The 144,179-nt window shown below is 42.5% G+C and overlaps 1 protein-coding gene across 3 annotated transcripts; it reads right to left on the reverse strand.

Moving 5' to 3' along the window:
* Positions 1-22,809: 22,809 nt before the first annotated feature.
* NOVA1 (NOVA alternative splicing regulator 1) lies at positions 22,810-100,747 on the reverse strand. 3 transcript variants are annotated; one of them, XM_075282997.1, is made up of 5 exons: positions 99,820-100,747; positions 97,976-98,119; positions 34,050-34,216; positions 31,011-31,082; positions 22,810-26,962 (listed from the first exon to the last, which is right to left on the reverse strand). In XM_075282997.1, the coding sequence occupies exons 1-5, from the start codon at positions 99,953-99,955 to the stop codon at positions 25,955-25,957; spliced, it is 1,527 nt and encodes a 508-aa protein (XP_075139098.1). In that variant the 5' UTR covers positions 99,956-100,747; the 3' UTR covers positions 22,810-25,954. The 3 variants fall into 3 exon arrangements, with proteins under 3 accessions (XP_075139098.1, XP_075139100.1, XP_075139099.1); XM_075282999.1 differs by lacking the exon at positions 99,820-100,747 and adding an exon at positions 99,034-99,131; XM_075282998.1 differs by lacking the exon at positions 99,820-100,747 and adding an exon at positions 98,879-98,991.
* Positions 100,748-144,179: the final 43,432 nt, after the last annotated feature.

Genomic DNA, 144,179 nt, shown 5'->3' on the forward strand with positions numbered 1-144,179 from the left:
AAAAAACCTGGAAAAATAAAAAAACCTAAAAATAAAACTCCAAAGAAAAAAAAATTATATCCCCTAGAATCCACGTGTCCAAAAAAAAAAAAAAAATAATAATCCAAAAATGTGCCTGGTTCTAAACCAAGGAATATGGTTTGGTCCTGAAATCATTAAAAGCAGGCCATCAATGCTCTGGTGGTCCTTCAAGCCACAATTGTGGACCACGGAGCTGCAGAAACTTAGGACTTCTCATTCGCTGTCCTGACGTCTTTCAGTCTGCCATTACCCACAAACTCTGACCTTGGTTAGGGTCCATTCACACAGAGGAAAATGGTGAGGAATTTGGTGTGGAATTTCAGCGCTGAAAAAACCCCTCCCATTGACTTCAGTATGTTCCTTTTTCTTCTAGCAGAATATGGAACTCAATGAAGTCAATGGGAGGCTTTTTCAAGCACTGAATTTCCACACCAAATTCCTCACCATTTTCCTCTGTGTGAGGCCCCTTATTCTTCTGGCCATGGCTCTGCTTGTCCATTCAGTGCCATGCACCAGAGTCTCCTGATCCACCTGGGTCAGCCACTACTGAACTGAGACTGCTCCTCCAAGAAGCGTCGTGGTGGCCCTCTGCAGCAAAGTACAATTCCCTGAGAATAAGTTATACGGGTGCAAACCAAGAGCCGTTTAGGTAAGAGGCTGAGTCAGATTAGTTCAGCGGCACAGTGGGCCCACACTATGGCGGTACATGCAGTGTTTCAATTCTGGAGAATGGCAGGAGTCAGGACCTCTGTGCAGAGGGTTCAAAGAGTAAAAGCAGGATTCTGATTTTTTTTTTTTTTTATCTTTGGACTTGTATATTGATTTACTTTGAAGTTATGTTCTGGGTTCTGAATTAACTTAGGAGGTTTGGTCTGAGATCTGGATTAATAGTTAGGTCTGGGTGGGCTTGGGTTAATTTAAGATGTCATCTATGGGATAAGAATAATTTAGGTGAGGGGCAACATGGTGGCTCAGTGGCTAGCATTGCAGCCTTGCAGCACTGGAGTCCTGGGTTTAAATCCTGCCAGGAACAACATCTGCTAGGAGTTTGTATGTTCTCCCCGTGTTTGCGTGGATTTCCTCCCATTCTACAAAGACATACTGATAGGGAAAAAAATGTACATTGTGATCCCTATATGGGGGCTCACAATCTACATAAAAAAAAGATATCTAAATAACAATTTCTACATGTATAATGAGAAGTCATCATGGCAGTCTAGGTCAGATGGAGATAACAAGAGTAAGAAATGATCAGAGGAGATGTCACCTGTGAGTTCCTGAATTTGATGGCTATGTATTATGTTGTCATCCCATCTGATCAGAACTATATTCTCGTGTCTATTGTACGGTGATACTTTATACCGCAGTTATATAGAATTGATCTCTGACCCCTATATCGTCTCAACTCCCAGGAAAAAAAACAAGCAGTCACCATTTTTATCTGTATATATATATATATATATATATATATGTACTGTATATACTACTTTTTGGCATATGGTATATACTACTGTCTCATCTGGATTCAGCGCACTGTCAGCTTTCCCGGTATGCGCCAGTATTTTACATATATGATTTAGGGTACATGGGTTGGTACTACTACTATGACTAAATGGAAGTGCCTAAAATGAACATATAATGTATCCATGAACACCAGCATCCGTTCCACTGGTGGGTTCTATACATCTGAGTATGGCACCGTATATACATGTGTAATGCCACCCACCATAGTATGGGACTAACTAAAAGAATATTAGCAGTCACCAAAACTTGTATCAAAGTCTAAGACTAATATCCATTCTGATATTCTTTATAATTTACACACCTCAGCTGCTGCAGAACCTCATTGAATAGGGGACGTATATTACCAGACTAATATAAAAGCGCCTTACCTTTTATTAGGTCTGAGGTGCATATTTGCATGTTCTACAACAGCTGAGTCACGGCACTGAATTGTGCTGCAGCTGCTGAAGAACCTCTTCTTGAAGACAGAGGGAACACTAGATTAATCAGAGGATTCTTAATGTGATGTTTAATGGCAAATGTATGTTGAGTTGTATTATAAGAACAGTATATTAGGAGAGTTGATATTGGAGTGGCTAGTCCACATAAGTCTGGTCGCAGACCATCGTCCGGAGGGTTTCTTGTGTACACAGGACTCTGGTCTTTCCTTAGAGATGTTCCCTGTTATCCACTTACCTTTCTTACCTGTAGCTCTCACACGTTACTACTCATTTCCTACCTGTATAGTCATGGCGGCACGCCTGTTAATGTCGTTTTCCAGATCTTGCAGCCATCCTGTGAGAGCTATTTATTTAGAGAGATATTAGAGCGTGGGCTTCTGTACGGGAGGGGGTTATCCAGCTGCATCTAATGGAATTATGATAAATTACAGCTCAGTCAGATCTCTTATGATGTGAAATCAATTCCATTTCATTAACCAGTCGTAGCGATGGCTGGAATATTGTTGGTAGCCTGAAGCGGAACATAGAGCCAACACACGCACAGCCAAAGGATGCTGCAGAGATTAGTCAAAGAGCCTGCGCGGAGCAGCAATATGCAGGATGACATCACCTGCGTCATGTGGTGGAAGGACCACATTGTAAATGACTTGTGACTATGTCGCTAGCTCCGAGTTGTCAGGAGACAGTGTGAGTTATTGCTAGTATATAGTGTACGTTACCCTAGTATTACAGGAATGTGAGGACTGAGCAGGATTCATTGGGCTAAGTGGTAGTAACAAAGATTAGCCCGAGATCTTAAAGGGCTAGGCCCCAAATCAAAACAGACTTATAATGCATTATATATGTGTAGGGTTTCCAAGGCTGATCATTATTAACTTAGTAGAGGTCATTGCTTTGATATTAGTGAGAGTCTTACACCTGGGATAGGCACAGATCAGCTGTATGGAGCCCAAAGCAGATGGCTCTGTACACTGTGTAGAGGCCTGGCAGCATCCTGTTCATCTCAGGAAAGTGTAGTTGTAGGACTTGGCCTGATAAGTGTCTATGTCCTGCCTAAGATCGAAAGGACTGTGTTCATGTCTGCAACTTTTTTAGTTAATTTTTGACCCTACATAAAAAAAAGAGTCAGCCAGTGCTACTGAAATTGGCAGGTTCATCTGACTTTGCACTAATGGGGGCCTTTATTCTTCACCCATAGGCCGCTAAGGGGTCATACTAAAAAAAAAACACCATCACATGGAATACCTATGGCTCCGTAATACTGAGTCCCAGGGCATGTTGGGCTGTGGGTTTGAACATCATAGACTCTAAGGCCTTGTTCACATCTGCGTTTGGTATTCTATTCGAGGAGTCCGCATGAGGACCCCCCCCCCCGAACACAACTGCAAGCGTTGTGCTAGTGAAAGCACACAAACCCCAGAGACTATAATTGGGTCCGTGTGCATGCCGCCAGATCTCTGCAGGGATCATGTGGACAGGTAGGTAGTTCACCATCTACTTTCCTGCCCGTATGATTCCTGCAGGCAGCGCGCGGCAAGCACACGGACCCCATTATAGTCTATGGGGTCTGTTTGCTGTCACTGCACAGCGCTTGCAGTTGCGTTCGATATTCTGTTCCAGGGGGTCCCCATGCAGACTCCCCCGGATGGAATACCAACACAGATGTGAACAAGGGGTAACAGTCACATTATGACACTTGAGAAAAGACTTACCGTATATATTGTGAAGTCTAGTTACCATACTGTATATCTTTTATAGTATATCATCCAGCCAGTATTGTCATAGGTTACTGACATAAATTATGACATTCAGGAATGTATCACATGGATTATTTTACTAATGAAAACTGGATACAGAAATATATATTTTCTCTAATTTTTTTTTATTTTTTATTTCTGAGTCTATTATTTTTATTCTCTCTTCTGTACATAATTATCGGATCGGCCATCTGGTCTGGGCATGTTTTAAAGCAGTTTACTAGAATAGAAATATTGTCTGCAGTAACGATCAGCATGACAAGTGATAACGGTGATACTTACCTTCACTGATCTCCTGCTGGTCCCATTCGGACAATGCTCCTGGTCCTCCTGGAGAGAGAGCAGCAGGGACCAGGGCAGTATTTATTTTCATTATTGGAGACACTTATTTTCCCATGAAAACCCCTTTAATAGTATTTAATGATATGCTGTACAGTAGCTTACAAGGACCATAGGAACCTGTAATTTGGATATGACTCATTGACTTCTATGGAAGCGTGCTGTAGACAAGCTCTGTGACCTATGCAGAGGTCCTATTGCAGGACAGGGAAGGAGATGAGAAGTGACCATCACCTACACTGTCAACCAGTAAGTATTTGGACACCCATGCAAATGGAGATATCTGCGGTCGTGATGTACGTCATGCCTTCCGCTGTTACATAGGAAACAGCATTGGCATTAGTCGCATGTAAGATGCCATGAAGTGTAGAGTTGTCCAATTTCGAGAAAGGGGTAATTGTGGGGTACCACAGAAATCCTTAAGGGACATAGCAAGCGAACTGAATGACCCAAAATCGACAGTGGCCTATGTGATTACAAAGTGGAAGGTGAACGGTGATTGTCGGGATGTGCCCTGAGTCAGCAGACCCCCAAAACTGGGAGATAGAGACCGACGAGTGCTGGCCAGAGAAATCGCACCCAACCGAAGGCTCACATACACCAGAAGTCTCACCAGGAGTATTGTGTCACTCAATACCATCCGTAAGGAAGCATCTGCTGGGTTCTACCAACTATTGGATAGGAATAAATGTGGTTTTTCTATTCTACCACAGGGGTTCACATACGTATTGGTAGGGAGTGTATTGTGAATGGTGGATTCTGTTTTATTTGCATATAGATTGTACATTTTATTCTGAGATGACTGCTGGGATGTGATCTCTACAGAACAGGAAATGTCAGTCTATCATGAAGTTCAACGTTCAGTGTGAAATTTACGGGACTAAAGAATTAGGGACTATGAAAATTAGAAAAACGTCAAATTTTTTAAGCGTAACTAATTTTCTAAATGAATAAAATATTAACGGAGACTAATGCAAATAACTACAATATTAAAGGAGACTATATATGAATTAATGCAATCTAGAATGGTTTGTAACGAGCTGTGGATTTCTTCTAAATAAAATCTCAATCTAGTCCGCCAACCTTTGTGTTTTAATACTCATTGTATAGCTGTAGCGTCACACCTAGCACTGTGGCAGAGAGGGTTAATGTGATTTTTACGACTTTCCATTGGCTTCTGTGATAAAGATAGCACACTGCCAAAAAGTCAAGTTAACTCTGCTACATCTGTACAGGGCTATCTCTCCTTGGGTTACCTTCTTTAACAGCCCTGTCTTGGAAAGCTTTCTCATTGTTGAAGGAAGTAACTACGGCGGGTGCGGGTTCGGTCATACCAGGACCATGGGAAGTGACATGCCCAAAGGTTACCGCACCATTAATATTAAAATTGGGCAATGCAGATGTGTGACAGTGGCTGAAGATAATATATGACAATGCAGTACTGGTAGACATAGGTGTTTTGTTATACAAATGAGTCGATTTGAAGCCATTACATAGAATCATATGTTACTGTTATACGGTTGGTCCTGGTATATGATCCTTCACGAGAGCCCTGGAGCTTCATATTAAACCTCTGTCACTCTCTATCTATAGGAAATATATATATTGTATTTCATATCCTTTCACAATGTCATAGACAGATATTATAGACATTTAGAAATGACTACGATGAACGTCCAGGAGGAATAACAATGATAAGGATTGAATATTTCAGACATGTTGTTAGTCTGAGAGCTTCTTTCACAGTCTTCACCTGCTGTTTGTCCTTCCCGTCCTTTGTACATCCCGCAATGATGCAGGCAGAGAGCGAAAAACCTGAATTCAACCACGTTATTGAGTTATTTATTGCGCAATGGTTATTTTATTTTCATGTTTACTTGTGTGATTACGACCCAATGTACAGAGGAACACGGAGGCAAGTGAAAGTCACAGGCCAGGGGCCAGACACTGAAACAAAAGATATTGTTCTGTCAGGATTCATTGGCTCACACCGTAGACTTATATCAGTTGCTTTGTGAGTGCACATGTAATAAAACCAACATAATATTAACCAATAAAACCAGCATAATATAATATTATATGTATATTGGTGTATTAGAAAAATCCAGACACCCTATTGTGTATATTCCACGTATACTGTCTACGTAGCAGGCTTTAACTTGATATTTAATGCATTAAATACACAATTGCAGCAAATTTCAAAGTGATAACTACATACACATATCAACTAGATTTTGCTAACTACAGTCAGATAATAAAACATGCAGTATTCTTTTTTCTAATCCCTTTTTACTTTGTTATTGTAGATTTTTTTTACTTCGATTTCTGTTCTTGGTTTTGTTGGTGCCATTTAACAACATGTAGAGAAAAGCTCTAGAGCAGCCACATATGCCATGTCAAGGTAAACTTGGTATATTTGTAGTTTGGAGGTGTCTATTGAGGTCTATAGGAAGATTTTCTAGGACTGCTATGTGACCTGGATACATGGGTTGTTTCTATTACAATTGTGAATGGTGGATTCTATAATAGAGGTGTTATCTTTCATTGTGATCCTGTTTGCTGCAATAGAATTTATAGAGCAGAAGAAGCTGAGCAGGTTGGTGTATATTTTCGTGAGCAAAATTTTATTATAAGGCTACATTCATATCTGTGTTTGGAGGCTCTGTCCCAGTGTCAGATGAAATCTGAGACACGATATTGGGCCCCAAATGTGTCCTCTATTTTAGCGGTCGGTTAGTCCATTGTTCTGGTCCTCCATTGGACCAGAACAACAGGTACCCCAACGTAGACGTGGCCATAACATAACTTGTATTTTATTCATTTAAACCCTAGCTCATTCTGTGTTGACAACCTTCCCTACACAAGTATGTATACAGATATATCATAGCCGCCAATCACTTGAGTAGGACTCTCTACTGGACTCTTAGGTCCAGAATGAATAGAAGTGTAAATGGATACATTACTAGTCATACTGAATTTTCTCCCACTCAAAATAGGAATATGTTCCATTATGTGATATTATATGGTGTTGTGTGATATTGTATCACAGTGTGATATGCTATCGGTGCGGATACCTGTTATTTGTTTGGCGAATAGCAGCCTGTCAAGCTGTATTGAATGGTGTCATGACAAATTGTGAGCAAACTTAAGGGTGAGAATATCTATACCTAACATACAGTATGTACTGCTAGTGATTGAGTAGTTTAACTTAACTCCTAGCTCATTACCAGACCTGTGACACAGAACATTAGAGTCAAGTTAAACTTTGCTACATCTGTACCACTAACATATACCACTACTGAAAGTCTAAACTCTGGGATGCTTACCATCCTGGGACAAAGCAACTGTGGTCCTTTTAGCTTTTTTCTATAGCTAGGGACGCTCCATGACTTTCAGCTTCAATGCTGCTACTGTCCTTCTGTAAATCGCTATACTTTGGCAGGTTTGCTGGAATACCACATAGAGAGCTGTGTGCGTAATGCTGATCCTGTCCATGGTGCTGAATAAACTACACTGTTTATTCTGCTATTCTTTTACAGATCCGAGACTGTCAATGTGCTATAATTCGGGTATCATTATAAAGCAGACAGGTAATATATTTGCTTACCAAAACTTACATCTGTAACAGAAACGACGATATAAACCTGCTAATGTGCCCTATATGATAGAGTATATACAGAGCTATACAGAAGGATGCTTTTCATTTAGTTCACAGTTCTTCCATGTAGTATTGGCAAAAAACTAGCTAAACTTTTGATGGATATTTTCTTTTTAGGCAACATTTGTGTTATTAATAAATATTGTAATAGACTTTCTATTTCCATTCCTTCTGTACTCTTTTGCAGGTATCTCTATGTCTAGCTGAAATCTGTATTCAAATTTTCTTCTAAAATGGGTGTACAAGCTCTTATGTAATGTAGGCAAGCGGAGGCTGGAGGAGTTATATGTTGGGCATTATGAAACCTAGAAGAGGTCGGCATTGGCATAGTTAGTGGAATATTTCTATAAAGCTGTAACTGTGTTTTCAACTGATATCTTTGGACATAACACAGGTATAGATAGATATAATTCCAGTTTCAGCTTCCCTCCATTATAAGAGTCTACCTACTCATATGCCTAGTGAAAAGAGGTTTGTAGATTTCAGGTGGTTATGGAGAGACAGGGAAAATAAATAAGGATGGATTTCACAGAAAGGAGCCAAAAATCATTAATAAAGTATATGACAAATTCTACTAATAACACAAACGCTGCCAGAAAATGAAAGGTTGTTGTAAATTATAGTTATGTTTTCATGATAAGTAGTAGCCTCTCCCCCACCCCAAAAGCTCTATAATGGAGAGGGGTAATACCTCTTTACAGACAGGTGCTTGGCTAACATTCCTAGTCATGTTGCAAGGCTTCTTAAAGGGATGCTATCATTAAAATGTTTTTTTTTTTTTCCAACTAAGACGTAGGAATAGCCTTAAGAAGAGCAGTTCTTCTCCTACCTTTAGATGTCTTCTCCACACCGCAGTTTGGTAGAAATCCCAGTTTTCTTCTGTATGCAAATGAGTTTTCTCGCAGCACTGGGGTTGGTCCTCAGTGCTCAAACAGCACTGGGGGCGTCCCCAATGCTGCGAGAGAACTCTCCAGCGACACCTCTATCTTTGCCTGGAACAGCCTCTCTCCGCATCTTCTTCCAGCGCTGGGGGTCAAACTTTTATGCATGTGCAGTCAGCTCTGCCATTGGGCCTTGGGTAGAGCCGACTGCACATGCGCGCCAATATTTTCTTGTGGCCGCTTACCCCAACTTATTGTGTAAGTGGTCACAAGAAAATGGCCACTTACACCAGGCAGGCATGCGCAGTCGGCTCTTCCATAGGCCCGACGGCAGAGTCGACTGCGCATGCCTAGAAGTTTGAAGCCAGCGCTGGAAGAAGACACGGGGATAGGCCGTTCCAGAAGAAGATGGAGGTGGCGCTGGACAGTTCTCTTGCAGCATTTGGGACACGCCCAGTGCTGTGAGAGAACTCATTTGCACACAGAAGAAAACCGAGATTTCTACCGAACGGCGGCGTGTAGAAGACATCTAAAGGTAGGAGAAGAATAGCCTTTCTTAAGGCTATTCCTATGTGTTATTGAGAAGAATATGTTGTTTTAATAATAGGGTCCCTTTAAAGGGTCGTATGTTGACTTACAGGGTATCTACCTGCAATGTGTGGTCACTCTCCACCCCATCTATGGAATGAGGAGCCTCAATATTATATCAGGATTCCCTAATTCTGTTGACTGATATATGTAGAGCTGTTTAGACACATGCAGAGATGTTTTACTTGACACTGAAAACATTGGCTAAGTTCTGTGCCAGTGTACTTAATGTGTTCATTGTTGTGTGATAAGATATCACGCTGCAACAAGTTATCAATGTCAAGTTAAATTTCTTACAGCTGTATTCTAAAAAAAGACATCTTAAGCCACAGCCAGAATAACAGTTTTACAGTTTTTACAGTAAATGTGTCAGTGAATGTAAGTTTTTGATTAATATGCCTAAGTGTTAATGTAATATTTTCCCTAATGTTTTTTTCTATTTGCAATATGAGAAACTCAGCTTTGATAGAAGCAGTCATCTGCTCACAAGGTTGGCTTCTTTTTACGCCAAAACACTAGCGTAAAATAATAATAAACCGCCCCCATAGAATCCAAAAAGACATTGATGCTGCTTGGAGTCCTCAGATTCTATTAAAGGGAAGCACAAATCTCAGTTTCCTAATCCATGCCAATATGATTCAGAACAAATATAGCTTCATGTCAATCTCTCATCTGGCCCTGCATGTTCACGTGGGGTGTGTTATATATATATATATATATATATATATATATATATATATATATATATCTAAGGTTCAGTGCCTAAATACACAATATATATATATATATATATATATATATATATATATATATAATTACTTTTGCTGCACTACGATCCATATAGAGATCCCTGGCCAACAATGTGCACATATTTACTGATCAAATCTCCAGCCACATGAGCGCTCCAGCCAGTCACTGCAATATATGTAGACATCACAGCTGAGGTCACCGCAGTCCCATGCTTAGACCATATGCCATCATTGCAGGAAAGTAAACAACAACCAGCAGGGATGGCTAGGGAGTCAACCCCGGAGCGTTGAGAGATTGAACAGGTATTTTTGGCTCCTAGTCAAAATCCTAAATCAGGGGTAGGGATACTTCGGCACTCCAGCTGTTCTCAAACTACAACTTCCAGCATGCATACTTGCTCTGTTGGCCTTAGAACTCCCATGGAAGTGAATGGAGCATGTTAGGAGTTTTAGTCCAACAGTAGCTGGAGTGCCAAAGGTTGCTGACCCCTGTCCTTGATAATCCCATTAAATTGAATAAACTAAAGCAATGATCTCAGTAATACAATATACTGATGCCCAGTAATACAATGTACTGATGCCCAGTGTAATACTATATTTGTGTGCTGTATATTTAAGTATATTAAAGAGTTTCATCCAATTACTTACTTAGTAAGTTATTCCTTAAGACAGAGTAGCCTGCAGTGACGGTCATTCCTTGCAGGTCACCCATGTTCCCAATACTCTGCATATTGCGCTGTAAATGTTTGGTTATTGCAGTACATTGTCATTACAGTTGATCGTGACGATGTTCCAATGCCAGGGTGTAAAGCTACACTCTCCCTGTTAGGAAAGTAACAGGGGGAGTAAACCTAATACACTATATAGAGGTGTTTTGGTGCCTTTTGTGAGTAGTGTGGTGCAGTAGTAAGACTGTCAAGTAGCATAGTAAATGAAGTGAGAGAGCGTAGGCTCAGCCAGGCAAACTGGCGGTAGGTAGTCAAGTGATGGAGGTGGCGGAGAATCGAGGAAAAGTAACCTGTAAAAGCCAAGCATGAGAGTTCTGCAGAGAGCCTAGTGGGGCATGGGCCACTATTTCTAAGCCAACCAAGGTGAACATAGTCAACTGAAAGATGCCATTGTAAGTGACCATTGTGAGGTGTGGGTACTACCAATAAAGACAGACTGTTACAGCATATGTTACAGCTAGAGATAATGATTGACCGAGGGATTGGAATGAAGATTCCCCAGTGCCACAGCAGACACTGTGAAGTGAGGTCACCATGTCCCCATTTGCCATTACTGTTATAAGAGTTGTGCCTTGTTGTAGTGAATCCTGTGAAGAGTAACCATCTAAGCTGCTGAGTTATGGTTTTTCCTTTCACTTCTGTGTTGTCTGCCATTTCTTATGGTGCCATTTCTGTGTGGGGCAGTAACATCCGGGGCCTCGTTCCAATATATTACTGACTTATACTCCTCTTACAGCTGCATTGTCCATTTGGGTCTGAGGTGGTCTTAAATCTACTTGCTGCCTTATATGTCTTTGCTTTTAAAGGGGATGTGTCAGCTCCCAAATCACCCCACATATAATAGAAGTGTTGCATAAGGCAACTTAATAGCTTTCCAAAAATACTTTAGTTGTGTGTCCAAATGTTGACATCTTGCAGAAAAATTAATTTTTTCTATATTAATTAATCCAAGCCTACCTTAGACATGGCCACTTTGTGGGGCACCTGCTTTTTTTAACAGCCCCAGATCCTTCATCACGACTCATGCGCAGACCAAAGTATCTACAGTAGGTACCTATACAGTATTGTAGTGGATGCCGCCCCCGATAAGAGAGACTGTCCTTGTGTATAACCCAATCAATGTGCAGTACTGTCTCTCTTCTTAGTCACCCACTACAGTATTGCACATGTGCCTGCCTTGGATGACATCTTGTGTATGACTCAATCAATGTCCAGTACTGGCTCTCTTCCTAGTCACATCACCCACTACAGTATTGCACATGTGCCTGCCTTGGATGACATCTTGTGTATGACTCAATCAATGTCCAGTACTGGCTCTCTTCTTAGTCACCCACTACAGTATTGCACATGTGCCTGCCTTGGATGACATCTTGTGTATGACTCAATCAATGTCCAGTACTGGCTCTCTTCCTAGTCACATCACCCACTACAGTATTGCACATGTGCCCGCCTTGAATTGATAGATTATTTGTAAATTTTCAGACAGGGAGGAATGACACATTTTTTTTCCGGTAGCTGAAATAATCATCTAACTTTAGCTAAAATTGATGGAAGCAGTGCCTCAAATTCAATGCCAGGTTCGGCTATGTGAACAGCGCCCTACACAACACTGTAATTATTTGTGGATGTAAAGTTGATAAACTCCTTTTAATCAGAGCTATAACTAGGCTTTCCATTATCTGGTTCATTTCACTGCCCTTACTCTGTATCTAAATACCTGAACGAGACTTGTTGATGCCCCCTGACAAATATGCCCCAGTTGCCCACCCAGTAATGTGCCTCCTATATTATTTGATGAAGTGTGTAGCAAAGGATAGAAATCTCTAATATATTTACTTAAGGCGTATCTAACATTTCAGAACACTGTCATATTAAGCTGAACTGTTGCTGTACAGTTATAGGATGGACTTGACTTCATGGATGGTCTTCTTCAACCTCATCTTTTATGTTACTATGTAAGCTCTTGCGTGTGTGCATAAAAAATAACACAAATGTTGTCCATTATCTGACTTGTATTCAGAATTTTGGCAATGTTACCTTCTCTTTAACTTTCTGTTGTACCAGAGCTATTGGGCAGAGACTAGCTGCTATGATGTCCCACATGCACATTACATGGAGAGATTCTGCTTCCTAACTCTCTCACTTCTTCAGAGACGTCATGTAGGACAATATTGAGGACTATTGGTGCTGATGTGAATAAACAGGTGGGTAAGATAGAAAACTATTAGCCCTAGCAGCCTACCTGATTCACTGCTTAGTGACTTAACCCCTCATTCTACTCTTTCCCTAGGCTTGTATTGTGACTTCAGTTACCATCCATCTTGTTCAGAAACTTCAGAGTGAGTGTCAGTTTATGGAGGGGAAGCTGGAAAGCTGTGTGGTAAATGCAGAAAAAGGCAGTTTCCTCTGATGAGATATATTACAAAGTTATTGATATTTACATGTACTATTGATTTACACAAAGTATGTTGAAATGTTAGGGTGCGTTCACATGATGTAAAGTGGAGCGTGATCTGGCACGTCTATGCGTGTCAGCATTTTGCGTGCTCAAAAAGATCCCATTGATTTCAATGGGAGTTACAAGCGTATACGCCGAGTTATTTTGCACCCCTAATTATGCGGCCACAAAATTACGGGCACAAAATAACGCGACATATACGCTCGTAACTCACATTGAAATCAATGGGATCTTTTTGAGCACGCAAAATGCTGCCACGTGTAGATGTGCCAGCTTGCGCTCCATTTTACATCGTGTGAATGCACCCTTATTGACCATTTAAAGGGGTAAGTCAACTTATATATATCTTTTTTAAATAGTGCTTCTAATGGGGCCACAGACCTAACAGACCATTACTCACCTCTACCTGTGCTTCTGTTTCCACCAGCAGCTCTGTTTGTCTGAATATTGGTCCCCAAGTTGTTAGTGTCAGGTGACCATTGTAGCCAATCACAGGAGCCACATGCTGTTTGTGAAGAGGTCACCACTAAGGCCTGTGATTAGCTGAAGGACCACTCCACAAACAGGAAGACAGCAGTGATGTCAACCAAAGGACCTGTATACAAATCAAAGGAGCTGCTCTTTGGAGCTGGGGACCTGGGAAGAGGTGAAAACTGGTTTGTTATGTTTATGGCCATACTATCATTAAATAATAATAATACTAATAATAACAACAAAAAAACAGCCCCTTTAAGTGTAGAGCAGCAAAGAAACAATATCAGGTTTATGTAAAAGCCTGCACGATTTATGCATGTATTGCCACTGGGTGGCCCCACATAGGATAGACATCGCAAAACAGATTATCATATTTTTTTTAAAAGCTGGTCATCCCACCCCACACATCTCACGATGTACAGTACCTAGCGAAGAGGAAAGGCAAGGAAGGAATGCCATTTCCATCACTTTTAACAGTAAGAATAGCACAGCACGCAGTACAACTGTTACTGTTAAAATGATGGAAACCTCAATGGAACCTTCATGGATCCCATTATGTTCTCCGTAGGGCGCTGTTTGGACCTACTGTATGATGCCATTGTGAACGCTGCCTTTGGTCGAGACTGTGCAGAGGAACTTCAAGTGTTGTCTTTGAGAAAAAAAAATTACCCTATTGCAAAAATTCTGAAAGCTGGAAATTTTGCAAAAGTAGTTTGTCCTTTGTAGCCTTCCCAATTTGGAACAGTTGAAGTAACCCGGAGATTGGAAGTCACAGCACATCCCCCCATAAGATTTTGTAAACTTTTTTGGTGTCCAATAGTTTCCGCAGTGTACAACATATAATATATGAAGTCTTTTCTGTAAAGTGAAATATGTTACATACTATGTGATGTCACTTCTTGTTACAAAGGTGAGAAGCAATGTAAGAACCTATAAGATCTATACTTATTAAGGACAACTTCATTTAGGATGCATGTTCTCCTGTGGCTTGGAGGCTTTTCCTCCAGTTTCGATAATGACCTTGATCTTTTGGCACATATGGAGTGCGACTATATCAGAATACTAGGACTTTCATAGAAGATTGAAAGTAATTTCCAAATCAGTGACCATATCTAGGGCAGGGATTCCTGAGGCATGGAGAACATGCTACTTGACAAAGTTGTTCTCTTGTGGCCAATCTTATATTATGTTCAAGGGCTGTTTAGAAACCCAATCTGTGTGAACTGTGCTCATCACTAAATTGTGGCGGTCAGATTTACAGCGTAGATGTAAACAAAATGTCAGCCTTCAACATAACCTGTTCTTTAGTGTCATGGGATTCTCTTCTTTCAGAAATAGCATTAAACATTCATGAGATCCTCTTCAATAAGACATATCTGATGTTATACTTCCTACAGAATATTCACAATCGGTTAGCAATGACTCATTCACAAATAACTGTGCAAGAAACAGTGCTGGAAAACCAAAGTATCCTTCCTTATCTTTCCGCTTGGATCAAGACACCCAAGACAAGTAGCGCGAGATGACCAGCATCGGTTGGGCATTGGTTGGAATCTCAAGATATGTGGAGGTGAAAGTAAAGGTAAGGAAGGACGCATCTGTAAATAAGAATTAAAATGTGTCCTTCCGTATCTTAGTCTATAGGGTTAAGGATTCCAATTTCTAACAAAACTAATCAAAATAATATTAAATCATGTTAGAACCCTCAACTGGCTGCAATTCACAACACAACCACATAGGATAGACATTGCAAGACGGATTATCACATTATTTTTAAAAGCTGGTCATCCCGTACCACACATCTCAGGACGTACAGTACTGAGCGAAGAGGAAAGGCAAGAAAGGACACCTCCTATGACAATGAGCGCTGTTCCACAATGTTACATGTGAACAACTTCTAAAACCATCACATTTTTTTCACATTTTATTTCTTTACCATTATTGGCATGAAATAGAATTGTGGTCACCCCTCTCATATACTGCAGTCTATCTGACGGTGGGCTCAGACTTAGCACCCAAATTACTTAATTTACCAATTTTTAATGCTTTCACACTGTTTATTTTTGTTTTCAAGTAGAAAAATATTTCTCATACATTCAAAGTGGTACACAAAAGAAAATGAGTGGGATAACGTTTTTTTTTTTTTTTCTGTTTTTCTTCATTGTTTTCGCTCGTATTTTCCGATAGCACCATATCGATACATTCTTAACGTAAACATCCTGAGCACTTTCTTAGAAAGCGAGACCAGAATATATTCATTTTCATATATTTTAAATATATATATAAATATATAAAGAGAGAGAAAGAAAAAAAGAGAATTTGGTGACTCCGTGTTAGCCACTGGGATGGGATGAAGTATTTTAGAGTACACTGAGGAGAGTTGGGCATGGCAGGATTTAATAACTGTGTTCACAGATGTAATGATAGACAGGTTTGTGGGAAGAGCAAAAAAAGGGTCTGTAACGCTTCCATTATGATGAATCCATGCAACACAAGGTGTTGTTACACCCCTGTGACACTGAATGGGTTACTGTATTATTCATGGAAAGGGCCACTGGAACTCACCTCATTTCTCCAGAGATACATCATATGATTGAGGTAGGTTCCTCTGACCCTAATAACCTTCGAGGAAACAAAATAAAGTAAAAAGACAAAATGTGTATGTGTTGACATTAAAATATGAGTTCAGCTCCCCCATGAATAGTGAATGAATGAAACATTCTAAAAACTACATTTGACGGGGGGTGGCATGGATATAATCTGTGAATTTCGTGTACAGCACTTGTAGTGTTGCCCTGATTTTTATCGGAGCTTTGAGCTCGTCTTACCAACGGTGATCAGGAGGGCTCCAGAATGCATTAATCTCTGAAAGACAAAGTAGTGAAAGGAAGAGCGAGGGTGCGGAGAGGTAGGTGCCAAGTGGAGTGAAATGGGATCTAAAGGGAAGTGTAGACTTCAAGACCATTCTACAACACCTTCACAATGGTGATTGTTAACATTTCGGTGCAATGGACCTACAACTTTACCTCTCACATGTCAAACCTTTCGTTTCTCGTTTCTTTAACCAATTTCACAATATCTGCAGTCATTTCATAACACTCTTTCGTTAAATGTACTATTTCCTGATGGCAGGAGACTGTCCTGCTCAAGATTGAGGTAGCAAAAGAACCTTGTTGTCATCCTCCTACACGGACAATTCACAGTTATTCTACAATGTGTGGGAGACTCGGTTGAAGTTGCCACACATTTTAAGACCTAAATGGGCTCAATAAATATGGCACAGCAGCATATACAAATAAGGGAGTAGCTTTCAGTTATGGTATAAACACAAGCAGAGGACTATCCTCGTAATACAGTCATAGGAAGAATGGTTGCACCATTTGGGACTGGTTTGGCCAATACCACCCTGTACTGGATAACGCTGTCTTTTTGCAACCCATCTAGGCTTGGGAGGTACCAGTTGGGGATGTGTCACTACATACTCTCACACTGACCAATCAGTGCGGACAGAGCCAGATTGGGTAGAGACACAATACTTTCTTAAGGGGAATGTCAATGTTTTCATACTTTTTTCGAGGAATGGCGCAATGTGTAATTCTACAGAGTTGGTATCTCATGTGGAGTACAAGTAGACGAGAGGTGACCGATTCTCTTTAAGGGGGAGTTCACACGGAGTAAAGTGGCGGAGTTACGATCGTATACGGCCGCAAAATTACGTATATTGTAACTCCCATTGAAATCAATGGGATCTTTTTGAGTGCGCAAAATGCTGACACGCGTATTCGTGCCACTTTACACCGTGTGAACTCCCCCTAACTCTCTGGGCTAGAAGGCTTTTATGTATTTACCTGTAAATTCTTTCGACAAATCAAATTCTCGGACAACTACAATAAAAGTTGAGCAAAAGTTTTATTCAGGGTCTGGAAGAAAACGATGCAAAGTAAGAATGCTTTCAAAAATAGAAAATTTTAATAGTTTATTTTCGTCAATGAACAAAATGAAATGAATGGAAATAAGAGAATCAATATCCCATTAATATTTGGTGTGACCATCCTGGAAGTGATAATACGGCCCCCACAGAGCCCTGATCTCAACATCATCCAGTCTGTCTGGGATTACATGAAGAGACAGAAGGATTGGAGCAAGCCTGTATCCATAGAAAATCTGTGCTTAGTTCTCCAAGATGTCTGGAACAACCTCCCTGCCGAGTGCTTACAAAAACTTGCAAATGTACCTAGAAAAATTGATGGAAGGCAAAGAGCAAAGGTCACACCAAATATTGATGTGAATTACATTTGTCTTTTGTTCGTTCACTAAATTTTGTTAATTGGAAAAAATAAACTATTAGCACTTCTATTTCTGAAAGCATGCTTACTTTGCAGCATTTTCCCCACACCTACCTAAAATGTTTGTACCGCACTGTATTTGGGATATATAGGAATACCCAGAATGGATCTATCACTATGAAATATGATTTTGTTGGCTTGTTATCTTGCAGTATGTACCCAACCGTCCGCTAGCTCAAGAGAAATGTGCATTTCAGCTCTGAAACAGTTAACTATTGGGAAAGGATTATACAACAGAGCACCCATTCAATCACAGCAAAGTAAATGAAATATTGATTGAAAGTGTCCCTGAAAAGAGAAAGCCATTAAGGAGGCACACGAGTCGTGGCGTTCTTCATCCTCTCAGCTCCATCCCCCCCCTTTCTTCAACAAAGCATGAAAATTAAGTGCATTATTCCCAGGAGTTAGGTCTTTGTCCCTGAGCAGATACTGCTGGTGAGGACAGAGATAATGCTTCTGAAAGCGGAACCCCTTGAGTCAGCTTGAGCTGACCTCCATGCTATTGTGAGAGCATTGCCTATGCCAAGAGAATTGTCGACATTATGTCTATCAAAGCAAGAAAAATCCTAGTATTCCCTTGTAACCTGAAAGCCCACATTGTATACATGGATTCCTATTTATTTAGGATTGATAATGTATTTATGACAGCACCCACCATGTGGGCGCCATCAATGTCAGCCTCATCCTCTAGTAGAATCCCTAAGGATGACCATGAGACTACGGAGCATGGTCACGGTGGTGTTCTCGGAAAAGACCTTTCACTATATATATATATATATATATATATATATATATATATATATATATAGTATGACTAAGAACTGACCTACTACAGACTGTGTCAGAGGGGTTCTGCCTGACTGGTGCGATACTAGCATGTCTCCATCATTTCATAATAAGACTGACTTTTAACTTTTCCGGTGTACGCTGGATCCCTTTTTGCAATGTACTGATCAACAACTATAGGAAGCCATCTAGCCATAAAATGACTACCTATAAATGATAGTATTCAATAAACTGTTGTTTCACAGAGTATCCATGGTGCACGATGCATACATTGTGTATACATTATCATAAGAAGCACTTTGAGAAGAAACATTAATAGACTATCCTTAGGATAGGCCATTGATGTGTGACTTGTAGGTCCTTGCGATCATTGTACACACCAACTCAACTTTCCAATTTCAGTGGGCCAACTATGTTGTGCCCTTGTCTGTACAGAGATGTCCTAACTCGTCCCATCAGATGATGTTGAAAGAAAGAAGGATTGTGCATGTTGAATGTTACATGCCCAGTCCTTTAGTCCTCAGGGGAGACAATCTGCTTCCAGAGGTGGCATCTGATTCGCTCTTCTCCAAACACATGTGCCTTAGGCCAAGACAATAGTGTATTTGAGGAATCGGAAAGAATAGCTACAGGCTGCTAGTTAGATGAACATTTGACTAACAGATATTGAAAGTTTATGGCCACCTTTAGCCATACAGCTTCAGGCATTGGCCTACTACAAGCATTACACCCCCATCAATCACAAATGGCGTAATCATAGTAGCCTTCAATACAATTCATCAAGCCCTGCACTGCTTTTCAGACATGAAAAATTAGCAAACTTCTTATTTGCAACTTTTTCAATGTCACTTGCTAAAAAATTGTCGCAAATACTTATTTTTACACAGCCCTTGCCAGGAGAGTAGTGAAGGCATACCATGGGCAGGGTCAATGGCCCGACCAGTTTCATCAGTTGGCGTACCTTGTCTGAAATCTATGCAAGCTCGTAGCGTAGGCGTATGGCCCATCCCCGCGTATGCCTATTTATAAATCAGACTAATGCACTGGCAGTGCAGGGGTTACCAACACAAACCGTACCGGTCTTGATAAATTTGACTGTATTCCACAAATATATAATGGAATACAAATGAATTATTGGAAATGTTCTTAAATTGGAAAAATACATGATTTTTCTCTGCCCAAGCGAGAATGACTTAATCCTGTATTAAAACTAGATCAAAAATATCTGCAAACCTTACCTTAATTTTTTACCTTTGTCCGCACAAGAACTAAACTAGAGTAACTTTTAATTTCTCAGTTCTCTTTCCAAAGAGCCCAGCTGTTAAGTGATCAATGCACAACAGACAAAGCGGTGGGTACATACTGTATGTATTGTGTGAAAAGGAGAGTGTCTAGTCTCATGCAACGTGTAGCGGTTAATCCTGTTAGAGCACATGCGTTAAGATGTAATTCTTTTATACAAAGGTTCGGATTCTATTCCAGCCTCAGTGTCTTATTTTCCTAAGTCTTCTCAGCCGAATGTGACTTCTTAAGCAGAGTGTATTACAGAATAATTGCAGCTCTGTGAACACTGCAAGTATTATATAATATCAATACAACATTAACCACAGGCAGAACAAACCAACACTGGGCCCTTCTAAACTGAAGGAACATGTAACTGAGGACCTCTGTTATCGAATAAGAGGTTGGTGCTTGCTGAATGCGTTCAGTCCATGTCAATCAGGGTCTGAAATAACCATTTGCATATAAATTCCCCCGTTTTGCAAAGGATCAATTGAGAATTGCGGAGAACAGCTGAGCGGGCTGGCAGGGTCTCAGTATCCATGGCAATTCCCAGCCAGTCCCAATGGTCCATGCATGGGAGCTCATGCTTGGACAGAATTAGAGTGTGTCAAGGCATAATTGAGTGACTGGTTTATACCACAACTGTGAGCTACACAAAAGCAGAATAGATCTGCACGGGGGTAAATTCTACCTTATAGGGACTTGTATTTCCTAGAACTTGTTGAAATCACCAATTATGGTCTTATAGTACGGCAACTCCACAGGAACTTCTTTAAGTCTGACCCCAAATCAAAGTGGGTTGTGAAAAGTGTGTTCGCGTTGTTGATGTAGCAACTCCCTGTTAATGAAAAGTTGCAACATCTATATACTTAAAGGAATCTTCCAGACCCCTTATATGTTTTAGCCGGTATAAAATAACAAACTAGGTAATACCTTGCTGCCATCGCAGTGCCATGCTTTTCTGCCCTCCACCGGCCTTAGGCACGTAACAGCCGACCTTTTCTGGCCTCCAACGGCCTTAGGCACGTAACAGCCGCCCTTCTCTGGCCTCCGTTGGCCTTTATGTCCTGCCTTTGACATTGACATGGCTGCTGCCATGACCTTGGTGGTGTACGTTCAGCGGTCACATGTCCATGTCGAAACATCGGCAAACCAAAGAGCGCCACTGGGATCGGCAAGATAAGTATCACCTAGTTATTTTACACCTAAAAAATGTCAAGGAGCCGGACAACCCCTATAATATAAAGTGCTTTAAGATATTAACAAGTAATAGGATTGGTTATTACTTGAGAGTATGTGAGAGAAGATAGTGCTGCTTTGAATCCCTTTCCTTGTACTATCGTGCTGAGGGATGAAGGGGTAAGACTGTACAGGAGGGGCTAGGTGCTGAGTCTATGAGTGAAGCTGAGTTAATGGTGATGCTGTAAAGAAGCACATTGTCAAGACATGAATGGGTCGGGCATTCTTTTACAAGACAAAAGCAGCTTCCTGTGTTGTTCTTCGCTTCAAGACGTGCTGCTGGATATGATTCGAAATGACAGGCATAGAGACCTTTCTCCGTGAACCCCCCCCACCCACCTCCCTTCCCTTGTGGTGAAGTTACAATTGTGGCTCTTTCTGTCAGATTTTTCTAGACTGAGGAAGGAAATGGATCCATTGAATGTACCCAAAAGCTATACATATAAATGGACAATTAACCCTGTCACTGCAGAAGAGGGACTACAATGAGATGTCTTGGAGGCCCTCCTGTGTCAGAGATTAACGGGCTGTTGACATGTTGTGCACCTTGTAAAAATGACGAGAAGGCACTTAATATATACATTTCATAAAAGGTGTGGTATTATCCCGTCACCCCGTCAATAGCTACATCTAAGTGGTAGTGAACCCGCTGAGACCTTTGAGATGTATATGGCTGGAATCACTACAGGTTACGGCTAACGTGTATTTGGAGTCAACATTTAGGAATGGAGCCACGTGCAATGAAAAGGCAACGCAATGCATTTGTGCAAATACTACTAGCCCGATAGAACACATTTTTGGGAACGTAAGGTGCCTTATTGCCAGGACGGTTTCAACATGTCAACAGTAATGGCTATAAGAGAGTCCACGTAACAGGCTGAACGGACACTCGTCTCTTGCCACACGAAGCCTGAACCGAATGGCACAGGGTTATTTACACTGTGAATGAAATGTATGACTCCCAGAGTCTGTTGGGATAGAAAGATATGACAAAGGGTCGGAAACATTTCCCCCAAGTTTCATATAAATAGGTCTCTTAGAAGCCACCTCTCTGCTTCTCACAGCCCTTGATTTTTTTTTTATTATTTTTTTTATTTTTTTTAAGTCTGAAGCAGCTTTTCCTATTATCGTGATAGACTCGCTCTGCTGCCAAAATGAATATGCTGCAATGTACATGGGCGCTGAGGACGCTGCATTAACTTCAGAGGCTATTCTCTATAGAGACTGTCCAATAACAATATACAGACATGATAGATCTCCTGCTACTGCCGTCTGGCCATACGGTTGCAGTGCTGGATACCACCTAGGACATGTCTGGAATCGGTGGCTATAGCAAAATGTCCGTAATGCAGCATGTTCATTTTAAAGGAGGATATCTGAGCATGAAAAGCTGATGACCTGGAGCTCTTGTTGGTGCACCTGCTAACACCAGGACAGTGGGGAAAATAAATCTGATAGGTATTATTCACTGTTAATGTATTATAAATGAATTGAAACTAGTGACATGCAAGGAAAATAATGAGACGGGAGACAGTGATGGTACATGATGAACAAAGCACATTTATAATGATATGAGTAAATATATTCGCATCATCGGCTAACCACTAGTTACACTGTATTGTCATAAAAACTTACAGAGCTACAGAGACTATTAACGATAAATAACCATTACCAATTAAAACACAGTTGTACGACAGCTTTGCTCTTTCCATTTTAAAAACAAGCAATATCATTCCTTTTTTTTTTTAATATATATCAGTTTTCTCTTTTTGAAAATGTTTTTTTTTTTTCTATAATCAAAGAGAACGTGAAAATGGAAGTAAAGAAAGAAGAAGAAAAAAAATAAAATAAAAAAAAATTGACTTGATCATCAGATTGGAATGGCTGGAATCGCCCCCAAGCTTGAGAAGCCTATGACGCAGCTCGTGAGGATAGAAAGCCGTGCGTCAACGGCCCCTCGGAAGTTGCGGGGCTCATAACAGTGAACAGAAACTGCACAGGAGTAAAGCAGGAAGGTTTGGGGGTAAAGGAACTGATGGGAAAGAAGGTTTTAAAATCAATAAAGTCACAATTTTCAGCGTCCGACACAGATGGGACACTATTGACTGGTTAAACTAACATGGCGGTGAAGGTTTTTTTTTTTTTTGTTTTTTTTTAGTCTAATGATAAGTAAACGAAAAAAAAAGAAAAAGATCACAGTTCAGAAAGAGAGATGCTGGACGAGAAGCCAGACGAGAGGACATCACAATCATTGTTCAGTTATCAGTTGCACAGGAGGAGCAGCGGAAAATGTCACTGAGTTGGTTATGATGGACGTTATCAATGGATTGAAGTTGAGATGGAAGGAAAACTGTAGTTTGGGAATTTCTCAGCCTGATGATCCAGAGGTAGCCAGCATTTTAGGTTTTTTTTTTTTAGTTTTTAGTATTATTATTTACTATTTTTTTTTAATTACTCTCTTGTCCATTGAATTTTTTTTTTTTAGCTTTTTTTTTTTTTTTTTGTTTACGACTGCATGCATAGCATGAGAAGATGCTGGGTTTATGAACGAGACCACAATTCAGTGGCTTGGTGGCCCAAATGCAGAGGTTAACATAATGATCTGGCTAGTTGGCACTCAGAAACATGGAGGAGGTGACGAGTTGGAAAAAAACAAACAAACAAAAAAAAAAAAAGGCTTATTCTAAAAATTAAAATTAAGAAAAATGGCCCTTGGAGGAACCTGCGCTGCGACAGGTAGACACACGCCGGAAATGAACACTACCTCAGCTAAACAAGCATGCAGGGAAGTACTGACTGAAGCCGACATAAAGATGCCCCACGGAAAAAGAACATGCAGGTAAACGACCATCGGAGCCTGCGGCGGCTGGTGTAGCCTATAGCCCCGGAGGGATCAAAAACAGCTAAAAATCACAGATACTGTTCACAGTAAAATCTACATTGACAACACTAAGAGATCGCTAGTGTTAAAATTATACACAATCAGAAGCGTTTTAAAAGGCAACGCCCTCGCTAAGTCGTTGCGGATAATGAAACCTCATCAGCTAACAGTTGGCACTTTAAGTTGTTGTGCGCGTGCGTGGTTTGGCTTAGAAAATCCCCAATACGCACACGACACAGCACTACATCTAAAAGGGGAGGATGTTAATGGATCAACTGGTGCATGGCTGGCCAGGTACTATGGGGTCTAATTAAAACCCCAGTCCTACAAACCCCAAATGAAAGCCATTAACAATAATAATCGTAAAAATAAAACTAACCGTCTCGCTTATAGCTTAGCTTGTAGTAAAAAATATATATAAGATCGAAGCTGGAGGTTGTATGACAGAGAGGAATGCCTTCATATAGTTAGCTGCCACAGCCCCGTACAACGGCAGGGAGTAGGTTAACTCGCGCTGCCGTTGCGAATTGTTGCTGAACGTGTGACATCGTTGTCTCTCCAGAGTACGATGGGAAATAAGGTCGACTAGTGAAGGAAAAAAAAAAAAAGCATGGGTGATTAATGCGATTAAAACAAGATGGGGTGAGAGACTGGGGATTTAAAGGGTTTCAGCATGAAGGGGCAAAGAGGGGAAAACCCAATGGAGGAAGAAAACAGACACAGCTCTTGTGAAAAACCAAACGTCACCCATCAGAAGAGTTAAATCTGCTGGGATCAGTGAGCCATACATGATAGAAATGTAGCCTGGCCAGCCGTAAATATTCATCGTCATACAGGTTGTTATGAAGACACTGATCTGTAAACTTACCAAAAAAGGTTATTTTTTTTTCCACAGTTTTAACCATTTTAATATATATTTTTACAGTGCTTTTTTGCAACTATATTGCTTTTAGATAATATATATATATATCTCTTTTATGTTTTAATTTAAAACTATTTTTTTTCTTTTTTTTTATTCCAAAACATGTTTTGTTTTTTTGTTTTTTTTTCCCCTCATACGCTGCCACCCCAGGGCAGGAAGCATGAGTGAAGTTGGACAGTGCTTTTGATTTGCTTTACTCCCTTTTTGTTTTATAGGTATCTCACCCACCCAAACCCCCCTGCTGTTTTCCAGCAAAACAGTAGTTCAGTTACAGCGTCACTTAGGACTAATACTGATAACTGTGCGGGATCTGACGGGACCGGCAACACGTGGCTCTGCGGTGCGCTACCGGACGCGTCAGCCCTCACAGAGTTTAAAACCTATGCGTCACTTTCATGTTTACATTCAGTTCATTTTCGACTACAACAATGCTGGTAAAATGGCAGGCTTCAAAAACTTTTACTTTTTTTTTTTTTTCTTTTTTTTTTTTTTTGACGCGTAAACAATAAAACCTCAACGAGAGAGAGAGAGAGATAGAGAGAGATAACCTGTCGAAATCCTTCAAATTAAAAAAAAAATCATAAAAAAATAAAAAACACTAAAAAAATTCCCCTCTCTAAAACATCCGCAGAACATGTATTATTTACAGATGCGCTTTGTCAACACTGTTGCGTTCATTTGCATAATTATATATTAATAACCCGACGCGCACTTCCCCTGCCAATAACAAAACGAAAAAACAAAAATAAAAATTCAAATAAAAAATAAAATATAAATCGCTCCTGCAAAATACAGTACATCCATGAAAAGAAGAAGGGATAAGGGAGGGACAATTAAGTTAACATCCTGGGTAGGGTAGAAGGAGAGGGGAGGGGGCAATTAACCCACTTTCTGTGGGTTGGCTGCCCGAACACCTTGCTCGTAAGTGACTCGTTGCGTGATTAGATACTGGGCAGCTTGCGTGGCGGCTGGTGTGCCTGTTATGGTTACCTTACGGTTTCTGGTACCGGGGACAAACTCCCCTTTTTTGGAGATCTGTATCCTGGCGCCAGTCAACTCTTGATATTCCACCAATGTCTTGCCACCTTTGCCAAGAATGGCACCTACTAAATTTTCTGGCACAGCAATTTCTACTACGTCCTTAGAGCCGTCCGTTGACTTCTCAGTGCCCAAAATGGCGCTAGCAGCTAGTGGGGATGCTGCCCCAAAATATCCATTGGTAGCTGCCGTGGCCGCAGCTAAGCTGCCTAGTGCAAACGTTCCAGCCGCTCCCCCTGCAGTGCCACCACCCGCAGTTGCTTCGCTGGCATATGTAGCCAGCAAGTTGGCTGCTGCAGCTGCGGCTGGGTTAGCGCTTGCCGCAGCAGCTGCTAGTGCTCCTGTGGCTGCTGCTTGACTCAGTCCCAACCCTAAAGTATTGAGGTTGTAGCCATAACTGGCCAAGGTGTTAAGAGCTGATGTAATAGCAACCAGATCATTGCCAGTGAATCCAGAGAGAACAGCAGGGAAGGCTGCCACCCCAGCGAGGTTGGCATGTCCTAAAAGCCCTGCTGCTGCAGCAGCAGTAGGTAGAACTTCAGCAGTGTTGGCATATGGAGATCCTGTTGGATTGGAGTTAGCTACAGGTCCAGTGACATTGGCATAGCTGATGTTCAAACAGCTGCCACTCTGTGGGTCCTCCTGGATCTTCTGCACTATCAGCTCTACAGCTTTACGGTTTTGTTCTGGCTCTCCACTTACAGTCACCACTCGTTCCTGTAGATTAATGCCATCTGGTTTTTGGGAAAGCTGTACCCAGGCACCAGATTGTTCCATTACTGCCTTCACAGTGGCTCCTCCTTTACCGATGATCAGACCTGCGGTGCTGTTGGGAACGATAATCTTCACCTGAGGTCAGAAAAATACGAAGAAGAAACCAAGGGAGAAAGAAAGATAGGTGGACATTACATCAATAATAAGTAAGGAAATGGGTTCAGTGTGGTGGTGTGTTTGATGAGAGACAATGTCTAAGCAGTATATCGTTCCTTCAAATAGCAGACTGAACCTATATAAATCAGACTGGGACATACTGTGGACTTGTCGAATATATGACAAAGAGACTAGGCGGTGTTAAGCCGGCCATACACATTAGACAGCTGTCGGTCAAACACTCGTTTAGTCAACAGCTGTTCTTCCCAACCCCTTAAGACATCCATGTTTGGCTTGGCCAAGAGTGCATGTGTTCTGAATGATGAAGCGCTGCCAGATACCTCTGGCAATGGCTTATCTCCCATGAAAACAATAGGACTGGGCCTGCTGAAATGTGACAGCCTGATCCTTCTCTTCCCCCGCATCTGCTGTCTGGGAAGAGTCGGGAGCCCCCAAATACACATTACACGGTCGACTGCTCCCCAAGGAACTAGTAGGTTCAGCTGACACCATTCTAATGTGTATAGCCAGCTTTACTCTCTCTTACATGACTTCCTTCCATTCAGGTTACAAAACATTGTTCCACTGCCATATGATTTACCCATTGTGAAATATAACAAACGTTTCATGGGCCGAAACAAAAACTCTGTTCCTTGGGTGAATTACTAGAATGCAATCTTTTTAATCTACGGGATGGCACAGTTTAATGGCAGGCATGGCTTAAGAGGTGTTAAAGATATCCAGGCCATCATGATTTTCGTTTTATACAGTATGACAATAGGAGAAAAAAAAACTCAGTCACTTCTTGGAAAAGGGTTAAAGGTTAAGCACTAGCCGGGTAGGGAGCAGAGGCAATAAGAGGAGCTCCTGACAGGCGCTTGAAGGCAAAAAAAACCACCCATAAATTACAAAATCGCTGGCAGGACCAAAGAGCGCAGAGTGTAATTGACTGTAATGTAACATTGTAATGAAATGATTGATCTAATTAGCTCTGCCTGGTTATCAGTAGTGACCTCGCCAAGAGGTGGGAGTCGTACGACTGTCCTTGCTACGTGTTACGCTTGTAACCAAAATGGAGATCTTGAGGTGACCGGTACATGATATTGTGCAACATGCAATGATCAAGTGATTTTGTAAGGCAAGACTAATGTTTGCATCTCAAAAAAGTGACGCTACTTGGTAAATCAAATGACATTGGAACAAGTTGGGGAAATCTTACTGTCGAATCATACTGTGACTTATGTTCTTTGCAACCCTACCAGTTGAAGGTATAACTAAGATCATTCTGCTAAATGAGTAAATCAGTGACGCAGCCATCACATGTAAAGGTTTGAGCTACCAGCATGGTTTTATTAAGGTTTGACAAAAAAACGTTTCACAACCAACTTAAAATGGGCTAAAACAAACAAAACAAGCAAGAATGACCTCAAGGATCCCTCATCGCTTCCATTTTGAGGCTGCCTGGGTTCCCTGCTGGTCTCTGTGGCCATTAATGGTCCATAGGGCTGGCCGGCCTCAGCGAGTGATTGGCTAAGAAGCATTTCCTGTATCTCAAGAGAAACCAGGAAGTGGAGACCACCAAGGGGACAGACATCGTTGAAGTGGGAGTAGGAAATTATTTGTGAGGCACTTGTTTTGTTATTTTATAACCCATTCTAAGCCATTTGTAGAAGTGTTTTGCCCACCAGAAAACACCCACGTGGCGTAAGTGTCGTGGCACGGAACACAGCGTTTTACAGTCACTGCAAAGTGAATGGGATTCTGGTGAATACCATCCAAACATTGCTGAAGAATATACGTTGTGGTTTTGGAAGTCGCAACATGTCAAACACAAACACTGGTGGTTTCCCTATAGCTATAATGAAAGCCTCTGCAGATTTCTGTGAATAACGCTGCAGGAAAAAACAACAATGCGTCGCCGCCATGGTTTTTCCTGCAGTTCACTATGTGGGGCCTTAGCCCTAAGGTGCATATGTCACCTACACACCACTCAGGCAAACATTTTTTTGGATACAATGTAGCCTGTCGCAAAAAAAGAACTCAAACGAAATCCGGACTCAGTACACATCCGTGTTGTGGTTTCCATTTAGAATTTTGGAAACTACAAAGCAGTTCCAGACCCATCACACAATGGACACCAACAGCACCCAATGACTTATAAAGGCATTGGTTGGGTTCTGCCAAGTATCTGTGGGATTAGATCTGCAACATAGGCTCCTAATATACGCTTCAACACCAATGTGAACTGCGTCTAGACAGTTTGATTACTATTCAGTCAATGTTCTTATTAATCTCCAGTTATTTGTAGCAGGCGCCTTCTATAAAATGTAAGCCAGCAGTAGTTGTAGGTGATAAGTCTATCACATTGTTGCCTCACAAGTTCAGCTGGCGTCACGATCCCATCATTCAGCATCTGACTTGTCTGTTCATCAATATGTGAGGAAGTCAATGTTCAATCACTATCTCTTTATCTTACCAGTCTTACCATAGAAAACACTTAAAATAAATATACAAGTTGCAATGAATCTAATAAAATAAATGAAAAGTAAATGAAACCAATGAAGAAAATTATGGATTTAATGGATCATAAGAAAAATGTCAACTTCATACAGTGCAAACTAATGATCCTATAGAGATACAAATCTGTAAGGGCCTTATAATATATCAATCTTCGGAAAAGATCACATGATCTGTAGCTTCAGTATATAAATATAGCAAATGTATTCTATGGAAGAGAGCTAATTTGCATACTGCTTTTCCCATTACTCCATACACTGAGTCTCCTTAATGAAAACTAGTACCCCTTCAGTGATACCCAATATAGGGCACAGTGTGTGCATTGTGCTGCCCTTTCCTGGATACTATAATGATCAAGGATATCAAGTATGTGATCTCACAGTCAGAATATTGGTATGTGTCAGTAAATTAATAGAACTATCCAAAATTAGAAAGCATGGCTGCTTCCTTTCAGAAAGAGCTCCACTTCCTCTACATAGGAAGTGACATCACAATGGTTGGTCACATGGCCATGCGACCAATCGATGTGATGTCACTTCCTCTTCATAGGAAGTGACATCACATCGGTTGGTCACCTAGCCATTTGAATAAGACTGAGCTGCAGAATGGCCATGCGACCAATCGATGTGATGTCACTTCCTCTTCATAGGTTGGTCACCTAGCCATTTGAATAGGACTGAGCTGCAGCATGGCCATGCGACCAATCGATGTGATGTCACTTCCTCTTCATAGGTTGGTCACCTAGCCATTTGAATAGGACTGAGCTGCAGCATGGCCATGTGACCAATAGATGTGATGTCACTTCCTCTTCATAGGTTGGTCACCTAGCCATTTGAATAGGACTGAGCTGCAGCATGGCCATGTGACCAATAGATGTGATGTCACTTCCTCTTCATAGGTTGGTCACCTAGCCATTTGAATAGGACTGAGCTGCAGCATGGCCATGTGACCAACCGATGTGATGTCACCTCCTATGAAGAGGAAGTGGAGCTCTTTCTGAAAGAAAGCAGCTATGTTTTCTATTCTTTAATAGTCATGTGGGTGAATGGTAACACAAGTTGACTCCTCTCTACATGCCTAAAGACCATCATAAACATAAGAGAACTCACCAATTTTTGGCCAATTATTTTATGAGCATGAGGGCCTCTTGACTCTTCCCAGACAGATGATGTCTGGGAAGGAAGGAAGGATTGGGCATGTTGTATTATAGAAAGTTATAGCCCATTCTTTGATCCCTTGAGAGAGGAGGTGTCTGGTAGCAGCTTACTCTCCTCTCCCCATTGGAAACTTGTGCATGCTAGGATAAGCAGAGTGTGCATGTCGCTACTGAAGATAGACATAGAGGTCACCTTCTGTGATCTAACCAATATGTGATGCTTTATTGCAAGACAATCTGATTTGTATATTAGCTATCTCACAATCACACCGCCCATGATGATGAGCCCTGGCATGTTGATGGAACTGTACTTGCTTACATGAATAACATGAAATATGGAGAATGGTACTGTACCTGGCTGGCTCTGGAGATGGTCATGGGGTCGGATGGAGAGGACTTGGTGGCTGGTGGTAATGATGACAATGTCTGCAGAACAAAGCAGGGTCAGAAGCAGAATTCAATCAGCTCTAGTAATAAATTTACCCCTTCACTGCCAGCGTCCGCCTGTTGGGAAACGATCTGGCACAGACGTGTCTGGCACCGAAGGAGTTAAACCAAAGAATAGGGGGAGGAAAATAAAACATAAAAGCATTCCCAGGAACAGCAAGGGTGAGAGGAGGATGAATGAGATTGGATTAGTGATAGAAATTAAATCAGTTTCAGCAGGAAGGTTAAAAAAAGGAAAAAAAAAAAAAAATCCCACCATAAACAATATAGAGAAGAAGTCAAAGCAAATTCTTTTCATGGTGACTGCATAAAAGGCAACAGGAAATATCTGTTAAATAAATGATCCGTTAAATATAGCAAGCTTATTTTGCAAAGGGTGTACGGAACAATATTGTGCGAATAAGGGGGAACGGGGGCGTTTAACATTGGAAACCTGGGACACATAGATGAACCATATGGAAAACAAAACCTGACGAAGACTGAGGGCACACATTGTTGAAAAGCTGCATTTTTTGTTAGATGTTTTTTTTTTACTTTTGAGTCAAAGCCAAGAAAGTGGATTTTGCAAAATGGAGTATTATTCCTTCCTCTAAGTTTCCCATTGCTTTTCAAGGCAGGGCAAAATTGGCAACAAAAATCCACAGCTTTTCCGCAACTTGTGGCCTCTGCCGCGTGTCAAATAAGGATTTAATATAGCTGTAAATTAGTAGAAAATTACGGTATTGTGACAACACTGAAAGCCAATGGAGGGATAAGAAATGGGTAAAAACTCAAATTATCATTGCAAACAGGTGACCTTACACGTTGGCCAAACCCCAGAATTTGTTGGGATTGGACAATCATCTAAAATTGCAAGAACAGGATTGGGCATAGCTATGTATTTTTATACAATAAGTATTTGTAGAGTCTATTAAAGGAACACTAAACAGATAAAATGTGCTTGAAAAAAACCCCTTAATGTTCTTTAGCTCAGTTTTTTCCTAACATTACAATTAAAAAGGAGAAATATATAAAGAAATCTCTGGGTTTAAAGAGATCATTCCTATTCCTTCTCACTATCCTGTGTAAGACAACTGGCTGGAGCAGCTCCTTTTTTGCCATCAGTAAGACCAAAGATTGTTAAAGGGAACCTGTTAAATCGATTTGGAACAATAGATCACCCACAGGGCCTTATGGATTAATGTCTTAGTGTCCCAAATAGCCCGGTACTAAGGCTGTCCATGGTCAAATAAGTCATCATTGGACCTCTAGTGCTACCGGCAACTGTACGGTTGTTTATTAAAGCTCGGGAAATACACCTTGGCTTCACTGCGCATGCGCCCATGGTCGGCGACCCATGCTGAGGCTGCAGAGTATTCCTCTGACTTCACTAATGAACTATGTATCTACCGCGTTTCTCTGAAAATAAGACAGGGTCTTATTCTTTGCTCTGAACGATAGGTTAGGGCTTATTTTCAGGGGGATGTCTTATTTTTTTCATGAACAACAATCCACTCACCAGTCCCTCTTACATCCAAAACAACTTAGAGTTGGCAAGTGCTAATGGTGGATGGGCTCTCACACACAAATATTGTCACTCCTGTCTCAGGCACCTTGACATTGCAGCAGTGTTCCACTGCAGCCAAGGGTAGCAGTTGATTTCCACTGGTGACTGGATGCAGCCACAACGTAGTCATGCCAGCAGGACTACCCGATTTGTGTGTGAGAACCAGCACTACTGGTAGTCAGCCATTATTGTTGTGGAGAATTATCTCACTAGTGCCATTTTGTGCAGATAGCTTGCTTAAAGTCAATGTGCAATTCTCTTGGGGGTGCAGTTCTGTTTGGGGTGTCTGCTTTCATTGATGAAGGGTTTACTGTATCTGTTCTGCTGTATTATATTTACTTTTTTACATGGATGGCTTTTCTGGATACTTTCTTTTAAATGAACTGAGACTAGGCTTATTTTTGGGGAAGGGCTTATTTTTGGGCTAGGGCTTATATTTCAAACATACTCCAAAACTCCTAAAAAATCATGCTAGAGCTTATTTTCAGGGTAGGTCTTATTTTGTGTGGACAGCATTGCAACAGGACTTTTTTAGACCTGCAGATGGTTTAATGTCCCACACCAATCTGACAGGTTCCTCTTAAGCCTCACCCTTTCTATAAGCCCAACGCCCTCTAGCCTGCCACCAGCCAAAGATGGAACTGATCGGTAGAAGATTAACTTCCGTGTTCTTTTCAGAATTGCATCAAGATTGTCAGTCTACACAATCTTTTGCACGACCCTGACACAAACAGTAACAATATTTCTTCATTACTTTGATCATTCATTTCTCAGTTTAGTATTCCTTTAAGAGAACAAGTAAATAGCTTAAGTCGTTCATGACTTCCAGTTGGCGGCTTATCCATAGAACAAGCCACCAATGAATAATCGGAGAGTTTGCCAATCACCATGATCGATGCCGTGCATACAAGTGTGTTTGTGCCTGGTTATAAAGATGAATCCATTAAAGTAAGCAGGGTTACAGGCCTAGCCACACTCGGATGCAGGGCACTAATACATTAAGAGAACAAAGTGACATCCATTTGCCAATATCCTCATTGAAGTATGCTAAAAATGCCTGATTATATGATATTACAATCTGGACTCAACCGAAATGAATATACCAGTCAGTGCGGAAGTTCTCAGGAACAGCTTAAGGAATAGATAGCAGTGAGATTTAAGTGTATAATATATCCTTCAAGTATCAATCTGTAAATTCAGAACTGGAAAGTCCCACTGGGTCATGTAATCATATTTACTGGTACACGACATAACAATTATTTCTATTGAATCACTTGACTGGTTCTCTTAATGTTCATCATGTCACTCAATTTTGGGCTAATAAAGTTGGCTCCGGGTAATGTTGTGAGATCAATGTGAATAGCATTGAAAATAAATGTTTTTGGGAGTTAGACACGTACTTGTTTGATACGGTCAGGATTAACCGTAGTCTGTGGTTGCAGGATGCTGACCGGTTCCGTCTTAGCCACGTTCTGTGGCATTTCTCGAATTTTCTCTGCAATGAAGCCATGGACAGCATTGAGAGCTTCTACTGTGCCCTGGATCAGACAGACCCGCTCTGTGGTACCTGTGAAGAGAGGGGGCGCCTCATATTAAAAATCTCATTTTACACTTAGATCAAGACACTTTATCAAGAAGGAAGTCAAATCTAAAACATTGATGCATTGGTTTTAGAAAACATGTATAAAATGTTACTCTTTTTCCTCTTGCAATTTTTTGAATACATTGGCAACTGGGTGTTACCACTCCTCTTGTCAAAGGGGTGTGTTCTTGAACATACTGGCTTTGTCAGCACTGATTGGACAGTGTGAGAGTGAGCAGGGACACGCCCCCAATTGGTAACACTCAACTGTCAATTTGTTCATAAATTTCTAGGAGGAATAACAGAGGTACAGAACAACAAAAAGTTCTTAGAAAAGATGCTACAGAATTGTTATTTTGTTTGGAATATATTTATTTATAATATATATATATATATATATATATATATATATATATATATATATATATAATTATGTGTATTTACTAACACGAACACGTCGTGATAGATGGGAGGTCCGCTTTAGACCCCTAGTACAGGTACTTTAATTCAAGATATGGGTCATTCAATGAGTTTCGTGCACATTTTATCTGCAAACCACAAAAATCAAGTTATGGCTCATGCAAAACAAACTGTATAAAGAACATACAGTACGAGTCAATAAATGAACTTCATCAGGATATAGACAGTCTGCTGTAAGAATGGGGAATTGTTATTACTGCTGTTTTAATCCATTACAAGACAGGCAGAGAATGCACCATATCAGCCTCAGTGGTGCACACTATGGGACAGATTTGGCGCAAGTTGATAGACATACCAGTATTAGAGACTTTTATCTTCCTTATGCCACCGGTTGGTTGACTTACATGATGATAATATTTTGGCCATCATTGGCTCATTTAAAGCCACACCTTTTTCTTTATAGCGCCGTTTTATTTTTCTGTACTATTGTTTGGTGAAAATTTTTGTAATACACTTTATTAACCTATTTTACTCACTTTTAGTTGAAAAAAGGCTCTAAAGTTCTCACTAGCGATGATCTAACTAAGCATTGGCAGGGAGAGTCTGTCCCTTGCACCTATGTTCTGTGTACAGATGTACAGGGAAAGCCAACTACAGACGGAAGATGGAGCTACAGATGGGGGAGGGTAGAATCTCTGAGGTGTGGGACAGCCTTAAGGCAATTTCAGGACACAAGGAAAAGACAAGGCACCGAACAGTAGGGGACAGGAAGTGGCTTAACGAGCTTAATCTATTCTTCAATAGATTCGACTCCAAGCAAATGCTCCCTCCACCAGCATGTCAGCTAACCGCCCTCCCCTCACACACCAAGACCCAACCCCCACCGACCTGCGGTCAACTGCAATCTGACTATCTGATCCTGCAGGAGTCTCAGGTGTGTAAGGAAATGAAGAATATTAGAGCGAACAAAGCGGGGGGACCTGATGGTATAAGCGCAAGAGTTCTTAAAATGTGCAGTGACCAGCTGTGTGGTATTATAACGCACATGTACAATATGAGCCTGAAGCTGGGGGTGGTACCTCAACTGTGGAAAACATCTTGCGTGGTACCAGTCCCAAAGAAACCCAACCCGATGGGCTACAATGACTACCGACCTGTAGCACTGACATCACACCTAATGAAGGTCCTAGAGAGACTGGTCCTGACACACCTACGCCCCCTAGTGAGCTCCGCTCTGGACCCCCTCCAGTTTGCCTACCGGCCAGGCATTGGGGTAGATGACGCCATCATCCACCTTCTTCACAGAGCTCTCTCTCACCTGGAGAAACCCGGGAACACTGTGAGAATAATGTTCTTTGATTTCTCCAGTGCGTTCAACACCATTCAGCCAGGGCTACTGAGGGAGAAGCTGAACCTTGGTGGTGTGGACCATCACCTGTCCAACTGGATCCTAGACTACCTGACAAACCGCCCTCAGTATGTGAGAGCCCAGGACTGTGTGTCTGACACTGTGATCTGTAGTACGGGGGCACCTCAAGGTACAGTTCTTGCCCCATTCCTCTTCACACTGTACACTGCTGACTTCAGGCACAACTCATCCAGCTGTTACTTACAGAAGTACTCCGATGACTCTGCTATAGTCGGCCTTATCACTGATGGCGATGATAGGGAATACAGAGACTTAAACCGGGATTTTGTTGAATGGTGCCAGCAGAACCAGCTCAGGATTAATGCTGGGAAGACCAAGGAGATGGTGGTGGACTTTAGTAAACGGAGAGGTGCTCCGACCCCGGTGGAGATCCAAGGAACATGTATTGAGATAGTCAGGACCTATAAGTACCTGGGCGTGCTCCTCAATAATAAACTAGACTGGGCTGATCACCTGGAGGCGCTGCACAGAAAGGGCCACAGCAGACTCTACCTGCTCAGGAGGCTGAGGGCCTTCGGAGTCCAGGGGACACTTCTTAGGGCCTTCTTCAACTCTGTGGTTGCCTCAGCCATCTTTTTCGGTGTGGCCTGCTGGGGAAGCAGTATATCAACCAGGGACAGAAATAGACTTGACAGGCTGATCAGGAGGGCCAGCTCTGTCCTGGGGAGCCCCTTGGACCCAGTACAGGTGGTGGGTGACAGAAGGATACTGTCTGTGGTGACCTCCATGCGGGGGAACAAATCCCACCCCATGTATGGGACCCTGATGGGACTTGGCAGCACTGTAAGCGACCGTCTGCTTCACCCCAAGTGTGAGAAGGAGCGCTATCGCAGGTCCTTCCTTCCAACCGCGACCAGGCTGTATAATCTACATCAGACCAAACGAAGAGCTCTCCGCACAGAGAACTAATGATTATGAGGATGACCATGAGGTCTTCCTCTTTCTCTTCTGTTTTTCCTTAGCTGCCATGGACTCCTAGTATATCTTCTCTTCTCAGCTTATCTGTGTCTACGTCTGTAACATATTACTCTGTACTATCCTGTATCTGTATTACTATGCTGCTGTAACACGCTGAAATTTCCCCAAGGTGGGACTATTAAAGGATTATCTTATCTTATCTTATCAGTTTCCAAAGGGGGTCCCTTAAAATAGCTGCATATCTATTTTTATACCACCTAGAACAGCAGTTCCTGTGTCATGTGAAAGCTGAGATTTTCAGCTACAAGTAGGTGGTATAAAGAGATACGACTATTTGAAGTGACCCATCTCCCTTTGTCACATCTGGTAATGCACCGTAAGTAAGGCTTTAGGGGACAGACCCTCCCTGGGAATGCTTAGTGAGAACTTTAGAGCCTATTTTCTACCAAAAGGAAATAAAATAGTTTAATAAAGTACGGTATATTACAAAAATGTTCATCAACCCTCCAACTACAAAAATAGCCAAAAAATATTAATAAAAAAGTGAAAAAATATTTACACTTTAAACCAATGAAATGGTAAATAAGCTATGTCTTGTAAGCCACACAAAGTGAGCTGAACACATCTGCCACAAGCCATGTATCCTTCCTACAACAAATTGAGCCATAATTCAGGTGCACGTACATCCCTCCATTATTTCTTGCTTGTGCACAGTGTTCACAATGGCGCAGCCTCCGTCCAGGATTACTACAACACAAATCGCTCCAACTAATACCAGCAGGATGGATATTCTGGATGTATGTACACACTCTGAGTTTTAGAAAGACAGACACCATCAATATCTTCTTGCTGGAAAACAGTCAGTGAGGAGAAGAATTATCTCCCTTTATTTTAGTGCTTTTTGCTGCCATAAAGTGGCATAGCAATTCTCAGCGGTGATCCGCGCGCCTGCCACGCTGCCAGAGCTGTGGTTACCATTGGTAATAAAAATAAAAGCTGTAAATCAACAAACTCGGGGAAAATGTTGTCATGTTTAAAAGCTTTCAGCCTTCATTAGTGTCTACAGGAACCAGCAGGGTCCTTCATCATCATCACTGGGCTGACAGGACAGAGCGCTGTATTAAAATGCTGCTGAGAACTGCTCACATAAAGCCAAAAAGAAAAAAAAAAGCCTTGATAAGTACTTCCCGGAGCAGAGTATAAATCAGTGGGACACAATAATCCCTAGTAGCGGCACTGCATCCTCTGTCTGCTGTCCTGCCAAATTCACATACTAAATTTTATGGAATGGAAAGACAAGGAGGCAAATGAACAGAATTCCATCAGCCATCGACAAGGCTTTCATATTAGGAATTAGAGATGTAAAGTATTAATATTGGAGCAGCTCTGTGGTTAGGGTTGTTGCCTTGCAGCACTGGGATCCTGGGATAGAATTTGATCAACTGCACGGAGTCTGTATGTTCCCTGGTGTTTGCCTGGGTTTCCTCCAGGTACTCGGGATTCATCCCACAATCCAAAGAGATAGGAGATTTGGATTGGGAGAATTAAAAAGGATTATTCAATTTTTAGTATTGATGTCGATATTAGATCTGCAGGGATCTGACACCTAGGACCACCGCAAACCATGCTGCTCACTGTGGCGAGTGTAGGTACTGCAGTCTCATATATCGATAGGACAGCACTGCAGTACCTACACCCACTTGCTACAGTTTGTACGGCAAGAGAGCAGCCCAGCTCATGGTATATAAACATATCCAAGAGTTGTTCTGTCTCGGTACAGCTGATCTGCAGGGTATGGGACGCCTATAGATCTAATATTGATGGCCTATCTTACTGGAAAGCGGATAACCCCTTCAATGGAGAAAGGGACCGAAATGAGTGATGGCAACCTTTGTACAATGTTGTGGAATATGTCAGAGTGATATAAATGAATAAAATTATATTGACTAAAGATGGAGACTGTGAATCTATGAATAAAAGGATATGATGCACATGAAATGCCATGTCTAACCTTATGGTATTGCTGGTTATGTAGGTGCATTCTGTGGTAGAAACGGGGCTCCTACCAGACCCCTTGAGTTGAAGGTCCCTTGCCATGTGTCATGTCATCCTATTTAATCCTCCCCTTAAACACAAGCATTTCTACAACAGCTAAATCCTTCTGTCCTGGGAAGAGAGAGTGGCTGTGTGTACAGTAACTACACCAGGAAAAACTTTTTTTTTTTTTTTTTTTTTTATTTGAAGGCCCATTTTATTAGAATCCATTCCCCAGCTCGAGATGTGTCCTTGGGTAGTACAGTGCTGAAATACATAGATTAAATGAAGAACACAAACAAAAAAAAGCAAATTTATTATACTAAATTACAATAGAAGAAAAGAAGATACTTTAACTTTAGCATATGAAAAAGTACAAACGGTAGGGCAACACGGTGGCTCAGTGGTTAGCACTGAAGCCTTGCAGCGCTGGAGTCCTGGGTTCGAATCTCACCAGGAACAACATCTGCAAGGAGTTTGTATGTTCTCCCCGTGTTTGTTTGGATTTCCTCCAATTCTACAAAGACATACTGATAGGAAAAAAATGTACATATTGATCCCTATATGGGGCTCACAATCTACAAGAGAAAGGAAAAGGTACAAATGGCTGCCAAAAAAAAAAAGCTAAATAGATTTATATTTATTCTTAGGCAGTTTTCTTCTTCTTCTTATTATTGTTTATTTATATAGCACCATTCATTCCATGGTGCTTTACATTTGGGGGTTTACATACAATACACAAAATATACAGGTAGACATAATACTAACAGTGACCGACTGGCACAGTGGGGTAGAGGGTCCTGCCCGCGAGGGCTTACAATCTATGAGGGAGGGGGGTAGAGACAGAAGGAGAGGTGGAGACTGTACAGATGGCAGTGCGGTGATAGTGTTATTGGAGGTTGTAGGCCTTCCTGAATAGATGAGTCTTCAGGGCCTTCTTGAATCCTGTGATTGTGGGGAGCAGTCTTATGTGTCGTGGTAAGGAGTTCCAGAGTATGGGGGATGAACGGGAGAAGTCTTGGAGACGGTTGTGTGAGGAGTGGATGAGAGAAGAGCGGAGTAGGAGGTCATTGGAGGATCAGAGGTTACGTGTGGGCAGGTAGAGGGAGATTAGTTCAGAGATATATGGAGGGGACAGGTTGTGGATGGCTTTGTATGTTAGTGTTAGTAGCTTGAACTCAATTCGCTGGGCTATGGGTAACCAGTGGAGGGACTGGCAGAGGGGAGCAGCCGATGAGGATCGGGGGGTGAGGTGGATTAAGCGAGCAGGACAGTTTAGGGTGGACTGGAGGGGGGCGAGGGTGTTTGCTGGGAGTCCATGGAGAAGGGTGTTGCAATAGTCTAAGCGGGCGATTATGAGGGCCTGGACGAGTATCTTGGTAGTTTCCGTGGTGAGGAAGGAGCGAATTCGGTGAATGTTCTTGAGCTGGAGGCGACAGGAGGTGTTGAGGGTTTGAATATGTGACTTGAAGGATAGGTCAGAGTCCAGGGTTACCCCACGGCATCAGGCCTGTGGGACAGGGGTAATTGTGGTTCCGTTAACTTTGATAGATGGGTCAGGTGGAGGGGCCATACGGGATGGGGTGAAAATGATGAACTCCGTTTTCTCCATGTTGAGTTTGAGAAAGCGGGAGAAGAGGAAGGAGGCTACGGCCGCTAAAAAATCAGGAACTCTGGCCAGCAGGGAGGTAATGTCTGGTCCAGAGATGTATATTTGGGTGTCATCAGCATAGCAATGGTATTGGAAACCATGAGATTCTATGAGTTGGCCCAGGCCAAGGGTGTAGATGGAGGGGTCCTAGAACGGAGCCTTGGGGGACACCTACAGAGAGTGGGCGTGGTGAGGAGGTGGTGTGCGAGTAGGAGACACTGAATGTGCGGTCGGTGAGGTATGAGGAGATCCAGGAATGGGCCAGGTCTGAGATACCAAGGGATGAGAGAATTTCTAACAGGAAGGAGTGGTGAACTGTGTCAAAGGCAGAGGAGAGGTCAAGGAGGAGGAGGACAGAGTAATGGCGCTTGGCTTTGGCGGTTAGCAGGTCATTAGTGACTTTTGTTAGGGCAGTTTCAGTGGAGTGCCGGGGTCTGAAGCCTGACTGTAGTCTGTCAAAGAGCAGGTTGGACAAGAGATAGGAGGAGAGTTCGGAGTGGACGTGTTGCTCAAGTAGTTTTGAGGCGTATGGGAGCAGTGCGATGGGACGATAGTTGGCTGGGGAGGACGGGTCGAGGGATGGTTTCTTAAGTATAGGTATGACAGTGGCATGTTTGAAGGTGGAGGGGAAGGATCCATTGGGTAGGGATAGGTTGAAGAGATGGGTTAGGGCCGGAATAATGACTTCAGTATAGCTTGGGGATGAGATGTGACTGGATCGGGTCAAGCGCGCAGGAGGTGAGGTGGGATTTGGAGATTAGGGAGGAGAGTTTTTCATCAGTGATGGAGAAGAAACAGGTCAGGGATGGGGAGCAGCGAGTAGTTGGGTAGAGGGGTTGTCGGGGGAGTAGGGTGAGACTGTCTCTGATGGTGTCAATTTTAGTTTTAAAGTAAGAGGCGAAGTCGTCAGCTGAGATAAGTGATGTCGGAGAGGGGGCAGGAGGACGGAGTTGAAGGTGGAGAATAGCTGTTTGGGGTTGCGAGAGAGTGCAGAAATGAGTGTGGTGAAGTAGATCTGCTTTGCGGAGGTGAGTGCATTCTTAATTGTGAGAACTGCCTCTTTGTAACTGAGGAAATCCTCCTGGGAGTGGCTTTTCTTCCAGAGGCGTTCTGCAACCCTCGAGGCACATCTCAGTTTTTTAGTCAGGTCGGTGTGCCAGGGTTGTCTATTGATCGGTCGGGCTATGGTGTTTGTGTAGGGAGCCACAGAGTCAAGGGCTGGGGTAATGCTGGCGTTATTGAAGGCAGCAGCGGCATCTGTGTCCTGAAGTAACCACACATTGAGGAAAAGCTGCATTTTTTGTGGCAGATTTTTTACAATTTTTGAGCCAAAGCTATGAGTGGCTTTAAAAGGAATGGGAAATATCTAGGAACCACTTAAAGGGGCTCTATCACTGGGAAGTCATTTTTAACTAATCATATCCTTGCATAGGCTTTAGAAAGGCTATCCCACACTTACCTTTAGTAAGTGGATTGCCTCAGTGGTTTCTGAATAAGACCATTTTTATTCATATGCTAATGAGCTTCCAGCCAGCACAGGAAGTTCCCAGCAGCACTCGTCTCTGCTATTATCTCCTATGTGTGTGTGCAAACAGGAAGCTGAGTCATCATCATCAGCAGCCTGTGCTGTATAACACCATAGGAAAAAACAGCAAAGTGGGTGCACTATGCATCATGCACCAGTCTAATTAGCATATGAATAAAAACAGACTTATTCAAAAACCACTGAGGCAATTTACATACTAAAGGTAGGTGTGGAATAGACTTTCTAAAGCCTATGCAAGGGTGTGATTAGTTAAAAATGACTTTTCCCAATGATAGAGACCCTTTAAACTTCTCCCTTCTGCTAAATCCATTGGCTCATAAACCAATAGTTGCAACAAAAAATTGTGGCCACAAAGACTATATTGTTTTAAAAATCTGAAAATGTATGTGGACATTTGAACACCAAAATCATTGGCTGAAGGGGTTAATGGGCTTCTTGTGAAATTGACCCTAGTGTATGTATATGCATTTGAGATTGCAAGATCCACTGGGAATGGGACCATCCATGTACCATGGGGCTGTATAATATAAATGACATAAAAGGATCAATGCTTCACATCAGAAAGCATGACTGGACCAGTCTACAGGAATCAGCGTCTTCTCTCAAAGATATATATATATATATATAAATATATATATATATATATATACACACACACATACAGATAGATGGCATTTAACCCACCCCTGGTAGACCTGCTTAGAGATTATCCTGCTTAATCACAATTGTGTTGGCATCTTGTCATGTTAATGTTAGCGTGATGTAGATTTAGTGGCAGTCACTGGCCACTGTTTGGCTGAACTGGTCACTCGAAAAATGAATGTGACATCATCACTGTAAAAAACACAGGTGACTTAGATTCGAGCACTGAGATGTTCAAAAACTACTAGAGACTATTTCTATATTTTACTGGTCTCCTACTGTTTAATGATTGAGAACATACAAACTCCTAGCAGATGTTGTTGCTGGTGGAATTCGAACCCAGGACTCCAGCGCTGCAAGGCTGCAGTGCTAACCACTGAGCCACCGTGTTGCCCCCAGGATCTGTCATTTGATACTACGGAGCAGAATGGATGAAATGATGCAGATGTGAACACACCGTCTTCAGTTCTCCATACGATCCTACAACTGCGTCTCTAGTAGCTTTGAGGAAGTATCACTTTCCGTACTGTATGTGGACTTGCCAGCATCTTATTTATTGCCCGGACTTTAATTGCACGTCTTAATTCCAGCCCAAATCAAGAACACCCCATGTGATTCCGGCATCGGCAGAACTACTCCGCTCTGCAGCTCCCTAGTAACTGGCTCCAGATGCCTGAGAGCTCATAGGTGCAAATACAGAGTCTTTATCATTTAAATACAAATATAATGAAATCTTAATGTGTTGCCCCAACCACTTAAAGACTACGAGCCCTAATTGTAACAATTAGCAGGCAAATGGAATGTGCTAATTGTTCGGAGTGGCTAATTGCTGGTGTGTGCCTGTCACTGGATGAAAACTGTATTTATCTTGCACCCCCAACCCCCAGACACCATCCTCGGCAAGAGCAGGGATTTTCAGGGTAAATGATAAAGAAGATATCTCTCCCGTGAGATCCCGGATCTAACCACAAGTTTAAACACTTTTTAACACTTTCTTGGCATTCAGGTGTTAATGGCGATAATCTGTAAAGTGGAGCTGCATAATATACCGTAGTAGAGGTACAAGCTGCCCTTGCGGTTTTCCTTTAGGATATAGCAGTAGCATTTATGGTAACGTCTAACTTTATTTGTTCGGTGGTAGATTTTATAGGAACAACATGACGCTACATAGCAGTCCCACTAGTTACTATATATATGTTTTGTATGCTGTAGAGAACTGACAAGACTGTTTTATGTCCCTTAAGGAAAACGGCTACGCTCCACTTATTTCTTAATCAAGTTCACGCTATTGCAGTGGCTTCTCAAGAACTTACAATGGACACATGCACAGGGTGTAGAACAATTTAGCTAGAAACACTTAACCTGACTATTTCAATGACCTTTCGTTTGAGCCTCAGCAAGTTATCCATCTGTACCTCCTACTGCTCCATCTGTACCACCTAACAGTCCCTGGATCACTGATCAGAATAGACAAGTCCACCTTTACCTTTCGTCTAATTTTGTTAAGAAATCCCATTTCTCACAATAAAGGTTCAATACAACCAGCTAGCCAAACTTTCAAAGCTGGTCATCCCGTGTCACTTATCTTATATGTTGAGCCAAAAGAAATGGTAAGGAAGGACACATCCAAATAAATTGGCATATCTGGCAGTTTTAGTGGGTGTTCCTGGGCAAAATAAAACAGAGCTTAAACTCTTTTTTTAAATATTCTTAAGTCATATTAAACTGTATATTCTATAATCGCCAGACCAGGATTTAAAGGGGTATTCTCATGTACCTTGCTCACCAGTCTTCGCTGCTGCAAAGACTTCTTTCTTCCTGGTTTTCGACGTCAATTGGTGGGCGGGGTTTCATATGCAAAGCTACACTGTCCGACTACCTCCAGTTCAGCTCCGCCCCCACATTAGTGTGTAGCTCCGCCCACCACATAGCATGATCCTATGGGACGACTGAAAGGCCTGTAACATCATCAAAGGTCCTATAACACTTGGATTTAGCTTGTTCTATATAGAGTCGGCTAAGTACTAGTGGGCTAAGGGACCAGATTCTTCTATCCACTAGCTTTTAGCCTGCTCTATATAAGAAAGCTATATCCTAGTCAGCAGAGGGACCAGGTCCTTTAGCCCACTAGGATTTAGACTGTTTTATATAAGAAAGCAGCACTCATTTCCCCCCTCCTTTATCTGAGAGCAGGAAGCTAGGTCATCTGTGGTGCAGACACAGGAACAGCTACAGACACAGGCTAGCACCCGTACACTTAGCCCCGCTTCCCTCCCCCTGAGAGCAGGCAGCTACATCACTTGGGAAATGAGCAGATAATCCCAAGGGCCATAGAAACACAGTGTCAACAATGAAGTGAATAACTTCATTACTAATAACTTCTGGAATAGCAGCATCGCTCCTGCCGCTGCTGGCTTCATGCAGGGCAGGAGCATAGCGATGTTGCAGGCATCTGTGCCAGCGTCTACACTCCCCGGCATCCGCTGTAATAGAGAGGCGGATGCTGGGGAGTGTAGACACCGGCACAGTCTGTATTGGTGGTCCCTTCCCCCCAAAGGGTAAACTACCCCCCTCCAGGCTCGCTCCCGTGCACTTAGCCCCTCCTCCCTCCCCCCCTGAGAGCAGGCAGATACATCACTTGACTTATGACCAGATAAGTCAAGGGATGTGTCCAAAAAAAATGAATAAAGTAAGATAGTGGACAAACAAAGCAGTTTTGCGGAAGCAGTGTATTTAGAAAGAGTCTTAAATCCACATTAACAAGCAGCATAGATAAGATCCTTGTTATGGGACAACCCCTTTAAAGCGCCCTGCATTTTGGGACTCATATCTTGGGAGGCAGTGTCATAACTTGAAGGATTACAGAGGGTACAGTGGCAGTGGGAACCTTATTGGGATCATAAAGTGTCTGTTCCCATTATGGAAAGAGGAGTATTATGAAGGATACATTATAGTTTGGGGGACTTGGTACAAATTTTGCATTGGGGCCCAGGAGTTTTATGTTCAACCTCTATTGGGACGAATATTATACCTGCACAATAAAATACATTGCTTTGTCTCAGACTAGCGTGTGACAAACTCAATAGGCAACTCCATCTGACAACTGTAAGAAGGTGACATAAAATACAATAAACATTTGGAAAAAAAAGTAATGGGTCCCATGGCAAACACTAATATATGGCCTACCCAGAATGAGGTATTCACATCATAGAATATCTTATTATATTTCAGTTAGTCAATGGCTTCCCCGTGACACTGTCATTAACTAATTCTATAAGGGTTCTCTTTGATGGTAGTGAGGAACCCTAGTAGGGGAACTATATCTCTCTATGCCCTTATATATATGTACACTATGTACTCTATATACAAAAGAGGTTATTAAAAGAAGACAACCAAAAAAACTATATATCTATCTGCTCAGCTCTTGCTCTATAACAGGGATAGGGAACCTTCGGCTCTCAGGCTGTTGTAAAACTACAACTCCCAGCATACATACTTGCTCTGCTGTTCTTGGAACTCCCATGGAAGTGAACGGAGCATGCTGGGAGTTGTAGTTTCACAGCAGCTGGAGAGCCGAAGGTTCCCTACCCCTGCTCAATAAGATGCCATCCACAGATCAGTTACCATGTACAACATGACAGGTCCCTTTTAATGAGACCTGATAGACTTCGCACATGTATCTATGGCACACCAGGAGATCATTTACACATTTACGTTACTGTATTATGAGAATACAGTAAACCAAAAAATCTCAGGTGTAAGCATCTGAAACGAATATGAAACCTATGAAGGGAACGTCTTCCTTTCTCCGTATCTCCCTGCCTGGAAGTAAATGGGTTAATGTGTCAGCTACACTGCAGGGTTTAAACTCCTTTTCAGGCTTTGAATCCTGCTGCTATAATCTGCCAAATGCCTTAATAATCCCAGACTGAGGGGGGAGTAGTTTTTTTTAGTGCGATTAAGCATGAATACGTACATGTGGGATGAATACTGGGACGTAGATTAAAGAGATGACACCATGATACATATTAATAAATGATCATAAAACATGACTGATGTACAGTGGAGGAAAGGGAATGGATGCACTTTTACTAAACGTGCGCTTAAATGTTTCAGATCTAAAGCTAAATTGTTATGATGATATAGAAATACTGTAGGAAAATCTGCAGATCAGTGATGTGTATGGTCCCGGCCTATACAAGAAACAAGCATTGGTCCTCCAGCACACAAGGACTGCAAGAAGATTTATATACAGACAATGCAAACTTTAACTTGTCTTGTTGTGTGACGCCACCTTTCAGCAAGTTATACGATTTAAAGAAGCACTCCAATCATTTCTTTCCCCCCTCCCCTGTTTGAATCTGTGAATACTATAATGGTACTTAACAACTCACTGACAGCTGTATTGTAAAGTTATGTGCTCTCCTCTGGAGCGCTGACCTCCTCTCTTCTGATGCATACAGTGTTTCCCATAAAACGTCTATGCAGACCTATGGGATTTAGATCAAGACTCTAATAGATCTAAGTAAGTGTGACCTCTTGTTCAGACAGGTAGCACTGTGTGCATAAGAGGATCTTAGAATAGGTAAGTGCTCCGGAAGAGAGAACATAACTTCTCAATAAAGGGACAGCATTTTTTTTTTTTGATGGATTGCTTGATTAGGTTAAAGACTGTTACGTCTGTGAAGTTAACGGACATCCCAACATGAGGCATATATAGCCACAATAGAAAGATACAGACCTGCTAAGATGCACAAAAGCACAGACTGCTTTTGTGTACAAGTAACGCACATGTACCCTTCACTACACTGCAACAGATCATCAGGGATGTTGCTTTTAAAGGGCTTTTTCGGGACTAATATTGATAATCTATCCTTAGCATAGGTCATCAATATATGATTGGTGTTGCACCCCTTGCCCCACAGGTAAGCAGCTCAGGCGAGTGCTGCTTCCACTTCATAGGCCAGGGATGTCACGTTTATTTGTCAGGTAGCCTTTTTGCAACTCAGTCCCATTCAATGGAATGAGGCCAGATTGCAATATGAAGCAGAGCGCCTACAAAATGTACGAGGATCTACTTGCTATTCAGTGAAGAAGTCACAGTGCTCACCCAATGCTGCAGTCTCTTAAAACAACTGATTTGTGGGGTGCTGGACCCTCACCGATCAGATACTTACAAGTACTTACTTTATTGCAGAGTATGATTTTTACTAGATTGCAAAATATACAAGTGGTTAACATATACCGTATATACTCGAGTATAAGCCGACCCGAATATAAGCCGACCCCCCTAATTTTACCACAAAAAACTGGGAAAACTTATTGACTCGAGTATAAGCCTAGGGGGGGAAATGCAGCAGCTACTGGAAAATTTCAAAAATTAAAATGGTCGGAGTTTTTGGGTGCAGTAGGTGCTGGGGAAGGGGAGGGGGTGTTTTGGTTGTGTTTGTCCCTTCCCTTCCTTTTTTTCCCCCACTTGGAATTCAGCCTGGCTGAACATAGGGTATCTGCAGTGCACCTATTAACCCCTTCCTGATGGAACAGGAGCACTGCAGATACCCTATATTCAGTAGACCGGGCACTGTCAGACACAGGAATACCTAATGTGTATGTGTGTCACAGTCATTTTTTACTTTTCTATGTATTCTAGGGAAAGGAGCAATTTAGAACATTTATCTATTTATTTTTTTGCACAATTTTATGGGAGATTATATACATTAATATTGTGGCTGTTTTTTTTTTTTGTTTTTTTTTTGCTGACTCGAGTATAAGCCGAGGGGGGCTTTTTCAGCCCAAAAACTGGGCTGAAAAATTCGGCTTATACTCGAGTATATACGGTAACCGTTTTAGTTTCCTGTACTTTCTAGAATTGTTTACTTCCAGGATAAAATAACCTCAAAAAAAATAAACTATCTTGGTATTTCATCTTGTCACCACTAGAGGGAAGTAGAATACATTGTCATATTTATATCCCGCTTTTAAAGGGAATCTTAGGATTCTTGTGTCTTGGCGGTTCAAGGACAAATTTCACCTTACAGAATCCTGCATTGTATTGGCGGGTGTGAAATGTATTAGTACTTTGCTTTGCTCTTTCTTCTTTAGGGCTGGATATAGAGGTATCATGTGAACCCTTTCAATTCGGCATGGTTTCTTAGGTACACCTGTTTCTTGTAAGTAGGGCTGGGTATACAAAAACAGGATGTTTAGGTCTTATTTGCAAGTGCGTAATTTACATACGTATATGCTCTGCATTTTTCACAGACGGCATTGTATCCATTCATTGTAATGTATATATTCCTATATTTTCAAGGAAATGTTATACATGATGATGTGTTTGTCACGGACCATGAACAGCAGCGACCCGCAAGGTCACATGTGCGTGTAAGTTGTCCATCCGGCGCAGATCAGTCATAAATCGCCAGACAAAAAAGTCCTGCAAGCCTGATTTTTATGTCCAGAGATTAAAGGGATTACAGAGAACGGATATCCGATAGACCCCATTATATTTAATGGGTTACTCAAGGCTCTGTTGGTGTCTGCTATGTCTGTGGTCCATTCTTCTAGACCTCCGATGGACTAGAAGAATGGAAACCGGGCACAGATGTGAGCTCAGCGTGAGCAGGGCTGTCCGGGAATATCAAGGGCATCACACGTACAAGCGTAAAATCTGCCCACGTAATAGCACCCTGGGCGACTAGAAGACATGGAGGATTGGCAGAACCCTTTGTCAGACTCCTTCTGCATCTTATCTGCCTGCCTTACAAAAATGTAGCCCTGTGACATCATCATGACACCGCCAGTCTCCATGGCAATCAGCCGATGGCGCGTTGTGTATTTCCAATTGAGTGACAGGGAACTAAATATTTTATTTCGCTTTCGTGCCGCTGGAACCTGGCCATCACCATGGCAACCAACGTTTCAGCTGCTTGTAGGATGATGATCCAAGGCCATCAATTCACGGCTCGCCAGAGAATATTTCACTCCGTGGCTTAGAAAGTGAATAGTCTCATCGATGAGGGAGATGTCGGAAAAAGGTCTAAAAAAAAGGAACGGTGTTTGTCACCCATATCAACCAATCACAGCACAGCTTACATTTCTTATACAGCTCCTGAACAATGAAAGCTGCGCTGTGATTGGTCTCTGTGGAGAAAAAAAAGATATTATATGCAACCAAAGACCGCCATGTCACCCTCTAATTCCATGAACTCAGTCGCATTGTGACTGTGACTCCATTCGCTAACCTTAGTGAAGGAATCGCAGGGTGACCCGATAACCTTTGGTTACGTAATGGGATTCACAGACAAAGTGGCTGTGTCGCTCTAGACTTACCGTGCCCGCTTTAGGCAATCCTGCCGGTTTCCGTCTTCTGCCCTGAGAAACTGGACAGGAGACGGAAACCCGGCAGTCAGTTTTCAAACCCATTTGGGTATGAAAAGTGTTCGCCCGTTCGCCACGACGAAACCGTTTTATTTTAACCGGACACAAAGTCTTGCATGTCCGACTTTGTGTCCGGTTAAAGAAACGGTTTCAACGCGGACAGGTACAAAACGTTCACGGGCGGTCACTTTGCAAACCCATTCACTTGAATGGGTCTGAAAACTGACTGCCGGGTTTCCGTCCCCTGTCCAGTTTCTCGGGGCAGAAGACGGAAACCGGCAAGATTGCCTAAAGCGGGCACGGGCGTAGGTGTGAACCCACTCTACTGTGTATTTTATTGATCTAATTCTCTACTTATTCATGATTTAGCAGTCCATTGGACATTAGGGAACCCATAAAACTATAAATCCTCCTGCTCTATAACATGCCGTTTGCAGATTGGGCTGCATGTTCATTGCGACAGGTTCCCTTTGAGTCCTATATAAATGAACAGGATTCATTGGCGTCTATTTTATGCCTTTTGTATTAGATAGCAATAAGTGTTGCTTGTGTATACCGCGGATTTAAAAACTGGCGTGCAACATGCCAGTCTTAATAAATCAGCCCCAAAGGAAAAAGCACAGACTGTAATAATACACTGTATTGTTGCCAAAAATAAAAATCAATCTGAATCGATCAAAAATAAATCTGTGTACCTCCATGTCCTGTATGAAAGCAAGGTTTATATGATATATACAATATATACAATATATATATATATATATATATATATATATATATATGATTTTGTAAAGCAAGATCTATATGAGCTTGTAGTGTAAAGAATGCGGTTCTGGTAGTGAGTAGAAGAGTTAATGGTTCCCGCTCGGTTGTTCTGGATGATGTGTCCTATATTTGTAGGTTCTGTAGCCTGCTGTGGAATGTAAGACCATAGGGAGTTGCAGGGCCTTAGTGTAAGCTGCAGAGCGAGAGGAGACAGCTGTTCTTTTCTGAGCAATCATCAGAGCTATTAAAATGAGGGGTCGTTCCTTATCTCCCTGACACAGGCCTCGTCCACACATTCACTTTCTTATTCTCAGTCCATCTGTGCGGGGAAGAGGAGCCTTGCTGATGACCCCTGACCCCTTTTTGCCTTTACCTTTTCGCAACAACTGTGGACAATGAGGTGAAACTGAATCACTAGCATATAAACATAAACAGAATATAAACAGAAAATAAATATAAACAGAATATAAACGTGCATAACATAAGAGTGTGGGGGAAGGGCAACATGGGAACATTCTAACGCCTAAAGAAGTAATCGGCAAGGACAATGTAAAACAGAGCAAATATTGACACCGACTAGTATACTGACAGGCCCTCCATTATACTTGAGCCCCCTCCGGGGAATACATATATAGGCCTATGGTGGTTAACCTATGCTCTATGTAGTCACATGGAATTCTGTATTCGGTTACAAGCTACTATAGTAAGTGTTGTATATAGGGGTCTACTTTGCTGATATGGTGGAATCACTAGGGTTTTCCAGGCTTATCAGCCTAACTTAATATAGATCATCAAGTGAAGATGGGCAGGGGTCTGACACCTGGGAACCCCTCATAGATCATCAAGTGAAGAGCACCACTTCCATTCAACAGGCCATGTCACATTACGTTCATTGGTCATACAGTCTGCTTGCAGCTCAGTCCCATTCAAGTGAATGGGGCTTAGCTGTGATACCATGCACATTCGATATATGGCACTCTACTTGATTTTTCACCCAAACACTGCAGCTTCTTCAAACAGCTGATCAGAAAGGACCCCGGGTGTCAGACTCCCACCCTTCCTTAATTGATCATAAGCCCAAAAAACCCCTTTAAATGTCTGATGCAGTCTGATCTGCTACAAAGCAGGAGGAGCTGAACAGATTGATCTATAGTTGTATAGAATACAATATAATTTGTAGTTCATTCATTTACATTCCTGCTCATTCTAGGCTTAGGAGTCCAGTGGGCGGTCCTATCAATCTTGCTTGTATAACTGTGCATACAGTGATACCTGTCATTTAGTAAGTAGGACCGCCCACTGGACTTTGAAGACCTGAAGAAGCAGGAATTAAAATGAATATATTTCTAGTTCTAGTTCCCCAACTATATATATATCAATCTGCTTATCTCCTCCTGCTCTATAACATGCGGCTTGGATATAAGACAACATGTTCCATGTCAGGAGAGATGTCCGTTGACTGAATGAGCAATTTGCCGACATCTATGTAATGGGCACAGCTGTTCCTACTTTGTTTAGGGCCTCATTTAGTCATGATACAGATTTTTTTTGTCAATGACAGAGGAGAAATCAATTATTCCCATACATTAGTACCAGTGATACTTTGTTTCTTAGGCATGCGGCTATTCATTCCAGTCATTGGAGAGATACTTGATGGAATTGGTTATCTGGAATTGTACAATCCATTGATCTGTAGCCTGTGTACAGCAAATTCTGAACACCTGATCACTTACATGGATATTTGACTTATACCACTATATGTCTGAGTATATATATATATATATATATGATAAAATTTTATATATATATATATATATATATATATATATATATATATATAATAATTTGAACTTATATGTCATAAAAGCAATTGTATACATCCCATAAAAACTCCCATGTGGGTTGAGACAAGACCCTGGCAGCGTTTAGTATCCTGTAATCTTCAGTTAACAGATCGGCTGGTAAGGGATGACAGTGCTGAGCGGTGCATATAGAAATCACAATAAGGTTAAACAGACCCATTGCAGTGGTTGAGAGCAGCACTTTGTGGGTAAGTGCTTGAATCTGTCCCCATGGTTTTACTGGATCAATTTTCCAATTAATAAAACAGAAAAGCTTTGAGCGCTTGAGATGCTCTGCTAATGAAACAGTGCAATTAGACAAAGTCTCGCGTTTAACCCATTCGCGACCAGAAACATCATCACGTCCCATAAGCGTTCTAGAATCAGAAGAGAAGATGAACTGGTGTATCTGCTCGCCCCCTATAGTAACATGGTGTGTATTTCTAAGCCTAAGGATATTTACTCCAATACCCTAAAGGGACCCCGTCATGTTGAGCATGGTGTCGGATCTGCAGGCGGCATGTTATAGAGCAGGAGGAGCTGAGCAGATTGATATAGCTTTGTTGGACAAGATTTACCATAACTTGTAATATATTAATCTAAATTCCAGCTGTTTCTATGGGTGTTAGATTAGGACCGCCCACTGGACTCCAAATAGAACAGGAATTTAAAGCAGGAATTCATACTGATGATCTATCCACAGAATAGGTCGTCATTACTTGATCTGTCAGGGTCCAACACCCGGACCCTGCACAAATCGGCTGTTCTGGGAGTCTCATGGATGGGAAGCGTGTGCATACAAGGGATAGGAACGGCACAACAGTCCTGTCTTCTGTCCACGGAATTGCATTACTTCCCGTCCACAGCTATAGGCTCCCAGAATAGCTGATCTGTGTGGGCTCCGGGTATCAGATCCCAACAGATCACAATCTGATGACCTATTTTTTGGTCCTGTGGATAGGTCATCAGAATGAAAAACATTTTGGGACTGGAAAACCCTTTAAGTGGATAAAATACAAGTTCTTTCTTTTCTTATTAACTGTATAATCCTGTTTTATAACAATATGCCTACAGAGCAGATTTCTTGTACGACATGATGGGTTCCCTTTAAAAAGAAGACACTGGACACAGTAGTAATAGTAGTTGCGGTTGGTCTAGTGCCAGATGCCATAGAGATTGGCTAAAACCGTAGCTGGTGACGTCATCCTGCAGCTCCGACAAGAACTGGAGCTTCTGCTCTCCAACGGAGGAGTGCGGAGGGGGGTGTATAGATGGGTTTCTTTTGTTATGGCTATTCCGGCCACCAGGGAAGTTTTACTTTCTCTGGATAATCATGTTAACATTATTTTCAGAATGTAAGTGTGACATGAGAACTTCAGTGTTTTCAATAGAGTCCCTCAGGATCTGTTGCTGTCCAAGGACCACAAGAAAGGAGACAATAACCCAAATGAGAACATGGCCTTACAGATATGTCCAGCCTTACCTTAATAAATCTCTGCTAAGAACTGCACAAATTCTATAAATTATCGTCACAATCTATAAAAACCCTTAACAGACTGTAATACACAAAACAACCACTGGGTGGATACATATAGCATAAACGTCTCGCGACACAGTATCCTGAAATCGTTTTTTTTTCCAAAGCAGGTGATCTCATAGCATTTCTCTCAGATTATATCAAGTCAAGAGCAAAGGTAAGGAAGGACACATGTATAGTAGACTATAGATTATCAGATTATTTTCACACTAAATACGGTGCCATCTTGTACAATGCTGGTCTACACACCTACTCTCCCCAGCGCTGTACTATGCTGACCCACATAAACTGCAGTTATGCATCTATACTGTAGAGAAAAGAATAGTCTGCTTCCAAAACATTTCTGTGCCATCAGATTTTCTCACTGGTTGTCCCCTGTGTGCCTTGAACTGACAAGGAGCCAGCGTGAAAATGTATGCGGTGTCCTTACTACAGAGAGGGATTTCATCACCATCAGTCCCATGCTGCCTGCTAATACTTAGAGACTGCACACAACAGCGGGAGCTTTTCTGTCCAGCTTTTGTCGGCAATCTTACTATGGATGGTCCCAGCGTGTGAAGTGCACACGGACGTTTCAACATTACTGTGCAAGTCATGGCCAAATGGAAAGTGGGAGAATTAAAACAGTGTTGTGAACCAGTGGAATAAGGACACAGGTGCAGTAATAACTAGGCAAAATGCAAGGAAAATCCCAGCCTGGGTTATTTTATCATTGTCATCATTCAGGTGCTAGCTATACATGGAGTCAGGATGCGGCAGAAGAGCGCAGGAGACTTTCTGTGTGGTGTATATAGCAGCCTCCATAATGGGCAGGATGCCATTCATTCATATTAACAGATCCATGGGCAAGAATACAACACAACACGAGATATCTCTAAAACTGGTCATATACATTAGATAAAAGGGGGTTTGTGGCTCCCCAGAAGTTTTGAGCGATCAGGATCTGAAAAGATCGGATTCCGATATTCGATCGAATAAATTTCACGATCGTGATCAGAATTCCGATCTTGATCTTTTTAGGAGGGATCGAATTCGGAGGTTATTTCCCACAATGCTTTGCTACTGGCTAAGCATTGTGGGAAAAGCTAACAAAGTTAGCTAGGTCCCATAGGAATGAATGGATGCAGCCGGCACACAGCCTGTGTCGGTTTCCAGCCGCTTAACCCCCTGCGCGCCGGCTGCATCCATTCATTCTAATGGGAGACTAGCTAACATCTCTAGTAGCTAACACTTACCTGCACAGATCGCTGGTCCAGTCCCCGCTGTTCTTGCCTCGCTGACCCCGACTCCCAGGTTAGTGTTATGGACCTAGGAAGAAGGCGGGGCTTGTGGCTTAGGAGAGTGTGGGCGGGTACTGGGAGGGGAGACGTGAGTGATGCACTGACGTCTCCCCGCCCTGTACCCACCCACATTCTCCTAAGCCACAAGCCCTACCTTCTTCCTAGGTCTGTAACACTAATCTGGGAGGTGGGGGCAGCGAGGCCAGAAGAGGCGAGAAGAGGAGCGAGAACAGCGCGGACTGGACCAGTGGCAGCGGATCTGTGCAGGTAAGTGGACACCAGGGGGGAAGCGGGGACTAAGTAGCTAGAGGATTTTTTTTTTAATCACTACACAGCGTGGAGTCTAACAATTAAAGCATTCAATTTTTAGACTCCATGCTGTGTAGTGAATAGGATCGTTTTTAAAATCCGATCTTCGATTATTAAAAAAATCCCATTGACTTCCATTGGGATCAGAATTGGGATCAGGATCGGGTTCGCATGGAAAATGATCAGATATTGGATTATAAAAACGATCCTGAAATCTCAAGATCGGCTCAACCCTAGTTGGCAGATCTGCTTCTATTCACGTAGGATCCTGACACCATCACTATACAGTGGACAGATCCTGCAGCTCTGATCCTTATACTATATCCATCCATCATTGTACCTTCCAATGCTTAGTGTCGGACTAACCAGACCACATACTTATGATCTATACTGTGGACCTATCCTCAGGTTTGACATTCCTTTTAATGTCTATTTTGGTGGGACCAGCTAACCATCTAATGTGCATAGGGACAGACTGCCTTTCGTGTTTAGTCTATGTCGAGATCACTGACTATCATTGCAATTATATATATTAGTACTCTAATATGAATGATTTACCGGTTGTAGCTCTAAACGCAATGTTATGTAATACATAGTCTGTTCCTAAAGATGTGATTTTCTGTATAATTATTTTTCATCTGCATACCAAACACCAGGAGGCGCTAATAATGATCAGAAATGGCACTGGGTGCATGAGTAAGATCTCATTTTCCCTGACTACGACCTCATCAGCAGATGATCTTTTCAGGCCTCCCCTGCCTCCATCTGCTTTCTCGCTGGCTCTCAGCTATTCTCTGCAAGTGTTTCCTCTCAGATTAGAAGATGCCCTACATTCTGCCCTACTTCCCAGCAATACACCAAATACAGCAGAGGATTTTGGAGATCTGAGTTTGCTCCCTGTGCTCAGCAAAATACATGTGGGAGGTTCATTTAAAGTTTAATGAGTGACAATGGGTAAAGCAGATGCTGTGATGATAAGCCAATGTGCCCTGCTCAAGTAGCCGCAGCGGGCATAGCCGTCTCCATGGGCTCTAATTCAGTTATAGGGCTGGATTTTCCCCACGAGATCTAACTACACTACGTCTCTAATACTGACGGAGGATTAACACCGAGAGGTCCATATAGTATATCTGGCTTCATACAATGGACAGTACAGGCGCTGGACGAGGCTCCAAATAGCTGATCCACATAGGTCCCGCACTTATCATATATTAAGGATAGGCCTTAAATGAGAAAATCTGGCCAACCCTTTAAATAAAAATAAAATCAGTCCCCTTATTGTCTCACTGGACACTTAGGATCTATATAGATGGCTATAAACAAGCCAATTCTATGGCCCTCAACTAACAATGGTCCCTATACATACAGATTGGATTTAGGTATTGAACCCCAAAACATAATATCACCTCTCTTGACATGTCTGTTTTAGGAAACATTTGTATTCCCCATGACATTATAATTCTGGAGACTCTTTGTACAATAATTTACTATACTATATAGTGTCAACATACTGCACAGCTCTTTATGGTCAACCCTCAAAATCTACATTCCCTATCAGTATGTCTTTGGAGTGTGGAAGGAAACACGGGAAGAATATACAAACTCAATGCGGATGAGGTCCTTGGCAGGACTCGAACCCAGGACTCCAGCGCTTCATGGTCACAGTACTTCTCTCTGTTATTCCTACTACGATGTATGAATAAATTCTCAATTGGGTGTTACCAGTCCTCCGATAAACCCTAAGGCTGAGTTCACACAGAGTTTTTTAGTCAAGGTTTTGAGGCCGAATTCACCTCAAAATCCTGACCAAAAAGACGTCTCCCATTGATTTCAATGGGAGCCGGTCAGTTCTTTTTTCGGGGAGCGGTTTGTTACGGCTCCCGGAAAAAGAAGCGACATACTCATTCTTTAAGGTGGATTCTCCTCAGGACATCCGCCTGAAGACACTCCCTCCTCCTGACTAGGCCCATTCAGTTGGGCCTAATCTGGAGTGGAGTACGCGACTGGATGCGATGCACTACACCAGCATCCAGTCGCAGCTACCTGTATTTTGGTCCGGAACCTGAGGCGGAGGCCGCCTCAGAAAAACAGTCACCTGACAGACCCCCATTATAGTTAATGGGGTCCCTTGGTATCCATTGCTGTCCGTCCATACAGACCTGCTTTATTGTTTAGTCTGTTCTTTGTTTTTTACCACCAAAAAAAGAATGAACGAAAACAAGAGATGTAAACCCACCTTATCAATGTGTTCCTCTATTTCCAGGAGGAGTAACAGAGGATCGGGACATATGGGAGTTTTATGATACTCCAGGATTGTTATTTAATGGGCAATAGTAGTATTTACAGATGTAGACATATCAGGAGAGGCTACAGATCCTCTTTATATACATATATGGAGAACCTGAAATATCATAATCCAGTCTTATTCATCATTGTAACGTCTGGAGCGTTCCTTCTAGAAAACACTCATTAACTTTATTTGCCTACAGTGTCTTTTCCGTCAGTCTAATACATAATGTATCTGCTGCAGCTGCTAAACCTGCAGTAACTAAAGAATGTATCATCCCCTAGAAATTTGTTCATTTTATTATTTATACGCCCTCTCGCCCCGCTGAGCAATTTAATCTTAGATCGAAGTACAAAAATGGTACCTCGGGTCAGTTATGATGCCCACACCCTGAGTCTGCACTCACACCGCTTTCTAAAAAGATGACTGGCAATAATTTAGAAACTTCAAGGGGTTTTCCTGGACTTAAATACCGGTGATTTATTTTTAGGATAGGTTGTCAATATCAGATGAGTGGGGATCTGATACCCAAAATCTTCATTGATCAGCTGTATGAAGCGGCTATAGCGCTAAGGTGAGCAGTGCTTCCTCTTTGTAGGCCAGGGACATCACGCTCATCGGTCGTGGGATCTTGTTCAGCTCAGTCCTATTCAAGTGAATGGGGTTTAATACCAAGCATTGCCACTATAAAATGTATGGCGCTAAGCAGTCTGTAGCATTCAGGCGTGGATACAAATAGCAGACTGGTGGGATGGGGGGCATTTCTTAAGGACAGGTCAGGACTCCTGGGAGATGCTGCTATTCACCCTATAATGTGTATATAAAAACCCCAAAGTGAGTGAATGACAGAAGCATATATATATTTTCAATAATGGTGACCAATGACAGCTAGTGATTCACTGCTGCGGCCATATGTGCTTGTGTCAAGAAATCATTGCTGCAACAGTCAGGGAATAAGGTGGCGCCATAATGGGAGTGGAGGGGGATTGGTGATGTCACTTTATGACTTTATTTTCTACACCATTTTGACAAGCCTTTTAATGAGTCTTGTCACAAAACTTGGGGTATCAGTAAACCAGGCTCTCTGAAAAAAAGACATTATCCCCCGTGCCCCGAGAGCTTTGTCAAAGGCCTCTCATTGAGCCAAACAGCATCTTTGTCTACATTGTTATGGGACAACAACCCCCAAATAAACTGTCTGCAGATGCCTACAGTACAGGTGACATTCGAGAGATGCAAACAGCCATGGCATAGGGTTGAGAAATCGAGATCGGATCCCGATCAGCGATCGAGCAAATTTCATGATCGGAATCAAATGGAAAATGATTGAAAATTGGATTTTAAAAACGATCCAGAAATCTCAAGATTGGTCAACCCAACCATGGCACTAATGTGAACGGACTACTATGAGTTCACACCACATCTGCTCTTTGCCACGACTTTCTTATCTGGCTTATAACAAGGCCCCCTATGACCTCCCTTGTGCTTATATAGAGCACATGGAAAGATGGGACAATCCGTTTAAATTTAGGATAATATCATTAGGTTTTTACCTAAATCAAAATCATATACTTTGTCCAACCATCAATTAGAAACGCGACGAGGCCCACTTCCTGCTACACTGCACCAAATACTCAGCTGTGAGGGCCGTCTACTTCCAAAGACTCTCTGCCCACATCCCAGACTTCACATCTGCAGGTGAGAAGAGGAAACTCTACATCCTACTGGGGGAAGAGGAGTCCACTGTGGAGACCGCTGCCCAATATGTGGCCAGCTGTCACCAAACAAGAGGAAGATGTGACGCCACGGACTGTTATACCCCAAACCACCCACCCCCACCCCCCCATACCCACCACTCTCCCCCCCAACCCCAATTCCCCCACCACACTTTACTAGCTTTGGCAATGTCAAATACGGTATCTAATCGGACGTGCCAATAAAGCTTGTTTGATTCTTGACTCTGATACGCCAAAACATTGAAGGAAATGTATAAATGTGCGGTATTTCTGAAGTCTATTTTGCTGGACGCAACGTTACAACCTACTTTTGACAAATTTAGCAAAAGGCGGAACAAAGTTGTTAAATTTGTCACATTTGCAAATATGTCCAGAGATGTTACTTCATTTTTTACACGTTCACCTACTGGAGTGAGAATGCGCAAAAATGTAGCAATTTTTTTTTTTTTAAAGTCACAGATTAAAACTGCCTAGGGCGGAAAGGCTGCGTTTTTGATGTTGTGGAAGAGCTTGCAGAAAAAAAAACTAAGCGTTTTACAGTCCATTAGTAAACTGATGAAAAAAATCTGGATAAAAATGACTTTATTTGAATTTATACTGCAGATTTCCATTGTAGGGTTCACTCTTTCAGATAGATATGAGATAGATAGATAGATAGATAGATAGATAGATAGGCAGATAGATAGATAGATAGATAGATAGATAGATAGATAGGAGATGATAGATAGATAGATAGATAGATAGATAGATAGATAGATAGATAGATAATCAGATGGATAAATATGAGATGGATGGATAAATAGACATATAGCTAAGTAGATATATAGATAAATAGATAGATACATAGATATTAGATAGTTTAACATATTGATAGATAGATAGATAGATAGATAGATAGATATGAGATGGATGGATGGATGGATGGATAGATAATCAGATGGATAAATCTGAGATGGATGTATAGATAGACATATAGCTAAGTAGATAGATGGATAGATATTAGATAGTTTGACACATAGATAGATAGATAGATAGTTATTAGCTAGATGGACATACAGATAGATAGATAGATAGATAGATAGATAGATAGATAGATAGATATGAGATGGAGGGATGGATAGATAGATAGATAGATAGATAGATAGATAGATAGATAGATAGATATGAGATGGAGGGATGGATAGATAGATAGATAGATAGATAGATAGATAGATAGATAGATAGATAGATATGAGATGGAGGGATGGATAGCTAGCTATTAGCTAGATGGACATATAGATAGATGTGGTGTGCAGGCGCAGGCACACTGTATAATTAGAACAGCATCCTGCCTCTGGCCTACATATCCCAGATACCCAGGGAAATGCACAGAGATTTGAGAAGAAGAAAAAAACCACTATTGTCACTGAGAGTCTAAATTGGCCTGGTCCCCGGGCGACGAGGGAGGACTATAAATAACTTTTTGGTCGGTTTCCATGATTTTCGAGTGTGCAGCAATGTTTGGTATTATTGCTGCAATGGAAGGCCTGAAAGCTTCTGTGAATAGCAGGAGCACAGCTACTCATCAGGGGGTATTAGAGGGCTCATTTGTGGGTGTTAAAATATTTTCCCATTTTTATTACTAGATATATTAAAACATGATGAAGGATGTGTATACTGACAAAGGGCAATTATTGTAATGCCATGGCTAGGTCAGATTTATTCTCAGCTACAGTCTTAGGTTTACCTGATAGTCTGGCACAGAACTGCTATGTAATCTGGCAATCTGGCCATACACATTACATTCCTGTGGGACAAACCTGCCGATTTCAGCGGGATTAGTTTAATGTCTAATGTGTATGAGAAGGCAGATATCAGAAGGGCCTCCCTTTTTGGGTAGATGCCCAATCCTTTTGATATCAGGGAAGATAAACTGCCCCAGAGGTGTCTGCAGCTCCTTTCTACCCTCCCACCATTCAGGACCCATGTACACTGAGATAGCTGGCCCATTCTATATCACATAGAACTGAATGGGAAGCTTAAAGGGGTTGTCCAGGACGTAAAGATAATTGATAGCAATGACCTATCCACAGGATATGTCATCATCATCAGATCAGTTGGGGTCTTGCACCTGGACCCAGTACCGATCAGCTGATGCGGCATTTAAGGTACACGGCCAAAAGTAGACTTGTTGCTTTTCAAGTGAATGGGAATGGGGCTGGAGTTCCCCAGCCCCTCCATCGCAGTATATGTTGCTCTGTACACTGTATATAGCTTCTAGTTCATACACTGTAGTGATGGCGCTTGGAACTGTAGCCCTGTTCCCATTCACTTGAATAGCATCAGAGCTGCTTCAGGCCATAATCCCAGTATACGCCTTCTGGTAACCGAAATAGCTGAACAGGAAGGGGTAAGGTCTGGGTGTTAGGCCCAGAGCGATCTGATATGAGTGACTTATCCATAGGATAGGTCATCGGTATCCATTATCTTCAGGCCTTGGACAATCCCTTTAATACATGAATGACTCTTCAGATTAAAAATGTACCTGTACAATTTGGTTCGGACTCCTCTGCAGACCCAATATTATATTTACATTACTATCACTGTTTGATAATCCAGAATATTTCAGACACTGGGTCTGCTGGATATTTTAATATGCTTATAAGTTCACATTGGGTATTTTGGTCCGGAATCTGAGGCGGAAGCGGTAAGTTTCAGACCCCCACCAGTTTGGTGATATCTATCCAATATATAGAGCCGGGAGCATATTCTGAGCTGCAGTAGCGCCTATAGGCCACTGTACATATATCAGGTGATGGTGGTGGCGGCTGGTGTCGGACCCCCACCAATCTAATACCGATGATCTATCCTTAAGGTAGGCGATCAATATCTACTCTTAGACACCTCCATTAATGTGTCATCCATTTGTACATCAGTAGAATCAGCTCGCAGGATTTACGACAATCACCATATGCAGATACACCATTTAGTATATGGCGATATACAGTACATGTTATTGTTCTGACTTTATGAGCATGTTGGTAGGTTAGTGCTAATTCAAGCATGTGTATGATATTTACACAGGGTTTAATAGGCCAGTGAAGAGTAGATGGGCTCCCTGCCGAATCCTCTGTGAGGTCATACTACTATTCACATTACAGGCTTAGCTCCAGGGGCTGTTTGGTCTCTAATATTTGCAAAGTGTAATTTTGGAGCAAATTCACACACAAAAGCAGATGCGAGTGCAGTTTATATCAATACTAAGTATAATAGAAACTTGTGGCCCTTACTAAAAGTGAAGAGCCGCTACATTACATTGTTTTCTACCTCAAACACTTTAGTAACATAAGGGAATTCCATATAGCCCAGTTCCCAGATGGCGTATACAAGAGAACACCATTGGTTTTCCATAGATCTTTCTGTAGGCGATAGTCTATGGGCCATAATGATATATAGTAGAGGGTCTACAATGTCCGGTTCTCCAACTCTTATGAAACCACAATTCCCATCATGCCCTGACAAGCGAAGGACAAGATTTTAGCTGATTCTGGTTGGTGGGAGCCATTTGTCTAAAATGCCCCTCAAATGTCATGGTTGTGTAAAGCAGCAGAGACCCAGCAGTTTTGGCGCCCACCAGTTCTTAGGTCACTAAGGGGTTAACGATTATCGCTTACCACCTAGTTCACCTACCTATTGGGAAAGGGGTATCTATATGATCTTTGATGAACATGAAAATCCCTTTAAGTATTTTTTGGCTGCTCTATTATCGAGTCAGTCACTTCAATACCTCTTAGGGCTAGTTCATACGGGGATAAGCACCGCGTATTTTGGTCCTGATTCTGATGCGGGAAGTCGCATCAGAATTGGACCAAGATGCGCCTGCCACGACTGTCGCGGCTTCCCGCACCAGAGTAGGCTCAAATGAATGGGCCTAGTCCGGAGGGTGCTGCCACGAGGCGGACGCCGGGGCTGAAACAGCCGCAGAGTCTGCTTGAAGAAAGGGCAGCTCGCTTCTTTTTTCCGTGAGCCGGAACATACCGCTCACGGAAAAAAGGAAGCTAGCGGTCTACATAGACCTCTATTGTGTGTGTGTGTGTGTGGGGGATTCTAAGGTGGATTCGGCATCAAAATCCGCCCTCTCGTGCCCCTTGTGAATGAGCCCTAACTTAGGGAATTGTCTTATATGTGGTTTCCCTATCTTATGTAGAATACAAATGTATTCACTGAAATCTCTAGTATACTTAGGAGTCCAGTGGGCGGACCTACTCAGTGATTTCTATGCACACTCATACAAGGAAGGCGGTCAATCACTGACTAGGACCGCCCACTGGACTCTTAATTCCAGAGATTAAAAATAAATAACTAAAATACAAGGTATACTGAATCTTTTTTCCCAAAAACCTATATATCAATCTGCTCAGCTCCTCCTGCTCTATAACATGTTGCCTTATCAGACGCCATGTTCGATATGACACATTCCCCTCTAAGTAAACCAAGTGTGACTATCACATCCAGTCAGCCTTCCTTCTCCAATAGGATGTTTTTTGTTGTTGTTGCAATTTCGGCAGTAGATTTTTCTTGTACATACTTTCAGCCTGATGTCAAAACTATGAGGGAATGGGAATGAAGGATTGTGGGTAGTGGCCATGGAGCTCTGAGACAGATAAGGAGGAGGCAGGGAGGAGAACCACATACAAGGATGGCCGTGAGCCAATGTAATGTGTTCTTAGGGTTACAACTTCCACACACCCTCAAGACTTCTCAGTCATAAAGGGCTAGGCAGAAAGAAAGCGCTCCACTACTAGTAACCGCTACCTCTGAACTGAATATATAGAAGAGCCATATTGCGGCACTCTAGTTCTCGGGGACTGTTTGATGGATGCCACTGCTCTGTCTTTGATGTTACGGCTCGTTTTGATCTCACTGTGCACAGTTAGTGACTCATTTTAAGAAGCTTCTCGGCTATGGCTGACCCCTATATCTTATTTTTGTACCTCTTTCGCAGGCACTTCTCACTTTCCCCCATAAGAGCAGTGGTATGATGGTCTGTGCTTTATCAGGTTTCCACACTGTCTCCAGAACTGACAACCAACCTACATGACACTTCTTTATCGGCTACCATGTGACTATTCCCACATCACTCCTCATGTTTCACCTTACGTGACATCTGCGCTCATCCACTCTTAGTTGTATCTGTCACTAGAAAAGCTGGGTTATGATCAATATGACCGTCATTACATCTCTGACAAGGGTTACCCAGCCTTCTCAGAGTCTTGAATGACTAAACATCCTATGCAAGGGATTACAAACCTCTGTGTGTTTGTCCATTGTCACTTTAAGGTTAAGGCCCCACATTATGGAAATGCAACTTTTTTTTGTTGCAGATTTCGCTGCATATTTTTGAGCCAAAACAAAGAATGGCTTCAAAAGGATGGGAAATATATAAGAAGTCTCTTATACTTCTACCTTCTTATCAATCCAATCCTGGCTTTGGCTCAAAAAACCGCAGCAAAATCTGCTTCAAAAAAGCTCCATTTCTTCAACATGGGGGTCTTAGCTTAAAGGGGTATTCTAGTTGTAACAAGCTATCCCCTATCTACTGGATTTTTGTTAAAGAGGACCTTTCATCAGATCGGGCACATGCAGTTTTATATACTGCTGGAAAGCTGACAGTGCGCTGAATTCAGTGCACTATCGGCTTTCCCGATCTGTGCCCGGTGTAAAGCGCTATCGGTCCAGTTACCGTAGCGCTTTAGTGTCAGAAGAGCGTTTCTGACACTTAGCCACGGACGTCCTTCTGCCTCGCGGCGCCTTTCGCGCTGTACTGTGGAGCGGGGAGGAACGCCCCCTCCCTCTGCTCACAGTGCTTGTCCATAGATGAGTATTATCAGCAGGAGAGGGAGGGGGCGTTCCTCCCCGCTCCACAGTACAGCGCGATAGGCGCTGCGAGGCAGAAGGACGTTCCTGGCTAAGTGTCAGAAACGCCCTTCTGACTGTAAAGCCCTACGGTACCGGGACCGATAGCGCTTTACACTGGGCACAGATCGGGAAAGCCGACAGTGCGCTGAATTCAGCGCACTGTCAGCTTTCGAGCAGTATATAAAACTGCATGTGTCCGATCTGATGAAAGGTCCTCTTTAACTGTTAGCTCAGTATTACCCCAGAATTACCCCTGGGACCCCTAGCGAAAAAATGGGCAAATTGGTCAGCTTTCAATGGCCATTTTGCATCCGTTTCTGTGTCTATTTATCGCCTGAGTGTCATCCCTTTTTAATGCAGCATTCAAGTGAATGGGATTGAAAACTGACCGCCAGGTTTCCGTCCCCTGTCCAGTTTCTCAAGGTAGAAGACGGAAACCTGCCAGATTGGCTAAAGCAGAGACCGGGCGCAGGTGTGAACCCGCCCTCACTAAATGCAGCACTATACATTGTATAGTGGCTTTGCTTGGTAATACAGCTCAGGCTGGATTCACATCTGTGCCCGGTTTCTGTTCCCCATTCTGTTTGAAAAATGTATAGGGACTTGCAAGCAGTACTTTCTTTTCGTATTTTTCAGGCAGAAACACAGCGGACCCCTTTATAGTCTATGGGGTCCGCAGGTTTCCGCAGGTAACTGCTTTTGGGTTTCCATTTTTCAGGTCTCCAAGTGGACCCATGTGCCAGTGAGAACCTAGCGTCTAAAAAGGGAAAGAGCTGCAAATAGGCCATGCGACCAATGAACATGACATCACAGGCTTGTGACATCACACCCACGCTTCAAACAGCTGATAAGTGGGGGTCCTGGGTGTCTGATCCCCAATGATCTACTATTGAAGACCTAAGAATAGGCCATGAATATTTAAGTCTTAGAAAACCTCCTTAAAATGGCTGAAAAGATCCCATATACACAACAATACCAGGGTAAGCAGAACATTTCCATTGCTTGGGAAAGGAATGCTCTGCAAGGAAATGCATTCAAGGCAGCCATGGTGAAGTTAATGAGGGAAGCAAATAAGTAAGCAGTAAATAGTGAAAGGGGGCAGACAATGAAGCCGAAAACAAAGGGAAAAAGAACAAAAAAAAAAAAAGATCACTTGAAAGCGAGAAAGTGAAAAGAGTCGGGAGCCCAGATGAGGTAAGACACAGAGGGTCAGAAACTCATGATTTGGCTGTTCTGGTTCAAGGGAGGTAGATCCAGGGAAAGGAGCCTGGAAAACAGGAGGCAAAGCCAAGGAAATCAACACAGAAAATGCCTTTAGTAACGCTCATGACACAAGCGCAGGCCGCTCCCTGCCTGCATTGTAACCGGACAGACTGGCCAAAAGTCTGCTGTCATTTGTTTGCAGTTTGAGTATAACTATGTGGCAGCGCCTGTCTCCGTATACTCCTATATACGTGTATATAATCCATTATGACACGGTTTTCAGGGGTAAGCGATTGTGTTGTGTCCAGCGTGGGTGTGTCGCACTCTCGGAGTGAGTGTTTGCAAGCAAAGCCGGTTGCTGTGGATACAATGGGCTGCCCAGACACTGTGGCACAATTGCTGCCACCTAATAAAAGTTATGGGACGGGGCATTAAAGGGTTACAACATGACTTTTTCTGTCGGTGACACACATCTGCCCAGCGTTATGTAATAGTGCAAACATCTGTCTGTTCTGCATTAACACTGATTGTTTTCTTTCATCATAGCTCAGCCGATCTGCTGGATAAGAGCGTCTACAGCTTACAGGGCCCTCGGCTCGGAGGGGGGAGCGCTCTTTAGAGACTCCCACGGCCAGTGAGCAAGAGGTCACACCACACTCAGCTTGCACCTGCCGTCAACAAGTAGAAGCATTCCACATACTCATCCCATAGCAGACAATGGGCTCTAAATTCGACAACAAAGTATACAGCTAAGCCCTATCACAGCGTGTAGGATACGTACATGGGCAACACTGGCACACGTGTCATTTTACTATAAGTAGGTCTCAGATCAGACCGCTAGAACAGTTAAAGGGAACCTGTCAAGTTCAACATGGTGTCTGATCTGCAGGCGGGATGTTATAGAGCAGAAGACTGATATTCATATTTCAACTCATTGTAGACTTAGGGCTCATTCACACGGAGTAAACGCCAGCTTATTCTGAACGTAAAAGACGTTCAAAATAAGCGGCGTATAAAGCAGTTCCATTCATTTCTATGGGAGCCGGCATACGAGCGCTCCCCATAGAAATGAATGGGCTGCTTTTTTCACTACGAGCACTGGGAATGGGAAGTGCCCGTGTATACGCAGTGCCGAGCCGTACACGTGAGCACTTCCCATTCACTTCAATGGGACAGCTTGTAGTGAAAAAAGCAGCCCATTCATTTCTATGGGGAGCGCTCGTATGCCGGCTCCCATAGAAATGAATGGAACTGCTTTATACGCCGCTTATTCTGAACGTCTTTTACATTCAGAATAAACTGGTGTTTACTCCGTGTGAATGAGCCCTTAGGCTGAGACCCAAAATTGTGAAAAACTACTTTATTGTTGCAGATTGTGCTGAGAGAAGTATAAGGGCTAGTTCACACGGGGCGGATTTTGACCCAGAATCCGCCTCAAAATCCGCCTCCTCACAAAAGAGGTCTATGTAGACCGCTAGAGTTCTGTTTTTCACCTGCGGTGTATTCCCGCTAACGGAAAAAAGAAGCGAGCTGCCCTTTCTTCAGGTGGATTCTGCGTCCGCCTCGCGATAGTACCCTCCAGACTAGGCCCATTTCATTTCATTTGGGCCTAATCCGGAGTGGAAAGCCGCGATGGGATGTCAGAGCACTGCATCGGCATCCCGTCGCGGCAGCCATGATGGAATGTGTTCATGTGGAACCCCGTGTGAACTAGTCCTAAGAACTTCCTATATATTTATCAATCCTTTTGAAGCCACTCCTGGGTTTGGCTCAAAAAAAAAAAAAATATCACAAAATCTGCAAGAAAAAAAAAAAGACACTTTTCAGCAACATGGAGTCGTTGCCATAAATAATTTTTTGGGGGACTTTTTAGGATAGGTCATTAATTGACGATCATTGGGATCCAACACCCAGAGCCCCTAGCTCTTTGAAGCGGATGAGGTGCTGGTCAGCTGGGTCCCGCATGCCAGACCCCTGCCAATCTTTTATTGGTGACCTATCCTAAGTATATCTCCTGTAAAATCCCTATAAGGCTAGGGCCCCACGGCTACGGCATCACGGTTCTTCCTGCAGCGTTTTAGACAGAAAGTTCTCAGAGGTTTCCTCTGCGGACTTTCTGTTTCAATTATAACTATGGGGAAACCACCGGTGTTTCCGTAGGTATAAATGACAAGCTGTGATTTCCAAAACCGCGCCGGTTTTGGAAGTCTGCAGCACGGTTTTAGCCCAAAGATTCACTTGATTCCCATCCAAAACGGTGAGATTTGTTCCGCATTTGTTCTCGTGGGGCCCTGGCCTAAGAGTCCAGAGAGAGGTCTTATTAGCAACTAGCAGCTTCCTATACATAAATGTCCATAGGAAAAATGTAACAAAAAATTAGATTACTCTGAATCATTCCCTGCAAAACTACATATCCTTGTGCTCAGTTGGACTGTATGTGCAACATGACTGGTTCTCTTTAAATTAGAGGTAAAGTGCTACCAGAAAAGCCTTATTTATAGATGTAAAAATAGGGGCTAAAGACATGAACAAATAGCTATCAGAAAGTCCATCCGAGACTTGTAAACAATTTGCTCCATTGCTCTTTCTCCTTTATGTCTATTGTTTCAACCGTCCCACAGAGATGAATGGAGCACATGACGGACTGTACTGAATCCCTAACTCATCCAGTTTCTAAGCAGGGGTGGGACTTACGTCTCCTGTCTTAAGTCACGTCTTTGACTTAACAAGTCCAAATATTCTAAAAGGATGCCGCTTTAAAACACAACACTATATATTGTCAGTGCAGTTTTCCGTCCATGTAAAGGGGTCTCCTGGAACTTACTTAGTGATGGCTTATCCTTAGGCTCGATCATCAATATGTTGTCGGTGGGAGGCTGACTCTCTGACAAGGTGCTCACAGGCGCTGCAATATTTTGCATGTATTATGGGGTCATGATAATTTGTCACATGGTAACAGGTCAGTCCCATGGGGCTGAATTTCATTACCAAGCACAGCCCCTATGACATGTACGGGGACCGCAGCACTCATCATTAGGGTTGAGCCGATCTTGAGATTTCAGGATCGATTTTACAATCCGATTTTTGATAATTTACCAGTCGATCCCGATTGTGGAAATTTGCTCGATCACCAATCGGGATCCGATCTTTCCCGATCACTCAACCCTAATTGCATATTATATATACAGTAGGGTTGAGCCGATCTTGAGATTTCAGGATCGATTTTACAATCCGATTTTTGATCATTTACCAGCCGATCCCGATCGTGATAATTTGCTCGATCACCAATCGGGATCCGATCTTTCCCGATCACTCAACCCTAATTGCATATTATATATACAGTGGGGTTGAGCCGATCTTGAGATTTCAAAATCTGATTTCCGATCATTTTCCAGCTGATCCCAATCCCGATTGTGCAATTTGTTCGATCGCCGATCGGGAACCCTACTCCTCATCCTTCTTCTTCAACCAGCTTACCCCTTACCTAGGGAGTCAGACCCCTACCAATGACACACTAATATCCTATCCTAATGCCAGCTATCAATATATAAGTCCCAGAAAGCCCCATAAATGAAAAGATCATACATATTGTTATTGAGGACTCATTTTCCGTAGAAGCGTACTTTTTTACAAAATGCTCCTCCCAGGATACAGAAAATATTTTTGCATTCCTTTCCTTTCCACGAGACACCTAGTTACAATGTTTTAGTCAAAAGCGATGTAGAAAAATATTTTTTTCCTGTATGAAAAGAATGAATTTTCTGGCGTATAAATGATAGGTTAGTTTTTATGTAACATATTTAGCCCGTACTCAGTAGGCTCCATGCTGCTTTCCCTCCCCAGTGACTTACTGACATTTGTTCCGTAGTCTGATTGACTCTAGTTTCTATAGTAACGTCATTACTAAATTGCTTTTTAATAAGTTTTTTTTTAATCTTCATAGTGTTGTTGCATCACTTTGGACATAATTCCTCTTCAGACAAATTTTGCATACAAATGTGTTTTCTGAGCGGTGTTTCTCTGTAGTAATATTGCCCGGTGAGGAAAGTGGAAACGTGATGAGAATTATTAATTTGTAGCTTTTATCTTCTGTTGTTTTCATGGCGGGTTTTATAGAAGTGCGTGCAAAGAGCGAAATGACTGTAGTAAGTGACTTATTCCACATTTATGACCAGTAATGTACGGTTATCTCAGCCCATATGTAAGCTTGGCGTGTACAGACTCTAATGACTGGTCATAGTCTTGCTATCCCATTAACATGTACACTCAGCTTGGCCGAGCATGCACAAGTTATGGACAGGGAAAATGGAGAATGCTATTGCTAGAGTCCTCCGGCAGTGGCGTATCTGCCATGGAACAAAAAACCCAATTACCCTAGGGGCAACACAGTGGCTCAGTGGTTAGCACGGCAGCCTTGCAGCGCTGGAGTCCTGGGTTCATGTCCTGCCAGGAACAACATCTGCAAGGAGTTTGTATGTATGTAGCTTTTCTCCCCGTGTTTTCATGGATTTCCTCCCATACTCCAAAGACATACTGATAGGGAAAAATGGACATTGTGAGCCCTATATGGTGGCTCACAATCTATATTAAAAAAAACCCACATACCCTGCTTACCTCTCATGATGTTTGTTGCTGAGGGAATTGGGGGCTGCGCCAAAACCAGTGGGATCGGTCAACAATCATCTAGGGCTAGGTTCACATCTGCATTGGAGCCACAGATTCGTATTAAAATACTCCTGTAAGGAAGACTTTTCTCTCCACTGGTTTCAGTATAAAACCGCCAGCTTGTAACCCTTCTTTTATGAGTATAGAGTCCCACAAATTTCGGGTCCCCAAATGACAGAGACCTGAACGCTTATATGAACCTAACATAATATGTATGGCTATCTTTAGCAGAGAATATTAATATATGTACAGACGAGGTTACATGGGAATTAGGAAGGGAATGATCTCACCTGATATGGGGGGGGGGGGGGGGGTCCGACAGCAGAACGTTGCAGCATACACTGCTTGGTATTGCAGCTCAGCACCATTCACTTGCTGTAATATGTGACCAGTGAATGTGAAGTCATCGGTACAGGGAAGAGTCCCGGAAATCTAATCTCCACCTGTCACATACTGATGACCTATCCTAAAAACAGGTCATCAATATGAAGCTGATAGTACAATGTACGGATCCTTATTTCACATGTCCCTACTAAATTTTAAGGGGGACATGGAAATTTGGTAGAACTAAGATGTGACAGAACAAAATGGGATGAGAAATTCACTGAAAATTTTTTCCGTCCATCCAAATTTCATCATGTCAGAGGTGTCTGGAAATAGCTTATTCCCTTAACACGACTGAGAACACATGGACGCTTGGTAGGAACAAGTGTGCATGTGCATGGGGAGTCGGTAGGTATAGCTGTCAGTGACGTATGGGACACTTTACATTATGTATTATTGCTAGATTCACATACACAATACTGCCGGCTGCAAATATCTCAGTATCCCCTGCTTGTTCAGTGTCTTGTATTTAGGGAGCGTCGCCTATGAACCAGGCACTGTATAGTAATATGATATAGACAAGACATGCATTGTGTTATATGTGCATAGTGAAAGGGGTTGTCCAGGGCCAGAAAAAAAAAAAAGTTCTTTTTATTCCCCAGAACATTCTTAGAAAAATAGCAAAATGATCCCAAAATTGTTGCTTCAATTTTATTGTTTATGACATTTATCTGGGCACAGTTATTGTAAGATTTTGATTTGTCCTAGGAAACATTAGGCAGAGACCCATATTCCAGGAAATTGCATCTCTTATGCTTTCCATATGTGCCGCCACCAAGCTTTACCAGACTCCATGGTAAGCCTACCTAGTTACAGATGGGGATAGTTGTGCGAGGCAGGCGGCCAAGGTTAGAAGTGGGATGTCATGCACATGGGTTCATTTACAAATGAAGTATCCAAAGGACCTGTAGGAGGACAGATTCGTAAGCGCTCCCTGCTGATTTGCCCCTGTCGTTCACCCTTGTTGACCCTGGCGTGTGTAGAGGAAACATGAGCTCTGCCCCTTGTAACTAGCAATAAAATGAAGTTTACATGTGCTGTTGTATGACAGATATTCTGCGGCTGCTACCTAAGCAGGTCTCATCCATTACGCCACTAGAACGCTTTGTGTGTGCCACGTTGCAGTGGGAATGACATGTGGCACAGGTGACATCTGTCGCTCTGACCTTATAATGAGCGCTGGATTTGGCTGGAATTAATTACGCCGTGATCCCTCACAATGCCCGGAGATGCACCATTTTTAACTCCATATGATACAAAGGATTACCTCTCCTACATGAAGTGTCACATACTAGGGGCATGAAGCCCATCACTCCTGCTATAGACTGACATAGACAGATGGCTACATAGCATTATAGATCTATTGTGCCAGAGCTATACTTATACCACAATGTAATGCAAACGGACTACAGACATGCATTTCAATGGGGTCTAGCCCCTGCCTCTAACTTCTAGCCGCTTCTCAAGCTGAGCTTCAGTTTAGACAAATTGGTTACAGTTGCTTTTTTTTTTGGAAAAATTTCACAGGAAATTACATGGAAGTCACAAGCAATGAATTGCAATTGAATACATTTTTTCTTCTATGGGTACGACTTGTTCTACTGAGGTTCTTTATAATAAAGATTCCTAGGGTTAAGATGTACACTCTTAGATATTAGGTAGATATCCGCTCATTCAGGTGACAGCTACGGTATCTCATCCCAACTCCCCCAAATGGAGAGAGGAAGTGGCACCCGTCCGCTTATCTCCCTGAGGTGATATCATCTACAAGTATTTGGCAGTGACTTTCTCCCCTCTCCTTTGTTCAGAACACATGCATGCTCGGCTGAGTCAAGTGTTTAAAGTTATGGGAGGGATAGCTTTTGCCCAAACAAGAATATGGCAAACTTGATGGGGGACCTCCCAGTCTCCTGGAAAAGTCCTAGCAGATGTTGTTCCTGGCAGGATTTGAACCCAGGACTCCAGCGCTACAAGGCTGCAGTGCTAACCACTGAGCCACCATGTTGCCCCAAAGTGTGTAAATCTTATTTGTGACAAGGGCACTTTATGCAGTGGTCGTACACTGAAAAAGTGGTGTGGCCATCATACTGCAAAAATTTGGTCTGGGGAGTGTCATGTCTCCAAATTATAGGGTACTTGTCTTTACAAAGCATTAAGTTCTCCCAGAACCTCTATGCCAAATGTTGGGGCAGGGCTAGTTCATGTCTTGAGTGTAGCCACTTCCTTCCTTCAAATGAGTGTCTAAAGGCTGATGTCATCATCAGTGATATGTCCGATGACATCATCAACATCCATATAGGAGGAGCGTCTTTCATGACACAGCATTACTGAAATTCCTATAAATATTTAAGTAGTTTGATCAATTTAATCAAAAAGATGTCATTGGAAGCTTCCCGCAGCAAATAAATCAACTGAGTTCTGCGCTGAGTTATTGCCAATGGAGGCGAGTACGCTCCTGCACTGTATCTGCTTGCCAGCACTCAAAGGACAATTTGTCAAAAGCCGATTCTCATAATGAACTTACATGATCAGAATCGTTCTCATTGGAACCTACAAGTAACAAGACGGAGACATAAAGGAGCATGGGAAACCGCTCTATACATGTGTATGCCAAGAAACCGGTCACAATGCCCCACATTTCATTAAAGGGAAACCTACACATTGAAGATGCAGACCTACCTCTAGGTTCTATCTATTTATCTATCTATCTATCTATCTATCTATCTATCTATCTATCTATCTATCTCCTATCTATCTATCTATCTATCTATCTATCTATCTATCTATCTATCTACCTACATCATATCTATCCACATCTATCTATCTATCTCCTATCTATCTATCTATCTATCTATCTATCTATCTATCTATCTACCTACATCATATCTATCCACATCTATCTATCTCCTATCTATCTATCTATCTATCTATCTATCTATCTATCTATCTATCTATCTATCTATCTATCTCCTATCTATTTACCTACATCATATCGATCTGTCCATCTATCTATCTATCTATCTATCTATCTATCTATCTATCTATCTACAAACATCATTTCATCGAGATTTGAGGATTGCATACGTAAAGTCACGGTGGACTCTCTACCCCCAACAAATTGGTAGCCGCCACTGAACATCTGTCTGTTCTCTAAACCACAAAAAATGAGCACCACACAGACAGAATAATCCTGTAGCCATCATTACCATCACAAGAAAGCACCTGTCACATCAGTGAAAAGCCTTTAGTCATTTACTCTTCTCCTGATATATATGTATATATAGCCAGCTACAGAAGTGCTCTCCAATCTGTTCTCCAACTGTTGTCAAACTACAACTCCCAGCAGGCGCCAGTCGATTTCGCAGACCGCTGGATTACAGCTTTCCTGCTGTGCTAATAGTAATATCTGCAATGAAGAATCCACAAAACCCTAAATAAGTATACAATACAGAATAACTTTAGTAAAACATGTTAAAATAGTCAACACTTCTCTAGTCACAAAAGAACACAAAAATCTGCAAAATTATGACAAAATAACTTCCCGGACTCGTCTTCTGCTCAGTGTGCTATGGTAGTCTGACACCCTCTCCCCTGTTATAGGGTTTTCCAGTGAGGGGAGTCTATGCATAGTGTGCAGCAGTAGTCTGAGACACTACCCCCCACTGTTAGGGCTCGTTCACATGGGGCAAGAGGCCACCTCAGAATCCGCCCCCTCACAATAGAGGTCTATGTAGACTGCTAGCTTCCTTTTTTCCGTGAGCGATATGTTCACGGAAAAAAGAAGCGAGCTGTCCTTTCTTCAGAAGGATTCCGCGGCTGAGTCAGCCCCGGCATCCGCCTCACGACAGCACCCTCCGGACTAGGCCCATTCATTTGAGCCTACTCCGGAGGGGGAAGTCGTGACTGTCAGAAGCCGCGACAGTCGTGGCAGGCACATTTTGGTCCTATTCTGACGCAGCTTCCCGTATCAGAATCAGGACCAAAAAACGCGGTCCCGTGCCCTGTGTGAATGAGGCCTTAGATGCACCAGCACAGATTTAAGAGGAACGTATCTCACACTGTACATAGTGTAGTCCGAGGAGCTGCTGAGAAAAACAGTGTTTGGGAAAACTGTCCCACAATAAGTCTAAAGGAGGCCACCGGGTATTATCTATATATTCCCCAGGTAATATTTTATTACCACATGTTGTGGACCGCAGCTTTTTTTGTTGCAGATTTTGTTTTCTTTGAAGCCAAAGCAAAGAATGGCTACAAAAGGAATAGGAAATATATAGGAAGTTCTTATACTTCTCCCTTCTGCTCAATCCATTCCTGGCTTTGGTTTAAAAAAAAAAAACACAACAAAATCTGCAACAAAAAAAACTGCATTTCCGCAACGTGGGGTCTTAGCCTAAAAATTTTCTAGAACAAGCATCAACCATCTTAAAGGGGCTGTCCCACTACCACAACAATCCATAGTAGGAGGAGCGGTTCAATAACAACCAATCGCGCCCCTGTCTACATGGAGATGTGGTCGCACATGCACGCTGCTGCTCCATTTAATCTCTATGGGACTGATAGAGATACCCGAGTATAATGAAAATCACACCTAGACAGGCTGAATGGAGCAGATCTGCACAGGTATGACTGTTGCTCCATTCAAGCAAGGACCCACAGTCTCTTAAAGCGTTTTTTCAGAGAATTACATATTGATGTCCTTAATATACGTCATCAATATAAATGTGGCTGGTGGAGGTCTGATACCCAGGACCCTACACATCAGGACCTCCACTGAATAACACATGCGTAAGGCTGGGCTTGGCATTCTCTGGAATGGGAGTGATCTATAGCTGTATCATAACCGATAATCGTGACGTCATCAACATGGGGGGGACTTGAAAGAGTCGATAGTCACAGGTCCTGGGTTTTGGACCCTATCAATCACATATTAGTAACTTATTCGAGGGATAAGTCATCAATTTGCAAGTCCTGGAAAACACCTTTAGACTACCTGCACAGAAAAGTGTGCATGAACGTGGCCCGTGGTAAAACAACATGATATCTATGTGCCGCTATTGCTTCCGCAGACCCATTCATATTCTACAGTGAGCCCGGGCCACAAAACGGACAGGAATAGGACGTGTGCTGTGATTTGCCCCAGCTCACTGACCCCTATACAGACGCAGACAGGTGTGTTTTTGGGGACTTTAAAATAACACAGCACATGGTTATGTGCATAGAGCCTTAATCCGTGAGAAGACCCCCAGGAATCAGATACTTAACATCTATCTACCCATTCCTATCTATTGATTTCAACCCATTCCCACCAAACCGCTGTTTCCCGGGAGTGACACAGGGGGGCATTCTGCAAAGCGTTAAGCTGCAATACCAGGCACAGCCCATGCACAGCAGTGGCGCTGTTGCTGAAAAGGCTGCAGCACTATGAGAGATAGGATGATGATCTGCAGCATGCGGAGAAGGTGTTTCTGCTCGATATAACTATAACATAACAGGATAACTTTCCCACACAACATAAAAGGTTCGCTTTAATTGGGTTTGTTAATTAGCGAGTAAAAATAGCTGTAATCATGCGAAGCAGAATCTGATGGAGCTGTAATTGCTGGCAGGGCCGTGGGTTTGTGTGTATTTATTAATTATTGTGTCAAAAGCAAACATTTGATTTGTCACACAGCAGATGGAACCGAAGCTCGCAAAGTGTGAGGTAAATAAAAATCCCGCACCATTATTACATTTGTCCAGAGCAAAACCAGCTGTGAACGGATCGCTATCTGCACGTCATGAAAGGTCACTAAAAACCTTGCGCGTACACTCGAGCTACACGGATCCAAATATCGTAATGCACATGACAGGGCTTTGTAAGGCAATATATTCTGGATGGGGGCCCCTATCAAACCCATAGGAGAATCAGCGTAGAGCGTCGCACGCGGTTAATTAATGCCGGAGTGCGGAAGGTTGTTTTGTTGATTTTTACTCTCCAATGAGCCAAAGAAAAAATAAACTTTGCGCTAATTGAGCAATTACTACAATATCAGCGGCAATCTTGCATTAACGGGACCGCGAGAGGAGGATGGAAGGGCTATAGGCCGATATTGTGACAGGAAGACAAGGATGGCGGTTTATTTTATCTCGAAAAGGTTTCAGATGAATCCATCATGAATGTGGCTCTATCTGCCAAGCACTTCAGAGGGAGGAAATTGAGAATAAACCAATACTATACTCGTTCTCATATGTTTGGCTGGAAGGAACAGGGTGTCGGCTCCTACGATAACATCTGTATTTGGGCCAATGAAACCCAAGGGAAGACTGTAATCACGTAGTACCACAGATACCACACAGCTTGTAACGTGGTTATTTCACTTGTACTGCGGTCCCAAATGTTTCCTGACTTTACATTTGTGGTTTTCTAGAAAGGATTTTGCATTTCTTTTTTGTGGGAGATTAACCCTCTAATGGCGAGAAGTGTTTCTTAGTAGGTACAGCAGCTTTCGCTTTACGGTCCATGGATAATCTGGGTTTCAGATGCAGATAACAGCGTGGGATTGATTCGCTATAGCATAATGTGCATCGGCATCAATCAGATTAATAGGAATTATTGATCAGCCTGCTTCGAGGCGTACATAAATTAAATGACCAAAATGCGGTGGTATTGGATTTATCTGCGTCTGGAGTCAAAGGGCCCAGGATTGTGGCTTCTGAGATGCAGGTTCTTATTCACAGATTTTTTTTTTCTTCTGCAGATAAAGCAGAGCTGAATTTGCCCTTTTTAAAGGGATCCTATCATTAAAAGTAATTTTTTTTGTCCCTAACACGTTGGAATAGTCTTAAGAAAGGCTATTTTTCTCCTACCTTTAGATGTCTTCTCCGCACCACCGTTTCACAGAAATCCCGGTTTTCGCCGGTATGCAATTGAGTTCTCTGGCAGCACTGGGGGCGGGCCCCAGCGCTCAAACAGCACTGGGGGCGTCCCCAATGCTGCCAGCGAATTTTCCATCTTCATCAGAAACGGGCTCTTCACGCGTCTTCTTCCGGCGGTGGCTTCAGACTTCTAGGCCTCGGGCCTAGGGCAAAGCCAACTGCGCATGCCCGCCTGCCACAAGAAAATGGCTGCTTAAAATACTGTGCAAGCAGCGATTTTCTTTTGGCCGGTGGGCATGCGCAGTCAGATTTGGAAGTTTGAAGCCACCGCCAGAAGAAGACAAAGGGAGAGGCTGTTCGAAGAAGATGGAGGCGGCGCTGGAGAGTTCTCTTGCAGCATTGGGGACGCCTTGAGTGCTGTTTGAGCACTGAGGACTGCCCCCAGTGCTGCAAGAGAACTCATTTGCATGCCAACAAAAACTGGATTATATACCGAACGGCAGCCCAGAGAAGACATCTAAAGGTAGGAGACAAACAGCCTATATTAAGGCTATTCCTACGTGTTAGAGACAAAAAAAAAAAAAAGACTTTTAATGATAGGTTCCCTTTAACTGCATAGGGCTATGTTCACATGAAATTTGGGATGTCCATTTAGTATGGTATGTAAACCAAGATAGCTCACGATGTGTATGCCAACTGTGTTCAAAGTGTTACATTAGCAAGCGTAGGAATAGCATATCAGACTATGCTATTCTATACAATATTAAACCTATACAATTTTTAACATTTTCAATAGGACCCTATGAGTGAAGAACCCCACCGTATGGACTCAGGTATCCATTTAAGGTCTATTTTCCCGGTGTATAAAACATGATGTGTACAGAGCCCTATAAGCACTTCAATCCAGTGTCACACCACGTTGGTTCAGTAGGCACTTGGTGGAGGGATCACTTTTTTGGTGGCATAACAATGACATTTTTAGCTCACCAATATCTCATCCATGACTCCCCTGCTATACATACAGTAGGGAATAAACTAAACTGGACTGAATATCAAAACCACAAGATAGTGGACAAGAAAGAAACCATTGAGAATGGCATGGGACCCGCTAAAGACCCACCAGCTGGTCACCTCTTGCTCTTGGGTCTGCCCTCAAGCTGGCCATACAAATTAGATTAATGTCCGCCAAACCTGCTGATTCCAACAGGACTGGCCAGCAATCTAGCAAGTATGTAATACTTGGCTGAAGTTCCTTGGCTGCAGTAGGGTTTCTTAAGGTTTCTTAGAAATCTGTAGTAAGTTATACTATGTATGCAGTATTCATGCACTAATACTAAGGTGTAAAACGAAGTGGGTGTTTACTGAAGGAGATGCCACAACTTTATGATTGGTGGTGGTCGGACCTCTGCAAACCTTCTCCGAATTTCTCACAGTATGTACTGCTCTCTGTAATCTCACTGTCACACAGTGAATGGGGTCAGTGTCGTAGTTCTCTGGGTGGCCAGAACAATTGCTTTGTAGGGATAATCTGTGAAGAAGACTCCTTATTCTGAGGATCGTTGCGAGTTTTAGCAAAAAGTGCAGCACACAAAAAGTGCATTGGAATGGGGCCTATAGTAAGCCCTCTCCAAAAGGAGTAGGGAACTCATAGAACTTTCCCAAACCTCAGGAATCAAGGACGGATTATATCGCTTTGCCAAAGCCTTGGGAGAGCCTGACTTCTTGCTGTTGACTTCTACCTGGCCTTTCACTCAAGTATCTACAAGGAGCCAAGAAGTAGGAGAGAATCCTGACCTAGACCTTCAAGCCACGCGTCCTGTAAGGTCGCCATATCCTAAAAGATCCTATGACGAACATGGAAAGTGAAAACACAAATGAAACAAATATAGATGTGCACGGTGACATTACGATATAGACATCCGACCGCGACTTTAACAATTTCTCCATAACTCCGCTAGCCAGGTCTGTACAAGTAGATGTAGGTGCACGTAAAAGTCAGAAAATGCGCCAACACTCATCCTGTATTGACAATACTTTCCTTTCCATATCAATGCCACAGAAATGCCACAGTGTCAAGCATATATACCGTATGCAGAGCTGTCACGTTATATTGAAGAAAGCAAATAGGAATAAGGTGACAGGTTAGTAAAAAATTCTGCTGGTCTGGCTCCTGCTAAGATCTGTATACAGCAGCTAGTCCCTGCAGATGAAAGGCCGTCATGTATTCTATCGCATCCTGACAGATAAGCTACCTCCCTTCCTTCTCCAGCACAAGGCTTGCCTCATTAGTTATATACCACCATCCTTGTTCTATCCTCCACACCGGCTTCATTTTCAGACATTGCCTTGCATCTTCACTGTCCCTTCCTCTGGATATATGTCACTTGTCATTATATTTGCACCGCTCTGCGTGTTTACAGATCACAGGAAGACTTCGTTAAAATAAAACTGGCGATGAGGAGATGAGAAGCGAAAAATTCTGGAGCAATCAGCACAAAAAAACCCGAAAAAAAACACATTCTTGGCGGGACGTCTCCCTGTCTTGGACATGTAAAACAATTACAGTAGGAGAGAAGGAAATAACCGTGTCTGAACTGAGAAAGAACCGCAAAACAAATAGATGGAGACTTCGGAAATCTTGGCTGCGGCGGCGCAGACACCATTTCTCCGCACATGAGATAAAACGTAATACTCATTAAATCTTTAATGGCATAAAATGAGGGGCATGATTATTTACCGCCTTTTGTGCCAGTTTGGCAACGGGCTGTTTTAATATATGGCCTAGATATCAGATGAGCATTCAGTAATTACTGATGAATATGGATACCTCAGCAATCCGAATAGGCTCATTAAAGATAAAAGCGCGATACACAAGACCACGGGAAAAAACACTGTGGCAACTTGTATCGGAAAAGAAGCAGTACATTTAGGAACTTTTGCTTTTAGGGCTACGGTGACTACCAGATTTGTCTGCCACGATCAAACATGGCCCTAGAAGTTTCTAGCAAACACTGCTCCGTCTACAGAAGCAGAACAGGCATTTTACGGGGATGATTTTTGCAAATAAAAACACGCTCAGAATGATGTCAAAAAATTCTAAAAGCCATAACTCATTGATCCCATTTCAGTGCTTCCCCCCACCCGTGACTGACAAAGTAGGCATTTTCTGTGTTGAGAGGGACAAGAAAGCAGAGATCAGCGGGGACCTGGGAAACATTGGAATGGGAGCAGAAGAGGATCGACTACATCTGTTTTTTTTTGTACAACAAAATGCCAGTCTTAATTCCTCCACTGGCGCTAGATGTGCCATATTAAGAGGCCCACCTATATATTTTTCTGGTGCACTGGTGAAATCAACGCCAGTCAGGTTTCTAGATTTCTGGTATAACTTACCCCGGCTTTCTGGTGTGAGTGACAGTAACTTTTTAGTCTCCACCTTCAGTTTCGTAAAAAGTGGTGACAATGTGGTAAGGCAGTGCTCCAATGATGTGTCCCAGCTAATCCGGTTGCACACAACCGTGTGCTAATCGGCTGCCATGACTGAATGGCAAGGGTGGCACATGGATGTCATCCTTATGCCACCGTGCTTCCGTAGCCCCTCTCATTCGATGAATAGGAGCCACAAAATTGGACAGGAATAGAACCTGTTCCATATTTTGCGGCCCAAACCCATGTCCGTGTAATTCACGGTCATTTGTACGATAGCACACTGACCATTCATATGGTCGTCTGAAAGGGGACTTACACTCATAAAAATAGAGAAAATGGGTCAGTAAATTCTCCTACTGGGTATATATCTTTTTAAAATTTTTATAGTCCAGACAACCTCTTTTATTGTGTGATTGAGAGGACCAGTGTAGATAGTACACAGACGGAAAAGTATAAAGGAAAGAGTTGCACCTTTCCCATGTTCTGGACCTACCTCTTGTTTTGCTTTACAAATACTGATGTGAAATACTGTCGTCTGAGCCTTAAGGGCCTTAAGATGACCAAATGTTTTATGAATGCCGGCCGAACCTGCCAATTTGATGGCACCAGCCAACCACTTAATGGAGGTGTCCTGACTGTCCTCCTGATAGCAGATTTTCGGAAAAAGAAGATGTGGGCAGGCCGGATTTCAACAAAACGCCAATCTTTTAGTTGTCTCGCCTCTCCCTATTGAGAATACATGCATGCTTAGCTGAGCGATGTGTGCACATGTGTAGTGGGTTGGAAGGAACAGTTGCTTATTCTGGCCAACTTTAACCTCACTTGCATATGTCTACATGTTGGAGATTGAAGATACATCTGTAGACCAAACCAATGATAAATACCTTGCTTGGAACTGTAGAAGGCAGTCACATTATTCTAGTAGCCAATTTGACATTTCTAGTGGCCTACCAATAACTAGCTGCATAAACATCAATAGATTAGAGTAGAAAACACTGGGAGGATTTATCAAGACCAGTGTAGGAGTCACAAATCAGGTGCATCCTCTATCGGGCTTGCGCCAACCTGAAAACTACCCTAGAAAAAACGTCCACGTTTCAGTTGCATTTAGAGACCCTACCAAGGCTTGGTCAAACCGAACTGCCAAGACACACACCATGTAATATAGCCCGAGATCAACAGTGTGAACCCAGCCTTAAACAAGTCATGGACAACCACGAAACGTACAGCTTTCTGTGACATCTCTAAAACTGTTTGTTTTTCCGTGCCTCGAATGACCTAAACATCTTCGCTGTGTGATTACTGTAGTACATTCCTGATCTCCCATTAAATAAATAGCGTATTAGCGGAATAATCCAATAAAGGTGTTTTTACTCCTAAGTATGGAGTGCTTGTGGTCTGGCACGTCTATACTCTGTTTAGGAATTAATAGGCTCTGAATTTATTACGGCAACACAAACATGACTTCCCAGGAGAGGACACGTCAGCCTCTTCCTGAATATAACAGACAACAAAACAATAGGCAGCCATCTCCGGAGAACCCAGAAGAAAGGAGTATTGTGGACCGCACGGAAAGGACTTCGAGAATGTGAGAATGGCGTCCACACAAAACCACTGTCTACTAGTCACCGCGCAGCTTTTAATTTACCACAGCTGGATTGGTTTTAGTCAGTTTTGATAAATCAGGCTCATATTGGATCTTAGGCCTGAACTACATGGTTTAATTTTCATCCGTGTGTGTCCGCAGAGGAGACAGGCTTGAGGCCTCCAAGTTCATGTCCTCTGAGAAATAGACTGAAATATTGTCTGATGAGATTTATTCCACATAAATAGTATTGTGGTTGTGTGAATTAGGCCGTAGGCCCGTATCATAAAGTATACATCGGCCTAGCGGATTCTCTAATGACCTATACTATGCACATCTATTGTAAGTGTGGTCAGGTTTGGTCAGCCCCAGTTCAGACTGTGGGTCACCTTGTCATGAGAAGCAACAGTACATATAAATATCAATGGGCATTCACTGCTTTCAATGGACATTCAAGGCCCTTAATGGCAGAAGGCTGTCCCAGACAGGCCTCTCGGCTTTAGCTACTAAGGACGGTCTTAGACGGCGAACCTCCTCCGTTTAGACAAAAGAGCAAAGGCAATGTCTATAACTTTGCTGCAGAGAGGAACAATGGGGTCATAGGCTCACATTTTTTAGGGGGAAGGGTGGATTTGTTTCTCTTTAAAACAGATTAAAATGGAGGGTGAAGCTGATGCAACCCGTTCATTCGTTTTTTATTATGTTTACAGTAAATACAGCGCTCTTTTTATTCCTGTACTTTATCCCATCCCAGGGGTTTAATAAAAAACATATTTTCTGTTAATGGAGCAAATATGATGTATCATTTACCATGGTGAAATAATAATATTTTGTAAAAGGAGGAGAAGATGTACATTTTAGTCTCAGATAAAATAAAATTTTCCAATTTTTCCCATTCTACCAAATCCAAGAGAATAAGATGGAGTCTACAGAAATGTCAGAGGTATACGTGAGAGGTTTTCCTGACGTATACCTCCAATAGAAGCCTCCATGACATATGCCACTGTATACGCATACAGTGGTGTACATCAGCCTAAGATTCCCAAAACAAGGCACGTGGCTTACTTTTTAGTTAATGTACCCATTGGTATAGGAAAACGTAGCTGACTTCACTTTCCAATACAGCCAAACCTATGCTGACTCATACCATCCTAGCATATGCCAAATGGACAGTCTTTTGGCATATGTGGCATATGTTGGTGCACAGGAGCCTATAGGCATATTTGACATATGCCGTATGTGTATTGAAAACTAGATCTGAACGGAGCCTTAGGCGTGTTGCGCCTCTGTAAGACATCCTATTAGGGCCGTTTCACATGGCTGAGCTCAGACTGGCAAACTTGGTCCTTGCATCAGCTGGATCTTCCATCCCGAACCTGGCTCAGCCGAAGTGAAATGACATGCTGAGTTCTGTAGAGCTGAGTTCAGGCCAGTAAATCCAACAGATACATGAACTGAGTTTCCCTCCCTGAATTAGGCCATGTGAAACCGGCCTTAAAGATTCTGTCTCCTAGTAGCAATGTCTTTAGGGAGAAAAATTTCCTTAGACATGGCAAAAATTCCAAATCAGCCCAAAATATATAATCCACATGTATGTATGTGATGTTAAAGGCTTGCAAAAATAAAGTAGGGCCACATAAACCTCTATGAAATAGGCAATACACTAATTTTACCATTCGTACTTTTTCCATCCACAAGTACTGCACAGTAATATGCGGTGCAGAAAATACAAACACTGGAAATGCTGCGAATTTGCAGTCTGAAATTGTACAGCAGAATACAGGATAAGATTTTAATAAATTTCATCCACACCCTGCAGAAAATTTCTATGGCCAATGTGACACGTGCAGATTTCCATAGCGGATTGTTCCCTTTGCCATGCTTATGGTAAAAACCAATATAAGGATAAGCAACCAGGCCGGTTTTGGAAATCTACTCGTGTCCGCACTGCTATTTGTAACGCAAAGTGTGCATGGGATTCGCTAGAATCCCATCCACTTTGCTCTGATCGTAAAGTGCCGCAATTTTTTTCCCCAGCATTTACGCCACTTGGGGCCCCGGCCTAAGTACACAAGTAACACAAGTGAATCTGAATTGGATCCAAATTGTCACTTGGCCATTTTAAAACAATGACATTGAATGCGTGTAGAAAAAAAATGGTTCATTCCAAACGGACCCAACAGAAATCAACGGATCCATTTTTAATAGACGCAAACATGGCTTGACATCCGCGTCTACGTCTGTTAGAAACGGTTCAGTGGTTGGGGAAAAAAAATTATGAAATTCTTACGTTTTTTTGATGGTCTATCAGAAATGGACGCAAAATAGATGACTGTCGGCCGTCGAAAATGAACAAAGAGAACGTTGTAAGATGACAAAGTCATCCATTTTTTTTTTAAAATGTAGATTATGAACCCCATATAGGGATCCCAATGTTGCCCCCCCAAGTCATCCATTATTCACGGCCGAGAAACAAATATGCATATAGCCTTAGAGTGATGAGTAGCCAAATAATATAAAAAGGTTAAGGGTGAATGGCCACAATGTGTCCGCCATGTAATCACTGGTGGCCATATATAGCTGTCACACCGTGTGCCCCATATGTAAGTAAAATATATGTGATCTCCCCTTGAAATACACCAGAAATTTGTGCTGGTGTTTGGTAGCTACAAGTTCAATCCCCCATCACTCCATACCCTGGAAAAAAAGTGAACTCCTACAAAATCATACAACTATATAGGAGAATCAGGTCTTTATATCAGACAGTTATTGTATGTAGCCAGGGGTGCAGAGCAATTTCAGGATTGCCAGGCGTTCCACTTACACTGATCTTGGTGTGTGAGCATTATATGTTAATATCAGATGGCCATAGTGCTGAGCATCCAAGTAGTGAGTGCAAAACGTACAAGCTGTTCACTGGAAAAACTGACTTTTCCTACAGAACGCAGGGTTGTACTGCAAAAACAAAGCGAAAAGAGCTCAGTTCGGCTGTTTTTTCCACTGCAACATGACCTTGATCCGCACAATCACTATTGTGTATTCTAATTGTGCGTTAATACAACTCACACAGCTTATTTTGATTTCAGATCCCCCAGCTGGCGCTTAGTGTCACTTCAGCTGTTCACAGGCCCCCCTTCAATTCCCCGCTGCCCCCCCTCCATCCTTTATACAAGTAGCCAGAAATGACATTCTCTTGGCCAAGCAGGGAACCCACACCTACCAAACACACACAGATACACAAGATCCGAGGCCCACCCATCACCAGGCTTCCTGAGGAAATCGGACCTCGGACTCGTAACCCCTTCACTGCCTGGACGACAACATATACATATCTATACACAAGCAGGCAGCGGACGCCATTGAGGGCTGATGTAATATGCAGACAACCTGTTCAGACTAATACGTTCTCTTCTTTTACACATATGACTATCTGTATGACAAGGGGATTTGGTTGTATATAATATAATGCATACAATATATGTATTAGCTGGTTTGGATTAACCCCTTAATACATGAAGCATTCATAACTAGTGACAATTTTTTTTTATTTTTTAAGTCTCACGCGCAACCCAATTCAGAAGAACGTGTCTATAAGGCTACATATCATCTTCCATGGTGTTTTCTTCTTGGAAAAATTATTATTATTTTTTTTAAAATACCTGTATTGCATTGCTTCTATAGAATTTTTTTGCCTTTGGCGTTTTTATTCACTAACCATTTTTCTGTTTTTTTTCCTATAATGAAATCAATAGAAAAAGTCCTGACAAAAAACACTAAAAATAGCCATGAAAGATAGAAAAAAACCACAAAAAATAAGCATGTAAGGCTACTCCTATTTCTTTAATAACCTGTAACACTGTATTCTTAAAGCCAAGTCCCCACTTAGTGAAACGCCACTAAAAAAACAACGCAGAAAAAAACGCTGTGCAAATGCATTGCAGTTTTTTTCCCGCAATGTCTTTTAATATTTTTTACTGCGTTTCGCACTACATTTGAATTTTTTCACTAGTGAATAACTTGCAGCTTTTTTACCCCACAATGCGTGAATGAGATTAACCAAAATCACATAAATTTTGCCCATACTGTAAAAAGCTGAATTTTTTTCCGCTGCGTTTCTGCAACATGGGGCCTTAGCCTAATGCTTATTCAAGTTAAGGCTGGTTTCACGCCCGAATTTTTTTTTTTACCACAAAAAATACTTTTAAAAACATTGTGGCCGGGTATAATTAAATAAGACAATATGAATAAATGTATATACCGTATATAGTGTTTTTTTTATGGCACTTTTAGTGCCATAAAATTCAGTATGCTCCAGGTTTGGCGTTTTTTTCTCAGTCATTCACCTATTGGTTTCATTATAGGAGACAATAAACACCTGAAAATAAATAATACCAGAAAAGCGCCATGTGAACAAAAACGCCAGGGGAGAAAAAAAATGCTAAAAAACACCATTAAAAATCCTCTCAGAAATATTGATGTAGTTGTAGGGTTTTTTCTTTAAAGGAAAACTAATACAATATTCATATTGTAAGGAACACATAGTTACGGTATGGTCCGCATAGATGGCTATGGTTCCATATTGGTAGAGATCCTGAACAGAGCTGTGTACATGAGGCCTATGCAAGTAGTATTGTGTTTTTTTGTTGTTTTTTTGAGGGAGACATGGGTCTTTCCTGTCACACCTGACTGAAACCAATTCTGTAAGCTCTTCTGCACCTCTTTCAATATATACTGTAGTAATATAATACATACCTATGTTTAGATAGAAAAAACCCAACTAGCTGAAAAAAGAAAATTCACTATGCCCCCCCAAAACCCACATGCCACAACCATCTATTGTGTGAACAGGAATTCATATGATTCTCTTCTGTGCCTTCCCAGCCTAACCCTGCCCCCTCTAAATATGGAGACTGCATGACGTCATCTGATTTCTTAAGTCGGTAACCCATGAATTCACATTTTCACGGTGAATGGGCGCACAGCGCTCCTACTGATTGAAGTGACGTCAACGGATTATTTCACCAGACTGTCACCGTGACAGAGCCATTGATCAGTTAGCGACACTCCACGATTTATGCCGGAGTGCTGCAAAACCTATTGCCTGGCAGCATAAATTTACATGCCATGGTTTTCAGAAGATGCAATAATGCAATATTTTTTTCCTATGTCGCAAGCCCTAAGAATACAGTTCGCTGCCAGAATTCAATGTATATCCCTGCAATAACATACTTCAGACTTTGCCTATATTACCAAATTTTATATTGCTCCAAAACTATGCCTGCTGCCTCCCAACTTTGCTATATGTACTAAGACTACCATTACAATGGTGTTCAATTACGATAGAAAGTAAGATAACGGTAACACTATACCGTATGTATTGTCGCGTATAATATGTCTATCTCACATGTAACATATCCACAATTACGATAGAACTCTGCTTGTACTATATGAACATCTGTATCATGAAATGTTAGATACATAGATACCGTAAAGCTCTGTTTGTAGCCTACGCTATTGGAGTAGAATGAATCTGTAGAACTGATTCATGTTTGCAACCTGTCGCTATAAAATATAACGTAAAACAAAACAAATGATTCATAAAGAATAGCGCAAATGAAATCTCTTTGAGAACACGAAGCAAAATTTGAGTAAATAATGTCGTCTTAGGTGGACGTCTTCTCGAAGATGAGCAGTATACATAGTATATGGTGGAAGTGAGAATTGATCGAAGGAAATCTGGTCTGGATAAGGGGTCTTCTCATAGAGGAGTCTTCTGGAAAGGTTTCAGCAAGATGGATACTGCTTAATGCAGAGTCATACCTACTGTAGGTGTTCCTCCACTTGGGAGATAGATTTTAATTTGCTGACGGGTGGGCAGGATGGCTAATCCCACTGACTCACAGCTAAATCTGCATGTAAAGCAAAAAAGTCTTCAAGACCATAAAACATCCTAGATTACAAGGCATATCACACGCAGATTCCAAGGGGAAATTTTGGTTCTCAGATGTCCTGTGGATGAACATTGCAAATACCACCTATTGTTCCCTAGCATATCAATGCTACAATAAACCCAGTACTTAGTCTTAAGCACATGCAATACTTGCTATCTCCTTAGCATGTGTGTCTATCCTTTGCATGGATGGCTTCCTTGGCGTCACTGCAACAATGAGGGGCAGACATGAAGGGAATGTCTACAGAATGTCTCTCCTCGTTGGCAGGTGACTGGACGCATATTCAGGAGGTAACTGTCCCTGTGGATGACCCAGGGCTGTGAAATTACAGGAATATCCTCACTTCCAGAACACGAGGGGAAGGGGAGGGGGGGTGTAGAAGTGCCCTGAAATTTGGCTAAGGTCCAAACGTCTAAATGAGACACTCAATCTGACTCTTCTGCTCCAAGGGTATATACGGATATAGATGGTAGATATGTGCAAACTCAATGTGTCTGCAGAAGATTTGTTACGCAGAGCAAATTGTTGCCAACCCTTTAATAACGACGTATGACTCACTCATTGTGCCAAGCGTAATGGCCTGCAAAATGCTTCCTCGGCACTTTTTAAACATCGCACAAATTAAGTTCACGAAATGAAAAAAAAAACTAAATGTACGGGGGAAGCAAATTAACTTATCCATTTCCGTTAAACTGGGAGGACAGCGTCTGACATTGCCATCCTATAGCTGTGAAATATGTCCGATGGCGGTATAATGGACGCCGCGCTTATGCAAACTAATTCCACGGAAAGAACAACGGTGGGATTGTCTGGGCTTTGGTGTCGGAAAATGAGAACGTACTCTTATGAAAAATTCCGACAGGTGCTAGTCATGTACAGTAGCCTGCCTATAATCTGGTTAGAGTAGGATGGGAAGAATACTACAGACCGGTAATTTAATAGCATGTAATATTTGATTTCTTCGAATAAAATGTGGTTAATGGGTTATTAAATAGAATGAAAACGATTAAAGAATGAAACGCAAGAGGCATGCAGATGGTGCAGTGCTGGGGTTGTGTGGTTTTTTTTCCATAGGAATGCAGGCAAATCTGTACAAAGATTAATGACAAAATAATAGGGGGCTGCAAATGGAAACCACCATGCGAAGAAAAAAAAAAAAAGTTCCTGCTACGTTAGAAACAAGAGATGGCAACTTGTGTCATACTATTTTGGTAAATTAGATTGTGGGTAGGAAAAGAGGTGTAGAGGGCGCAAGTAGGAGGTTACTGCCCACTTCCCTGTTGGATGGAGCGTCTCCTCCTGCCCCACAGGTCAGGGTAATTAAGCCCAACAGCAGCTGCAGAGAAACCAGACACCGGTGCGGTTACGTTCCACCAGCCGGGTCCCAATTACCTGCAGTAGCTTTCTAGTCACATAGATCGGACCTCTTCCCTTAGCGCTGGGTTCATGTTGATGGCTGCGAAAGGGGTTAACGTGGACGCCACTCCTCCATTACACTAAGACACAAGTGCGAGTTTCTTCTAGATGTGCACTGGATGAAACCTGTTAATGAAAGCCTGGGATATAGAAACCTGATGAGTGACAGTTCCCAATCCTATGTAAATCCTGCTAGGGAGATTTCCACGCTGCCATATTTCTCCTTCAAATACTCTTGAATGTGGGGACCTCTTACTAATCCCTTAAAGGAACTGTCAGTCTGCTAAATATATAATGTAATACAATGACATATAAAGTGAATTATCCCTAATAAGACTGACTATTATAGTCATAGGACACCAGCACTACTAGAATATCAATGTTTCCTTCTAGATTTGCAATGCAGATGTCATTTACTAACATTGCGAATATTTGCTAACCCATCACACCTACAGACGTGGAATTTTTTTAACTTTCTAAATGGCAGCACTTAGATTAATTGTGACTGGTTGCTATGACACCTAATTGGATTGATACCTCAACCGGTCTTTACACGTTACAGGAACAGACCAGCTTTGCCCCAATTCTTGGAAAATGGCGACAGAACCACAGCACTTTTGCCGCAATATGGACAAATCATAGCAAAAGCCGTGATGTTAAACACAGCCATAGGAAACTATTCATTCGTATTCTCTTTTAGGATACGGAATAATAGTATGATTTGTGTTAAGATTTTTTAAATAATTTTTGCTGGGTTTAATTGGATTTTTGTCTGAGTTTGGAAAAGGAAACCGGGTTCAGGACGGTAATATAGAAGGACCATGCATTAAAAGGTATACAAGATTTGGCCAAACTGCAATATAATCCTATCTACTGTATATAAGTATTAGATATGCTTGTATTTATTGTATTGGACAGGTATATTTGCAGAGATTTTTCCCACACCTTTTAATACCTGCTTTCAGATTATTTTGCAAAAGATATCATACATCTAGGACCTGTACTAGGGTCTCACAGCCAAGAAAATTTCACACTATTGTGGCTGGAATCATGGGCGCGAATAATGCCCATGATACAATCAGCACATGAAAAGCATGAGTGCAATGTAATATTTTATATATAATAAATGCAGGTCTCATTTTGCCATACGTAAGGGGCAAATGCTCAGCTGGCAACCGGTCTTTACTTCCTCACTGGGTGATTTCACAAGCAAAATTAATGTCATTTTCTAGCTGGGTACTATAGTTTATATGGAAATTTGTCCCTCTATGAAATTGCACTAAATAACTCCTGCTGAATGTGCTGAATGAAAGTTTCCTGACCAGTGACTCCATACAAGGATGCAGTCTACTTTACTAGCCTGCTATACCTTTTTATAAATGGGTATGTGTGAGTGTGTATATAGATAGATACTCTCTCTCTCTCTCTCTCTCTCTCTCTCTCTCTCTCTCTCTCTCTATATATATATATATATATATATATACATACCCCATGCATCATATCTATCTATCTATCTATCTATCTATCTATCTATCTATCTATCTATCTATCTATCTATCCATCTATCTATCCATTTATATTGTCCCCCACCCTCATTATATGACGTGTGACTTTCCTGCGAAATCCATCCCATTTTGGCCCATAGGATCAGATATAGACTGATATATAGACTCCATATAAAACATGGACTCTGTATACAAAGGAGTAATAACAACTATAAGTTTCACTAATAAGGTCTATCCCAAAAGGCAAATAGTCCCGGTACGCAATCCCAGTTTCACACTCACATATATTTAGCAAGACGGTCTGGCAACCAGCCACGAAATATGAAGGAGACACATGATGACTTCATTCTGAACGTCGTCAACGTACCCATAGAGAAACTAGAAGAAATTCTGCTAAAAATGAGAGTGAATGAAAACATGTCAAACATCCAATGACCCAAAGGCAGGACTGTTAAATCTGAAGACGAGGACTAATAATTTTCATTGATTTAGTACTTAAATAAAGTTAGACCCTATACTATAAACCTAATGCTTTAAAGGTCCCATTGCCGAGCACAGTCCTGAATGGGAGCCAGAGCTAACAGCGAGTCCTGATCACTGTATGACAAGTTGCTTCTCATTCTCTGTATACTTCTGGCCCGGGCCCAGAGACTCGCACATAGTCAGATCAGGACACAAATAAATAGCTGGGACAGAAACAAACAGACTTTATCTCAATCTCCCCTACCAGGGTTAAGGATACCCGCTATTGTATTACAGAGTTGGCAAAGGGAACTTTGCATGTGGTTCTCACCAGAGATGAACCAGGCTATTGCGGTGCAGCCTGCCAGTTGTACGTGAAGTCAAAGTAAAATGTAAACTAAGGGAGAGATGGTATTTTTTTCTTTTACGAGAAGGAAATCGGATGTTGGGGTTTGTGATAAAAATACAGGAGTGTGAAACTGGATAGCGGAGAGAAGAGTCTCAACGCCGCTGTCCTTATCTGCGTTAATAACTGCCTCCTTGTAAAACAGATCGGGAGCAAAGTAATTGTGTGACACGCTTCAATGAGCCCTTTCTTATATCTCAGCATATCAGCTTGCATGTAGATAACAGCAAGTCAATTGTGCCTGCATACCTTTGTGACCTACAACGGAGCGGCGCACGGTGTCGACTACTCCGAAAGTGAGCAAAACGTGCCTTCGGGTACAATGGATCGTGGAGTGAACTTAATTCTGCTTGTCATAGCCTGCAGCCTCTTCCTGCACCCTTCCAAAATGGCCGCTGCTGGAATCACCTGTGCGTCAGACTTCTTGTGACAACACATGGCTCTTAGTGAAGTGGGACCAAAGAGTACTCGCTCTATGATGAGCGCAATTTAAGGAGAGAAATACTAGGATCGTGCTAAAAAATGAATGACAGTTGTGAAGTGGAAAGGTATTGGGGTACAGTCACATGAGGCGGGTTCTCTGCAGTCATTTTCTGCGACTATCCCATTTGTTGCAGAAATCCATATGCTTGCCACCAAAACAACCCCATTCAGATAACTGGCGAGGATTTTCACACAGAAATTTTTGCAAAAGATCTCTCATGCCATATGTGACTATACCTTTAAATTATTTTTTTTTTTTTACATGACCACTTGTTAATCTTTGGACATATATATTTGAGTACATATATGTAATACCATCATGCTGCAGATCTCATACACTTCTGCTTAAAAATGACTCATATCAAGCATTTTCTAGGAAATGTGTCGCGTGCTACTATCAATGAGTATGCACTTCATTAAATATCTAAAGTGGAAATTGATTTTTTAAAAAAATATTTTTTCTCTCTAATACAATTTTTTGTTAAATTCTTATGATTCATTCCATGAATATGAAGAGCGATCTGATCATAACACCACCTTAACATGCAGGTGAAAACTGGTATTACACCCATCCTGGCGTTATATAGAGTGAAATAGTATGGTGCTATGAAACAATATACGTAGTAATAAGCAATGGCGGTCTTGTCAAAGATGAAAACCTCACCCTTATTGCTGAAGCCTATAGGTGGTTAATATATATATATATATATATATATATATATATATATATATATATAATCCAAAGGTATAGCTCCAAAACATGCACTATTAGCTATTAAAATAACGTCTATATGTAACAAAATAAGAAAGTAGCAATAAAATATACCGTAAAATGGTGCAAAAGTGTGTTGTGTGTGTATAGAATAATATATACAAACAGTGGATAGATGTGTGCACACCAGTGCAAGCTCCAAAATTGCCCTTTTATTCCTAATTTTTCTTCTGTTTAGTATGGGTAAAGGCTCGGTAAACATAAAAATAAAAAAGTACCTATAAAATAAAATTTCAAAAACACCCAAATCACCCTCCCTATAAAATGACGAGCGTCCAGTGACGAGAGGGTTAAGTCGAAAACCCCCGCCAGCTGTCACAGAGCGAAGACGCATAAAGTGACTTAATTTCATTCCTGGTTGTCTAAGTAATAATATGCTGCAAGGCACTGAAAAAAAAAAAATATCACATACAGGCAAAATTAAAACACTCATTATCTAAATACTGGATTATCGGGCAATTTTTGTTTTCCAGAATTTTATTTTCTTTGGTCTTTTGCCTTCTAATGGTTTTATCTGCTGGATCCTGGAGGAGATAAACACTGGACAGAAGTGATTAGCGGGAATAAAGGAACTGTGCGACGCAATGTATATATTACGTCATCCCTGCGGAAACATCAGGGTGCACTGAAGACCCTGTGCTACAGTCGTCAAGGCATTGTCAGTTGCACCAACACCTCGATTGCACATAGATATATGCATATGTATATTTTATATTGAATATTTTTTATATTTGATTTACTCTCCCTAATAAACCTAAAAAAATCATAGAAATCAATAGAAAAAATAGTTTTCTTTACATACATCAACAGGTCATTGGCAGCTACGACCACTCGCTACTATGTGTCCAAGTACATATGCATGAAAACATATTACCTTGAATGTTACATTTTAGGCCCAAAAGCCTTTCGGAAATGTTACAATGTAGTATCGCCTGAAAATAGTCAAAAAATAATAGCAAGGACGTGTTGATTCATCTTGTCGATTATGATGCGCCTTTCGGTGTGTCTTACATACTAGATGTAGCAGAGCTGACTTGGTCATTTTCAGCACTATTTAGATAATGGTACCTGAACTCCAATTGAAAACCACTAATAATAGACAGTCATTCACAGTGGGTTGTGCCAGATGACAAATTCAGCTCACTACCGCGCCTGAGATATAGAAGCACACTATTCTCAGGTATACTGTGTAAAGCCTAATACAACTATAGCCCATATACCTGAACTGACAGCACAAAACCAACTCCGCTGCATTATTTCTGCCGCCAACCCCCTTTATTGGGTAATTTGGTCTCTGTTTGCTAAACACTGCTTCCCTATAATATCGGCGTGCGTTTAATACAACCTCATGTATAATGCAAGAAATGCTATTTCATTTTCAGCTGTTAAAACAGCAAATTCAATTTGGCTGAGCGCTTGTCTGCCAGATATATTACCTTATTAAATTTGAGCGGTAACCCCCCTTATGTTATTTTTTATCTGCTTATGCAGTTGCTTCTGCTGAAATTCAAATTTTCAGTGATTATATACCCACGCATCGATTCTTATCTCTCCCCCTGTATCCAGATAAGTTGCAGGTGTGTTAGCTACTAGGCTCAGTCCATTGGAGTCAGTATAAGTGACAGTGACAGCGTTACACCTTACAGCGGACCTATACAAAGGCTGGAGGTGACATTGTAGAAATTGACCTAAAATTCCCTTCCTTAACATGTCATTAATGAACTACTCCATTACCAAGGAATCTTCGTCTGTAAGGAAGGGGTGCAAACGAATCAAAGCGTCAAACGTGACAATAATAAGTCAGACGTTCCTATGAAAATGCTGTCAGATCCTAATAATAGGAAAATCACAAACGCTGAAAAATCTGACAAGAGCAGCGAGTCAATGAATGAAATCCTGCGTATTGACGGAGGGTGGCCTCCTTAAAACAATGTTTTGTCTGCATGAAGATGAACAGCAAACATTTGCATATCTTTATCTGATTTCTATTTGCAAACACTGGCAGCGAATTGGGTCAAAACAGCCGTCTCGTGAACTTTGTCATTTGCATGACACTTTATACTGGATATTGCGTTAGAAATCCAATTCTGCATGTCTAATAAATGGCATTTCATGACGACTGGTAATGACAGTGTCAGATCTAGGGTGACTAAGATGGATTTTGCTAGCACGTACTATATAGGGGCACAGTAAGTGCCTTTCGGCCTAGTGCCCTATTACAGTTTATTCCCCATAAAACCCTTTGCAGTGTGAACATGTAATTATCTGAGTGACCTTTAACACCGTATTTTACAAGGTGGCACCACTGCCTTAGCAGCTCATTGCAATCTCGATCCTAATACAGAATATGCCTCTCTATATAATACACATTTAATATTGCCCTAGATTTTCTAACATTCTGTGTCAGATCTACGTTACCGATTCCTTAATCGTTTCACTGCTACAAATTCTTACCTGTTAAAATACTATATCAAGATGAATTTGTACAGTGCCTCATAGTCACAGCGTACGATCGTACTCAAGAAAATAAGATCTATCCACATACGGCAAATACGCAACAAATACACACCTCCAAACTGATTCCTCCCAGACAGCTACCTTTTAATGTAAATCACCTATTTCGCTTCCCCTACCGATGCAGCAGAGCGGAGTTTGACACGATGAAGGTAGGCACATAGTATTACAGTATAGGTTTACACAGGTAAACCTATTGCAAAGAGTAACAATGAAAGAAGCAACCTCAAACACTTAAATGACAAATTTAGCTCTGCTGCATCGTACACATTGCAGTAAACCCTGGAAGGAGATCTGCTTGTAAATGTGGCATACCTCTAGTCACACAAGTACAGTGGACAAAATAATGAATACCTAGGACAGCCACCTTGCAGCTAGCCAACAAAGCGAGCAAGAGAAATGCAATATCAACTGCCTGTCAATCATCGACCATCAGGTCCTTACCTGGATAAAAATCTTTGGATTTGGACAGCTTGATTGTGGCTCCCGTCTCTTTCTGTAGCTGGACGATGGTCTGCCCACCCTTTCCTATGATAGATCCGGCTGCGTAACTAGGAATGAGGACCTTTAGGAAAAACTGGCCGTCTTCTGCGGAGCAAAAAAAAAAAAAAAAGACAAAAAAAATCAACAGTTAGTTCAAACGTCAACGACAATACTCAACGGCGACAAAAATCTCCAAAAACATTTTAGCTTTACATACAGTCACCTATAGCAATACATATATCGACATATCATACTATAATCCCATATTAAACAAGTCTAAACTACGGTTTAACCTGTGATGGGAAGAAAATACATGGCAAAAGATGAAGAGCAAATAAGAAAGTGAGATCTTCAGCAATGGAAAGCAATGGAACATACATGAAGCATCTGACAAATCGAAAGTCTTCCGAAACGTGTGGCTCTGAATGAACCTATTACAAAGTCTCACCTCTGAACAGCATGTTTAATTTGTAAGCATTAAGACATTGCCAAGAAAAAAAAAAAACTCAGTGTAATGTGGAATGACTTCCACGCTAATCCCAATGTATTTCTTTAGCTTCTTTCAATCTCTCATGATCCTCCTATAAGCTTATTAATTAAAGCAGTTTAAGCAGATTTTTTTCCCCTTATTTCAAAGCGATCTACGGCTTATCATGGGTGCGCACAGGTCATCGGATATAATCGCACGTAAAACCCAATGGAAAAGAAAAAAAAACCTAAAAATAAAAATAATAATCAAAAATTTAAAAAAAATAGATATATGACATGGAAAGCAACTATGGAAGACGCAAGTCTGTCTCGCTGAATGAAATGACAGGAAATGTGATGTGTTTATATTTTTTTAATATATAACAAGTCACTGACTTTGCATAACCTCAACATGTTCCAGTAAATATATATCCCTGTACAGTTTATGATAAAAGTGCAGGTCCATGTGTGATTCCTGTGCTGGGAGCATACATCCAAGCCAAGAAAAAACCCACTGATCTTCCTTGCAATTCCTCAGCAAATGCATTCACCTCTGCATCGTTGCATTGTTATGCCTCCAATAGAAATGAACGTGAAGATGCTGGGACACATCACCAGGATGCAGAAGAAGCACCCCCCAGCTCCTGTGAGCTGAGCCTCTCTCTCTTCCCCCCCTCCCCCAAGCTTACAATTAATGATTGGGGGGATAAAAAAGGCACACAGTATTACTCCAAAAATCCAGGCACTCCAGAAAGGGAAGGTTTGACTTGCTAAATAAAAGGATGCCCAGAAACAATGAGAGGGGACCGAGAGGTGCAGCCACTGATGTGCAGCTGACTGGTCTGGTCCCTGCCTCCTCCATGCATCTTCCAGCACTGAGAATTAACCTCTTCCTTCCTGGACGAGTCTGAGAGATTGCAGTGTTCGTACCCCTCCATCACCGGCGGGGTGATTCCCGCTTAAACCCATAAACCAGCTTTCCGTAGAAAAAAAAAAAAGCACCCTGACATGCATCTCACGCAACACTCCTAATCTCTCTCTGAACCCCCAAAACATAAGGGGTGTATGTCTGCAGTGTTTTAATACAAAGTCTATTGAAATGAGCACATATCACAGGTTGAAGATGTGAGACATAAAAAAACCATAATAATAACAGAAGAAGACGCCATTTTGACCATAGATTACAATAGACATGCTTGGGTGAGGAGCCCCAATATGTAGTGCAGCCCCTATAATAGGATGGATATATTGGGGGCACATTCAAGGCCAGGGGAAGCGAGAAGCAGTCTCAATAACTACAGTCCACCCCCTTGCAGAACAGCAGCTGGTGCACTCACCTCCAGTGTTGGTCCTCTTCGTGCTTCCAGCCTCCGGTGGGGCTTCCAGGGGTCTTTTCCTTGAGTCTGGGGGGTCTAGGTCTATGGGGACCCCGCTGTGGGTCCCGTTTTGCTGGATGGGAGCTGCCGCCATCATGTTTGTGGGCTGCAGCAAGCTGAGAGCACAGGGGGACACAAGGGGGGGCACAGGCTGGGGAAGGAGGGGAGTGAGGGGGGGACCCCACTACCTGCGCTGAAAGCACTGCAAAGGGGGAGCCCCCTGGTGCACCTCCAAAAAATACAGACACAGCAATACAAGGGAGAGGGGAAACAGAGACAGAGAAGAGCAACACAAAATAAATAAATAAAAGAGAAGCCAGGAGGGGGAGGAAAGGGATGGAGAGAGAGAGAGAGAGGGAGAGAAAGAGAGAGAGAGAAAAGAGGGGGAGGAGTGCAGAACGGTGGGGGTGGCAAGGAAAGTGTGCAGGGAAAAGGAGAAGGGGGTGATAGAGAAGGATTGGGGAATGAGAGAAAGATAAAGGAGGGAGGGAAGCGGAGAGGTAGCAAGCAGAAAATAAAGCAAGATGGCTGGGACTGAGAAACACAGAGAAGAGGGGAGGGTGCAGAGTGATGGGGAGGGAAGGGGTGTGTGGAGGAAAAGGGGATGAAGAAGGGCTGAGGAGGAAAGAAAGGAGCGAGAGCAAGATGTGTATGTGTGTGAGAGAAGAGTGGTGCTGATTGCAGCCTCTGACTTGTTTCCTTGCTTTCTCTCCTCCTCCTCCTCTCTCTTTTGTTTCCTAATAATCCCCCTGCCTGCTGCTCGCACTGGCTCTCTGGTGGCTGCTGCTCTCGGTGATACAGCGTTCTGTCCTCTCCTGGCTGGCCTCAGAAGTGTCTGTGTATATTAAGGATGCTGTAGCACATCCCCAGCCCAGCATCCCACACAAAGGCTCTCTGCTACCTACACCTACCTATATAGGTCAAGTCTAGTAGCATGGGCTCCAAGCAATCTTGGGCTTGGATTCTTCGCCGAGATGACATTTAATTAACGCGTTCCTTGCCAGATGGCTCTGAAAGAGAGAAAAAGAGGGAAAATCTTATTAATCCAAACTTGTTTAACCTCGTATAATACCAATACCGACTAGAAAGCTTCGCTTCGTGAATTTTTATTTTTTTTTTATAAAATACTGCCACAGATGGTGTTATATAAAGATCATCACTATTGTACACGCATATATATTATATAATATATATATATATATATGTATATATATAAACCTGGCACTACATAAATATATTATAATAATAAAGGACAATACATTTTGGTTCACACAATTGTAAAACACTACGGAATATGTTAGCGCTATATAAACAGAGATTAGTAATAAATATTATTATTCCTTGTATTAAACTTCCCGCACAGAAACTATTCCTCTCGGGAACCCCATTAGACAGCGGCCAATAGACCGGACATGTTGGATTTTTTGCCTTTCCACCCTGTCCCCGGATACCTGATGCTGGAAGAATCCGGCAGACACTCATACGCTATCGCTGTGTCTGAAAGAGTTAATCAGGGAATTAGCCATTGTCATTAGAACATAAAACACATTTTACAGATAGTTACACCCTCAAGGGCAGATTTATGAAAAAGTCTGAACGCACCGTCTTTATTGCCCGTAGCAACCAATCACAATGCAGCTTTCATTTTCCAACAGCAGAATAGAACATGAAAGCTGTGCTGTGATTGGCTGCTATGGCCAGGAAAGACATTTAGGTAGTTTCATCAATCATCTCTCCTCTTGGCCACAGCAACCAATCACAGTGCAGCTTTCATTTTCCAACAACAGAATACAACATGAAAGCTGTGCTGTGATTGGCTGCTATGGCCAGCAAAGGCATTTAGGTAGTTTCATCAATCATCTCTCCTCTTGGCCATAGCAACCAATCACAGTGCAGCTTTCATTTTGTATTCAGCTCTTGAAAAATTAAAGCTGCGTTGTGATTGGTTGGTATAGGAAAATCACATCTTCTATACGTAGTTATGGCTTGACGTCATCTATATAGTGCAATTAACCCTATATCACGTGTGATACGTGCTGCCTGGCCTCTGTAGACATAGACACACTGTGCTGGAAGCCCTGCAGCCCTACACAAGCTCTCATGTATATCTATAAAATACTACTAGCTCCCACAAGGACCTTTGCTGACGTCAGGATCACATGACCTGCCCCATGACTGGGCGGAGTGAAGCTGCCCATTACAATGCCTCCGTGTGCCGCCCGTGTGCCTGGCTGTGTCACTAGTCAGGTGGATTTCCTGCACTTACTGAAGAGTGTTGCCTTTTCTGATACTATCCATTCCATGACTATACAGTAGTGCAGGGTCCTGTTATTAAATTATCCGCCATCATTGTAGCGTGACGTATTGTCTCTCATTCACACAGGGAGAAGGCGACCACGGCAACCAATCAGGAGGCTGCTTTCATTTCATACCCTCTAGGCTTTGAAAGCTGCAGGCTGGTTGCTAAGGGCAACACAAGGACTATAAGATGGGGGAGGGGAGGTGACTACAGATGTCATTGCCTTCTGTGGCTTTAAATGCTGCAATCTGGTTGGTTGATATGGGCAGCATACATGAAGGGAAAGGACAGCATAGCAACCAATCAAGCTGTGCCTTTCATTTTATATCCTCTCATTGTCTATGAAAACTGCAATACGATTGGTTGCTATGGGCAACGCAAATGCAAAGTAGATGTATGTTCACACCTGAAAAAAACTCAGCTAATTTTTTCCTAGTGACCAATTTTTGCATCAAATACTGCACCTGCCAGACAGGATTTTTTCGCCTCCCATTCACTTTGATGGGACTTATCGGGTCGAATTCAGGGCTCGTTCACATCTGCGTTCTCCTCTCCGTTCTGCAGGTTTCCGTTTCCTGCATAAAACAGAGCAGGAGACGGAAACCTGCAGGAGGCTTTCTTACCCATTCATTTGAATGGGTGAGAAAACTGTCCGGCCGTGAGCGTTTTATGCTCTCCGCCGCGAAACCAGGTTTTATAATCCGGACACAGTCGGACATGCAGTACTCTGTGTCCAGATTTAAAAAACCGGTTTCGCAGTGGAGAGCATAAAACGCTCATGGCCGGACCCGGTCTGTGGTTTCCGTCTTCTGGCATGCAGAAGACAGAAACCATAGTACGGAGACCCTGAACGCAGGTTTGAAACTAGCGTCACCTGTAAATCAAGTGTGATGCTTATTTATTCCATCTGCCTCCCATTGAAATTAATGGACCCTGGTTTCAGTCGGAATCCTCATCAAATTCAGCACCAAATACCCAAAGCCATATATACAGTTAAGGCCAGAAATATTTGGACAGTGACACAAGTTTTGTTATTTTAGCTGTTTACTAAAGCATGTTCAGAAATACAATTGAAGAGCTCAACGGAAAAATGGCCTAAATCCACATTTTGTTATATTTCAAATTATTACCTAGAAAGCTTCTTTGTACCTCGTTCTATGCATTGGGTTTACAAGGTACCTAGGATTAATGACCTAAGTCCATATATTTCAATGCAGAAGAATTTACATTCAATGGAATAATGGCCTAAGTCCAATACAAACTTACTTACTTCACTCTCGTTGGTCATTTTTTCATTGAAATCGTGACTTCCGGTCTGTTGTTTATATTAGTGTAAAAACTTTGTCTTATTGTTTAAAAGGCTCTAAATCGACTTTTGCACATATTTAGCGCCGAAAAGGGAGGCAGGTAATTATTATTCTTTATCGTTTAATAATAGTAGTAATTAATTAATAATATTAAATAAATAATATTTATACATGAAGCTGCAATTTTTTAAATAAATAATACAATTTATGATTAGGATTAACGGTGTTCATTAGCTGATTACATTGGATAGATATATTCCACAATAATGCCCGTTTGCTTTAGGCTAAAACTTTAAATTTCGTTTTTCTCACAATATTGATTTTTGGACTTAGGCCATTTTTCCGTTGAGCTCTTCAATTATATATATAATATGGGCTGAAAGTGCACACTCCCAGCTGCAATATGAGAGTTTCCACATCCAAATCGGAGAAAGGGTTTAGGAATCATAGCTCTGTAATGCATAGCCTCCTCTTATTCAAGGGACCAAAAGTAATTGGACAATGGACTCTAAGGGCTGCAATTAACTCTGAAGGCGTCTCCCTCGTAAACCTGTAATCAATGAAGTAGTTAAAAGGTCTGGGGTTGATTCCAGGTGTGTGGTTTTGCATTTGGAAGCTGTTGCTGTGACCAGACAACATGCGCTCAAAGGAACTCTCAATTGAGGTGAAGCAGAACATCCTGAGGCTGAAAAAAAAGAAAAAATCCATCAGAGAGATAGCAGACATAGCTTGGAGTAGCAAAATCAACAGTCGGCTACATTCTAAGAAAAAAGGAATTGACTGGTGAGCTTGGGAACTCAAAAAGGCCTGGGCGTCCACGGATGACAACAGTGGTGGATGATCGCTGCATACTTTCTTTGGTCAAGAAGAACCCGTTCACAACATCAACTGAAGTCCAGAACACTCTCAGTGAAGTAGGTGTATCTGTCTCTAAGTCAACAGTAAAGAAAAGACTCCATGAAAGTAAATACAATGGGTTCACATCTAGATGAAAACCATTCATCAATTCCAAACATAGACAGGCCAGAGTTAAATTTGCTGAAAAACACCTCAAGAAGCCAGCTCAGTTCTGGAAAAGTATTCTATGGACAGATGAGACAAAGATCAACCTGTACCAGAATGATGGGAAGAAAAAAGTTTGGAGAAGAAAGGGAACGGCACATGATCCAAGGCACACCACATCCTCTGTAAAACATGGTGGAGGCAATGTGATGGCATGGGCATGCATGGCTTTCAATGGCACTGGGTCACTTGTGTTTATTGATGACATAACAGCAGACAAGAGTAGCCGGATGAATTCTGAAGTGTACCGGGATATACTTTCAGCCCAGATTCAGCCAAATGCTGCCAAGTTGATCGGACGGCGCTTCATAGTACAGATGGACAATGTCCCCAAGCATACAGCCAAAGCTACCCAGGAGTTCATGAGTGCAAAAAAGTGGAACATTCTGCAATGGCCAAGTCAATCACCAGATCTTAACCCAATTGAGCATGCATTTCTTTTGCTCAAATCCAGACTTAAGGCGGAAAGACCCACAAACAAGCAAGACCTGAAGGCTGCGGCTGTAAAGGCCTGGCAAAGCATTAAGAAGGAGGAAACCCAGCGTTTGGTGATGTCCATGGGTTCCAGACTTAAGGGTCAGTTCACACGTGAAAACCGCCTAGCTTATTTGTGCGAGGTAAAAAACCTCGAGGAGTTTTTTTGACGCTGTTTTTTGCATTCCACGCGGTTTTTGACGCGGTTTTCGCTAGCGGTTTTCGCTAGGGTTTTTTTTTCCTATATGTGCTATAGAAACTGCAGGCGAAAACCGCGCGGTTTTTTGCAAAAAACCGCGCGGTTTTGTGTGCAAAAAAACGCGCGGTTTTTTACCGCGCGGTTTTCGCCTCCCATTCACTTCTATGCAATTCTTCAGGCGTTTTCCGCCTGAAGAAAGGTCATGTCGCTTCTTCAGGCGGAAAACGCTAGGAGGAAAAAAAAAGCTAGTGGTCTACATAGACCACCATGTTAAAGGAGAGGTTTTTGAAGCGAATTCCGCTGTCAAAAACCTCCCCTTTGCCCACGTGTGAACTAGCCCTAAGGCAGTGATTGCCTCCAAAGGATTCGCAACAAAATATTGAAAATAAAAATATTTTGTTTGGGTTATGTTTATTTGTCCAATTACTTTTGAGCTCCTAAAATGTGGAGTGTTTGTAAAGAAATGTGTACAATTCCTACATTTTCTATCAGATATTTTTGTTCAACCCTTCAAATTAAACGTTACAATCTGCACTTGAATTCTGTTGTAGAGGTTTCATTTCAAAACCAATGTGGTGGCATGCAGAGCCCAACTCGCCCAACTTGGAGTCTCGTCTTAAACCTTCCCTGATATCTGAAGTATCTCTGTACCAAATTTGGTGAAGATCGGTCCAGTCGTTTGGTTCGCATTAGAGTACAGACAGACGGACGGACAGACAGACAAGAATTCATTTTTATAAGATATATATATATATACTGTATATATATATATATATATATATATATATATATAATTATAATTAATGCTATGGAATTGAGTCTTGGCCATTAACACTTCAGTATGTGCTGTAAATATAGATTAGATGCAGGGCTGTAGAGTTGGTAGGCCAACTCTGATATTTTTCCACAGCCCAACCCTTAGGCTAAGGCCCCACGGGCCGGAAGTGCCACCCTAAAGCACAGTGGGAACGCATTGTGGTTCTTCCCGCAGCGCTTTCAACAGAAAGTTCACTGAGTTTTCCTCCGCGGACTTTCTGTTACCATTATATCTACGGGAAAGCCACCAGCGAATCACGGTCTTTCCGGCCCATGGGGCCCCGGCTTGAACCTACATTCACACGAGCATTGTTTTTGGCTATGTATTTAATGGATAAGCGCAACATCCGTTCGACACCCATTTTTTTCACGCCTGCAAACTTGGCATCACATCAGAGGCACACTTAATCATGTGCATAGAGACTTAGACTAAGTTAACACTAGCGCTTTTTCTCCATTGGGGATTTCCGTCCCCCTTTCTGCTTGAAAAATGCAGAGAGAAAAGTCCTGCTTTCTGTACTTTTCAGGCGGAAACCCAGCAGACTCCATAATAATCTATGGGGTCTGCATGTTTCCACGGGTAGCCATTTTTTTATGCGGATAGGTTTCCGTTCTTCAGGTTCCCAAGTGGACCCAAAGAACAGAATGCCAAGCGCTAGTGTGAACCTAGCGTTAGTGGGCATGCGCACAATATAAGTGTACCAGTCACCTCATTTAGGGGCATTCACCCGGAGTAAAGTGGCGCTGATTCTGCAACAATAAATCGCGGCAGAATCAGCGCTGAGAAAAAGACTCCCATTGACTTGAATGGGTTCCATTTAACGAGCGGGACGCATTTAAATCAATGGGAGTCTTTTTATCAGCGCTGATTCTGCTGCAAGTTATCGTGGCAGAATCAGCGCCACTTTACCCCGTGTGAATGCCCCCTAAACAAGGTACATGCTCTGTGGCATGATACATGTGATGTGGGGTAGAAACTAAGCCAGGTCTTACTTGGTACCATTGTTCCACCACTAAGATAAGATAATCATTTAATAGTCTCACAGTGGGGAAATTTCAGCAGCATAGTAATACAGACACAGGATAATACACAGTAAGGGTGCATGCACACTACGTAACGCCGGGCGTGTATGAGAGCCGTACACGCCGGCATTACGGCAGACTGCCGAACACTTCCCATTCACTTCAATGGGAGCGCTCGTAACAGCGGCGTTTACGAGCGCTCCCATTGAAGTGAATGGGAAGTGTTCGGCAGCCCTGCTGTAACGCCAGCGTGTACGGCTCTCATACACGCCCGGCGTTACGTAGTGTGCATGCACCCTTATATATTACAGACGTAGGCACACATATGCTGAGAAGAGAAGATATATTAGGAGTCCATGGCAGCTAAGGAACAGAAGAAGGAAGACTTCATCGTCATAATCATTAGTTCTCTGTGCGGATTGTCTTTGCTTGGACTGATGTAGGTTATACAGCCTGATCGCGGTTGGAAGGAAAGACTTGCGATAGCGCTCCTTCTCACACTTGGGGTGAAGCAGACGGTCACTTACAGTGCTGCCAAGTCCCATCAAGGTCTCATACATGGGTTGGGATTTGTTCTCCCGCATGGAGGTCACCACGGACAGTATCCTTCTGTCACCCACCACCTGTACTGAGTCCAGGGGGCTCCCCAGGACAGAGCTGGCCCTCCTGATCAGCCTGTCAAGTCTATTTCTGTCCCTGGTTGATATACTGTTCCCCCAGCAGGCCACACCGAAAAAGATGGCTGAAGCAACCACAGAGTTGAAGAAGGCCCTAAGAAGTGTCCCCTGGACTCCGAAGGCCCTCAGCCTCCTGAGCAGGTAGAGTCTGCTGTGACCCTTTCTGTGCAGCGCCTCCAGGTGGTCAGCCCAGTCTAGTTTATTATTGAGGAGCACACCCAGATACTTACAGGTCCTGACTATCTCAATACATGTCCCTTGGATCTCCACCGGGGTCGGAGCACTTCTCCGTTTACTAAAGTCCACCACCATCTCCTTGGTCTTCCCAGCATTAATCCTGAGGTGGTTCTGCTGGCACCATTCAACAAAATCCCGATTTAAGTCTCTGTATTCCCTATCGTCGCCATCAGTGATAAGGCCGACTATAGCAGAGTCATCGGAGTACTTCTGTAAGTAACAGCTGGATGAGTTGTGCCTAAAGTCAGCAGTGTACAGTGTGAAGAGAAATGGGGCAAGAACTGTACCTTGTGGTGCCCCCGTACTACAGATCACAGTGTCAGACACACAGCCCCCGCCTCTCACATACTGAGGGCGGGTTGTCAGGTAGTCTAGGATCCAGTTGGACAGGTGATGGTCCACACCACCAAGGTTCAGCTTCTCCCTCAGTAGCTCTGGCTGAATGGTGTTGAACGCACTGGAGAAATCAAAGAACATTATTCTCACAGTGTTCCCGGGTTTCTCCAGGTGAGAGAGAGCTCTATGAAGAAGGTGGATGAGTGGTTAAGTTTGCGTTTTGTGTGATCCTGAAGCTTCTTCTACTTCGTAATGCAGTCTGATGTATTGAGATGTGAAAAAGTGGTGCAGGGGCATAACAGCATATTTTTTAATGAAGTTACATTATTCAATGTTTTGGAAAATACTAGACTTTTACACTAAAAATGTATCCATGTATCTTAAAGGGAAAGTCAGGCAAAAAACATTTTCCCATGTGATTCCCTCATGAATAATTGAATTGAATGAATAATGTTTTCTTGTGGGATCACCTAAATGAATAGCAGTCAGTCCCCTCCCACCTCTAGAAGTGACCACGCTGGTTCTTTATCCTCCTGTGTAGACAAAACCAGACACCTTTTATGTAGGGCTCTATTCACATTATTGTTTCCAGACACTGCCAGACTTTCCATTATCATTTCTGTCATTTCTTATAGCAAAAATAAAGCAGTCTGCAGCACTTTACTTTTCATCCAAAATACTAAAACCCCAGTGGTCCCCATTTAAAGTGATTGGGGTCTATTACAGTTTGCCAGTATTTTTTTTGTAAATGGACCCTAAATAGCTAGCTGTACTCGGTTGTCTCTAGCAAGCCTGTAGGCTTAAATGGAGCACAACAGATATGTCGATCCATTGAAGATAAGCGATTCAGGACCCCCAATTCTTGGCATCAGAGGGGTTCCCTGCAGTCAGACTTCAACTGATCTGTTTATTTTACCTTAGGATCCATTCACACGGAGGTCCATTTGCGCTGAAAAAAAACCTCCCATTCTGCTAGCAGAAAAAGGAACCCATCGAAGTCAATGGGAGGCTATTTTTTCAGCAATGAAATTCCACATCATTTTTCTCTGTGTGAATGGACCCTAAGTTGGGTTTACCATTATTCAATGTCCGTTGCTCACATCCATCTTGTTCACCGCCTCCGCCTCTTCTTCCTTGTCCCGTCATGTCTTCTTCAAAAAGCATCTTTTCCTGTAGCCGAACAGAAGAATGATAGAATACTTGTAATGTCCATTACTGCAATCCTATGACGACCTGTCCACCTTTACAGAGTATCCACTATTAGTTTTCTAATTATATTGATATACCTATAGCACCTGGAACTTGGTGTACTATTGTCTATAGTCCATGATATTTGATGGTGCATAATACACAGTCCAGTCATATTAATGTGACCAGCGCCTACTTTTGACGTCAACGTTAAATAACCAATCACAGAAGGCACGTGTCATCAGCCATCTGGGTGCACTCATCATTGTGGAAGGCACGATGGATCAACACAAGTATGCATCTATCCTTGCGGACCATGTTCACCCCTACATGTGAAATGTTTTTCCTCAGGATGATGGCATCTAGCAGTAGGACAATGTGACGTGTCATAAAGCTCGCAGTGTACGTGCGTGGTTTCAGGAGCACCAGGATGAGTTTACCGTACTCCCTTGGCCAGTAAATTCCCCAGACTTGAACCCAATCGAGAATCTGTGGGACCACCTCGATCGGGTTGATTATATCGTGGCTATTTGGCACACAGAGTGTGCATTGTTTGTAATATATAGCCATGTATTATAATCATGTGATTCAACTCTAAGGCCCGATTCACATCTGCATTTCGGCCTTTCTGTTTCCCTATCCGCATGAAATATGTGGAAACAAAAGTCCTGTAAGCAGCATTTTTCTCTCCGCATTTTTTGTGTAGAAACCACACGGACCCCATTATAGTCTATGGGGTCTGCAGGTTTCCTTAAAGGGGTTGGCAACTTTCAGACCAATATTGACAAGCAAATGTACAATAAAAAGATATACAATTTTCCAATATACTTTCTGTATCAATTCCTCACGGTTTTCTAGATTTCGGCTTGCTGTCATTCATTCTGTTACTTCTAGAGGATAAAACTCTGACCGTGGTCATGTGATTTACGATCCATGGTCCATAGTACCAACATATTTATTTATTTCACTTACTTGGATGGAGTCAACTTATTCTCCAGCACTTTACGGACATTGTCAGTCACTGTCCCATATGGGGTTGACAATCTAAATTCCCTATCAGTATGTCTTTGGAGTGTGAGAAGAGACCAATGAGCCCAGAAGAAACATATGCTGCAAGGAAACAGTGCTAACCACTGTTTTTGGTCAGGAATTTGAGGCCGTATCCGCCTCAAAATCCTGACTAAAAAGACGGCTCCCATTGAAATTAATGGGAGCTGATCAGTTCTTTTTACGGGAGTCGGTTTGTTCCGGCTCCCAGACAAAGAAGCGAGATGCGCATTCCTTCAGGCAGAGTCGCCTCGCAACATCCGCCTAAGGATACTCCTGACTAGGCTCATTCATTTGGGCTTAATCCGGAGTGGAGTGCATGACTGGATACCGATGCACTGCACTGCCATCAGTCACAACTACCTGTATTTTGGCCCTGAACCTGAGACAGCCTCCACCTCGGGTTCCGGTCCAAAAACCCAGTGTGAACTTACCCTTATTCCATATACATAAAACAGTTGATAAGTATCTGAGGGTCTGGGGTCTGACGGCTTGGAGCTCAGCAATATAGAGAATCTAGGCCTGAGTGCTCCATGTAAATAGAGCAGTGGTGCTCTTGTGTGGCAGCATTCAGATGCCCAGACATTAACCTTCTAGTATAGGAGATAAATGAAGTTAATGAGACAACCCCTTTGATCATCATAGTAAGGGTTAATAATTAGAGATGAGCGAACAGTGTTCTATCGAACACATGTTCGATCGGATATCAGGGTGTTCGCCATAATCGAATCGAACACCGCGTGGTAAAGTGCGCCAAAATTCGATTCCCCTCCCACCTTCCCTGGCGCCTTTTTTGCACCAATAACAGCGCAGGGGAGGTGGGACAGGAACTACGACACTGGGGGCATTGAAAAAAATTGGAAAAAGTCATTGGCTGCCGAAATCAGGTGACCTCCATTTTAGACGAATAGTGGATTTCAAATCCGGGTCATATGAGAATGTGAACTTTGTGACTATGAGACAGGGATAGCTGTACAGGCAGGGATAGCTAGGGATAACCTTTATTTAGGGGGGAATGTTATTAAAAATAACTTTTTGGGGCTCTATCGGGTGTGTAATTGTGATTTTTGTGAGATAAACTTTTTCCCATAGGGATGCATTGGCCAGCGCTGATTGGCCGAATTCCGTACTCTGGCCAATCAGTGCTGGCCAATGCATTCTATTAGCTTGATGAAGCAGAGTGTGCACAAGGGTTCAAGCGCACCCTCGGCTCTGATGTAGCAGAGCCGAGGCTGCACAAGGGTTCAAGCGCACCCTCGGCTCTGATGTAGGAGAGCCGAGGGTGCACTTGAACCCTTGTGCACCCTCGGCTCTGCTACATCAGAGCCGAGGGTGCGCTTGAACCCTTGTGCACACTCTGCTTCATCAAGCTAATAGAATGCATTGGCCAGCGCTGATTGGCCAATGCATTCTATTAGCCCGATGAAGTAGAGCTGAATGTGTGTGCTAAGCACACACATTCAGCTCTACTTCATCGGGCTAATAGAATGCATTGGCCAGCGCTGATTGGCCAGAGTACGGAATTCGGCCAATCAGCGCTGGCTCTGCTGGAGGAGGCGGAGTCTAAGATCGCTCCACACCAGTCTCCATTCAGGTCCGACCTTAGACTCCGCCTCCTCCAGCAGAGCCAGCGCTGATTGGCCGAATTCCGTACTCTGGCCAATCAGCACTGGCTAATGCATTGTATTGGCGTGATGAAGCAGTGCTGAATGTGTGTGCTTAGCACACACATTCAGCACTACTTCATCGGGCTAATAGAATGCATTGGCCAATCAGCGCTGGCCAATGCATTCTATTAGCGTGAACTGAGTTTGCACAGGGGTTCTAGTGCACCCTCGGCTCTGCTACATCAGATTGCTACATCTGATGTAGCAGTGCCGAGTGTGCATCAGATGTGTAGTTGAGCAAAACTGACTCAGCACTGCTAAGTCTCTGCATTCGCATAGGAATGCATTGGCCAGCCTTCGGCCAATCAGCGCTGGCTCTGCCGGAGGAGGCGGAGTCTAAGGTCGGACCTGAATGGAGACTGGTGTGGAGCGATCTTAGACTCCGCCTCCTCCAGCAGAGCCAGCGCTGATTGGTCGAGTTCCGTACTCTGGCCAATCAGCACTGGCCAATGCATTTCTATGGGGAAAAGTTAGCTTGCGAAAATCGCAAACTGACAGGGATTTCCATGAAATAAAGTGACTTTTATGCCCCCAGACATGCTTCCCCTGCTGTCCCAGTGTCATTCCAGGGTGTTGGTATCATTTCCTGGGGTGTCATAGTGGACTTGGTGACCCTCCAGACACGAATTTGGGTTTCCCCCTTAACGAGTTTATGTTCCCCATAGACTATAATGGGGTTCGAAACCCATTCGAACACTCGAACAGTGAGCGGCTGTTCGAATCGAATTTCGAACCTCGAACATTTTAGTGTTCGCTCATCTCTATTAATAATTAACCACTGGTGTGCATAGCTACCTTTTTTTTTTACACATGGGCGCTCCTTCTACCCCCTGCTGTGTAGAGTTGAACTTTAGAGCAGACGGGAGGGACCCGCAGCTGGCACACCTGATCACATTACAGGAGCTGTTTACTACCACAAGCTTTGCATTTACCTCACTGTGATTGGTCCTCCTGAGGTTGATCTGTCTCTGTGTGTACAGTCTTCTACAGAACTCCATTCTGAGCTTCCTGGAACAAGAGCGCTAGTCTCTGTCCTTCTTGTCTTATCTTATCAATGACATGTCAGATCCTTAGCTCTCTCTTTAAGGCCCTGAAATGTCTTACGGTTGGTTCACACTTGCATTCTGTCTGAATCATTCGTACGGGCAGTTCGCGGCAAGCACACGGAGCCTATTATAGTCTATGGGGTCCGTGTGCTTTGACAACACATCGCTTGCAATTGTATTCCGTCCGGGGGGTGTCCATGTGGACTCCTTCCGGACGGAATACAAGCGCTAGTGTGAACCAACCCTAAGGCTTGGTTCACATCTGCACACGGTTTTCCATTCGGGGACCTCCCAAATGGAAACCTAATCCGGATAAAAAAGTGGTTACCTTAAGTAACCCGTGGACCGCATAGACTATAATGGGGTCCACGTGGTTTCTGTTCAGTCAAAAAATGCAGAGAGAAAAGCGCTGCTTTTAAACACTCTCCCCTTCATGTAATACTATTGTACACTGTATAAAATATCCATATATAATATACATACAGTACTGTGCAAAGGTTTTAGAAGAATTTGACTACCTTTTGCCTTCAAAATACCATCAGTTCTTCTACATTTGCAGAAAGTTTTTGAAAAAAGTTGTCAGAGAGGCTGTTCCAAGCATCTCAGAGAACTAAGCCCAGATCTTCTGTGGATGAAGACTTGCTCCAAGCCTTCTGTCTCTTCATGTAATCCCAGACAGACTGGATGAGGATGAGATCAAGGCACTGTAGGGGCCATATCATTGCTTGCACAACTCCTTTTCCAAAGGACGGTCACACCAAAAATTGATGGGATTTAGATTTCTCTTTCTTCATTCACTTCATTTTGTAAATTGACAAAAAATAAACTATGAACACCTCTTTTTTGAAAGCATTCTTACTTTGCAGCATCCACTCTTGCCTAAAATCTTCCCATTGTATTGTATATCTTTAGGCTACGCCCAAGGACATTATGTAAGTAACCTCCCCAGGTCGCTACCTCTCAGAGTGGTCCTGATTAGGGTTGAGCGGTCGGGATCAGGAAAGATTGGATCCCGATCGACGATTGAGCAAATTTCACGACTGGGATCAGCTGGAAGATGATCGGAAATCAGATTTTGAAATCTTAAGATTAGCTCAGCCCCACTGTATATATAATATACAATTAGGATTGAGCGATCGGGATTGGGAAAGATCGGATCCCGATCGGCAATCGAGCAAATTTCACGATCGGGATCAGCTGGAAGATGATCGGAAATTGGATTTTAAAATCGATCCTGAAATCTCAAGATCGGCTCAACCCTAGTCCTGATGTAGGTGGCTGCTGACCAAGGCCAGAGAGATGGAGGTTTAAAGCACCAGATGGTCAGGTAAAGTTTAGTCAGGTATGGTCTGAAGCAGGATAGGCAGCAGGATAGCCAAAACAAGCCAAAAGGTCATCACAGGATAACTGGTCAAGAACAGACAGAGATGACACATGGAAGGAGAATAGTTAAGTTGGTAAACAGGCTAAGGTCAATAAACAGGAATCAAGTAGTCAAAAAAAAGATATAGGTACCAGGTAGCTGAGATCATATATATTACACAGGTGCTATATAAAGGGATGAGCAGATATAAATAGGACTTCCTGGGATTGGTGGTAAAGGACCACAGTTGGGCTCTTTAGGCCTTCAAGTTAGGACAGGAGAGAGGGTGAGCTTATCCTAAGGATGGACCCAGGTACATCAGCAGTAGAAAGTCATACCTGATTATATAGAGAGGTAGACGATGTAACCTTGTATCTGAGTATGGTGGAAGAGAACAGAGTGCTGGCGTTAGATATCTTATGTAGATATGGTGAACTAGAGGTGGCATTACAAATATATCCTCAGTATTAGCTTTTGAGTTTTTTCTTTTTATCTTTTTTTCACCATATTTGTGACAACATGCTCATCTACTTGTTATGTATGTCATGATGAGGATAATAAATCTTTCACAACCCCATTAATGTTGATTGAGCTAGTTTACCTTCTAATGTGTAGGGGGTCTCCAAATTTATTTTTTTTATGGCAGAGGGTTGGATGGATTGGGCATTTGGGTTTTCACGTGCCCAATGTTTTCTTTCTCAGGGGATATAATGGTTCTTTTCATTGTATTTCCCCTGTATGTTTTGGCCATGAATTTTGTGTGTGTGTGTGTGTGTGTGTGTGTGGGATGGCATAGCTGTTGGATGAATGAACATTCAATGGATGGCTACCCAATGTGTAAGGCTAGCCTTAAAGGGGGTTTGCCATGGAAGTAACCATATGTAAAATGAAGTTTTTCTCTAACCATCTTAGTGGTGACAGTCTTTTGTCTCGATGGATATGACCATGAATGCAGGAACTTTCTATGGTCTGGCACAAAAACCTTCCTGTGGCACTCAGTAGGCAGGCAGAGATCATGCATGATAAGTCGTATACGTTAGAGACTGATCAACACAACATACTGTAACCAGTAAGATGGTTAGAGAGAATCTGTAAAACTCTGCAAAAATTATATTTTTATATTAAAAAAAAATTAACTTTTAATTGACAATATCTGTAAAATGCTGCGGAATATGATGACGCTATAAGTAAGCCAAACAATAAGTAAATAAATAAATGTCTACAAATCTAAGTATGATTCTGTCCATAAGAATAGCCATTTAAGCTCTGTTATATCTTGTTTTCTACTTCATTTGGCAAATCTTTTGATGACCCTTTGATGACCATTGGGCAAAGTGTAGGCCAGACGCTGCCAATTCCAGGGGCCAGACAACAAAAACTGGGCCATACCACTTTGCCACATCACAAGCTATGCTCTTCTGAGAAAGTGTTGTGATGGACTTTGCCATCCTTACCTATTTATATCATTTGGATTTTTTTTACACTTGTTAAGGACTCCAGATGGTTATGTTCTGCTGTCCTGAAGAAGGAGGCAAGGCAATGGATGAACTTCCCTCCTTCCCTCCTTGCAACTCCCCTACTGCGTCATTGTGCCATTTGTATTTCTAGTGTCATGCTCAGGAGGTGGGCCAGAAACCAAAGTAAGTTACATGCTTGTACTGCGGGAAAGAACAAAGCTCCTAATTCAACCTGTTAATCACTGTAAATGTGCAAATACGACATCAGTGAAAGTGGAAACAAAAACCCCAAAAGCCATCTGCCAGTTCACTCTGGGAAAACAATAAACTTCTCTCCTCACCTGGCAGTCAGACTACTTGTGTTGAACTAGCGGAGTGGGTCACAATACTAAGGGTAATGATGCATGTGGCCATATTAATCCCCTATGGTTCACCATAGAAAAGATCATTATCGTCCTTAGCACCATATTGTTTCATCATTCCAAGGCTCTCAACTTTTTTGTTTTAGTGTTTTACACTTTTTTTTAGACAGTTTTTAAAAATGTATTCTATGTGTTACTATTAAAATGATACCAAATGTGTATTCCTTGTTACTCAAGAGCCAAATTCATTTTGGGACTTGGAACCAAAAATATATTTAATATTAAGCCCTCAGCATCCAATGCTATTATTTTTTACATTTGCCCCTTAGGCTGAGTTCACACGGGGTATTTTGGTCAGGCGTAGCCGCCTCAAAATCCTGACCAAAAAGATGGTTCCCATTGAAATCAATGGTAGCTGGTCAGTTCTTTTTTCCTGGAGCGGTTTGTTCCAACTCCCGGAAAAAAGAACGGACATGCTCATTCTTCAGGCGGTCGCCTCGCGAATCTGCCTGAAGACACTCCCTCCTCCCATTCATTTGGGCCTAATCCAGAGCGGAGTGTGCGGCTGGATGACGGTGCACTGCACCGGTATCCAATCGCAGCTACCTGTCTTTTGGGGCCTCCACCTCAGGTTCCAGTCCAAAAAACCCTGTTTGAACTTACCCTTATAATGCCTTATTTTCTCAGGGGCTTTAGGACGATGCATCTTGTTTCATACACATTTCAAAAGCCATAACTTTTTAGTTAGCATATTTGTATGAGGTCTTATTTTTAGCAGGATGAGTTGTATTTTTTCAATTACCATTTTGGAGTCGATAAAACTTATTGATCAACATTTATTAACCTTTTATGGGGGAACATGAAAAAAACCCCCAGCAATTCTGCCATTGTTTTTTGTGTTTTAAATTTTGTGCTATTCACTGTGTGGCGGATTGAACATGTTACCTTTATTGTATGGGTTAGTACAATTCTGGCAATTCTAAATACTGTATGTATAGGGCTAGTAATGTTTTGCACAATATGGCCAAAGACACATTGGTTGAAATGTCTGTGTGTTAGCCATCACAAATTTGCCAGTGATTAAAGGGGTATTCTCAACTGGCTTGTTTCACCAACCGGCATGCTGTATGCTCTGTTCACTTCCTGGTTTTCTCAGTAAATTGGTGGGTGGGGTTTCACTTCCTATCTTCCAGACAAAGCTCTGCTATCTCTCTTCATAGCAGTATGTGTTTGCAGTAGTAATGAGGGATGGTTGTAAATAAATTAGCACAGTATCGCTGGAAGATTCACAATATGAAGCTGATATAGCAGAACTGGATTTGATAGGTGATGAGAATCCCAAATTTACATGCTACAGGAACAAGAATCAGCTTGCAATAAACTCCATTTTAGGTCTGTGTTTACATACAGAGGTAACGGACTCCCTATCTCAGCACTTATCAGCAAAATTCAATTAGCCGACTAATAACTGGTAGATAAACAGCTCAGAAATACAAGCTGCCCTGTGTCCCGATCACTTAGCTCCCCCTCCCCTCCTGTGGACAGAGGTAAACAGCTTAGAAATACAAACTGCTCCAAGCACTCAGCTCCCCCTCCCTCCTGATAGCAGGGAGCTACGTCACTTGTCCTGGGTGGAGAGATAAGATCATCCTCAGGTCCCTGGTTATGGAAAGTATAAACAATTAAGTGAATAATCTCAGATAATAGCCAAACAAAGCAGTTTTGATGAAGCAATGTATTTAGGAAAAGTCTTAAATCCACATAAGCTAGCAGTATAGAGAGGATCCTTGTGATGGGACAACCCCTTTAACCCACATATATGCACAGTTGCAGCAAAGTTTTAACCCGCAGTATATTAATTATTGTATCACCTGCAAATTTCAACCTTCGCGGTAAAACTGCAGGTTTTCCCTTCGGACATTCATCAGCATTTTCACTGTATGTTTTACTGAACTTGAACCCTTTTTTGTGTTTTCACATGTACTTTCCAATGTAGTGGGCTTGTTTTCAGGGGTGCAAGCTGCAGTTTTGATTAGTTCTGTTTGTTGATACATAAGAATTTGTAATGTACTTAGATTTTTTTGTTCTGTTTGAACTTCTGCGCCATCCAATCACATGCTGCGGCGTAGGAGGCATGTTCAGTTTTGATTCCTTGCTTAGGGCTCTTCTAGTGTTGTTTGAACACTGGCATATTCCTTCTTGTTAATAGATTTGCCACCACACGCATCTCCTTCACTTTGGTTTCCCTCTGCTCCTCTAATAGTTAATGTTGCTTGGGTGATTGACAGCCTATCTTCCTATCAGGTCTGGGGCGGGTTCTTCCTTCCTATTTATTGTTTGCTTACATTCACATTGGTGCTTGCTATTGTCTTGTGCTTTCTGGCTATTACTCTTTCTGATTTATTACCTGTACTCATGTTATTGACCTCTGGATTTACCTTTGACTATTCTCTTGGATTCCAATTCTGTACTGCATTGCTCGACTGTTTCCGAACCGTTGGCTAGCTGACCTCCTTTTGTTGTTGTTTGTCTTGTCTGCGTCCTGTGTCATCACCTATATCTAGGAAGGGTTTTGACGCCCAGTTGTCGCTGTGTCACTTAGGACAGGCAAGTTGGAAGGGTTCACCAGCAGCTCCTCTAGTAATTCCCCGACACTGAGGTTTTGCTGCTGCTCCAGTGAGGAAAACGGCAATGTCCCTGTTGCTCCCTAAAGCTAATTTGCAGGTTGACAAATACACACGTGGAAAATAACATTTGATTCAGGTAACCCTAACCTATCTATCTATGGGGCAGTCTTGATATGCAGGGCTTTGGTGATAGACTCTCTTTCAACATGCATTTTAAATAAGATGTTAACTGTATTGTTTGGATCACTATGATCCATATAAATTTAGGTTACCATACAAGTACTTTTTTTTAGCATTTTAAAACTACTTTTTTATTTGCTTTTTTGCACTTTCTCTTTCTTAACTGTATTTTTTTACTTCCACTAGGGGACTTCACAGTAACAAAGCTTTATTTTCTGTCAATGTAAAACTGACAGGCAATCTATTAGGTCATGCTGCCATGGCAGGACTGCAGACCTTTGTTGGGCTCCCAGCAGCCATGACAACAATAATGAAAAGTTCTACAACTTTCAGATACTTTGTTTTTAGCCCTTCTCCTCTTGCCAGATCTTTGCTTGCCATCAGTGGGATCAGTCCTGTTTTAATTCAGATGTTGGAAACTTGTACAGACTTCTTACACCCATCCATTGTATAGAATAAGTATTTGTAAATGAGATAGAGTGATACATTTTACCTTCACTCCACGTTGATACATTTTTTGTGCACCGATTTATTCTAGCATAGGGGGATTTCTGCTGATGATGCATTTGTGCATTTTTACAGCCTCTGGAAACCCTGTAAATAAGAATGTTCCCATTCCCTACAAGCAGAGATCGAGGACTGCAATCTCCGAAAACCACATAAAAGCGAATGGAGTGTCAGTCAGCACATAGAGGATGCTGCAGGACTTTAGGGCCCCCATTTTCCAGATCACTTTGGATTGGGAATAAGTGTGTTTAATGATAAAACCCTTTAAGGACGCGGCCTAATTTTGTACTGAAAAGGAATCTGTCACCAAAGTGAAGCATATTAAACCAGCAACTTAGATGGGTCAGGTTGACCTCATTGCAATACTTTTGTCTCTATGAAAATCCTGGCCTATGTTATAGAGATATTAATATTCTAATATGCCCTCGTTCTCTGCTCCCTTCTCTGAGTGACAAGGCCAGGCAAGATTTCAACATAGCTCCCTGTCAATCAAAGGCTAATACTGATGTCGTATTTGGCTCAAAAAAATGCAACAAAATCTGCAACAATAAAAGCTGCATTTCCGCAACGTGAGGACTCAGCCAAAGAAGGGAAAAGGAAAGGAGGTCGTTCCGGGGCAGTGTGGGTCATAGCCGTTTGGAGCAACAGAGCCGCCTTCAATGATCCAGATTGCTCATTTACATATTTTAATGGAGGCACGCATTTTCATGGGGAAAAAGCTTTACAATCAAATCAGCCTGATCTATTTAAATGTGTTGCTGGTTTAATATGCTTAACCCTGGTGACAGGCAACCTTTATTTGTTTTTTGTTTTTCATATTCACATCCCAGGAACCATAAGTTGTTTTTTTTGTTAATATAGCAATATCAGGGCTTCTTTTTTTTTGCATGATGAGTTATATTTTTGAATGACATCATTCTGTGAAACATATCATTTATTGGTAAAATTCCAGCATCATTGCGAACACAAGGCTTCTGTAAGGTCAGGCATGATGTTAAAGGGAGTGCCCCCTATAGGGGTGCATGGCTGAGGTTCTGTCTTCCTAATTACATCATGGAAGACAGATTTGCATATTCTTCCCATGATCCCTTGCACAGTGGAGAGCTAATGGCTTAATAAGACTCCACACACCTATATGGTGGTCTCTCCCTATGGAGTGATGATATCCTCCTGATCCTAATTACATTTTATTAATTCTTTCTGTGTTCTGTTTCGAAAAGAAAAAGAAACCAGAAATTTGGCCTTTGGTTTTTTTTTACCTTATGAATTTTGTACCACGTCCTGTGCAGTATAAATATGATGTTACCTTATATAGTATTTAGTCGCAGTACTTTTGCACTTATTTTACTAAAATTTATTTAAAGTAAGCTATAACTCTTCTTTTTCTATTGATAGGGCTTATCACAGGTATAATACGCTCCAAAAACTCTGCAATGTACTACATTATACGTGTTGGCCTGAAACTCTAGTAGGTTAACTGAGACGGTTGGCTAGAATGGCTAGAAAAGGATTGGGAAATATATAGGAAGTTCTTATTCTTCTCCCTTCTGCTCAATCCACTCCAGGCTTTGGCTAAAAAACGCCAACAAAATCTGCAACAAATAAACTTGTGTTTCTGCAATATGAGGCCTTGGCCTAAGGGTGGAGCTACACCGAAAATTGCTTAGATTTTGCTGTAATCATTTCTCAAGGATGACTTAGACATATCAGGGAAGATGTGACAGATTCTCTTTAAGTGACATTCATTTATATCTACCATGGGAGAATCCAGACTACAGCATCATTGGTCACTAGAGTTTAGTGTTATGCTCTTAATAAATCGCATGCATTATACACAGCTAATCACAACTCTGGGAGGTCCAGGGGACCGGAGATATTACTCAATAATCTCTTTGTGACTTTTTAGAAAGGTTAGTATGAACACCAGACACTCATTTGCTGGATATTGTCATTATTTATTGCAATTTGATTTGTGCAAAGATTGCCTTCATGAAATATTGTCATGCATATTAAGGTGTCGAGAATATTATCAAGGTATACTGTAATGCTTTAATGAGTTAGAACTAAAGTGTAATAATACCAGCTCCCATATTTTAGTTGAATCGTACCCTTATCAGACTTGTCATTTCCTATATTTACTTACATGTCATTGCAGAAGTTAAGGTTAACTCTTGCTACATATATATATATATATATATATATATATATATATATATATATATATATACAGTACAGACCAAAAGTTTGGACACACCTTCTCATTCAAAGAGTTTTCTGTATTTTCATGACTATGAAAATTGTAGATTCACACTGAAGGCATCAAAACTATGAATGAACAGATGTGGAATTATATACTTAACAAAAAAGTGTGAAACAACTGAATATCTGTCTTATATTCTAGGTGCTTCAAAGTAGCCACTTTTTGCTTTGATTCCTGCTTTGCATACTCTTGGAATTCTCCTGATGAGTGTAACATTTCTGCCTGTTCGGGTCCCTGCGCCACCCTCTGCTCGCATGCTGCAGCGCAGGAGGCGTGTGCAGTTTGATAATTTGCTTAGAATCTTTGGTTGCACTGTGTGAACATGGCTCTATTTATGTAATTGAATTTGCACCACGCCCGTCTTCTGTTGCCTCTGTCCATTAAGTGGTTAATATTTGCCTTGCCCTGTGATTGACAGCCTGCCTTCCTATCAGGTTCTGGGCAGGTTCTTCCTCCCTATTTAGTCTTGGCTCACATTCACACTGGTGCTTGCTATTGCCTTGTGCGTACTTACTTTTTTCTGTTGTTGTTATTACTTGTATTCTAATCCTTGACCTCTGGCTTTCCCTACTGACTATTCTTTTGGACTTCGATTTGGCACTGCATTGCTTGACTGTTACCGAACCCTGGCTAGCTGACCTCCCTTTGTTGTTGTTCGTCTTGTCTGCGTTTTGTGTATCACGTATATAGGAAGGGATCGTCTTCGAGTTGCCGCCTATTACGTAGGATAGGGCCTGGCAATAGGAAGGGACAGTGGGGGGCTTCAGCTTAAGGCTCACTGTCTCTTGTGCCCCGCCCCAGGGTTTCCAGCAGCTAATGGGGAATTACTTTCCTAGCATTTCTATAACAATGAAGTTCAAGAGGTAGTCACCGGAAATGGTTTTCACTTCACAGTTGTGCCCTGTCAGGTTTAATCAGTGGGATTTCTTGCCTTATAAATGGGGTTGGGACCATCAGTTGTGTTGTGCAGAAGTCAGGTGGATATACAGCTGATAGTCCTACTGAATAGACTGTTAGAATTTGTATTATGGCAAGAAAAAAGCAGCTAAGTAAAGAAAAACGAGTGGCCATCATTACTTTAGGAAATGAAGGTCAGTCAGTATGAAAAATTGGGAAAACTTTGAAAGCGTCCCCAAGTGCAGTTGCAACAACCATCAAGCGCTACAAAGAAACTGACTGACATGAGGACCGCCCCAGGAAAGGAAGACCAAGAGTCACCTCTGCTGCGGAGGATAAGTTCATCGGAGTCACCAGCCTCAGAAATCGCAGGTTAACAGCAGCTCAGATTAGAGACCAGGTCAATGCCACACAGAGTTCTAGCAGCAGACACATCTCTACAACAACTGTTAAGAGGAGACTTTGTGCAGCTGCCGGCCTTCATGGTAAAATAGCTGCTAGAAAACCACTGCTAAGGACAGGCAACAAGCAGAAGAGACTTGTTTGGGCTAAAGAACACAAGGAATGGACATTAGACCAGTGGAAATCTGTGCTTTGGTCTGAAGAGTCCAAATTTGAGATCTTTGGTTTCAACCACTGTGTCTTTGTGCGGCACAGAAAAGGTGAATGGATGGACTCTACCTGCCTGGTTCCCACCGTGAAGCACGGAGGAGGAGGTGTGATGGTGTGGGGGGGCTTTGCTGGTGACACTGTTGGGGATTTATTCAAAATTGAAGGCATACTGAACCAGCATGGCTACCACAGCATCTTGCAGTGGCATGCTATTCCATCCGGCTTGCGTTTAGTTGGACCATCATTCATTTTTCAACAGGACAATGACCCCAAACACACCTCCAGGCTGACCAAGAAGGAGAATGATGGGGGGCTACGCCAGATGACCTGGCCTCCACAGTCACCAGACCTGAACCCAATCGAGATGGTTTGGGGTGAGCTGGACCGCAGAGTGAAGGCAAAAGGGCCAACAAGTGTTAAGCATCTCTGGGAACTCCTTCAAGACTGTTGGAAGACCATTTCCGGTGACTACCTCTTGAAGGTTATCAAGAGAATGCCAAGAGTGTGCAAAGCAGTAATCAAAGCAAAAGGTGGCTACTTTGAAGAACCTAGAATATAAGACAGATTTTCAGTTGTTTCACACTTTTTTGTTAAGTATATAATTCCACGCGTATTAATTCATAGTTTTGATGCCTTCATAGTGAATCTACAATTTTCATATATATATATATATATATATATATATATATATATATATATATATATATATATATACACATATTACTCTATTTCATAATTTTTTAAGATTTGTCACAAATGAACTGTAGACTTTCTGGCATTTTTCTCAGCATATACACAGGCATTATGGAGGCATGTGTCTGTATCAAAATGGAAATGTATCTAGTATAGTTGTCACAACTCCATAATATGGATGATTTGGGTGGCCTTATGGGGTTCTAAGAAGGATGGGGGGTGCTGCTGTCTAAAGACATGCACATTGCAATTCCGTTGCAGTTTTTACCACAATGGAAAAAGATATAACAAAACTGCTTTGTGCAGTGATTACTGGGCCAAAGATGTGATGCAGGAGAACCTGCACAGATATGGTCACATGATCATAAGTATGTAGGTCCTGTTACTGTCCAAAGATTGCCACCAATAAGGTCACATGATTATATTGTTGCAGATACTAAAACAAGAGGGGAGAGCAACAATAGCAAAGGTGAATGCATAGATGGTAGATGCTAGAATGCAGTGGGTAAAAACATGTGCTGCCTTTTATGCTATGGATCCAGTAGGTGGCGCTGTCTCCTGGGACTGATAATATGAGGGACCACCTACCGTATCCACTTCAAACCAGGTGGGTTAGGGTTGCATATAGGAGAAGCATAGTTAGCTTCTACATCAACAATTCAAAAATGCGTCAGCTCTGGGTATATTAGCTATGACTAGCTGGAAGGCTCCGCACAGCTAACACTCCACCTACTGGATCCATAACAAACCAGATGTAAACTAATCCATTCTAGTCTCAAACTTGCAAGGATGCAATATGTTAGGAGCTGTGCAAGTATATGGATTATATGTATTAGTTTAGGGTTTCTGGTCTGGGGATGTAGATATGTAGATAGTTTGAGGGGGGTCTGTGTTTAGGAGATAAATATTTATTACCAACTCTGTATTTATATGTGCTGCAGTTGTGGCTAAAAATGGCTGAAGAACCAAGGAGACAATAAGTCTCAGCTGGAGACCCTATATTCAGCAGGAGAAGTCATTAATGCAGTCTGGGTTGGATGGAATAGAATTAGAAAGGGAATCAGAGAAGGTGGCACCCGAAAGTCACTAGCTCTATAGATCCATGTACAATTAGGTCTCCTCATTGTCTCCTGCCCTGTCTCATAAATACTTGTATTCCACCAAAAATTTGCCATATTCGCACATATTTATGCGCCCTACCCTGTATATGCGCCCTACCCTGTATATGCGCGCACTTATTTATGCACGCTTATTTATGCGCGCACATATTTATGCGCCCTACCCTGTATATGCGCGCAAATATTTATTATGCTTACATATATATGCACGCACATATATATGCACCCTACCCTGTATATACGCCCTACCCTGTATATGTGTGCACATATTTATGCGCGCACATATTCATCCGTGCACATATTTATCCGCGCTACCCTGTATATGCGCGCACATATTTATGCGCGCACATATTTATGCGCGTACATATTTATGCGCGTACATATATATCCGCCCTACCCTGTACATGCGCCCTACCCTGTATATCTGTATATGCGCGCACATATATATGCACGCACATATATTTGCGCGCACATATATATGCGCCCTACCCTGTATATGCGCGCACATATTTATTCGCGCACAAATTTATGCGCCCTACCCTGTATATGCGCGCACATATTTATGCACGCACATATTTATGCGCCCTACCCTGTATATGCGCACACATATTTATGCACGCACATATGTAAGCGAGCACATATTTATGCGCGCACAAATTTATGCGCCCTACCCTGTATATGCGTGCACATATTTATGCGCGCACATAAATATGCACGCACATATTTATGCACCCTACCCTCTATATGCACGAACCTATTTATGCGCGCACCTATTTATGCGCCCTACCCTGTATATGCGCACACATATTTATGCGGGCACATATTTATGCACGCACATATTTATGCGGGCACATATGTATGCGCTCTACCCTGTATATGCGCGCACATATTTATGCCCGCACATATTTATGCGCGCACATATTTATGCGCGCACATATTTATGCGCGCACATATTTATGCGCCCTACCCTGTACATGCGCCCTACCCTGTATATCTGTATATGCGCGCACATATTTATGCGTGCACATATTTATGCGCGCACATATATATGCGCCCTACCCTGTATATGCGCGCACATATTTATTATGCTTACATATATATGCGCGCACATATATATGCGCCCTACCCTGTATATATGCCCTACCCTGTATATGTGTGCACATATTTATGCGCGCACATATTTATCCGCGCTACCCTGTATATGCGCGCACATATTTATGCGCGCACATATATATGCGCCCTACCCTGTATATGCGTGCACATATTTATGCGCGCACATATTTATGCGCCCTACCCTGTATATGCGCGCACATATTTTTGTGCGCGCATATATATCCGCGCTACCCTGTATATACGCCCTACCCTGTATATGTGTGCACATATTTATGCGCGCACATATTTATGCGTGCACATATTTATCCACGCTGCCCTGTATATGCGCGCACATATTTATGCGCGCACATATTTATGCACCCTACCCTGTACATGCGCGCACATATTTTTGTGTGCACATATTTATGCGCGCACATATTTATGCGCCCTACCCTCTATATGTGCGCACATATTTATGCGCCCTACCCTCTATATGCACAAACCTATTTATGCGCGCACATATTTATGCGCGCACATATTTATGCGCCCTACCCTGTATATGCACGCACATATTTATGCGCGCACATATATATGCGCCCTACCCTGTATATACGCCCTACCCTGTATATGTGTGCACATATTTATGCGCGCACATATTTATCTGCACACATATTTATACGCGCTACCCTGTATATGCGCGCACATATTTATTATGCTTACATATATATGTGCGCACATATATATGCGCCCTACCCTGTATATGTGTGCACATATTTTTGTGCGCACATATTTATGCACGCACATATTTATGCGCGCACATATTTATGCGCCCTACCCTGTATATGCGCGCACATATTTATGCGCGCACATATTTATGCGCCCTACCCTGTATATGCACACACATATTTTTGTGCGCACATATTATTGTGCGCACATATTTTTGTGCGCACATATTTTTGCGCGCACATATTTATGCGCGCACATATTTATCCGCCCTACCCTGTACATGCGCCCTACTCTGTATATCTGTATATGCGCGCACATATTTATGCGTGCACATATTTATGCGCGCACATATATATGCGCCCTACCCTGTATATGCGCGCACATATTTATGCGCCCTACCCTGTATATGCACGCACATATTTTTGTGCGCACATATATATCCGCTCTACCCTGTACATGCGCCCTACCCTGTATATCTGTATATGCGCGCACATAGATATGCGCGCACATAGATATGCGCGCACATAGATATGCGCCCTACCCTGTATATGCACGCACATATTTATGCGCCCTACCCTCTATATGCACGAACCTATTTATGCGCGCACCTATTTATGCGCGCACCTATTTATGCACCCCTACCCTGTATATGCGCACACATATTTATGCACCCTACCCTGTATACGCGCGCACATATTTATGCGCGCACATATTTATGCGCCCTACCCTGTATATGCGCGCACATATTTATGCGCGCACGTATTTATGCGCCCTACCCTGTATATGCGCGCACATATTTTTGTGCGCACATATTTATGCGCGCACATATTTATGCGCGCACATATTTATGCGCGCACATATTTATGCGCGCACATATTTATGCGCGCACATATTTATGCGCGCACATATTTATGCGCCCTACCCTGTACCTGCACCCTACCCTGTATATCTGTATATGCGCGCACATATATATGCGCGCACATATATATGCGCGCACATATTTATGCGCGCACATATTTATGCGCCCTACCCTGTATATGCGTGCACATATTTATTTGCGCACAAATTTATGCGCCCTACCCTGTATATGCGTGCACATATTTATTTGCGCACAAATTTATGCGCCCTACCCTGTATATGCGCACACATATTTATGCGCGCACATATATATGCACGCACATATTTATGCGCCCTACCCTCTATATGCGCGCATATATTTATGCGCCCTACCCTCTATATGCACGAACCTATTTATGCGCGCACCTATTTATGCGCCCTACCCTGTATATGCGCACACATATTTATGCACCCTACCCTGTATATGCGCGCACATATTTATGCGCGCACATATTTATGCGCCCTACCCTGTATATGCGCGCACATATTTTTGTGCGCACATATTTATGCGCGCACATATTTATGCGCGCACATATTTATGCGCGCACATATTTATGCGCGCACATATATATCCGCCCTACCCTGTACCTGCACCCTACCCTGTATATCTGTATATGCGCACACATATATATGCGCGCACATATATATGCGCGCACATATTTATGCGCCCTACCCTGTATATGCGCGCACATATTTATTCGCGCACAAATTTATGCGCCCTACCCTGTGTATGCGCACACATATTTATGCGCGCACATATATATGCACGCACATATTTATGCGCCCTACCCTCTATATGCGCGCATATATTTATGCGCCCTACCCTCTATATGCACGAACCTATTTATGCGCGCACCTATTTATGCGCCCTACCCTCTATATGCGCACACATATTTATGCACCCTACCCTGTATATGCGCGCACATATTTATGCGCCCTACCCTGTATATGCGCGCACATATTTATGCGTGCACATATTTATGCGCCCTATTTTTGTGCGCACATATTTTTGTGCGCACATATATATCCGCCCTACCCTGTACATGCACCCTACCCTGTATATCTGTATATGCGCGCACATATATATGCGCGCACATATTTATGCGCCCTACCCTCTATATGCACAAACCTATTTATGCGCGCATATATTTATGCGCGCACATATTTATGCGCCCTACCCTGTATATGCGCGCACATATTTATGCGCCCTACCCTGTATATGCGCCCTACCCTGTATATGCGAGCACTTATTTATGCGCGCACTTATTTATGCGCCCTACCCTATATATGCGCGCACATATTTATTATGCTTACATATTTATGCGCGCACATATATATGCGCCCTACCCTATATATACGCCCTACCCTGTATATGTGTGCACATATTTATCCGCGCACATATTTATCCGTGCTACCCTGTATATGCGCGCACATATTTATGCGCGCACATATTTATGCGCGCACATATATATGCGCCCTACCCTGTATATGCGCGCACATATTTATGCGCCCTACCCTGTATATGCGCGCACATATTTATGCGCGCACATATTTATGCGCCCTACCCTGTATATGCGCGCACATATTTATGCGCCCTACCCTGTATATGCGCGCACATATTTATGCGCGCACATATTTATGCGCCCTACCCTGTATATGCACGCACATATTTTTGTGTGCACATATTTTTGCGCGCACATATTTTTGCGCGCACATATTTATGCGCGCACATATTTATGCGCGCACATATTTATGCGCCCTACCCTGTACATGCGCCCTACCCTGTATATCTGTATATGCGCGCACATATTTATGCGTGCACATATTTATGCGCGCACATATATATGCGCCCTACCCTGTATATGCGCGCACATATTTATGCGCGCACATATTTATGCGCCCTACCCTGTATATGCACGCACATATTTTTGCGCGCACATATTTTTGCGCGCACATATTTATGCGCGCACATATTTATCCGCTCTACCCTGTACATGCGCCCTACCCTGTATATCTGTATATGCGCGCACATATATATATGCGCGCACATATATATGCACGCACATATATATGCGCGCACATATATATGCGCCCTACCCTGTATATGCGCGCACATATATATGCGCCCTACCTTCTATATGCACGCACCTATTTATGCGCGCACCTATTTATGCGCGCACCTATTTATGCGCGCACCTATTTATGCGCCCTACCCTGTATATGCGCACACATATTTATGCACCCTACCCTGTATATGCGCGCACATATTTATGCGCGCACATATTTATGTGCCCTACCCTGTATATGCGCGCACATATTTATGCGCGCACATATTTATGCGCCCTACCCTGTATATGCGCACACATATTTTTGTGCGCACATATTTTTGTGCGCACATATTTATGCGCGCACATATTTATGCGCGCACATATTTATGCGCGCACAAATTTATGCGCGCACAAATTTATGCGCGCACATATATATCCGCCCTACCCTGTACCTGCACCCTACCCTGTATATCTGTATATGCGTGCACATATATATGCGCGCACATATATATGCGCCCTACCCTGTATATGCGCGCACATATTTATTCGCGCACAAATTTATGCGCCCTACCCTGTGTATGCGCACACATATTTATGCGCGCACATATATATGCACGCACATATATATGCACGCACATATTTATGCGCCCTACCCTCTATATGCGCGCATATATTTATGCGCCCTACCCTCTATATGCACGAACCTATTTATGCGCGCACCTATTTATGCGCCCTACCCTCTATATGCGCACACATATTTATGCACCCTACCCTGTATATGCGCGCACATATTTATGCGCGCATATATTTATGCGCCCTACCCTGTATATGCGCCCTACCCTGTATATGCGCCCTATCCTGTATATGCGCGCACTTATTTATGCGCGCACATATTTATGCGCCCTACCCTGTATATGCGCGCACATATTTATTATGCTTACATATATATGCGCGCACATATATATGCGCCCTACCCTGTATATACGCCCTACCCTGTATATGTGTGCACATATTTATGCGCGCACATATTTATCTGCGCTACCCTGTATATGCGCGCACATATTTATGCGCGCACATATATATGCACCCTACCCTGTATATGAGATTTGTGTTACTATTGTTTTATAAATTATGTATTATTATTTTTTGAATTCATTGTATATTTTAACTTAGGCCTAAGTGCTTCTCTGGCCAAAAAAACGTTGAAGTGAATACTTGTTTTATCTATTTTCTAATTAGTTACGCACTTGAGAAAGGGCAGGTGTGCCCGAAACGCGGCGATTTTTTAGCGTTGTGCATCATTGTCTTATTGAATAAAATCCTGTTGTGACCTGAGAGCGCCGTCTTTCCATTTCATTTGAAAACGCTACCCTGTATATGCGCGCACATATTTATGCGCGCACATATTTATGCGCCCTACCCTGTATATGCGCCCTACCCTGTATATCTGTATATGCGCGCACATATTTATGCGCGCACATATTTATGCACCCTACCCTGTATATGCGCGCACATATTTATGCGCGCACATATTTATGCACCCTACCCTGTATATGCGCGCACATATTTATGCGCGCACATATTTATCTGCCCTACCCTGTACATGCGCCCTACTCTGTATATCTGTATATGCGCGCACATATTTATGCGTGCACATATTTATGCGCGCACATATATATGCGCCCTACCCTGTATATGCACGCACATATTTTTGTGCGCACATATATATCCGCTCTACCCTGTATATGCGCGCACATATTTATGCGCGCACATATTTATGCGCGCACATATTTATGCGCGCACATATATATGCGCCCTACCCTGTATATGCGCGCACATATTTATGCGCCCTACCCTGTATATGCGCGCACATATTTATGCGCGCACATATTTATGCGCCCTACCCTGTATATGCGCCCTACCCTGTATATCTGTATATGCGCGCACATATTTATGCGTGCACATATTTATGCGCGCACATATATATGCGCCCTACCCTGTATATGCGCGCACATATTTATGCGCCCTACCCTGTATATGCGCGCACATATTTATGCGCGCACATATTTATGCGCCCTACCCTGTATATGCACGCACATATTTTTGTGCGCACATATTTTTGTGCGCACATATTTTTGCGCGCACATATTTTTGCGCGCACATATTTATGCGCCCTACCCTGTACATGCGCCCTACCCTGTATATCTGTATATGCGCGCACATATTTATGCGTGCACATATTTATGCGTGCACATATTTATGCGTGCACATATTTATGCGCGCACATATTTATGCGCGCACATATTTATGCGCGCACATATTTATCCGCTCTACCCTGTACATGCGCCCTACCCTGTATATCTGTATATGCGCGCACATATATATATGCGCGCACATATATATGCACGCACATATATATGCGCGCACATATATATGCGCCCTACCCTGTATATGCGCGCACATATTTATGCGCCCTACCTTCTATGTGCACGAACCTATTTATGCGCGCACCTATTTATGCGCGCACCTATTTATGCGCGCACCTATTTATGCGCGCACCTATTTATGCGCGCACCTATTTATGCGCCCTACCCTGTATATGCGCACACATATTTATGCACCCTACCCTGTATATGCGCGCACATATTTATGCGCGCACATATTTATGCGCCCTACCCTGTATATGCGCGCACATATTTATGCGCGCACATATTTATGCACCCTACCCTGTATATGCGCGCACATATTTATGCGCGCACATATTTATCTGCCCTACCCTGTACATGCGCCCTACTCTGTATATCTGTATATGCGCGCACATATTTATGCGTGCACATATTTATGCGCGCACATATATATGCGCCCTACCCTGTATATGCACGCACATATTTTTGTGCGCACATATATATCCGCTCTACCCTGTATATGCGCGCACATATTTATGCGCGCACATATTTATGCGCGCACATATTTATGCGCGCACATATATATGCGCCCTACCCTGTATATGCGCGCACATATTTATGCGCCCTACCCTGTATATGCGCGCACATATTTATGCGCGCACATATTTATGCGCCCTACCCTGTATATGCGCCCTACCCTGTATATCTGTATATGCGCGCACATATTTATGCGTGCACATATTTATGCGCGCACATATATATGCGCCCTACCCTGTATATGCGCGCACATATTTATGCGCCCTACCCTGTATATGCGCGCACATATTTATGCGCGCACATATTTATGCGCCCTACCCTGTATATGCACGCACATATTTTTGTGCGCACATATTTTTGTGCGCACATATTTTTGCGCGCACATATTTTTGCGCGCACATATTTATGCGCCCTACCCTGTACATGCGCCCTACCCTGTATATCTGTATATGCGCGCACATATTTATGCGTGCACATATTTATGCGTGCACATATTTATGCGTGCACATATTTATGCGCGCACATATTTATGCGCGCACATATTTATGCGCGCACATATTTATCCGCTCTACCCTGTACATGCGCCCTACCCTGTATATCTGTATATGCGCGCACATATATATATGCGCGCACATATATATGCACGCACATATATATGCGCGCACATATATATGCGCCCTACCCTGTATATGCGCGCACATATTTATGCGCCCTACCTTCTATGTGCACGAACCTATTTATGCGCGCACCTATTTATGCGCGCACCTATTTATGCGCGCACCTATTTATGCGCCCTACCCTGTATATGCGCACACATATTTATGCACCCTACCCTGTATATGCGCGCACATATTTATGCGCGCACATATTTATGCGCCCTACCCTGTATATGCGCGCACATATTTATGCGCGCACATATTTATGCGCCCTACCCTGTATATGCGCACACATATTTTTGTGCGCACATATTTTTGTGCGCACATATTTATGCGCGCACATATTTATGCGCGCACATATATATCCGCCCTACTCTGTACCTGCACCCTACCCTGTATATCTGTATATGCGTGCACATATATATGCGCGCACATATATATGCGCCCTACCCTGTATATGCGCGCACATATTTATTCGCGCACAAATTTATGCGCCCTACCCTGTGTATGCGCACACATATTTATGCGCGCACATATATATGCACGCACATATTTATGCGCCCTACCCTCTATATGCGCGCATATATTTATGCGCCCTACCCTCTATATGCACGAACCTATTTATGCGCGCACCTATTTATGCGCCCTACCCTCTATATGCGCACACATATTTATGCACCCTACCCTGTATATGCGCGCACATATTTATGCGCGCATATATTTATGCGCCCTACCCTGTATATGCGCCCTACCCTGTATATGCGCCCTATCCTGTATATGCGCGCACTTATTTATGCGCGCACATATTTATGCGCCCTACCCTGTATATGCGCGCACATATTTATTATGCTTACATATATATGCGCGCACATATATATGCGCCCTACCCTGTATATACGCCCTACCCTGTATATGTGTGCACATATTTATGCGCGCACATATTTATCTGCGCTACCCTGTATATGCGCGCACATATTTATGCGCGCACATATATATGCACCCTACCCTGTATATGAGATTTGTGTTACTATTGTTTTATAAATTATGTATTATTATTTTTTGAATTCATTGTATATTTTAACTTAGGCCTAAGTGCTTCTCTGGCCAAAAAAACGTTGAAGTGAATACTTGTTTTATCTATTTTCTAATTAGTTACGCACTTGAGAAAGGGCAGGTGTGCCCGAAACGCGGCGATTTTTTAGCGTTGTGCATCATTGTCTTATTGAATAAAATCCTGTTGTGACCTGAGAGCGCCGTCTTTCCATTTCATTTGAAAACGCTACCCTGTATATGCGCGCACATATTTATGCGCGCACATATTTATGCGCCCTACCCTGTATATGCGCCCTACCCTGTATATCTGTATATGCGCGCACATATTTATGCGCGCACATATTTATGCGCCCTACCCTGTATATGCGCGCACATATTTATGCGCGCACATATTTATGCGCCCTACCCTGTATATGCACACACATATTTTTGTGCGCACATATTATTGTGCGCACATATTTTTGTGCGCACATATTTTTGCGCGCACATATTTATCCGCCCTACCCTGTACATGCGCCCTACTCTGTATATCTGTATATGCGCGCACATATTTATGCGTGCACATATTTATGCGCGCACATATATATGCGCCCTACCCTGTATATGCACACACATATTTTTGTGCGCACATATATATCCGCTCTACCCTGTACATGCGCCCTACCCTGTATATCTGTATATGCGCGCACATAGATGTGCGCGCACATAGATATGCGCGCACATAGATATGCGCGCACATAGATATGCGCGCACATAGATATGCGCCCTACCCTGTATATGCGCGCACATATTTATGCGCCCTACCCTCTATATGCACGAACCTATTTATGCGCGCACCTATTTATGCGCGCACCTATTTATGCACCCCTACCCTGTATATGCGCACACATATTTATGCACCCTACCCTGTATATGCGCGCACATATTTATGCGCGCACATATTTATGCGCGCACATATTTATGCGCGCACATATTTATGCGCGCACATATATATCCGCCCTACCCTGTACCTGCACCCTACCCTGTATATCTGTATATGCGCGCACATATATATGCGCGCACATATATATGCGCGCACATATATATGCGCGCACATATATGCGTGCACATATTTATGCGCGCACATATTTATGCGCCCTACCCTGTATATGCGGGCACATATTTATTCGCGCACAAATTTATGCGCCCTACCCTGTATATGCGCACACATATTTATGCGCGCACATATATATGCACGCACATATTTATGCGCCCTACCCTCTATATGCGCGCATATATTTATGCGCCCTACCCTCTATATGCACGAACCTATTTATGCGCGCACCTATTTATGCGCGCACCTATTTATGCGCCCTACCCTGTATATGCGCACACATATTTATGCACCCTACCCTGTATATGCGCGCACATATTTATGCGCGCACATATTTATGCGCCCTACCCTGTATATGCGCGCACATATTTATGTGCCCTACCCTGTATATGCGCGCACATATTTATGTGCCCTACCCTGTATATGCGCCCTACCCTGTATATGCGTCCTATCCTGTATATGCGCGCACTTATTTATGCGAGCACATATTTATGCGCCCTACCCTGTATATGCGTGCACATATTTATTATGCTTACATATATATGCGCGCACATATATATGCGCCCTACCCTGTATATACGCCCTACCCTGTATATGTGTGCACATATTTATGCGCGCACATATTTATCCGCGCTACCCTGTATATGCGCGCACATATTTATGCGCGCACATATATATGCGCCCTACCCTGTATATGAGATTTGTTTTACTATTGTTTTATAAATTATGTATTATTATTTTTTGAATTCATTGTATATTTTAACTTAGGCCTAAGTGCTTCTCTGGCCAAAAAAACGTTGAAGTGAATACTTGTTTTATCTATTTTCTAATTAGTTACGCACTTGAGAAAGGGCAGGTGTGCCCGAAACACGGCGATTTTTTAGCGTTGTGCATCATTGTCTTATTGAATAAAATCCTGTTGTGACCTGAGAGCGCCGTCTTTCCATTTAATTGAAAATGCTACCCTGTATATGCGCGCACATATTTATGCGTGCACATATTTATGCGCCCTACCCTGTATATGCGCCCTACCCTGTATATCTGTATATGCGCGCACATATTTATGCGCGCACATATTTATGCGCACACATATTTATGCGTGCACATATTTATGCGTGCACATATTTATGCGTGCACATATTTATGCGCCCTACCCTGTATATGCGCGCACATATTTATTCGCGCACAAATTTATGCACCCTACCCTGTATATGCGCAGCGCTGCACATCCCATGAGGCGACCTGAAGTGAGCGCTTCAGGCGGCGCTATGTCAGGACCCCAAGGAGGGCGGCATTTTTGATTACCTAAGCCAGTCCAGGACAAGCTGTCCTGGACTGGCTTAGCACCAAGCGGTGGTTTGGGGAGGCCACTGGAGCAGCGCTGCTCCAGCAGCCTCCCCTCACGCTCAGGCAGAGAGCAAGTCCTCTCAGTGCCTGCTCTCTGCCTGCGAATGGCGCTAAGCCCCGCCCCCTTTGCTCCATCACGCCCCCTTTGCTCCGCCACGCCCCTTCGCTCTGCCCCCTCACCCGGGGGGGGGCTTTCTGTAGTTCGCCTCAGGCGGCGAAAGGGATAGGTTCACCCCTGCTGCAGACCCAGAGTCAACTAGGGCCTTGCCAGAAACAGATCTGTCCCCAGAGGACAGAGACACAGATAACATCATCTTATAGTTATTTCCACCAAATACCTGGTTGCCTGAGTGGTTCTTCTGATTACCACTCAGGCACTGAAGTCTTTGTGCAGGTGTCAGGGGTCTGATAGGGCAGTCTCGGATGACATGACCAGAGGAACCACAGTACAGGCACAGGTTATTCCTGAGACGATGTTCTCGTCGTGTCCTGGCGTCCACAGCTCCCAGTTGCATGGGTTCCTCACCAGAAGTGATAGGAGGAAAGGTAGGTTTTTCAGAGGAGAGAGAGGAAGAGACAGAAAACTTGGAGGCAACAGGCCCTACTCTCTCTTTTAAATTTTCTCGGATCTTACGGTCAATACGTACCGCCAAAGTCATGGCCTTCTCAAGAGTCGGGGATCTGGGTGACCAACCCAGAGCTCCTTAACACGATCACATAGCCCTTGTTTAAATTGAGCCTTTAGCGCGGACTCACACCAACCTGCCGTTACACTGTACATACGGAAATCAGAGCAATACTCCTCTGCAGAGCGTTTGCCCTGCCGCATGGTGAGGAGTTGAGATTCCGCAAGCGCAATGTGGTCTGGTTCAGCATAAATAGAGCCCAGAGACTTAAAAAATTTTTCCAGATCAACCCACTCCTCAGCCTCAGCAGGGAGTTTAAGGGCCCAAGCTTGTGGGTCCCCCTGTAGCAGAGATATAACCACTCCCACCATTTGGGCCTGAGTAGCATGTGGATTCACACGGAAGTACAGGCGACAAGACTCCCTGAAAGTTTCAAATTTTGCACGGTCCCCTGAGAAACGGTCCGGGAGTAGCATCTTGACCTTATAAGGTGCCAAAACAGCTGGGGATGGTGCAGCAGCCTCAGTTAGGGTCTGAATCTGTTTAGCAAGCTCAGCTACCAAGCCTGTCAATCCCTCCAACTTTGCTGCAAGGCACTGGATAGGATCCATGCTATCTGAGGGAAGCAACGGATGTAGGTTTTAGGCCAGTTATTCTGTTAGGGAATGGCAGACGATAATTCCCCAGAAGCTGCTGGTGAACCCTGGAGGGAGGGGCACAAGGGACAGTGAGCCCTAAACTGAAGCCCCCCGCTTTCCCTTCCTATTGCCAGACCCTATCCTAGGTGATAGGCGACAACCACGAGGACAAACCCTCCCTGAATACGTGAAACACAAAACGCAGACAAGACGAACAACAACAAAGGGAGGTCAGCTAGCCAGGGTTCGGTAACAGGAGAGTGATGCAGTGCCTAATCAGAGTCCAAAAGAATAATCAGTAGGGAAGCAGAGGTCAAGGATTAGAATACAAGTAATATAACAGCAAGAAAAACCAGAAAGCTAGAGGCAATAACCGGCACCAGTGTGACTGTGAGCCAAGACTAAATAGGGGAGGAAGAACCCGCCCTGAACCTGATAGGAAGGAAAGCTGTCAATCACTGAATGGACAGAGGGAACAAGGGCAGAAGACGGGTGTGGTGCAAATCCAATTACAACACTAGAGCCGTGTTCACACAGTGCAACTAAAAACTTTAAGCAAATTATCAAACTGCACACGCCTCCTGCGCCGCAGCACGCGAGCAGAGGCCCGAACAGGCAGAGATGTTACACAGGGCTAGCTTATGTCAGATCTTACTGGGGCAGTATGGGTACATATGTCTCATACACATGGCCATTTTTGTAATAGTGCTCTCGTAGAAATGCATTGGACATGTTATATGTATAAATTCAACAGAACGAGAATTGTAGCCTGCTCTACTGGGTGCTGTATGTATAAAGATATTCTCACCCACACCATACGAAGTCTGTATGGCAGCACACAGACATAGACTCACTCTTTCTGATATCCATATTTCTTATTAAGACAAGCAGACAGAAGTTGTTCTGCTGGAACAACCCATTTAATAAGGAAAGTTTTTTTGCACCACTTCTTGACAGGTGTATGCCTTGACATTCCTAGTGACATCCAGAGGCGCCTATTTTATATAAGTGGTCCACAGGTTCTGAATACTATTATGTGTGTTCAGGAATGGTTGAGACCACTGAGCGTAAATGTCTTCACTGACTTTGGTAATGAAACTCTCCTCACTTCCGACATTGTCTAACTATAATGGGATCTGATCACCTTCATGTATGCCTTATTTCATCATGCATCAGATTAAATATAATACATTATATACATAATCCAATTTTGAAAGGAGCAAAAGAATGCAAACCCTCACTATGCTTCCACTATTCCATTAAAGTCAATGGTGGGGGGAAAACGGAAAGCTGCTTGCTGTGCTTTTCTATCAGGCAAAAAACCTGACAGAATGGATACATACTAAAGGTAGACTGATGGAGAAAAAAGTGTTGAAATAAATGAGCACTTTAAAGCTTGCCAGAACCTAACATAAAAGAGGTTTTCTAGGACTTTAAGATTGATGACTAAAGATGGACAAAGCTCTCAAGATTTGTTTCAGGTTTGGGTGTTCTGGGACAAAGGTCAATTTTGGGTCAAGCTCAGTACAAACCATACTTTAAATTATCTTAAAACATAGTGTATAACACTGTCAGGTCTCCTAGGAACCTATCTATAAAACATAGTGTAGAACACAGTCAGGGCTCCTAGGAACCTATCTATAAAACATAGTGTAGAACACTGTCAGGGCTCCTAGGAACCTATCTATAAAACATAGTGTAGAAGAACACTGTCAGGGCTCCTAGGAACCTATATATATAAAACAGTGTATAACACTGTCAGAGCTCCTAGGGACCTATCTATAAAACATAGTGTATAACACTGTTAGGGCTCCTAGGAATCTATCTATAAAATATAGTGTAGAAGAACACTGTCAGGGCTCCTAGGAACCTATCTATAAAACATAGTGTAGAAGAACACTGTCAGGGCTCCTAGGAACCTATCTATAAAACATAGTGTAGGACACAGTCAGGGCTCCTAGGAACCTATCTATAAAACACAGTGTATAACACTGTCAGGGCACCTAGGAACCTATCTATAAAACATAGTGTAGAACACTGTCAGGGCTCCTAGGAACCTATCTATAAAACATAGTGTAGAACACTGTCAGGGCTTCTAGGAACCTATCTATAAAACATAGTGTAGAACACTGTCAGAGCTCCTAGGAACATATCTATAAAACATAGTGTAGAACAACACTGTCAGGGCTCCTAGGAACCTATCTCTAAAACATAGTGTAGGACACAGTCAGGGCTCCTAGGGACCTATCTATAAAACATAGTGTATAACACTGTCAGGGTTCCTAGGAACCTATCTATAAAACATAGTGTATAACACTGTCAGGGCTCCTAGGAACCTATCTATAAAACATAGTGTATAACACTGTCAGGGCTCCTAGGAACCTATCTATAAAACATAACACTGTCAGGGCTCCTAGGAACCTATCTATAAAACATAGTGTAGAACACTGTCAGGGCTTCTAGGAACCTATCTATAAAACATAGTGTAGAATACTGTCAGGGCTCCTAGGAACCTAACTATTAAACATAGTGTATAACACTCTCAGGGCTCCTAGGAACCTATCTATAAAACATAGTGTATAACACTCTCAGGGCTCCTAGGAACCTATCTATCTAAATTCTAACCCAGGTGATGCAATGTCAAAGTGAAAGTGACATTATCATACTCTGGGGTCTGTATTCTGCAGGACATTTTTATTAGTCAATTTAAGGCAGATATTACGATGTCTGATGTTGCAGCACAGATGTGACCTAAATCTTAAGGGAGTGTTCCCAGTATTTTTTTTTCATCCGGAAAGTAACAAAATATGCATATACACTTGTCTGTTCATTCAAGAAAGACTTTCCAGCCTTTGTTGATCTTCCATCCACACGTGAGTGTGTCGGCCAATCAGAACCTGAGCAATGATGCTCCTATTGAATGGAGCATCTCTGCTCAGTCACTGATTGGCTGCATTGCTTCCATGTAGACCGAAGATCAGAATCTTTACTGTATCCCTGGCAAAATTAAAACGTGAGTACACATTTGTTTTATTGCAAGTCTCTAAAAATAGAGAAAATAAATAAATACTTGGAATATCCCTTTAAGCGCATGTTTGGGCTCTATTTGGACTATTTTTGAAATGGCCTTTGACTGGATTTGAACTTTAGACATGTCTTCTCTGCCATGTGGTCACCTATTGCCAATAAGGAAGGCATGTCTACCCTAATAAATGAATGGATGGATTGGGTCACCAGAATAGGTACCCCTTTAACAGAGCAGTGTGGTTTACAGAGTGGGGTCTCTAGACTGAGATTTTTCAATACTAACTAAAACAAATGTACTGTTTATAACTCAGAAACTTCAAGGGGCAAACTTGAAATATTAATTTGGGGAGAAAATGGTTAAAACTGATCCAAAGCCTTTAAATTAGAGCATAGATCCTAGTGCGGGAAGCAGGCACTAGAGGACTTCTTCTAAATTGCACTTGGGCATTGGAATCTCCAGAGGACCTATAAAACTCAGAAATGAGCCAAATTTATGTTAGTAAAGTATATTACAATATTTATTAATGACACAAATACTGTCACAAAATCAAAAGTTGTTGGAAAGTTTAGTTATACATCAAGTTGAGTATTCTGTGTACACTCACGCCAGACGCTGGGTTCACACTAGCGCCCGGATTTCGTTTTCAGGTTTCCGTCTTCTGCATGCAGAAGACGGAAACCTGTCAGACCGGGTTCGGCCGTGAGCACCGGTGAGCGTTTTATGCTCTCTGCCGTGAAACCGTTTTTTTTTTTAAACCAGACACAGAGTACTGCATGTCTGACTCTGTGTCCGGTTTAAAGAAAAAACGGTTTTGCAGCAGAGAGCATAAAATGCTCTCCGGCGCTCATGCCCGGACATCTTTCAAACCCATTCAAATGAATGGGTTTGAAAAAGTCCTGCAGCTTTCCGTCTCCTGCTCTGTTTTGTGCAGGAAATGGAAACCTGCAGAACGGAGACCGGGCGCAGATGTGAACGAGCCCTGACCATCATCCTTCCTTGGAAGTTGGCTACACCATATGATTTTGCCTTTACCTGGGGGGTCACATATGTGAAAAAAAAATTGATATGGTGCTAGGTTTCACTAATTTAGTGGAATACTAAATCAGCCAATACTAAAACTAAAGCTGGCCATATACCGTATATACTCGAGTATAAGCCGACCCGAATATAAGCCGAGGCCCCTAATTTTACCACAAAAAACTGGGAAAACTTATTGACTCGAGTATAAGCCGAGGGGGGGGGGGGGGGGAATGCAGCAGCTACTGGAAAATTTCAAAAATTAAAATGGATGGAGTTTTTGGCTGCAGTAGTTGCTGGGTGCTGGGGAAGGGGAGGGGGTGTTTTGGTTGTCTGTCTTTCCCTTCCCTGAGCTTGAGGACCGAGTTTTTTTTTCCCCACTTGGAACTCAGTCTGGCTGTATATAGGGTATCTGCAGTGCTCCTATTAACCCCTTCCCAACGGAACAGGTGCAGAACACTGCAGATCCCCTATATTCAGTAGACCAGGCACTGTCAGACACAGGGATACCTAATGTGTTTGTGTTTCACAGTCATTCTCTACTTTTATATGTATTCTAGGGAAAGGAGGGATTTAGAACTTTTATTTACTTTATTTTTTACTAGCTGGTACCCGCGACTTCGTCTGCGGTGATTGTAGCAGTGGTTATATACAGGCGTGGGTAAGGTTTTCGTACTGTGTATAAGGTATGGAATATGAAATGTAACTTTGTATCTTGTTGTTGCTGTAATTGAGAGAATACGTGAGACTTTTGTGTTGAAGTTAATTTGTATTTGAGCTGCTATACGGTGTTGGTATAATCTGTACATAGTGTCTTTGGGACAGAGGGATTTGAAGTTAACCCCTTCCCACCAATGGCATTTTTTGATTTGCGTTTTTGGTTTTTGACTCCCCTCCTTCTAAACTCCATAACTTTTTTATTTCTCCGCTCCCAGAGTCATATGAGGTCTTAATTTTTGCGGGACAAATTTTTCTTCATGATGCCACCATTATTTATTCTATATAATGTACTGGGAAGCAGGGAAAAAATTCAGAATGGGGTGGATTTGAAGAAAAAATGCATTTCTGCGACTTTCTTACGGGCTTTGGTTTTACGGCGTTCACTGTGCAGCCACAATGACATGTCCCCTGTATTCTGTGTTTCGGTACGGTTCCGGGGATACCAAATTTATATGGTTTTATTTACATTTTGACCCCTTAAAAAAAAATCCAAAACTGTTAAAAATTTTTGCTTTGAAAAGTCGCCATATTCCGACAGTCGTAACTTTTTTATACGTGCGTGTACGGGGATGTATAGGGCGTCTTTTTTTGCGTGACCGGGTGTACTTTGTAGTTCTACCATTTTCAGGAAATGTTATTGCTTTGATCACTTTTTATTCAAATTTTTATCAGAATCAAAACAGTGAAAAAACGTCGGTTTGGCACTTTTGACCATTTTTCCCGCTACGGTGTTCACCGAACATGAAAAATATTTGTATAGCTTTGTAGAGCGAGCGATTTCGGACGCGGGGATACCTAACATGTATGTGTTTCACAGTTTTTAACTACTTTTATATGTGTTCTAGGGAAAGGGGGGAGAGTTGAATTTTTAATATAATTTTTATTTTTTTTTTTATATTTTTTTTTTACTTTTTTTTAAACTTTTTTTGCATTTATTAGACCGCCTAGGGGTATTGACATGGGTGGGCGGTGTCGCGGATTGTC

Source organism: Leptodactylus fuscus, chromosome 7, assembly GCF_031893055.1.
Source record: "Leptodactylus fuscus isolate aLepFus1 chromosome 7, aLepFus1.hap2, whole genome shotgun sequence".
NCBI classification, from domain to species: domain Eukaryota; kingdom Metazoa; phylum Chordata; class Amphibia; order Anura; family Leptodactylidae; genus Leptodactylus; species Leptodactylus fuscus.

Bases quoted from the DNA above. Each gene is read 5' to 3' on its own strand.
- NOVA1 (XM_075282997.1), bottom strand. From the start codon at position 99,955: ATGATGGCGGCAGCTCCCATCCAGCAAAACGGGACCCACAGCGGGGTC. The intron at 31,083-34,049 runs GTACGTGTCTAA...TTTGTTCTGCAG, and splicing joins ATCCTGACCGTATCAAACAA to ACATTGTCATCATTACCACC. The intron at 26,963-31,010 runs GTACAGTACCAT...TTCTGACCTCAG, and splicing joins CCATCTCCAGAGCCAGCCAG to GTGAAGATTATCGTTCCCAA.